Genomic DNA, 115,044 nt, shown 5'->3' with positions numbered 1-115,044 from the left:
TATCAGTCGTCAATGAAAGGCAGCACTGCATAAGCCAGAACCAATCCCATTTCCTTATAAAAGATAAAATGCAACCTAGAATCTAAGTAATTTGCATCGATAGTTACGTTATTGTTGGAATCTTTAAAGGAGAAATTATTTGAATTAATTTAATTTGACTTAACGAACATACTTATGTGGAACTCGTTAAGAAAAAAATGGAATTTCAATTGATTTAGAAATCATATTCAATGTTTCGAGCTCATTAAATACTCGATAATAATAAATAAGAAATAGCTCATTAAATATAGAATTAATTTGAGTTCATCTTGTTAGATGATCTATTTAGTAACCCAATAATGATTTGTTACAGTAAAAGTGAACCATAACTCCAAATGAAAACATACAATATTAAGAGATTCAAATTCTGGATTTACCGCTCTGAAAGAAGACATTCATTTAACCACTACCCCGAATTGTATCTGTGAAGAAGCCCGGTTAAAGGAAAAAAAAACGTCTATTTAAAATGCATTTGAAAAAACCTATTAACAATTTTATTTAACTTATTTTATATCACACATACTTGTATAAATGTTTATAACCTTTTTTTTTTAACTCATTTCAATAAGTTTTTCAAAATAACTGATGAAAGCAACTTATAATTTATGAAAATAATTCAATCTTATTTCCTATTCTATTATATAAATAACTTACACATGAGTGTTTACATGATAAGCACATTCAACAGATGCTTGATTAAGTTGTTTATTCAAGCACACTCTTAATAGGATAAAATAATCGATCCATATACTTCAATTTAATCAAATAAATTCCTACCAAATTTAGTAAGATTTGAAAAACAAACAATAAAATTCATATCAATTTTACAAAATTATGATCATCCAAAATCAAGTTTACAAATGCTCACCCAAACAGATTATATAACGGAGATGACCAACGAAATCTTCATGCAATTGTGTTGAGTTTTGCTCGGCGTTCTTCATATGATGCTAGATTTAATTCAACAACAAAAAGAAAGCAGTCAGAATGGAGGAACCAAGAAGTATATTTCGTTCTGTCAAAAAAAATGACGCCTAATTGAACCAGATAAACTGAAAGTTCCGGATGACTCATTATTTGTAGTCAGAGTCAGCATAACTGTACTGGTTAAACGATAATTGGTGTTTTCTTCTTCCTCTGGTCCCACCTAAATTAACAAAAAAATGGGAGGACTATGAATTAATGAAATAAACTTGCAAGAATCAGAAAAAATAGAACTAAATAGAGATGTTTAAGTTTCCCAATGTATTAAAAGTTACTATTATACATCTGCATTTATCATGTTTAGTCTTAAATGGAATGATACTTTACCTCTATAACATGTATAGCATCCCATGCACCTTCCTCTAAATATCCCCGTCGGCCCTGCCCTGTCTTTGAGCCATCTTTAATCATGGTATTGCAAAAAATATCTCATCAGAAAATAGGTCAAAAGGATGAGTAGTGTCTTCCATTAGAGTTTACTCAAATAACAGGCCCACCTTTCTTTATTAAAAAGCAGGCTACGAAACCTTCATTATCATCTTCCCACATGTAAACTGATGAAATGCCACCTTCATAATACCTATGACATTATCCATTAATGGTGCATATTGTTTTAAAACAAAATAGCTAAATAATTGAATTTATATAGACAGCAAGACGAACACACAAAATAGTTAAATAAACTGATGAAATGCCGCCTTCATAATACCTATTACATTATCCATCAATGGTGCAAATTGTTTTAAAACAAATAGCTAAATAATTCAATTCATTCTTTGAAACAAAACAGAAATTAGTTAATAAGTTAATAGGGAGAAAGGTTTCTTAATAAGACATCTAAAAACAGCACAAAAGCTCTAAAGATGAGGTAAATAAAGGACCTCACTGGTCACGATATATTGCAAATATGTCATTTGCTTCAATTTCAAGCTTCCGCAACTCTGAAGAAGGGAGGGACCCATCTTCTAATGGTGGATGGTATTTATTGGACCAAGGTGATCTGCAGAGACATACAAACAACAATAAGTTTAAACCGTCCTTGAATAGTAAACACATTAAAAAGGGAAATTGTGTGTGTGCGGGGGGGTGGGGGGGGGGGGGGGGGGGGGTGGGGGAGGGACACTCATGAGAAATAAATTACAGATCTGTCTATAGGAAGTAGGAACTGAATTGAACTACTTAGCAACAAACAATTAAATATCTGTACCGTTCTCCATTTCAAGATGAGTTTTCCATAACAGCCATATTCATCAAAAGGACAGTAAACACATTAAATTCCAATTAGATTAAAAACATAGAATTAACCAAATATTAATCATCGTGGAAAATCATTTCTTCCATTTTCCCTCTCTCTCTCTCTGATTTTTCTCCCAGACACAACCAACTTGCTGTATCTTTACCTCTACATAAATCCCCTTTAAAAGAAAACGCCAATGTTTTAGATTTAAATGTTATACCAAACACGGTTTGAGGCTTTATTAGATGTTACATTCCTTCTGTACATGCTACTCAAAGATGATTCCAATTGAAAAAAAAAAACCAAATATACTTCATAAAAGTGAAACACGCTTGACAACAAAGAGTTCTTAAAAACGCTAAGCATATTGAATCCAACAAAACCAGATACAGGAGGGATGATTATGAAAAATGAAATGAACCTGTAAGAGTCGGCATCTCTATTGTATTCGCACAAAATGAACTCCTTGCCGCATTCCACATCGCACAGAACCTGAAAGTTCGAAAAGCAAATCGTGAGACAACAAACATTCATTCCTCTTGTACCCAAAATTGAGGGAAATGGAAGAAAGATTTAGGGCAAAAGAAAAAGCGAGACCTGGAGGGGCTGATCGACTTGAGAGAGGAGATCGGAGGAGTTGTCAGGCATAAGGCTCAGAAGCGCTGACAGAGCTGTTTCTGTGTGTTTCGGAGGAATCCTCCGCATCAGTCCCATCGCAGCTTCCATTTTCTCACAAACACATTCATACACAGACGCCCACGCCAGTCAGGGACAACAATTTCTGTCTACACATTTTAAGTTTGTTTTGCTTTCTTCTTCTTTTTTTATCCCAATTTCCCTCCACCCCCTCTCTCTTCCTTATTGTCAAAACAATATAATATTTATGGGTTTTTTTTTTCTGTCTAAGTATTATGATAATATTTATTTTCTTTTAACTTTTTTATTTTTAATAATACTAGTATTTTAATTTATGTATTATAAAAGATAATTTTTTATTTATTTAAAATAAATAAATATATTGTAGATATATAAGTTTAATTTATAATAAATAAATAACTTTGAACATATAAATTATATTTTAAATTTAATATGAATAATTTAAATTGTGATATAATATTATTTTAATTATTGATATTTTTTTTTTGAAAAACCTATTGAGATTAAATTTTAAGATAGAAATAAAAGAAAATACAATAGTTGAAAATAGAAGTTAGATAATTTAAAAAAAGAAAAAATAGAATGAAAATATAATAAATGGTTAGATTGTTTGATTTAAGAGAAATATAATGAAAGTAATCTTATAAAGTTGTCTGATAGAATGAAATGATAAAAATGTCCTATAAGTTTTAATTTGTAGTATACAATATTTTATTATATAAAAAAATAATGTTAGTCTAATCCGGAATTTGAAACTTTTGGGGTGGACATGGGTTCCACTCACCAATCATTCTTGATACTAATGGATTTTCACTTTGAAATTGAATGAATAGCAGGCGACTGCGACCATGCCTACCCATACATATGATAACAAGCACAAGGCCATGATTAACCCACCATCACCGAGAAAGAGGAACGAAAAGGCTTTAGTTGTGGTTTGGGTGGTTTAACTTTTTGCCACATGATTGGTCATTGCCAGATTAGGAGTTAGCTTGAAGGCACCTGAGATTGGAGACAGAGACAAGCAAAGTGTTGGGAACTAGCTTTTGTCTGTTTTACCAAAGTCATCCCACCAAGTCTGAATTCCAGATAGATTGAAATGATTTATGTGAATTTGTCTATCATATAATATTTGGTTATTATGAACAGTAAAATGACTTTTTTTTTTTTTATAAAAAACTCTTGATATATAAAATTTGATCTAGAATACACTGGTAAATTGTATGTGTCCCAATCATTCAGCTCTCATGTTCATCCTCATTCGGCTGGCTTTAGGTTGCACATCTCAATGTATCAGTCGTCAATGAAAGGCAGCACTGCATAAGCCAGAACCAATCCCATTTCCTTATAAAAGATAAAATGCAACCTAGAATCTAAGTAATTTGCATCGATAGTTACGTTATTGTTGGAATCTTTAAAGGAGAAATTATTTGAATTAATTTAATTTGACTTAACGAACATACTTATGTGGAACTCGTTAAGAAAAAAATGGAATTTCAATTGATTTAGAAATCATATTCAATGTTTCGAGCTCATTAAATACTCGATAATAATAAATAAGAAATAGCTCATTAAATATAGAATTAATTTGAGTTCATCTTGTTAGATGATCTATTTAGTAACCCAATAATGATTTGTTACAGTAAAAGTGAACCATAACTCCAAATGAAAACATACAATATTAAGAGATTCAAATTCTGGATTTACCGCTCTGAAAGAAGACATTCATTTAACCACTACCCCGAATTGTATCTGTGAAGAAGCCCGGTTAAAGGAAAAAAAAACGTCTATTTAAAATGCATTTGAAAAAACCTATTAACAATTTTATTTAACTTATTTTATATCACACATACTTGTATAAATGTTTATAACCTTTTTTTTTTAACTCATTTCAATAAGTTTTTCAAAATAACTGATGAAAGCAACTTATAATTTATGAAAATAATTCAATCTTATTTCCTATTCTATTATATAAATAACTTACACATGAGTGTTTACATGATAAGCACATTCAACAGATGCTTGATTAAGTTGTTTATTCAAGCACACTCTTAATAGGATAAAATAATCGATCCATATACTTCAATTTAATCAAATAAATTCCTACCAAATTTAGTAAGATTTGAAAAACAAACAATAAAATTCATATCAATTTTACAAAATTATGATCATCCAAAATCAAGTTTACAAATGCTCACCCAAACAGATTATATAACGGAGATGACCAACGAAATCTTCATGCAATTGTGTTGAGTTTGGCTCGGCGTTCTTCATATGATGCTAGATTTAATTCAACAACAAAAAGAAAGCAGTCAGAATGGAGGAACCAAGAAGTATATTTCGTTCTGTCAAAAAAAAGTATATTTCGTGAATATAATTTGGTGTGGAGCTTGGAAGAAAACAATGCATTCACATTCCATTTTATACCATGCATTTAAGTAATTTTCAGACAAATTTCAAAATATAGCAGGAGACAGAACTCACGCTCAGTTGGTCGTGACATAAGAGGGACATGGGAAACTTTCTTCTTGGATCCTTGAAAAGGCAGCAAGCTTTGATCTGGAAAAGGAAGGGCTATCAGCATAATAGATCACTATAAATAAAAGCAAAGTAATTGGGAAGTAATTTGCAAACGCATTTGCAGGACCATTTGATAGAGGCACGCAATTTAGAAGAGCTTCATGAAAGATTGCAGCTTGAAGCTGGTAAATTTGGCATTCATTCACCAAGTGTACACGCAGCGCTTCTCCCGCATCTAGATATGCAATTAATTAAATAAATTCAAATTGTCAAACTTTTCTAAGTAAAAAGACCCAATAGGTAAGCAAAGAAGATATTGGAATTTGGATGCAACCAAAGTTTATGGCATCAATATGCTAATTAACAAGCACAAGATCCGTGGAAAGGAATCAAATATTCAGTCAGACACCATACTTAAAAAGTCTTACAAATCAGAAATACCTGATGAACACATAAACTTAATGTTGTCAAATTCACAGGACTGAAGAACCAATGGAACCTCTGAAGCCATAGTGTATTGGGGTTTCCTTAGGATTCTAGAAGTGTCCAGTAGCATATCAATCACCTTCAAATTTAAGCATGACATTGACAACTTATGATCTCAAACTACAAAATAAGAAATCCATATGTCGAGATGAACTGTACTAAGATTTAATATTACAATGCAATGCTAATATAAACTATAAAGAAAATAAATAAATAAAAGACAAGGTGACAATAGGGAAAATAATGAGTAGGTACTGCAATGTCTATCTCCATATTTCACAACAACAACAACAACGACGCCTTATCCCACTAGGTGGGGTCGGCTACATGGATCAACTTCCGCCATAATGTTCTATCAAGTACCATACTTCTATCCAAACATTAATTTCGAGATCCTTTTTTATAACCTCTCTTATAGTCTTTTTGGGTCTTCCTCTGCCTCGAATTGTTTGTCTTCTCTCCATCTGGTCTACTCTCCTCACTACAGAGTCTACCGATCTTCTCTCTACATGCCCAAACCACCTAAGTCTATTTTCCACCATCTTCTCTACAATAGGCGCTACTCCAACCCTCTCTCTAATAGCTTCGTTTCTAATTTTATCCTGTCGAGTCTTACCACACATCCACCGCAACATCCTCATCTCCGCTACACCGACTTTATTCTCATGTTGACTCTTGACCGCCCAACATTCTGTTCCGTATAAAATCGCTGGTCTTACCGCAGTCCGATAAAACTTTCCCTTTAGCTTGATCGGTACCTTTGCATCACATAACACCCCCGATGCTTTTCTCCATTTCATCCATCCTGCTTGAATGCGATGATTCACATCCCCTTCAATTTCCCCATCATCCTGTATTACAGACCCAAGATATTTAAACCGTGTGACTTGAGGGATAATATGGTCTCCTATTTTCACCTCTGAGTTAGAAACCCTCCTTCTTTTGTTGAACTTACATTCCATATACTCCGATTTGCTTCTGCTTAGGCGAAAGCCATGTGTTTCTAGAGCTCGTCTCCAAGTTTCCAACCTCTCATTCAACTTCTCCCTCGACTCTCCAAGGAGGACTATGTCATCTGCAAAAAACATGCATCTCGGCGCTATCTCTTGGATTTGTTCCGTGAGGACATCTAGAATTAAGGTAAAAAGGTAGGGGCTAAGGGTTGACCCTTGATGTAAACCAATTGTGATGGGATTAAGAAAAAATGGAATTTCAATTGATTTAGAAATCATATTCAATGTTTCGAGCTCATTAAATACTCGATAATAATAAATAAGAAATAGCTCATTAAATATAGAATTAATTTGAGTTCATCTTGTTAGATGATCTATTTAGTAACCCAATAATGATTTGTTACAGTAAAAGTGAACCATAACTCCAAATGAAAACATACAATATTAAGAGATTCAAATTCTGGATTTACCGCTCTGAAAGAAGACATTCATTTAACCACTACCCCGAATTGTATCTGTGAAGAAGCCCGGTTAAAGGAAAAAAAAACGTCTATTTAAAATGCATTTGAAAAAACCTATTAACAATTTTATTTAACTTATTTTATATCACACATACTTGTATAAATGTTTATAACCTTTTTTTTTTAACTCATTTCAATAAGTTTTTCAAAATAACTGATGAAAGCAACTTATAATTTATGAAAATAATTCAATCTTATTTCCTATTCTATTATATAAATAACTTACACATGAGTGTTTACATGATAAGCACATTCAACAGATGCTTGATTAAGTTGTTTATTCAAGCACACTCTTAATAGGATAAAATAATCGATCCATATACTTCAATTTAATCAAATAAATTCCTACCAAATTTAGTAAGATTTGAAAAACAAACAATAAAATTCATATCAATTTTACAAAATTATGATCATCCAAAATCAAGTTTACAAATGCTCACCCAAACAGATTATATAACGGAGATGACCAACGAAATCTTCATGCAATTGTGTTGAGTTTGGCTCGGCGTTCTTCATATGATGCTAGATTTAATTCAACAACAAAAAGAAAGCAGTCAGAATGGAGGAACCAAGAAGTATATTTCGTTCTGTCAAAAAAAAGTATATTTCGTGAATATAATTTGGTGTGGAGCTTGGAAGAAAACAATGCATTCACATTCCATTTTATACCATGCATTTAAGTAATTTTCAGACAAATTTCAAAATATAGCAGGAGACAGAACTCACGCTCAGTTGGTCGTGACATAAGAGGGACATGGGAAACTTTCTTCTTGGATCCTTGAAAAGGCAGCAAGCTTTGATCTGGAAAAGGAAGGGCTATCAGCATAATAGATCACTATAAATAAAAGCAAAGTAATTGGGAAGTAATTTGCAAACGCATTTGCAGGACCATTTGATAGAGGCACGCAATTTAGAAGAGCTTCATGAAAGATTGCAGCTTGAAGCTGGTAAATTTGGCATTCATTCACCAAGTGTACACGCAGCGCTTCTCCCGCATCTAGATATGCAATTAATTAAATAAATTCAAATTGTCAAACTTTTCTAAGTAAAAAGACCCAATAGGTAAGCAAAGAAGATATTGGAATTTGGATGCAACCAAAGTTTATGGCATCAATATGCTAATTAACAAGCACAAGATCCGTGGAAAGGAATCAAATATTCAGTCAGACACCATACTTAAAAAGTCTTACAAATCAGAAATACCTGATGAACACATAAACTTAATGTTGTCAAATTCACAGGACTGAAGAACCAATGGAACCTCTGAAGCCATAGTGTATTGGGGTTTCCTTAGGATTCTAGAAGTGTCCAGTAGCATATCAATCACCTTCAAATTTAAGCATGACATTGACAACTTATGATCTCAAACTACAAAATAAGAAATCCATATGTCGAGATGAACTGTACTAAGATTTAATATTACAATGCAATGCTAATATAAACTATAAAGAAAATAAATAAATAAAAGACAAGGTGACAATAGGGAAAATAATGAGTAGGTACTGCAATGTCTATCTCCATATTTCACAACAACAACAACAACGACGCCTTATCCCACTAGGTGGGGTCGGCTACATGGATCAACTTCCGCCATAATGTTCTATCAAGTACCATACTTCTATCCAAACCATTAATTTCGAGATCCTTTTTATAACCTCTCTTATAGTCTTTTTGGGTCTTCCTCTGCCTCGAATTGTTTGTCTTCTCTCCATCTGGTCTACTCTCCTCACTACAGAGTCTACCGATCTTCTCTCTACATGCCCAAACCACCTAAGTCTATTTTCCACCATCTTCTCTACAATAGGCGCTACTCCAACCCTCTCTCTAATAGCTTCGTTTCTAATTTTATCCTGTCGAGTCTTACCACACATCCACCGCAACATCCTCATCTCCGCTACACCGACTTTATTCTCATGTTGACTCTTGACCGCCCAACATTCTGTTCCGTATAAAATCGCTGGTCTTACCGCAGTCCGATAAAACTTTCCCTTTAGCTTGATCGGTACCTTTGCATCACATAACACCCCCGATGCTTTTCTCCATTTCATCCATCCTGCTTGAATGCGATGATTCACATCCCCTTCAATTTCCCCATCATCCTGTATTACAGACCCAAGATATTTAAACCGTGTGACTTGAGGGATAATATGGTCTCCTATTTTCACCTCTGAGTTAGAAACCCTCCTTCTTTTGTTGAACTTACATTCCATATACTCCGATTTGCTTCTGCTTAGGCGAAAGCCATGTGTTTCTAGAGCTCGTCTCCAAGTTTCCAACCTCTCATTCAACTTCTCCCTCGACTCTCCAAGGAGGACTATGTCATCTGCAAAAAACATGCATCTCGGCGCTATCTCTTGGATTTGTTCCGTGAGGACATCTAGAATTAAGGTAAAAAGGTAGGGGCTAAGGGTTGACCCTTGATGTAAACCAATTGTGATGGGAAAATCGTCTGACTCTCCACCCTGTGTCCTAACACTAGTCGATACCCTATCATACATATCTTGGATAGCTCGAATATATGCAACCCTAACCCCTTTCTTCTCTAGAGCTTTCCACAAAATCTCTCTAGGCACTCTATCATACGCTTTCTCCAAGTCAATAAAAATCAAGTGCAAGTCTTGTTGGGCCATGCGATATTGCTCCATCACCCGCCGTAATAAATAAATCGCTTCCATGGTCGACCTTCCCGGCATGAAACCAAATTGATTCTCAGTAACTTGAGTCTCCTTTCTTAATCTCCGTTCGATCACTCTTTCCCATAATTTCATGGTATGACTCATGAGCTTGATTCCCCTATAATTTGCACAATTTTGTATATCCCCCTTGTTCTTATAGATTGGCACTAACGTGCTTCTCCTCCATTCCTCCGGCATGCGTTTTGACCTCATAATTTCGTTAAAGAGTTCGGTGAGCCACTCAAGACCTCTATCTCCAAGAGTTTTCCACACTTCAATAGGTATGTTGTCTGGCCCCACCGCCTTACCATTACTCATTCTTTTCAACGCTTCCTTTACTTCCTGTTTCTGAATCCGACGATAGTACTTATAGTTCCGGTCCTCTTCTCTTGTGTCTAGACTGCTAGAGTCATATCCATATCCATCATTAAATAAGTTGTGGAAATACGCCTTCCACCTTTCCTTGATATCTTTTTCATGCACTAAGACTTTGCCTTCTTCATCCTTAACACACTTTACTTGATCCAAATCTCTAGTCTTCCTCTCTCTACCCTTAGCAAGCCTATATATAGATCTTTCTCCGTCCCTGGTTCCTAGAGCTTGGTATAGTCCGTCAAAAGCTTGGGCTCTTGCCTCACTCACCGCCTTCTTGGTTTCATTTCTAGCTATCTTATACTTATCCCAAGTTTCAGAATTTCTACACCTAGACCACTCCTTGAAACACTCCTTTTTTACTCTAACTTTGCTCTGAACATTTTCATTCCACCACCACGATTCTTTACCCCTAGGTCCAAAACCTCTAGATTCACCCAACGTCTCTTTAGCCACTTTAATAATCTCTTGGGACATCTTGTTCCACATATCATTTGCACTTCCTTGTGATTGTCCACACCAACCCTCCCATATCTTTTGTTGGAAGATTCCTTGTTTCTCACCCTTCAAGTGCCACCATTTGATCCTTGGTGCTACCAGAGGACTTCTTCTCTTTGCCCTATCTCTAATTCTTACATCCATAACCAAAACTCTATGTTGGGTAGTCAAGCTCTCTCCCGGGATAACTTTACAGTTCAAGCAATACTTCCTATCAGACTTCCTGATAAGGAAGAAATCTATCTGAGAACATGTCCCTCCACTTTTGTAAGTGATAAGATGTTCCTCTCTTTTCTTAAACCATGTATTGGCTATAGAAAGATCCAAAGCCTCCGAAAACTCCAAGATGGATTTACCCTCCCCATTCATCTCCCTAGGCCAAAACCCCCATGCACCCCCTCAAAACCTCTAGCCACCTACATGTCCATTGAGATCCCCTCCTAGGAAAACTTTCTCTCCTTGGGGTATATCCTGAAGTACCCCTTCTAGATCCTCCCAAAATTTTACCTTAAAGTGTTCTGCTAACCCAACCTGAGGTGCGTACCCACTAATAACATTAAAGGTGTCCTGTCCCACTACCAATTTTAAGACTATGATACGATCTCCTACTCTTCTTACATCCACGACATCCTTCTTCCACTCCTTGTCCACAATAATCCCTACCCCATTTCTTGATCTGATTTTTCCCGTATACCACAGCTTAAATCCCGAGTTGTCTAATTCTTTCGCTTTTTCACCTGTCCACTTAGTTTCTTGTAGGCACATAAATGGATAACAACTTCAATACCCATAGTCCCATTATGAAAATAATACTCTCAGACTCATACCCATATGGATAACAACTTCAATACCCATAGTCCCATTATCCCATACCTTGCTACCTATAAACCCGTATTTGGATCCATTACCCACATTTTAGTTCTAACTTGAATGTGGTCTCCCATTATGTGTTTATTTGACAAACTAATAAACATTACTGTTAATATACTAATATTAATTATGAAAAACTAACAAAAAAGAGCATTGATTAAGGTAAAATATGTAACTCAGTTGAAGAAAATATTCAAAGATAAGCAATGCCTAATTATAAATAGAATTCTTCAACTTAAAAAATTATTTAAAACTTTCAAAATCTAGTTATTAAGTATAATAAATATATTATGCAGGTATAGGTAGGGTTGGTAGTATAGTACTCATACTCTCACATCACCTATACACGTAAAGTCTTGTGGATAAATTACCCATATCCAAGCCCAGACCCAATTTGTTTTTTTGATCCGCAAAAATAATATTATATATTAGATAAGTTTCAGTACAAGTCGTACTGTGATTTTTACAATCACCAATGAAGTGTCCCATGTGGAGGTTTGGTTCCCTAATACAAAACTAATCATGATGGATTAAAGAACCAAAACTCTAAGTATATATTGGTGATCCCTATCTGTGGAGCTATTTTCCACTAATTACAAAACCCTTCTCTGATATGACTTGACCATTGATGGAAAGGATTGTCGAATCCTTTTTCTAGGTTCCTTAACCAGCTCCAGCAAAAGAAAATGGCATCATCCAGTATCTTACTGGTGTTGGGGCTATCATTTGAAAATACGATTCTGTTTCTATGGTTCTATATACTCCAAGTTAGTGCCACCCACCAAATTAACCATCTATGTGACTTGATACCAAGATGTGTATTGCAGAACGAGTGCTGCATGAAATTCTGCCTTGGCTGTTGCGAAAAAGGTCCCACCATGTTGATCCAAGACAAGGATTCCCACCATATCTGCCTAATTCTGTGACAGCTGAAAAAAAAATGCCCTGCATCCTCTTCCTTTTCTGTAAAGAATGGGCAGTGTATCATTGATGTCGATATTTCTTCGAGTCAAGTTCAATTTAGTGGGCAGTCTGTCTCTCATTAATCTCCAAACAAAAAATGCTACCTTGTTTGGTATTTTTAGCTTCCATATGGCATGAAAAATCATCTTTTGAGTTCTTGTCCAGTAATTGGTAAATAGCCCAGACCCAATTATTAGGTAAATACCCTACCATCATAAGCAAGTAGGCAATACAATTTCCTAACATAGATTTAAATAGGTCCATCTCCCATGTGAATGAGTTGTACCATATGATAATGTAGGATATACTTAACAGCTAAAGCATAGAATCCCAGAGAGAGAAACACTCTCAATAGAAAAGGTCTCTCTCCACGGTTGATTGTGCAAGTATTAAAAGTGTTTGATGTATGATTGCAGCTGTTTGAGAAGTCTATCAAAACCTCAATTCAGACAACAAGATGATAAAAACAATTGTGCTGTACAACAGTAACAGAAGTTTTATTATAACAATGACATTTTGTATATGGCAGCAAAGAGAGAACACTGCCATTTGGTGAGCATTGTCCCCAATTTGGCTCACAAAACTCCAATTATTCAAAACAGATAATATTAACACCAGATCCTTAATGATTGCATATACGCATACAATCTTCACATATCACATCACCAATCCTGTTGTATACTTTCTGCAGATTTGGACCCAAGAATCAGGAGAAGATATTCTGTACTGATTTGGACCCAAGAATCAGGAGAAGATATTCAGTACTGATTTGGACCCAAGAATTAGGAGAAGATATTCTATATTGATTTGGACCTAAGAATCAGGAGAAAATAATTCTTCCTATAAATGTTGTACCCAAAAATGGAAAGAAATCATAACTGAAATAATTCATTATTGTGGCAATCAAACAAAATTATCTACAGTTTTAAAGCCTATAGGACCAAAATGAAGTAAAAATTATAAATAAATTATGATAAAAATCAAATTTTATCGAAATGATTCATATAAGAGGGTGTCAGGTACCCACATTTGGAGATTCAAGACCTTTGCCAACCATGAATAGGACAGCAACCATGCAGCGAACCTGATGCCATAGAAAAGCACTACCTCTTATTTTAATCACCCAAAGTTGATTATCATTGTACCTGCAGGTAAATGGGAAAAAGTGTTGACTTCAAGCCCCAAAAACTTGCAACTTTTCCACCAATCTTAGTTTCACATAAGTTCGGGATATATTGAATATTAAGATAAGCTACAACACTCTGATAGTGGTTCACATTTAAGTTCCAATTTACATAATTTTTCAAGGGTTGGTTTCCTACATATTTCTCACCAGCAAAAATGCACATACAGAAACACAAGGATGAGGGTAAGAAAAATGTCTACCAATCTTAACCTCACATCTGTAGAAGAAATCTCAAACAATGTGATGCACCGCCTATAGTTGTGCACATTTGCTGCATCCATTTTACAGAAGTTTCTAAAGTCATGTTCTCCTACAAGTTTGTTTCCAGCAACTTCTATGGCCTAATGGGATAAGAATCAATGACAAGTGTTTACAGATCGCATGCTTCAAAAATCTTTAAAATGATTGGAAACAGAAAAGAGAAAAAGAAAGACAAAAAAAAGGTACAAGAAATTATAGAAACTGCATAGCAAAATTGATCTCCTACCGGGATGTTCAAGTTTTCTTTCCAAAAGAAATATTTATACTCCCTGCTTAAACAGCTGAACCTGTATTGACAAAGCAAACATGGAACATGATAAGAAAATAGAATAATTTAAGATATCAAGCTTCATTAAGTAAAGAGTTAAATTAAATTTATTGCAAAAGATCTTCACAATATGAAGGTTAGTGTCAGTAAATACAGACAATTCAGCTTGCATCACAATCCTACCCCAAAATCCAACTAACCTTTTAGTTGTACTTAGTACCCTTCAACTAGAATAGCGGTTTAGCATACCATATCAAATCCCATTCTTATCAACTTATGCTGTTGAGTGAAATATCTGGAATTGTTATTCAGTAGAAGTACCGATTTCAGTCTATAATATCCTTCTCTATTTCTGATATAACTCATAATCCACTTGCCCATGAAAGGAAAAACTAGAATGAGCTGAGTTTCTTATACATTTGTCTGATTGCCCCCTTCAAGATCTTAAGCTATCAAAAATAATTGCTTATCAAAACAACTATCTTATCCACAAGCTCAAAAGTTCAACCCTCCACCCTCAAAAAAGTAAACTCTAACTCTCTTAATATTATAGTTAGAAATCACAAAAAGGATCTTCAGTTGTCACTAGTCACTAGGATGGTTTATAACATCAATTGGAACAACACAAGTAAAATTGCCCATGTCTGGTTAACCACTTCAACCTATCTCAATATCTCAATACATAAATGAAGCTATCTGCTATCCAACAATTATAGGACAAGTGTCAATCTCTGCTTTAATTTTTTCCCACCCTACTCCTATTTTTTTATGTTTATTATTATTTTTCAATTGAAATTGTTTTATTTTATCTTGGCCCACTATGCTTTTGCACGGGACCAGTAATCTAGTTTTGGGAAAACCTTTTCTTTTCCAGCATACACGTGTGTGTATTAACTTTAGCATACATTCCCATACCTTATGGGCTACTTAGATAACCATACTCAAACACATTACATTCATTCTAGTTAAATAAATTTATTAGGTTGAATTTAAATTTAGATAAATATTTTCTTTGTTATATTTTATAATTAAGTTATGAAATAAATAAAGTGTTATTTCATAACTTAATTCTAAAACATAACAAACAAAATATTTATCTAAATTTAAATTCAAAATAATAAATTAATTACAAAACATATCATACATCCATTGTTTTTAACAAACAAAATAATTTAAATAAATTCAAAACCAAAAAAAGAAACTTATATAATAAATAATAGTAATAACTAATTTATAAATTTGTAAGTTCAGCACTTGTACTCTTCAATATATGTTAAAAAATCATGTATTAACACTAATTAGGTATATGCAGTGATCTCTGAAGTCAATAACACAAAATAGGTTTTTATTATATAGATTCGGGTAATATTTGTTATATATATTATATAGTGATTAGTATAATAGTTTTCAAAATAACATAATTATTTACATATAGTGATTTTTGTTATATTATATTTTATTTTAAATATAATATGTTGAATAACATGTGGGTATGGGGTGGATTCAGTATTAAGGTACCCATATCTGCATCCATTCGCATAAATTTTGTGGATAAATATCCATACTCAAATCCAGACCCACCTAGTGGGTAATTCCCCTCTAAATTTTTGCAGGTACACCTATGTCCAGTGTTGCCACAATTGCTTCCATCCCATTATGCAGGATACTGGAAAGTAGTTCCCTTGTCTAGCATTGCTTATTGCAATCATTATTCTCTGTATAATTCAATCATCATATAAGAAGGCAAAGTTTTAAAGAATGCATACAAACCTTGCATGGAAATCAACAGGAGCAGGACACCAGCCCATAATCCTAATGTCATTTGGAAGGACTCGATTTAGCACCCCAACATAATCTATTTCCCCTTCTACAAAAAAAAAGGTTGGTTTTTATGAAAGGGGAAAATAAAGATGTATAATTTTCCACACATTTTTGTATCAGCAATATACAACTCAATGGCATGAACTGAACAATAAATACTGTATAACCAGCATAGGCCCCAAACCTTTAGCAACAATCTGCCACTTAAGTTATCCTCTTGATATCTGCGTGACGCACAAAAATATCTTATTGCTAGTTACAATTATTATACAATTGAATATCTCCACTTACCTTAGGAATGAAAGGAGGAAAATTAGCTAACCCAGAAAGATTAAATATTTATCACGATTCAACCATTTTTATCGCCTCTGAGCATGAAGTTTAAACTTTTAACTACACTTCAAGCCTTGATGGCTTTAGATTAATACAAATATGGTATGGATTTCATGCTAAGAATGTTTGGGCCTAACAAGATTAAGTCCTTAAAAAAAATGATGAAAATCAGAAGCAACAGAAAAAGTTTTATTTTAAAAATATTGTTCTGCTAACCATGTTGCTCATCCAAAACAACTCCAGAATTTCCATTATTTGTTGCAGATATCTTGAGGTTTGATCTTAGGAAAAGAGCTATCACCTGCTTCAAAACGTTGCCATCACCAGAACCAATTAAATAATGAATTAACAGATTATATGAAGCTCCACTAATCAATAGTACAATAGTGGAATACAACAATCAGAAATTTGGCACTGACATTTAACCTACCCACTTCAATGACCTCATACAATGAAATGCAACAACAACAACAAAAGCCTTATTGCACTAGGTGAGGTCGTCTACATAGATCACACAAAACCATTAAGCTCAATAAAGGCCAAATCTTCAGAGATATTATTTACCATGAGATCCCTCTAAACCTACAATAACGCATCACACGCCTACTTGCAGATAAAGTAATATTTGGTCAATGAACTGCAACTTATTAGTGATATAATATTACTATTGATCTTACTGAGCAATTCTGTCCAGACTCAAGACTTAAAACCTTATAAGGAAGTGTATTCCAAAGGGGCTATTTTAAGGATAATTTCTCATGGTTTCGGGACTCAGTGAGAAATTGGAAAAATAATCTACATGTACACACCGCAGAAGAATCAAGGATCCAAATTCGTTTGACCATTTAAAGAATACAAGTGCACTAAGTTTAGCAACAATATCAGAGGCTCCAATCATGTTAATTGTCTTCATTCAGGTTTCAAGAAAAATGAAGGTCCCAAGAAATGATGGAACCTTGCATGTGATAGAGTGGAAGGGAATAAAGTCAATTGAGATGAAGAAATCCTCAGCAAAGCATAAATCCCCCATACAAAGGTCTTCCCCCAAAGATAAAGAGCCCCAATGTTAATTATAATGCAGTAACTTGTTTACAAATTTCCTCTCTAGTTCTCTCTGTCTCTATTGAGGCGCTCAGCAAAAGTACCTCATCTTTTCTTCCATAGCATTTGCCATATAGGTCTTTACTCTTTAGAAGCACAATGATTGTTATTGGGGGTATCTTAATACAAAAATGGAAAAGATCAACTTGTCATATTAGCTTTTTTTAATAATGTTATGTATCGGTCATTGCTAATAGAAAGCACTTTCTTTCTATTCTTTTACTCCTTTGTGCATCAACTTACTTGTCCAACAGAGGAAACCCCTTTGTCTGTTCTACCACATCTTGAATACTGTGACTCCTTCTTATCACCAACCAATAGCCTTGTTTTCTCAAAAGCTTTAAAAAGTTCAGACTGCAAGAAAAATGATAAATGATAAATAAAACAGAGCCATTCACACACAATCCTATGCAATGGTTTTAAAAAACTATCCTCACAGTTGAGAACAATAATACTTCATCCAGAACAAATAATAATCTGTGATAATATTGAAAATTCTGCTTCGTGGTACTCATGATCAATTCATGCAGATTGAGAATTATTGGCTAGTGTTTTGGAAAAACAAACCTCAACAGTTGGTTCCATTTGTGCCTCTGAAGCAAAACCATAAAACCTGTATTTAACAGGTAGTCAGAAAACCTTAATATTAATTATCATATGGAATTTAATTCGATAAGCACCTAAGTGTAAAGAACCAAACCAGCAAAATGATAGCGGATAAAAAAATGAAAAAAAACTTTAAGGATCTATCATATGGAATTAAATGATCATGGGAATTTCACATAATTATGGATCTATTATGTCACCTATAAAGCAAGCTCTGAAGATATATAAAAAAAATACTTACTAAAATAGAAATCTATAATTGAGAGATTGTAGCATGATCGTGATAAATCAAAATTCTATAATCGTTTGTGTGTGTGTGTGTGCGCGCGCATTAAAGAAATATTTTATATTAAATATGCAAATCAGTCTTTTCAGTATAGATCAGCACCTCAGCAGAAATTGATAAGACGGAAAACAGCAACAAAATCATCCTTTTCCCAGATCCCACTGGGTGAGAAAATACATAGGCTGAGGTAAAAGGCTTGACTCTCAACCTCAGGATAACTCAGACAGAAAACTAAGCCAGGTATTCCAGTGATAGTATATACCTTTTTCCAAAGTACGTGACTTTTAAAGCTACATATCTCTTGCTATGATGACTCATAAACCTTGTGTTATAGCCTGTATCATGATGTAAAAGCTAATTTAAATTTGTTGATCTGCTTTACTAAACTGATAGAAGCTACAACAAGTGATAGCAGGGAAACCCATATATACATAGGCCAAAAATAATTTTTTAAGAAAAAACTGCTGGAGCTGAAAAACAGAAACAAAGCATATGCAAAAAAAAAAAAAAAAACTGAAATCAAATAAGTTAAGAAGTTCATCAGACACAGTACCAAGTTTCTACTGAAGAACAGAAAGTGCAGCTAGGGAAAGAGAGAGAGAGAGAGAGAGAGAGAGAGAATTATCACGTCATCATTTATTTAAAAATATTACTTTCTCTTAGCACCCATGTCACAGGTGCCACAACTAGTCCCCTAAAGAGAAAATCGAGAAAAAGGAACCTGGCATTTTCTCTATCTTCTCTTCAGATTTCCTGTTGCCTTTTTTTGATTCCCTGCCTTTCTCATCAGGGATATGCAATTTTTTCTCCATCTGCATCACAGATTCAAACAAATTTCATTGAAGAATGCAGTTTCCTCCCCTTCCTCTTTCTTTTTCATTGGTTAATTTTTCCAGGCTGAAAACGATCACTGTACTCCAATGGCTAAAAAGATAAAATCACAGCAAAAAAAATGCTAAGATAGCTATGAAACAGTTTACTAGCTAACCTCATGACAGCGGCAATCAGCAAGTTGGGATAATAGCTTTGCATTCTCAGCTTCTAATTCCTGATAGTATGAATCACAAATCAATAGGAAAAACCACGTGAAAGATGCAAGCCAAAGCAATGTAACTGGTTTTTCTATTCAAGGTGATCCCAGTTTCCAGTAACAACCAAACAGCAACAAAAGCAAAGGATATATAGTTGCAGAAACGCTGACCGAATAGCAGAAACCAGAAAATATGCTGAAATTGAATGAAAAAACCTTGGCCCTGGCTTGCAAGGTGGCTATGAGTTCCGTATCGCTAAGTTGCGTCGTCATGCTCAAGACACCAACAAACACTACACCGCAGTTCGGTACAGTTTTCGAACCTCAAATTGAAATGGAATGGAAACCAAGCTCTAATTGGTGTTACTGTTAGTTAGGTTTTGTTTTCAGATTTCACAAGTCCGAACACAAACAAAACAAGCGTAGGATCTTCCCCCACCTTCGAGAACTTGTTTATTATTACTGTGTTTCTTGCTGATTGGATTAATTGAATTCTTTGCCAGAAGAATAACCTACCAATTGATTCACATTTCCCCCCTCATGTTTTCTTTAGCTAATTCCCAAATTTTGCTATTCAATTTTTAAAAACTAATGTAATGTTTAAAAATATATATATGAAATTGCAATAAGGTATTTTTAAGAAAAATATTAAAAGTTTTGATAACAATAAAAGTGTAAAGATTGTAATAAAGAAAAAGGTGCTGATCTCTAGAAAAAATAAAATAAAGTTAAGAATATATAAAAAAGGAACAAATATAATATGATTTTAAAAAAATATAAAATATTTTTTAATGTTAACATACTTTTTGAAAATAAGAAAATACTTTCAATATATTTTGTAAAAATTAGAAGAACTGTAGAGATAGAAATTGTAAAAAAAAAATTGTGATGTTTAAAAAATAGAAGTTAAAAATATATATATAATTAATTAATGATGTTTAAAGAAAGCAAATCTAACATTGAAAAGTGCAAAAGAGGTTTTTTGAATAAGTGTGCAAAATTAAAAAAAAAGTAATATCAAGTGTAATTCATGTATTTTTAAGGTAAATGGATATTATTAATGAGAATCAATATAAGATACATCATATGAAAGGATTTGGTCCAACTGGCAAAAAGACTCCTCAATCTAACAATTATCTAGATAAGTAAAAGACAAAAACAACTAAATAATGAGGAATTTTATTGCCCCTTCTCTTAGGGAATAGAAACAAGGTATCAACCTGCAACAATCCTCCACCAGACCATGATAGAAAGATCTTCCCAGCGCGTCTTTCTTTTCCCACTATTGAACTAATTAGAGGTAATCAGTCTCAGACAATGCATTTAAGAACAACAACGCTCCTGCATATGCTTATTATGCTTCTCTTGGTGCCAACATAACATCAACATATTTCGTAGCTGAAGCTAGGACATTTCCTTGAGCACCATGGGCAATTAAATCCAATCCAGTATCCTTTCTAATTGCAGCATCAAATTTGACTATTTGCACCAGGTGATAATATTATGAGTATCATCCAACTATTTCAAATAATAATTTTCTCTTGCAAATTTGATTAAAGAGAAATGATAATGACACTTTTTTTAACATTTTCTTTGTTGTAGACTAAAATTTGTTAAAAAAATATTATTTTTTTGATCTCATGTCTCATTTAATGATTTTCTATTCTGGTTTAGAAGTATGATTTATCAAAGTTAATAATTTATAATAAATTTTAATCAATTTATGAATAAAGTGTTAAAAAGAGAGTGATAGAAAGAATATAGTTGATATCTTTTTAACAAAGAAAATTACGTAATATTTAAGGAATGTATCATTTGTAAGATAATGAAAATTGTTGCCTAATATTAACAAGTTTATATTTAAATAAAAAAAATGACAAATTCTTTAAGTTGAAGATTGTTTTTGAGAAGAAAAAAAAATTAAAATATCGTCCTATTATACATTTTGATTGTAATTTTTGTACCAATTTTCTAATGTTTAAGCTGATTTTTCTCAAAGCTAATATAATTTATTTGAACCAACCATTTGATGAACCAATTTTCCCATTTGATTTGCTCCGATTTTGGTAAATAACATAACACATGATAAGCTAACAAATGCTATACAAAAGTTGTAAATAATTACGGTGGAATCATGCACCAAAAAAGTTCAACATGTACCAAAAAATAATTACGGTGGAATCTTCGAGATGTATTTTTATACTTTGTTTTCTCCAAAACAACTCAGCCTGAAATTATTAGATATGATAGATCAGCCACAATGTAGTTATCAATTATATCATTGTTATACGATTTGTAACTTCACCTTGCAACACCTTTCCTATAATTGAAGTTGTAACTAACTTACTTTTATTCTATTTAATTTAATTAAAGACACAGAATCTATTAACCGTGCATAAAAAAACTCCAATATTATTAGCTTCTCATAATAATTCACAATAATTAAAATTTAAACATCCATCCACGTAGCGAGAAATAGTAAGAAATTTTAGTTCCTTTTTTTGGTCCATAAAACTGATTTATTATAAAGAAAAATTGTTTTCCCTTTTTAACTCTTTTTTTTTCTTAGGCGAAATCTGTCGAGTACAAGAAGGAACAGTGCAGAAAGCGATAGAAAATGGCTTCCCTTTTCCCCTTTTGTGCTCGCAATTGACCGTCGAATCCAATCCTGAAATCCCCCAATAAATAGAGAAGCGAAGAAACCAAACCAAACCATCGAGTGCGTTGCGCCCCCACCGTAAGTAGAGCTATGTCGTTGCGCAGGCGAACCTTGCTCAAGGTCATTGTTCTCGGCGACAGCGGGTACGTACGTTCTTTCTAGTTTCCCTGCAATACCGTTTTTCGAAACTCGAAATCTGATTCATTCATTCCCATTGCCATTGCCATTGCCATTGCCAGGGTTGGGAAGACCTCGTTGATGAATCAGTATCCTCACGCGCCGCGCGTCGCTTTTTCTCACCGCTTTTCGGATTCGCTTTGATTTATAATAATGATTTATTATAATTAGTGCATCTGTAAAGTTGATTGGATTTGTGTTTGTGGTTAATTTGATGATTTTTTAAATAATTTTTTATGTCCTTTTTTTTTAATTTGGAATTTAGTTCTGTGTGGACCTTAGCTAACTGTGTAGATACGTGCACAAGAAGTTTAGTCAGCAATATAAGGCTACCATTGGAGCTGATTTTGTCACCAAAGAGCTTCAGATTGACGACAGACTTGTCACTCTACAAGTGGGTTTCGTTTCCTGTTTCAACGGTATTTCAGTATTCTTTTTATTTTTCTGCTCTAGGATTGTTGTGAAATTTTTTTGTTGTGTTTCAATTTGTGGTGTTGTGTTGTCTGGTTGATAGATATGGGACACTGCTGGGCAAGAGCGATTCCAGAGTCTCGGGGTTGCATTTTATAGAGGCGCGGATTGCTGTGTTCTTGTGTATGATGTGAATGTGATGAAGTCGTTCGATACCCTTGAGAACTGGCATGAGGAGTTTCTCAAACAGGTTGCTCTTGTTCTTTTCTAAATGCTCTATATCTCTTACTGGTTTGACTACTAGCTAGTGTGTGCTCATGATATCCAAGAATTGTCTCACTCTTATGTATGATCTACCAATGTTGGAGTTTCTGTATCGATTTATGTTCTCATTGTATTTGCGATCCAGGCAAACCCTCCTGATCCCAGGGCATTTCCATTTATTTTACTTGGAAACAAGATCGATATTGATGGTGGGAATAGTCGAGTGGTAGGCACTAGACAAATATTATTACTCCTCAAAGTTTCCTTATTTTATCTGTGTAAATGTGAAACGTCTACTTATCTTAAATGCAGGTTTCTGAGAAGAAAGCAAAGGACTGGTGTGCCGCAAAAGGGAATATTCCCTACTTTGAAACATCCGCAAAAGAGGATTACAATGTTGATGCTGCATTCCTGTGTATTGCCAAAGCTGCTTTAGCCAATGAGCATGAACAAGACATGTAAGTTTCACTTTGGACTGGTATGAAGATGTACATGAATATAAGTTGTAGTACTACATAATTGAACAAGACATGTACCATCTATTGTCTATGATGCTAGTACTACTTGTGCTTTAAGATTAATATAACTAGTATGCAATAAGGCACTCACTGTTGGAATGTCAATGAAGTGCTAGAAATAGAAGATGGTTCACTGATATGCATTGCATGGCACATACTTATGTATTTTGCCAAAGCTTTTGTGTCTGAATTTTATGTAAAACAATAATTACTTTGTAGCATAATCTTTTGCCAAAAGTTATCTAAGATAAAGCTTAATTAGCTGCTATGCATATGAAAGGTGTCAAGGTAATTTTCCAAACCATCTTCAACAGCACTGAGGATTGCTAGTGCCACTAAGGTCTTTGGAAAGGCTTTAATTTGAAAATTTTGATCTCTTTTTGAGCTCCATCTTATGGAAGCACTGTCTGTATCTTAATGGTTTGTACAAGTCAATTCTAATTACTCAACCAATCACAGGACATCTTAGATGTGTTTTTGGCCTTGATACAAGCAATATCCAAACTCATCCATTTTCTTCTAAAGATGGTATTCATTAAAGGCAATACATTATCTCACAAGAACTTGATTAGCCACTTGAAAACCTACAGCATCACAAAGAATATCTCCATCCATTTTTCAGTTTTTCACAACAACTTCTATGTTGATAACTTGTTTTGAGTTACTACTATTGTGCATGGCTTCTGCAATGTCCAAACTCCTTTGGTAACAGTGTATGCAATAGAAGCTTTTCTCTTGATAATCTTTTTCTTTTTTTATTAATTCTCTTGGTAATTTTTTCTAGTTGCAGATTGCTTTGGAAGAGAATTTGCTAAAGATGATGACATTTCTTGTTGTGTGTATCATAGTAATTGAAAATAGATTAATTCTATTATTTTTCTTTATTTTTGATTGAAAATTTATATTGAAGTAATAGTATTGAAACTAATATAAATAAAGAATAGAAATATTCAATGGTTTTGACCTTTCCCCTTTTTCTTTTGCACTCTGAATTTTCGAACCACTAGCTCCATCTTATTCATGGAACTACTTTATAATTGCATCTTAAGCTATCAGATCAACTTGTATTGCCTTTGTATTGTCTTTCCATGAGAATATCTCCAAATCTTTTGAAACTAATTGGATTCTTATAGAATGACATTACAAAGACAATACAAGCTGGGTCTGCAATTCAGGGTGGAATTTTGCAGGTGAAACATATGAAACTTGCTTTAACTTTTGCTTGGCCAAAAAGAACAGTGGAAGTTAGTTTGTGAGAAGCAGCTTCTCCATTTATATATGATTTCTAGATGGAAAAACAGGTCAACCTATCCCAATGGTGGGATGGTGGGTCAACTGTCTTTTTTTTTTTTTTTAACTTATGCAAAGGTCAACCCATCAATTTTTAAATAGTGGGTTAAGCTGTGTAGCATGGCTACAATTTGGGGAAAAAAAAAGCGGTTAGGTGGGTTGACCACCTGTGGCCAAGTTACTGCATTTAAGACATTGATTTCATTGATACTGCCGATTTCAAGGCATTAAACTCATTTATAGGAATGGGGATCTATTGTGAGAAAATCCAATTGTCTTTGGCAAATTCTCCTTGAAATCAATGTGTCTACTGTCTTGAAACTAGAAAGAAAGTAATTGTGATTTGTGAGGAATTCTCTTATTGCAAAAATTGATAGTGAAGGAGTTTAAGATATTAAAACAACAACCAAGGAAATTGCTGAAGTCATCTAAAGTAGTAGCAATCTAAAACCAATTGTCAAATGTCAACATTGTAAAACAAGTTGTGCAGATTCTAAAATCAATAAAGGAAATGTTCTGTTCAGTTGATATTTAGGAAAGTTCAATGTTCCCCTTTCTAGATGCTATATTTGGTTTGATGTTCAGTTATTGGAGCAAAATGTTCTTTATGACACTTTTTTTTTTCATGCAGCTGATTAAGTAATCTTTTATTACCCTCAATGGTCATCTTTGCCTAAATTGGTTTTTTAGGGAAAGAGAACAGAGCATGTATGGTTAAAGATCAGAAGTTAAAGTCATGGGACCTTTTCAAGTGATCATTTGACCTTTAAGTTCTAATTTTAACCATTCACATAATCTCCAAGGGTCAATATTTGATCCTTTCACTTCTCATGGAAACACATTGCTATCACTTGATATGTTTCCCACATATGTTTGTGTATGTTATGCTACTATTATGATTGTTTCATTTCAAACATGCTAACAATGCTAGTATCAATGCCAAAAGTACAACTGAGATTATGTTGTTGTTAAGGAACTGATACTGTTCTATTAAGCTTCTTTTGTCTTTAAACTTCCAATGGCAATAAATGTTCAGTTCAGTTGATATTTAAGAAAGTTTGATGTTCTGTTTTCTAGATGCAATATTTGTTGTTCAGTTATTGAAGCAAAAAACTTGACTAATGCTGTGAAAATAGATGGCTTCATCTGGTCTTTTATGGAGTCATAATGTCTAATAAAGTCTTCAAATGTCTTCCTGCTCGAGGATTTCTCTGTCTGGTTAAAAAATATGAATTGTATACCTGGAACTCAATTATTTCTTTAGGCAGCCGATAGTTTAAGGATCCAAAACTGTATTCTTATGACTTATGAGAGGATATTTATATTTTGGTATTACATTCTGCTTTTCACTTGATTTTTATGGTAATCTTTTCTCCAATGTAGATTGTGAATTCTTGCCACTGCTCTATTTTTTTTTCATGTTTGAGATGAAAATCTTATAGAACAAATGGAGAGGAGCTGGTTGGAGTTTGATCCTCAATATTACATATCCCATTTGTGTATTTAGCCTTCTTGTCTTGAAAATGAAAAGAACTGCCTTTTGTTTAGCGTGATATTCATAATTTTGAGCCGTGAGGAAAAAGAATGTATGTATATACATTGGTGTTATTGATGGCTGAAATTCTGCCATATAAACACGCCATTGTGCCTTATGGCGCTGCCATGGCGGGCTTCCCTTCAGAAATTGCCTATGGTGGTTGGCAAAAAATCTGCAACGCCATTCCACCTTGGCACTTCCATGGTCACTATTTAACAACACTGTTAGCAAAGGAGATAGAGTACCTACATAACACAAGTGGATGAATCTCTTACTGTATTATTGAAGAGAGGGGGGTGGAGATAGATTTTTCAATTATTCAGAGTGAGAGAGACTGTATTATAAGGGTGAAACTGAAAATATAACATGATATTAAATATTCATTTTTTACTAAGTTCCAAACATAAGAATTTGATTTCCAATTTAATTCTTGCAGATAGCCGCTTAGCTGACTTCATAACTCTTTGTTTCAATTTCAATTGCAGATATTTTCAAGGGATTCCTGAGGCGGCAGTTCCAGAGAATGAGCAGAGGAGTGGATGTGCATGCTGATCTGGAGATGCTGAATAATTTTTATGCACTCCCCTTAATGCTGTTGTTGAAACTCTTCAAATTCTTTTTGGTCATTTAGTGTATACTGTATGCCTTGATTGTGCGTGTAAATTGTTATTATGTACCTTGAGGTTTCCATTTTGATAAATTGTATCATTTATTTATTGTAGTCCTGTTTTAGGAAGGACGAAGCTTGAGAATGTTGCACACGCAGTAAAAGCATGCTCTATTGATAAACCATGACCTACGAGATGAGGCATGGACCATGGAATGTTTAAATAATTTTTGAACTTTTTTTCCGTTGATTGTCAAATTGAGATGCGGCCTGGACCATAGAATGTTTATATTTTGTTTGAATACTACTTACCAGAATTAATCTTTGTGGTGCGTCACATACACGGACTTTGGGGGTTCTAATAAACTATTAATCGAAATGATTTATTTAATGAAATGTTAAGCGTTGAATTAGAATTATTTCCGTTGACAAACAGACCGTTATTACTGCACATACAATAATAAACAAACTTAATTTGTTTTAAATTGGCCAATCTAATTGGACTAAAGTGGCCAATCCTGTGGTAACAGTGTTGCAACTGGTTAGATTTTTGGTATAGAATTTGAAATGAACAAAATAAATCAGCAATAGATTTTTGTTAACACGATGAATAGAAGTGGCAAACACTCCTTAAAAAATATTTTTTTACAAAATTGAAGAACATTTAAAAGGTCATGGATTGGAGAATAAGAAACACAACAAACTATCAATTATAATTGTAAGAGAAATGTTATTTACAAGGTAATGAAAAATAAGCATCAGAAATGATATTTTAACATGGTGGTGTTTATCATCATTTGAGTTATACACAACTATCCTATTCAGACTATTCGAAACTAAAGAACTTGATAGATTTAATTAAGGTAAACGGAAAATTCTATTTTCTACGTGAAAAATAAAAATATTTTATAAAATTGGATATTAACTATTATTAGAAGAAAGATAATATAAAATCATATATTTTCTTATTTATGTGATCTTAAAATAAAAATTGAGATCTTATCATTCAATTTTACTTCTATAAAAGAAGATTATTAAGATTCAAGTAAAACAATTCTTAATCCAACTTATACATTCATACTTGTTTTTCTCCATAATTCTAACTTGCATAAGAGTGTCTTTATATACATCTCTTAGTCTCATGGAAGAGCTCAGAAATGTTACCGTGAGAAGATTCTCTCAAATTCAATAATAACAACAAGTAATTCGAAAATTATACTAAGTAAACAAGAGATTTTAGTTATGAATGGAACACCATTTTTTTATTTACAGAAGGGGTCAAGTGCAAAGTAAATCGTTTGCTAATGCATCACTTATCGTGAGGGATCTTTAATTTTATGCAAGAGTGATCAACTTTAATAAAGTGAGGAATGATCACCAATTTAGTCCATGAATGTTGAAACCCATAATCCTTCGTTAGCGAGTCAAAGAAAAAACAGACAATTTCGCATGACATTTGGCTGCGGATTGCAAATACTATCAATGTCTTCATCATGCATCAACAATTCACCAAATGTATTATTCTACACACTAGGCTCCAACAGTCAATCTAAGTAAAAGATAATTTTTTTTAAAAAACTACTTTTCAAATTTGGAGATTATTTATTTATTGTCAAGGAATGTTATTAGGATGCTAAAACTACAACTAGTCTAAAACTAACAAACTACCATTAACAAGCTAACAAGAAGACAAAAAAAAAGACTGATATTTTCCATTCATATAAAAAAGATAGAGATAATACAATGAGTTGAATGCTTATACACAAAATCAAAATCATATCCCATGATTAATATGAAATTTAAAACCCACATTTCCTCCTCCGAACAAATAAAGTTTTCATCCTGTCTACTCTCTCAACACCGGAACTGTAGATGTACCAGTTGTGCCATTGCCGTATCAAAACAAGGTGGTAGAACAATTAAATTAGGAAATTGCTGGATAGTACGAAAATCAATTTGCACGAAAGTACATGAAAACTTCAATCAACGGTTATCCCATGATTTCTACCAAATGTATTTTTATTTTTTATTTTTTAATTAATTGTTAACCAATCAAAAACACTGGTTTACAATCCAGAAACCCCGATGATGAGATATCCTGAATTTCGTCCTTTATATGATGATCCTGGTTCATTTCAAGTAGATAAGCATTAGGTGTATATTGCGGGTGTGTTTTCTAGCATAACTACCTTTGTTGTGCGAAATTTAACGAGCTTTGTGCCATTTTGTACAATCGCATCTAGGACCAGAAAGCTTCACCCTTCTCATGTGTGTTGACAAAAAAGTAGAAAAATATGAAAAAAGATAGTAATTGGTAAAAGATTGAGATTGTAAAAGAGTTTAGGATACACGTATATAACTTACCAGTGTCAAGAAGCATTTTTTTTTTCTTTCTAATTTGGAATTTAATCTAAAAAGAATCACTATATCTAATCTAAACTCTTAAAGTGGTCAGAATTTGGACTAGAGATATGAATAAAAGATAGTAATTAATAAAACATTAATTGTAAGAAAGTTTATAATATGGAGTATGGGTGTCCAAAATCAACCGTATCTAATTTGTTCAATAAATAAAACAAATCTTATCTAATTTGGATTTTGATCTAAAAAGAATCAATCGTATCTAAATTTTTACAACTGCTAGAATTTAAACATTTTAATAAATTTATGAAAATCAAATTATTTAAAATATATAATTAAAGTAATTACTATATATTATTATTGTATTTATAAAATAAAATTTTATATGTAGGCAAATATCACTTGACAGTTATTTTTTCCTCTAAAATGTGATCAAATTTTTTTATTGTATTTTTTAATTAACAAATCCTAAAATATATAATTATTGTAGTTATAGACTTATATGAATTATGGAAATTATACTATGTATAATTTTTTGGTTTGAAGATTCAAACTAATAATACAAGTATATATTCTTATTCAAATCAATTAATAGTACTAATATATATCTAATACAATAAATTTGTGAATCTTGTTTAGACTATATATGGCGTTTCAAGATAAACTTTCAAGCTATGAAATACACGTGTTAACTATACAAATGTTTTGATGACATCTATTGTAATTTACATAACTTAACGACAGTTGTTTATTTTGATGATGTAACGGGAGAAATATATTTACTAATTTATTTATTAATTAATATCTATTTTGTTTCTCTCCCTTTATATTTAAAATAAAGTCTAAAGCTTTGTTATTAATTATGTTTATACTAAATTTATCCATTTTGTAGTTTGTTTGATTCTCCATAGGTATTACGAATGTCTCTTAATTAAAGTTAGAAATGTGGGTTAGTCCATCTATTTAAGCTTGCACTAGCATAATTTGTCATGCAAAGCCCGCAATTTAAACGAGCTTTGTTTTAACGAGTCCACAACCACATCGTTAAGCCAACCTACTAAATGGGCTGGTCCACATTAAAAAATCAAAAAATAAAAATATATAATTAACCTATTTTTTTAAACCTTTTTAAAAATCATTTCATAAAAAATTATTCTTTACGAGTTTTACTCTGCCTTAGTTTGATTTTCGATATTAATATTGATAAAATATGGATGGCAAAGGAATATTAAACTTTCAATAAATCTGAATGTCATTAAAAAAACTGCCTAACCCACGGCAGCAACTTCAAAATGTGGGAATTTTTTTAAAAAAAATTGCCTTACACCAATGACCAATACAAAAAATAAGTCTAGCATAAATCAAACTAGTCCTTTTTTTAATTTATTTTTACAAAATTAAACCAATTTTTTTTTTTATAATTAAGATATACTCATACTACCCACAATTAAGAATTTAACCTCGTGGGTCAAACGGATCAAGCTTAAAAGTCCATAATTTATATGGGCTGAAGAAACTTATGTTCATATAATATGTGGGCGACCCACGGACCCAAGTCCAAATATTCATTTACCCCAATCTATTAAATTATAAATTGATATGCTTGTGGTATATAAGAAAATTTTACGATGAGTATCGAATAAGACTTTTCTGTTGTTAGTCTAAATTTTTTTTTTGATGAGAATCGAATAAGACTTTTCTATTTGTTATCCATCTATGAACGTAACACATCTTTATATCATTGTGTCAACTTATGAGTTATCCATTTTGTAGTTTATTATCTATTTGATGTTTAAAGTTTCCTTCAAATCCAGCCAAAATTGACGTCCCTATCTAATTGTGATTTTTGACCCATCCATAAGTCTATTTAAATGGTGTGAAATTTTCTTTGCTTTTGTATGGAGGAACACACTTGATCTTTGTACATTTGTAGTTCGGTCTCAACCCTGTTCTTCACAACCTCAACATCAATTGCGCTGGAATGTAACTTCCTTTTAGATGTGAATACTTCCAAAGAGACATGGAGCCTCATTCTAAGGGTTGTCAAACTTTGTCATTGAAGTGCTAGAAATAGAAGATGATCCACTTATATGCATTGCATGGCACATACTTCTGCTTTTTGCCAAAGCTTTGACTTACTGTAAATTTTTTTACTGTGTCTAAATTTTATGTAAAACAATACTTACTTTGTAGCATAATCTTTCACCAAAAGTTATATAAAATAAAACTTAATTAGCTGCTATGCATATGAAAGGTGTCAAGGTAATTTTCCAAACCATCTTCAACAGCACTGAGGATTGCTGGTGCCGCTAAGATCTTTGGAAAGGCTTTAGTTAATTTGAAAATTTTGAGCTCAATCTTATGGAGTCACTGCCTTTATCTTAGTGGTTTGTACAAGTCAATACTAATTACTCAACCAATCACAGGACTACATCTTAGATGTGTTTTTGGCCTTGATACAAGCAATTTCCAAACTCATCCATATTTTCTTGAAAACCTACAGTATCACAGAATATCTCCATCTAAACCCTTCACACTCAGTTTTTCACAACAACTTCTACGTTGATAATTCTATTACTTTTCTTTATTTTTAATTGTAAATTTATATTGAAGTAATAGTATTAAAACTAATTGAAATAGGTTTTGACCTTTCCCCATTTTCTTTTGCACTCTCAATTTTTGAACCCGTAGCTCCATCTTATTCATGGAACTACTTTTTAGTTGCATCTTGAGCTATCAGATCAACTTACATTACCTTTGTATTGTCTTTCCATGAAAATCTCTATCTCCAAAAACCTTTTGAAACTAAGTGGATTCTTATAGAATGACATTACAAAGACAATAATAGATGGATGGGTCTGGAAGTCATGGTGGAACTTTGCAGGTAAAACATATGAAACTAACTTTAACTTTTGCTTTTTTGTCTTTGCTTGGCCAAAAAGAACAATGGAAGTTAGTTTGTGGAAAACAGCTTTTCCATTTATATGATGCATGCTTTCTATATGGAAAAGCAGCTGTGAATTACTAATTATTTCTGTTGACAAACAGACAGTTACCGCACATACAATATGAAACCAACTTAATATGTTTTATACAAAATGTGATCATTAGGCCAATTTAACTGGATTCTAAAAGTGACAATCCTGCGGTAGCAGTGCTGCAACTGGTTACTTTTTTTTGTATAGATTTAGTGCTGAATAAAATAAATGAATTTAGCTATTGATTTTTGTCATGTCTACTATCCTGCAAGTAAATGTAACTGATAAGAGGAAGATGAAGAATAAACGTGACAGATACTCCTCTAAAAATAATTTTCTTACTAAATTGAAGAACATTTCCAATGTCATGAAGGAGTAAGAAACACAACAAACTGTCAATAGTTGTAAGAGAAAAGTTATTTACAAAGTCATGAAAAATAAGTGACAGAAATGAGATTTTAGCAAAACCAAACTTTCATGGTAAGTTTGCAAATAGGACCCCTCAATCCCAAGATAATCCAACCTACCATCATTTTAGTTATACACAACAACTAATTCCCAAAATGGAGTTCTTGTAGCTTTGAACAGAGCACCATTGTCTAAAATGCAAAAGGGGTCAAGTGCAATGCTGCAAGACCATCATCCACTACGAGTGGAGAGCAAATTGTGACGGATCATCAATTTTATCCAAGGCTAATCATCTTCAGCAAAGGGAATGATCATCAATTCTTGAACCCCATACTCTTTCATCAGCCAAACAACACAATGAGCTTTCTTAATGTCAAAGATAAGAACATGCACAAAGACACACGACATCCATCGCAGGCCTGCGAATATTGTCAATGTTTCCATCAGACAGCAACATTTCAGAACATGTCTCCGTCCCAAAATCAAAAGAAAGAATCACCCGTTGATTCTATCCTCTTGTACTTTTCTCAGCTTTCAGGAACTATAGAATCTTATCCCAAAATTTATTATTCCTTTCAATATTACAAATCAAATAAGTTGTATTTTACTCGTACCAATAAATAGAGATGACATTATAATTAAAATCACTAGTAAAAGATCGAAATAACTAGTTATAGTGTGAACATATAGAAGCTAAATGAAATATGTTATTTTTCTATACATGTTTCCCTAAATTTTCATTTTTGAGAGAAAAAGAAGATAAAAAAAGTACTACTTAAAAAGATTCAATTGAAAATTGAAAATTCATCAACAAATTATTACCGACAAATAAAAAGAAAAATATAATGACATAATTTAGAAATAAATTCATTATCTTTGACATCTACCCAATTAAGAGTGCCACTCACAAATTTTCCTAACCACTTAGTGGGTGGACACTGGAAATTCTGAATCAGCTTCCAAGGATTTGCACCAAAGGTATGTATTTTGGTCACAGTTTCAGGGGAACTGGCACAGCTATCAGCAACTTGTACTTGTCATTAACGTGGTCATGTACCTGATTTCAGTTGATTTTGGAAATGCTACTTTATTTTTTATTTCATCCGTTGTGTTTTATTTTTAATATTTCTTGTATTTCGAATTAATTTATTTTTTATAACTTTTTTTTTCAAATTTATTTTAATATTAACAATAAAGACATTTTTCATTACATTTTTTTAACTTAAAAATATTCATGTCATAAACTCATAATGAAGTGACAACAGGGTACCTTATCCACAGCCAAGTTCAACTTATCCACAAAGAAACATCGTGGTTCCCTCGCATCAGCATCTTTCGTAATTTTCTTCACTGCTATTTACCATTGCCACACTCTCATTCTCGATGGCGGCGAAGATTTCATTGGCAATTGGTTTGAGAACTCTCTTCACTGTTTTGGGACTTCTCATGCTTGCTGTCTTTCTTTACACTGCCTTCACCGATGGTCTAGGTGTTCGCTTTCTCAAAGAACTTGTCAGACCGTAAGCAACACCTCTCGATCACTTACTACACGAAATATCAATTATTTATCTACACATTTTTGCATGGAATTTCAATTTTAATCTGTTTTCTTTGTTGAATTATCTGTTTTCTTTTTTAATAACAATGTAGTAGAGCGATTGGATGATTATTCTGTTTTCTATATTATAGTTTATCGCTTTCTCTCTGTATGGAATAAAACAAGGTTTTTTCCACAATTTTATTTAATTCAGGTGGATGGTAGCAACTTTGGTTTGTTTCTATATCAACATTGTAGCTTTTGCTGTAAGTCAACCACTACTTGGCTTCGTTATTTTTTTAAATATTTTAGATAGACTTATAGTTATAGTGTGTTTGGATAATACACAAGAATCAATTCTACCTCACAAAATCATGGTGATACCATGAGAAAAGTAATAACGACTATTTGTTGCTTTAGCTCTATTATGAAAAATTTATTGATTATTTCTCACCATGAAACGAATCTAAATACTAATGACAGCACATATCACATTTTTAATTTTAGTTGAAATTATTCATTCTTATTGTGATTACTGCATTGGCAGAATAAACAAAGATATTTAGTGATGCTAATATGCCAAAATAAGCTTAAGGAACCGAAGGGGCATGATTAGTGATGAACTTTAGCAAACAAAAGTTATTATATTCTAATTTAAAAAATATGTGCTGTGCAGGATTGAGTCAATAGACTAACTTTGTGCGGTCTCTTGGATTGAGAAATAAAGTTGGCATTTTATTTCTTGTTTTAATTGTAAAACATGTACTGATGCAAAATTTCAAGTTCTACAACTTCCTCTGAAAGTTTGGTGCAGTTTTCTATCGGAAACTCATCTCTTGTGCTATGTGCCCTTATAATTTTCATCGGAATATAAGTCAAGTTGAAGAGACCTGTATTTCCTACTTGTTTTTGTGATATACTCTGTCACTTATCTTCTAAACAACTCACTCATAATTTTCAAATTTAGTGTATGTTTGGTTGGGATTGATTTGGAGAAATAATCAGTTATTTTCAAAATGTCTCATAATGCTGGCAAAAATCTGTGATTGTTTCTCCAAAATAAGCTGAGCCAAATATGTACTCTATCATATTTCATTTAATACATGAGTAATGCTTAATGGAACATTGCCTAATTGATAATATGTCAAAATCACTTCTCAATCGAAGTTTCATAAGCTCTAAAAACATACATTGTTTATCATATCAGGTCTGGATTGCTTACAAGGAATCAAACTTGATCAGCTCAATTCTGTGGATTGTTTTGATTGCCTTGTTAGGGAGGTATCATTTTCTGTGATGATTTGATGTTATTTTGATTCAGTAACTAATATTGCTTAACTGAGGCTAGCATTAATGTGAAGACTATATTATCTGAGCTATGTGCAGAAACTTTTTGACAAGATGATCTCTACTTTTTCTATGACACTTTCCAAATAATATTAACTTTTTCTGCTATATTTGTCACATAAAATGAAAATCCAACCAGACATCATGGTTTCTTATTTTTTATTTATATATAGCTCTCAATGCTATTCAAATGTGCTTGGCACAGTACAAGTGGATATCACAGGTTATGGTTTCTTGTGTTAAAATATACTTGCTCTCAGTGCTGTATAATTGTGGATGGAACAGTCAAGTGGTTCAAGGATCTGACTAGGCTATATGCCTCACCTTTGAAATTCATTTATGGGATGCATCATAACTTTTTCTCATGATTCATGTAAACATAGTTAATGTGAATGGACTACTGTTACGACCAGAGGGAGAGGTAGACATAGAGAAGAGGTGAGAAAGAGAGTGGATCCCAGACAGAGCTACGTTGAAACTAGGCTTGGACAACATCACCGGTACCACCATGCAAACTGGAGGGAGAGAGATGATATCACAACTTTCTATTTGACGAGGTTCCCCGAAGATACAACGGAGAAGGATCCTTGGGCCTAGTTCAAAAAATGGGGGGATGTGAGGGAGATCTTCATCTCCAAACATAGGAACAAAGGTGGCAGGAGGTACGTCTTCGTGAAGTTCAAAGGGGTGTCCAACGAGCGCAGATTAGAAAGACAGCTAGACAACATCATTGTTGGAGGACTCAAGTTGTACGTGAATGTTCTAAAATATGGGAGAGGAAAGGCGAGGTATGAAGAGCCCAGAGTCAAACCCAGGACACAGGTGGATGACGACAACAAAGAAGTGGCAGCAGCTCGACAAATGGCACCACATTGCAGGGCATCTTCAATGTCATACGCAAAGGTGGTGGCCACTAGCACAATGAACGTAGGACAATGGAGGCACCCACATACTAGAACTTTCAGACCTGATGGATCATACTCATCGGTCCAGCTTGAGATCCAGGTGGGGGAGAAGAAATGGTACACTGATGTATGGGTGAGTCGCCTGAAGAAATCGGGTATATTCGAAAGAGTCGAGGACGAACTCCTCTGGGAGGTGGGGACAAACGTGGTGCCGAAATACCTAGGGCATGATATGATACTCCTCCTAGGTCTCTCGGATACCAAAGTGGAAGAGCTCATCATCGAAGAAACCAGACATGGCTCATCCCCGTTTTATTCGTTGGAGAAATGGAATCCGACGATGAGACTGAGACACAGACTGGTCTGGGCTCAGTGTTGGGGCATCCCATTAGAAGCGTGGGATATTGGACAAATTCGAAAAATCGTGGCAACAATAGGGGACTTGGTAGAGGTGGATGACGATGTTGAAGAGTTGCGAAGGCTAGATAAGGCCAGGGTTCTTATCAGAACCCCATGGAGACTTATATTCCAACATACGGTTGAAGTTCACATCAGCGGGGAGGTCCACAAAGTGCACATCATTGAAAAAAATTGGAGTGAAGCCGGAAAGCGCATTCACCATTGTCGGAGCGCCATCAGGTCGTCGAAAGAGATCGATTCTGACGACAGCGATAACGGCACCCCGAAGTTGAAGATGAGCGGAGAACCTGGATTCCATTACTCGCCCAGAAGCTTCACCGACGAACGCATTGGTGAGATCGAGTCCCAACAGCGCGCGACATTGTCCAGCGGTCCTTGAGACACTGAGGACCCAACGGGTAACGACCGCGTTAGTTGGACACACTGCCCCAAATACGAAACACGCGCGCCAGATATGGAAACTGGAAAAGTAACAGACCCTGTATCGCGGCCCGTGCTAGACCCAGAGGCACTTTCGGGTGAAGACGAAATCCGTAAAGCACAAAAACAGAAAAAACAGGGGAGCAGAGGCATGACTCCCATGGTACGTGGGTGCTCTGAAAGGGAAGGTGCTGACCCTGCCCATGGTCAAAATGGAGTTGACCACGAGTGCCTCAACGGGTCACAAATGCCAATTAATAAAGAGGCACGTGATATGGCAGTGGTTGTTAATGGGCCCACAATTAATTTAGGCCTTACTAACCACACCACCGCTATTTTGTCACAAAATAACTACAACAGCCCACAATATCACAAATTGGATCATGGAAGCGCGTGGAAGGTGTATTCAAGGAGCAGGGGTGCAGAAAGTAGGAGACCCATATAAGTGGAAATGAAAAATTAATAGAAGCAGTTAAAACTTTAAATAATCAGCAACAGGCCTTCGTGGACATGGATACAACAATTACAGGCTTCGAAGTACGCAATACTCCCATGGACACATCACCCTTGCAACATGGAGTACAAAATAAAAATGTGGAAACATCACCAAACACTGATGGAGTCAGCATAGACCAGCTAAAGGAGACAACATCTAAATAGGAGTTGGCAAAAGAAATGGGGGTGACATGTGACACAGATCAAGCTATAATCATTGATAGAATCAGAGCAATGGAGAACAGAGATAGGAAGGAGGCAGAGACACTGGGAAATAGGAATATTCTCTCATGAATATCGTATCCTACAATGTAAGAGGGCTAGGGAGGGGGGTGAAATAGGTAGCAATCAGGAGGTTGGTCAAGAAACACCAAGTAGATATGCTATGCATTCAGGAGACTAAGAAGGAGCAAATAGACAATACCATGTGTCAGGCTCTGTGGGGAGATCCGGAAGTTAGTTGGGAACTATAGCCTGGAACAAATACAGTTGAAGGATTACTGTGCCTATGGAATGAACAGGCTTTCAAAGTGGAACGGAGGGTAAATGGAAGGGGTTTCATTCTATTGGAATGAATGTGGAGTCATGAGACTCAAAAAGTTTTTATAGTTAATATATATGCTCCATGTGATGTCCAGAGTAAGCATGCTCTATGGGACTCTGTCAGGCAGCTAAAAAATCTAAGTCCCGATGGCCTTTGGTGTTTACTAGGAGATTTCAACAGCATCAGACATCCATCTAAAAGAGTGGGTGTGTCTCAGAGGGGGGAGGATGTCAACACTATCAGTGAGTTCAACGACTGGATAGCCGACATAAAAGTAGAAGAGATACCAAGTGTGGGGAGAAAATTTACATGGTTCATACCAAATGGGGCTGCTAAGAGCAAATTAGACAATTTTTTTGTTTCTCACGAGTGGCTCACTAAATGGCCCGGATGCACCCAACTCATCTTGGATAGAAATTTTTCAGATCATTGTCCCATCCTGCTCAGATCCAAAAATATTGATTGGGGGTCAAAACCTTTCGGGGTTCTTGACTGCTGGTTGAAGGACAAGTCATTTGAGAGTATAGTTAAGGAGTGCTGAACAAACACACAACCAAGGGGCTGGGGGGCTTTACACTCAAAGAAAAAATAAAAAAACTTAAGGAGAGAATGAAGTTATGGAACAGGGAGCAGTTTGGTGATACACTCAAGAAGGTACAAGGGATTGAGGCCTATCTAAACAAGTTGGAAGACGCAAGCACTAATAGACAGTTGTCCTCCCAAGAATTGGTGATCTACAAAAAGCTACTGGAAGAGTTGTGGTCAGCTGCCCAAGCCCATGAGTCCTTATTGAGACAGAAGACGAGAGCAAGATGGATTAGAGAAGGGGATTGCAATTCGCGCTATTTCCACTTGTTGATGAACTCTAACTACAAAAATAATGCAGTCAAAGGAGTATTTATTGAGGATTCATGGGTAGAAGAACCGATAAGAGTGAAAGAGGAAGTCCGTAGGTTCTTCCTGAATAGATTCAGTGAACCTGAGCAGGGCAGACCAGATCTTAATGGAATCAAATTTCATGGCATTGGATAGCAGCAAAACAATATGTTGGTGGGGAGTTTTCATGAGGATGAAATAAGGACGGTTGTATGGGATTGTGGAAGTGAGAAAAGCTCAGGACCGGATGGATTAAATTTCAAGTTCATTAAACAATTTTGGAAGTTACTCAAACCAGATATCATCTGGTTCCTTGATGAATTTCATGCTAACGGGATTTTCCCAAAGGGTTGCAATGCATCCTTTATCGCCCTAATCCCCAAGGTGAAAGATCCACAAAACCTTAATGAATACAAATTTATTTCACTAATATGCTATGTGTATAAGATTGTAGCCAAGCTTCTAGCAAGTAGATTGAAAAAGCCAGACATAATAGATGAAAGACAGTTTGTATTCATAGGTGGAAGACACTTGCTGCATAGTGTATTGATAGCCAATGAAGTGGTGGAGGAAGCAAAGAGGTGCCAAAAGCCATGTTTGGTGTTTAAAGTAGATTATGAAAGAACATACGACTCCGTCTTGTGGGATTTCCTATCATACATGATGCGGAGATTGGGCTTCTGCCCCAAGTGGATTCATTGGATCGAGGGTTGCCTTAGCTCAGCCTCGGTTTCTATATTGGTAAATGGTAGCCCCACAAACGAATTCATTCCACAAAGAAGCCTTAGACAACCCTTAGCGCCTCTACTGTTCAATATTGTTGCGGAAGGCCTAACCGGTTTGATGAGAGAAACATTGGATAAGAAGTTGTTTAGCAGTTTCCTAGTGGGGAAAAACAATGAGGCAGTCAACATCTTACAATACGCTGATGACACCATATTTTTTGGTGAAGCTACAATGCAGAATGTTAAGACAATCAAAACCATTTTGAGGAGTTTTGAACTTGCATCAGGCTTAAAGATCAATTTCGCAAAAAGTTGTTTTGGGGCAATTGGAAAATCGGATCAATGGAGGCAGGAGGTTGTTGAATATCTCAATTGTAGCATGTTGTCCATGCCATTCATGTATCTGGGCATCCCCATTGGGGCAAACCCAAGACGTAGCCAGTTATGGGATCCTATAATTAGAAAATGCGATAGAAAATTAGCCAGATGGAAACAAAGACACATATCCTTTGGGGGGAGAGTGACACTTATTCATGCAGTCCTAACATTAATTCCCATTTACTTTTTCTCATTTTTCAGGTTACCCACCAAAATAGTTGATAAGCTGGTCAGCATCCAACGTAGATTTCTATGGGGCGGTGCATCGGAGCAAAGGAAGATCGCATGGGTCAAATGGAAAACAATGTGTCTACCAAAAGACAAAGGGGGCCTAGGTATAAAAGACATCAAGACCTTCAACACAGCATTGCTAGGGAAATGGCGATGAGACCTTTTTCAACAGCAAGGAGAACCGTGGGCCAGGATACTAGACTCTAAATATGGTGGATGGAGGACTCTAGATGAAGGTAGAAGAGGCAGCAACGAATCCTCATGGTGGAAGGACCTGGTGATAATTCACCAACAGCAGTCGAACAGTGTACTTAAAAAGGAAACAACATGGAGGGTGGGACGTGGTGATAAAATTAGGTTCTGGGAGGATTGCTGGATAGGCACTGATATACCATTAATGACAAAATATCCTAGATTGTATCAAATTTCATGCCAAAAATAGCAACTCATTGAGCACATGGGGAGTAACACATGCGCCGGCTGGGAATGGAACTATAATTGGAGGAGACCTTTATTCGATAATGAAGTTGCGATGGCTGATGGCTTTTTAGGGGAGATAGCACAGACAACAATCCACCCTCATAGAGCAGATACTTTGGTTTGGAAACCTGACCCAAGTGGACACTACTCAACAAAAAGCGCGTATGATCTACTATGGGGAGAATCAATGAGGGAAACCAGGATGGTGTTTTTGAGGAGCTATGGAAACTTAGGATCCCACCAAAATCATCAGTGTTGCATGGAGGCTAATCAGAGATAGATTACCAACAAAGTTAAGCTTGAGAAGGAGACAAGTGGAGGTAAATGACATGTTGTGCCCATTCTGTAGCAATAATGAAGAGGATGCAGCCCACTTATTCTTCAATTGCAGCAAAATCCTACCTTTATGGTGAGAGTCATTGTCTTGGATTAACTTAGTGGGCGCATTCCCGCAAAATCCTAGGGATCATTTTCTGTAGCATGGAAATGGGAATGTTGGTGGAATAAAATGCACAAGATGGAAGTGTTGGTGGGTTGCTTTAACATGGACCATTTGGCAGCAAAGAAATAAGATAGTTTTTCAAAATGAAACCTTCAATTGAAGCAAAGTGTTGGATGATGCAGTACTCCTAATTTGGACATGGCTCAAATCTATGGAGAAAGATTTTGCACTACACTGTAACCAATGGTCCACTAATCTAAGAGAAGGTTTTTGTATTTATGAAGGGATTGTAGGTGCTGGACATTTGTAATATTTTATAGTGGACTAGCTCGGTTCCTTGTAACAACCAAAGGAACCAGCTGTCTACCTAATCCTCATCATGTACTTTTAGTACCACTGATACTCCTCATATATATAAATATATCTATTTTTGCTGAGCAAAAAAAAAAATGTAAACATAGTTAATATTGGTTATTTGTATGTGTTAGATAATGATGAGAGAAGAATTATGTAATTTCATCTCTATGTTAATAACACGTCTACTAGATTCAATGTTTCTTTTCTGTTTTTAGTCAATTGTTGCACCTATGGAGAAAGCTGGCAGCAATACTCTGATTTCATATTACTTTCAAAATGTAAAATGTTCCTATGTATAAAAGCTCAGATTCATCATGAGTTTCTGAGTTGTTTCTTATCCTGTTTACGATTATTTAAAGGACTATTGGAAGTGCTAATTTATTTTCACCATTTTTTTTTGTATGTTTTTTAATTGTTTCAGTATCTTTACATCTGCCTATATTGTTGTGCAATTTCTGAAGTTGTCATCTCAAGAATCTTCACAGGATCCTATGTATTATGTTCTGTTGCGGCATCCAAACAAGTATGTCTACAGAAGCACTACTATATAGTAAAGTTTTCTCAACATTTTCCATTCTTTTAAAATGGATAATGTGTCATTCTGGGCTCTAGTTGCCCTCCTGCTGATGCTTCTACATAAATCTTGTCTTTCATTAGTTATGGTGGAGATTGACAATTTTTCTTAGATTCTGAAGTGAATATATTGTTTTTCTTTCTTTATTCAGTTTGAGGATAGTTAGATTTCTTAAGTTTGGTTGTTAGTTTGAGAAGTCAAAAAAATGATACTGGTTTTTTTTTTTTCTTCCTGTTGCTAAATTTTGTGTATAAATTATTGTTTATCCATGCTGTACACTAGTCGTGTTGTGTTGAATACTTCAATACATATATTCGTGCTGTGTGATTTTATATATTATCTTTAGACTTTCATTTGACTCTGAGAGGCCATTTTACATAGGAATGGCACAGCACCACAAAGACAGCGTTCATCTGTTGTGACTCTAAGAATAATTTTCAGCATTTTGGGTGTTGTCATGCTTGGAACTTTGGTGTACACTCTTGTCACCAATGGTTCTCCTTTCCGTAAAGGGGTTCTAACTCCGTAAGTTCTTCATACTTGTTATTTTAGCATTATTTGATGCTATTATCCTTGTTGTCAACATAGGAATGCTTGGGCCTTCCTATATAAGCTCAATGTGAGATGAAGCATTCCTTTCCCATTTGTTTTTCTACTTTAATTAGGAAAAGTTATATAACTTTGTTATCACTTTCTTTCTGCTCTCTTCTATATACTTGACTGAATTATTCTATTTTCAAAATGTTGTCTATGCCTTAATTCTTTTTTTGGTAAATTTTTTCATTCATTGTGATGTAATGGCTTCAATTTTAGTGAAAATTCATCATCATGCAACTTGAACCTTCTCAGGCATTAGAAAAACCAGTTGTTGAAGAGGCTGAGATAAATTTGCATGATGTGTGGATAAATGGTGGCAATCTTCATTGTTTGACTTTGGTGCCCGATAGAATCAACATCAGTGCCAAAGGCACAGCCATCAATATTAACTTGATCTCAGCAAAATCCAAATACAGATAATAAAGCCCCAATAAATTACTTGCTCATGTTATAGCAATGTGCCTGTTGGTAAACACTTGAACTCTTATGCAAAGAATGTAGTCCGGACCACATTAATTTTGAAAGTTTCAATCTACAAGGTGTTTTATAGTCTCCATTTTCCTATTTAAATATTCACTAAAACCAAAGCATGTACTTTCTGTCTTATATTCAAGTATGTATTTACAACTTTGCATTTGCATGCTCATTCTCATTTGAGAAAATTTTCTCCAATGTTTCAGCTTGTACCAGTTATTTTTCTTTGGAAATTGGTAAATAGTATGAAAACTATTGAGTATGAAAGTTACAAAGGCCGTGTATTACTATTTAATTGGAGAATAATTTTTTATCTTCTGTCTCCTTTGAATAGTCATCCTTTCTGATAGGTTGATTTCAAATTCTTGTGATTTCGTGCAATATAGCATTGTTCTTTTTCTTTTAAGTGAATGCCATAAGCTCTAAAATGTTTGCAGGTGGTTGGCAACAACACTAGTTGACATCTATTTCCACATTGTGATTTATGCAGTATGTCTACTATTTTTTCATCTTATCAGCTCTAAATCATATCAAATATAAATTTATTTGTTCTCTAAAACATGTTTTCTACCAAAGAGATGAACTGCCTATGTTAGACCTCTGTTTCATTGCTATCTCAACTTCTAAGAAAAATGTGTTTCCTCCTCCTTTTTATCTTAAACAATGTTTGAATGAGGGCCACCTTCCTGCTTTTGGTCACCATTCTGAATTGGATGTGATTGTATGAGTTTTAACAAAGTATAACAAGGATTGAATCCTAAATTAGATGTTTCAGTAAAGGAACCAATGATTCTGCCTAGCTAGGGATGCCATCAGGAGCCTCTCGAAAATCTTCATACCTGAACTAAAGCTTAATTGTATAAAATATATCAACACATTTACCTCTTTCAACATGTTAAAGAATTCGTTTCATTGTTCTCATCTGATCCTAGCTCACAACAAGATATGTAAAAAAAAAAATAGAAAAAGAAAATAAATAATTTTCATTGACAAAGTAAAATCCAGCTGTTTAAAATATTAGGGTTAAGGGTTTAGGGTTTAGGGAAGACAGTGACAGTGGAGTATGACGATGCTGTGTAAACCTAGTAAAGGAACTCGTTAATCAAGCAGAATGGAATCCTGGTATATCCATACAAGAATTTATAAATCATCTAATGTCTTTAGTATACCTAGAGAAACCAACAATCTATATCCTATAACAGTATTTGTGAAATATGCACTACCAAGTGCATTCAGGAGCTATAGCAATTTTTTTAATAATTTAAGGAATAGTAGTTTTTCGTTGTCATTTGTCAATAGTTGTGAAAATGACCTATTTGATTACTGACCACTAAACAATGTTGAGATAATCAAAGTCAAAATATTTCTGCATGCAAGGTTTATGTTCAATTCTGTAATGCTGAAGTTTAATTTCAGTACACTTGTTTTGTCTCAATTGAAGTATCCTATTCCTAACTATTCATATAATATATCAGGTCTGGGTTGCCTACAAAGAATCTAGTTGGATTTCTGCAGTCTTTTGGATAATTCTATTGATATGTTTTAGCAGGTTTGTTCTCTCAATTTTAATTTTGCTTATTGGTTGGTGATTTAAACTTTTTATCATTAGAAAACACGTTTATCAAATTTTTTAACTAATTTTAGTTATATGACACATTCAAATCTCCAATGAACAACTGTATAATTTCAACTATACATTGATCTGGATATCAAATTTTATTCTAAGAGAAAATGATGTATAATTAATTTATGTATTATAATCAATATGTGATCATACCCTGTATTAGTGCCTATTATTGGTATATTCCCGAAAAATACATAAAAGAAGAAAAGGCTGATTTATATTTTTCTTGCTGAGATTAAGTTAGAACTGATTACTTCTTTGCTTGCTTGAGTAGAGCAATGGTTTATGCCAGTAAACACATACATATAGTCTTGCTCTCAAATAAAATTTGAATCTAAAGATTTCACTTTTGAGGATTTTCCTAGACCCTAAATCAACAAATACCAATAAAAATACAGGAGCAAAAGGAAAGTTAGTCTCTTCAAGGATGTGGTAACATGAGCTCCAGAGTATATTAATCTGACCAATCACCACCCAAATAGTAATGGGTCGAATCTTTGTACATATTAATTTGTATTGCTGAGCCTCTTGTCTTGACTTGTTCGTTGAGTTATAATTTCTAATTGTTGTCTCAATAAGTAACTTTTCATTGCGTAAGATTTTTTTTTTCAATTTGGCAATTATTGAATGTGGTAACATGAGCTCCAGAGTATATTAATCTGACCAATCACCACCCAAATAGTAATGGGTCGAATCTTTGTACATATTAATTTGTATTGCTGAGCCTCTTGTCTTGACTTGTTCGTTGAGTTATAATTTCTAATAGTTGTCTCAATAAGTAACTTTTCATTGCGTAAGATTTTATTTTTTTTCAATTTGGCAATTATTGAATAAGACTATTATACGATGGTAAGTGAGACTAAATAAAGAATTTTTTAAAGGCTTAATTGACTTTTTAGTCCCAATAATACACACCTCTCTTGATTTCAATTCCCTAGAGAAAACTAATCGGTTTTGATCCCTATTAATTTTTCTTTCAGTTTTGCCCCCTATCCTTAGTCAATGATGATGTGGCTAACAAATACAAATATTACCTATGTTCCTATTTATAAGAAACAAATTGTAGTGTAAAATATATAACAAATTTTTTCTTATAAATAGGACCAGAGGTAGTATTAGAAAACAAGTTTGATGTTTCCTAAATAAGAGTGTGAAATAAAAATCTTCCAATATAAAGAGGACCTATATCAAAACTTTACAATTTTATAGACTAAAACAGTCACATCAAAGACTAAAATTGAAAAATAATAATAATAGGGAGCAAAGTTGACATTTTTTTCTTTTTTCTTTTTTGGTAAAGGACGAAGATAACTAAAACTTAAAAAAGAATGATATTATGGAGACTAAATGGTTATTTAAGCTTTTTTTACAAGAATATTTTCTTCATGTTACTTATGAGCTTACCCCAATAATCATTTACCGTATGGTGCATACTTCACTACTTTCTAACAGTTCTAACTTCTCATTTTTTTTGTGGTTTTTCACTTTCCAAAATTTTCAGCATGGCTACTTGCCTCTACATTACATGGCAGCTGTTCCAGATATCTTGTCAAGATCCTGCTTACCTTGTTTTAGTGCATCATGGAGACAGGCAAGCAAGCATATAACACATAAACACACTTTTTTGTCCTAGGTCAGAGACAATGGGTATCCCCCAACCCACTGCGTCAAAGACTAATCCCGCTTGCGGTGCATGGTTACCGCTTGTCTAAGGGAATTTTGCATATGGTGGGAATGGAACATGGGTTCTCCCTTAACACTCTTTTGTTTTGTTTTTTATTTTTATTGGGACTGGAACAGACATGAAGTAACATATTTTTGGGGTGGCAGAGTCCTGTAACTGTTAAGAAGTTAGTGTTCTGTATTTCTGATACTGTTATCACTTCTCACTGGTTACCACACCATTATAAGGTTTAGCTGATAACAGAAGAATTGGTCATCCAACCTTTAGTTGCATAACCTCTATCTTTCTCTCACTTTTTGTAGTTTACTTAGAAACATTAATATTTTTTTATAATAGGGCGGAAAACGAATATACGGGGATTTCTGGTGAGGCAACATAACAATGGTGTTCATGAACCAAAGGCAAGTAAGAAGCTCATGTGGCATGTTCTTGCAAATCTGTCTGTGGATTGCTTATAAGGCTTATGATCTGGCATTTACTTTGTTCGATAGTTGCAGGAAATAAAAAGAAAGGGGATCAGATCATCCCTGAGCAGATATTGTAACACCAGAAGACAAAATTAACATACTGGTGTAATAGATGTAGTTTGGAGATCATTATCTCTGCAAATACTACTGCAGAAGAATGATGTCATTCCCCAAGCAGTAATTGTTCTACTTTCTTGTGTTATGAATGCTCAATTTTTTCCTCTGTATAACACCACTGTAATTGATTATAAAGTTCAAACGTTAGAATCAGAGAAAATGTTCAGATCATAAGTATCTATTCATTTGTTACTTGCATGAATAACCGTATCTTTAACTTTATCATTTTATGGTGCTTTCTCTTCCACTGGAAAATTCCAGTAACTGGAGAGGAAAATTTTAAAAAGTATATTTATAGATTTGGCATCTAATTGAATTATAGAAATCTAAAATCTCCTTTATGAATTCTAAGAAACCAATTTACCGCATTCCGATTTTAATTGATCCTTAGTTTTATCTGGATTTAACCGTAAAGTGATTCAGGTTGTAATTGTACCAACTTATGTATGCAGTATCAAAATGAAATAATCTTTATTCAGATGTCTATATAGGTTTCTTAATAGTTGCTTTTTTGTCCCGACAAATCCTTTAATATATATTTCTGCTGTGAGATTAATCCTAGTACCGAAATGATAGCCACCTCACCTTAACAAGATATGCAACTCACAGCTAAACCTTAATGAGAAACTTGGGTGGTTTATCTGTGGGTTTTTTTCAGCATTGTTGGCTTCTTGAAAATGAGACCCACACAAATTTGATACTGGCATTCCTCTTTTCAAAATAGGTCCTCTATACATGTTACAGAATTCGTGGGACTTTATCCCTAATATGGGATGAGCACCTCCTTCACCTGAATAGACTAAGCAATGTGGGACATACACTAAGGCAAGGCACGTTAAGGATATTCCTTCTTCATCTGTGGAGCTTTTACCATTTGGAACTTTCGATGAGAAACCTGTATTTGTATTTTGATTTCTTTGACTTTCTGAGGTGATTTGAAGTTCCATTGAGACTGCAACTACAACTTCAACTGTTGTTTCTGTTACCACAAACAGAATGTACAATTGAAGGTAGAACTTCGACAATTGAATGAGTAAGACTGTAACCTCAACTTTCGTTGTTTCTGTGACCATAAACAGAATGTACAATTGAAGGTAGAACTTTGACAATTGGATGAGTAAGACTGTAACTGCAATAGATTTTTATTATTTGATAGTTGGTTGTGACTTGTGTTGGTCCATTTTTAAGAATATGTCGCTCACAGAATCGTTTTAGGGTGTTTTATTGGCTCTAGTTCATGACTTATTTGTGATGACTTACTACTATGGTTCTTTTTCATTTAAAGGGATGTTGATGTTATTTTTCGTTTGGCATTCTCATTTTAGGGTTTTGCACTTGTTGTATTGGTTGCGTGGCCTTCATTTAAAGGGATTTTGTTATACCAACTCTTGGATTTGCTCATAGTGTGAGGGAAATAAATTAATTGATTGGGGGTACTTAAATGAAGAATTGTTATACCAACTCTTGGATTACCCAATTTTGTTATACAATAGGAAACTCAGAGTAACAATCAATATACTTATTTTAGTAATGATACTCATTGTTCTACTTGTCTTAGCTGTGGGATCAAAATTTCGGTAATCCGCAGTTATAACATACCAAATTACCAACTTTTGATATTGTGTCCTATCTATATGCAGATTTCTGAACATTTATAGAAAGCAGCACATCTTTACTCACCTTAGTACTAGTAAATAGCCAAATATTTTCCGACCCTCAAGTCTTCGGTCTTCACACGTGCCACTTGTAAGGTGTTTAGTATGTTGCTACTTGACTGATGTTATATGCACTAGTTGTGTGGTCTGGTGCTTTCCTTATTTCATAGCTTAACTCATAAACATTTCTCTAGTACCTTAGTAAGGTTTACTCTCATAAAGAAAGAAAAGTGTGACTAACATGAAATCTTAATCTCGCTTGAGTTGACATTCCCTAAAGCAATAAAGTGAATATACTACTACTGACGACAGAGAAGCTTCATGACCAAAGGAATTCCTGCATCTATCTGATTTCAGTTGATTTTGGCAATGCTACTTTATTTTTTATTTCATCATTTGTATTTTATTTTTTATATTACATATTTGAAATTAATTTAGTTTATTTTTTTAAAACTTTTTTTAAAAAAATTATTTTAATATTAACAATAAAGACATTTTTCATTACATTTTTTTAACTTAAAAATTATTCATGTCATAATGAAGTGACAACAGCGTACCTTATCCACAGCCAAGTTCAACTTATACACGCAGGTCACATATAAACCACAAAGAAACATCGTAGTTCCCTCGCATCAGCATCTTTCGTAATTTTCTTCACTGCTATTTGCCATTGTCACTCTCATTCTCGATGGCGGCGAAGATTTCATTGGCAATTGGTTTGAGAACTCTCTTCACTGTTTTGGGACTTCTTATGCTTGCTATCGTTCTTTACACTGTCTTCACCGATGGTCTTCCGTTTCGCAAAGAACTTCTCACACCGTAAGTAACATCTCTCTATCTCTTACTACATGGAATCTCAATGCATGATTGCGTGGGATTTTTATTTTTTTTTACTCTGTTTTCTTTGCTGAATTAACAGTTTTTTTTTTTATTAAAAAAATAATAGAATAGAGCGATCGTAGAATTAGTCGATTTCCTATTTTTTGGTTTACCACTTCCTCTCTCTATGGAATAAATTTTGTCCCTCAATTTTGTTTGATTCAGGTGGATGGCAGCAACTTTGATTGATTTTTATATCAACGTTGTAGCTTTGGCGGTAAGTCAACGACTTCTTGACTTCGTTATTTTCTTCAGTATTTTAGATAGACACAGCACATACCACTTTTTTAATTTTAATTGAAACTCAGTGTTTCTTTTTATGAGGAATCTATCCATTGCTAAAGTGAGTACTGTGTTGACAGAATAAACAAAGATATTTAGTGATGCTAATGTGCCAAAATCAGCTTAAAGTACAGAAAGGGGCATGATTAGTGATGAACTTTTGGAAACAAAAGTTAAATTCTGATTTAAAATATATGTGCTTTGCAGGATTGAGTCAGCAGGCTGATTTTGTGCTGTGTCTTGGATTGAGAAATAAACTTGTCATTTCATTTTTGGTTTTAATTGTAAAATTTGTACTGATGCGAAATTTCAATTTGTACAACTTCCTCTGAAAGTTTGGTGCAGCTTTCTACTACAAACTCATCACTTATGCTATGTGTCCTTATAATTTTTCATTGGAATATAAGTCAAGTTGAATAGACCTGTATTTCCTACTTATTTTTGCGATATGCTATGTCACTTATCTTTCAAACAACTCACTCACAATTTTCAAATTTAGTGCATGCTTGGTTGGGGTTGTTTTTGGAGAAATAATCAGTTATTTTTCAAAGTGTCTAATCGAGCTGACAAAAATCTGTAATTGTTTCTCCAAAATAAGGTGAACCAAATATGGACTCAAAATCATATATCATTTAATACATGAGTAAATCTTATTGGAACGTTGCATAATTGATAATATGTCAAAATCACTTGACAAGCAAAGTTTCATAAGCTCTAACATACATTGTCTATCATCAGGTCTGGATTGCTTACAAGGAATCAAACTTAATCAGCTCAATTCTGTGGATTGTTTTGCTTGTCTGCCTTGGAAGGTATCATTTTCTGTGATGTTATTTTAATTGAAGAATAATGTGTAATATTGCTTAACTAAGGCTAGTTTTAGCATGAAGACTATATTATCTGAGCTACGAACAGAAACTTTTTGACAAGATGTCTCTACTTTTTCTATGACACTTCCCAAATAATATTACCATTTTCTGCTACAATTGTCACATAAAATGAAAATCCAACCAGGTGTCATGGTTTCTTATTTTTGATTTAAATATAGCTCTCAATGTTATACAAATGTGCTTAGCACAGTACAAGTGGATATCAAAGGTTATGGTTTCTTATGTTTAATTTAAAATATAGTTGCTCTCAGTGCTATATGCTTGTACATGGAACAGTCAAGTGGTTCATGGATCTGATAATGCTATATGCTTCATCTTTGAAATGAATTTATGTAATGCATCATAACTTTTTCTCAGGATTCATGTAAACATTAGTTATTTGTATGTGATATACTGATAGAAAGTCACATTGTAGTTATCTTTTCATATTTCTTACTTAAATTAGTTATTGATGAGAGAAGAATTATGTACTTTTGTCTCTCTGTTAATAACATGTCTACCAGATTCAATGTTTCTTTTCTGTTTTCCTGTCAATTGTTGCACCTATGGAGAAAGCTGGCAGCAATACTCTGATTTCATATTTCTTTCAAAATGTAAAATGTTCCTATGTATAAAAGCTCAGATTGATCATGAGTTTCTGAGTTGTTTCTTTTACGATGATTTAAAGGAATCTCGGAAGTGCTAATTTATTTTCACCATTTTTTTGGTATGTTTTTTAATTGTTTCAGCATCACTACATCTGCCTATATTGTTGTGCAATTTCTGAAGCTGTCATCTCAAGAATCTTCACAGGATCCTATGTATTATGTTCTATTGCGGAATCCAAATAAGTATGTCTACAGAAGCACTACTATATAGTAAAGTTTTCTCAACATTTTCCATTCCTTTTAAAATTTAATATGTTTTCTTGATCCATGGATAATGGTGTCAGTCTAGACTCTAGTTGCCATCCAGCTTATGCTTCTAAATAAATATTCTATTTCATTAGATATTATTGAGATTGACCATTTTTCTTGATGTTGATTCTGAAGTAAATATATTGATTTTCTTCCTTTACTCAGTATAAGAATAGTTAGAGATGCACTTGGTTTGAGTGTTCATTTTCTGTTTTCATTTTCTGAAAATAATTTTCATTTTCAAATTTTCAAGATTTAGAAAACATGTACAGAGAAGACAGCACTCTAAGGTGTCACCGCATTTTAACTTCTTCAAAAAAGGCTGAAAATGTTGATTTGTTGTTTTCAGTTTTAGGCATGTTTTTGAAAATATTTTCAGAGAAAATGTTTTCTAAATTTTAAGCAAACGTATTTTCACTCTTATTTTCTGTTTTCTTTGAAAATGAAAACAGAAAACACTCAAACCAAGTGCCACCTAGATTTCTTGAGTTTGATTGACAGTTTGAGAAGTCAAAAAATGTTACAGGTTTTCTTCTTCTTGTTGCTAAATTTTGTGTTATAAATTACTGCATATACATGCCATGTAAAGTGTAATTCCTGCTGTGTTGAATACTTCAATATATATATGTGAATAAAAGAAGCTGGATGATATGTATAGAATCCTATTTCACGGTCTACTTTGCTGTGTGATTTTATATATAATCTTTAGACTTTCATTATCAGTTCTGATTTTACATAGGAACGGCACAGCACCTCAAAGAAAGCATTCATCTATCGTGACTCTAAGAATAATTTTCAGCATTTTGGGTGTTGTCATGCTTGGAACTTTGGTGTACACTCTTATCACCGATGGTTCTCCTTTCCGTATAGAGCTTATAACTCCGTAAGTGCTTCATACTTTTTTATTTTTAGCATTATTTGACGTTATTATCCTTGTTGTCAACATAAGAATGATTGAACCTTCCTGTATAAGCTCAATGTGAGATGGAACATTCCTTTCCCTTTTGTTTTTCTTGTTTAATTAGGAAAAGTTATATAACGTCATTACCACTTTCTTTGTGCTACTTCTGTATACTTGACTGAATTATTCTATTTTCAACATGTTGTCTATGCCTTAATTCTTGTTTTGGTAAATTTTTTCATTCATTGTGATGTAATTTCTTCAATTTTAGTGAAAGTTCATCATCATGCAACATGAACCTTCTTGGGCATTAGAAAACCAGTTTTTGAAGAGGCTGAGGATAAATTTTCCTGATGTGTGGATAAATGGTGGCAATCTTCATTGTTTGACTTTGGTGCCAAAGGCACAGCCGTCAATATTAACTTGATCTCAGCAAAATCCAAATACAGATAATAAAGCACCAATAAATTACTTGATCATGTTATAGGCATTCTACCTGTTGGTAAACATTTGAACGCTTATGCAAAGAATGCAGTATGGACCTCATCAATTTTGAAAGTTTCAATCTTTCCTAATTAAATATTCACCAAGACCAAACCATGTACTTTCTGTCATGATATGTATTTACAACTTGGCATTTGCATGCTCATCCTCATGTGAGAAAATTTTCTCCAAAGTTTCAGCTTGTCCCAGTTATTTTTCTTTTAAGTGAATGTCATAAGCTCCAAAATGTTTGCAGGTGGTTGGCAGCAACATTAGTTGACTTCTACTTCAACGTTGTGGCTCTAGCAGTATGTTACATTTTTTCATCTTATCAGCTCTAAATCATACAAAATATAAGTTTGTTTCAGCTCTAAAACATGTTTTCTATCAAAGAGATGAACTGCCTATGTTAGACCTCTGTCTCAGCTTCTAAGAAAAATGTGTTTCCTCCTCCTTTTTATCTTAAACAATGTTTGAATGAGGGCCACCTTCCTGCTTTTGGTCACCATTGTGAATTGGGTGTGATTGTATGAGTTTTAGTAGAGTATAACAAGTATTGAAATCCTAAATTAGATGTTTCAGTAAAGGAACCAATGATTCTGCCTAGCTAGGGATGCCATCAGGAGACTCTCAAGAAACTTCCTACCTGAGTTAAAACTTAATTTTGAACTTAATTGTGATTAAAATATATCAGCACATTTACCTCTTTAAACATGTTAAAGAAGTCATTTCAATGTTCTCATCTGGTCCTAGCTCATAACAAGATATGTAAAAAAAAATAGAAAAAGAAAATAAATAATTTTCATGGACATAGTAAAATCAAGTGGTTAAAAAGATTAAGGTTGAGTAATGTAAGGGTTTAGGGGAGATAGTGACGGTGGATTATGAGATTGTCTAGTCTGTGACTTTTGTCACTGACTGACGATGCTGTGTAAACCTGGAAAAGGAACTCTTTAATCAAGCAAAATGGAAACCTGGTAAATTCATACAAGAATTTATAGATCATGTAATGACTTTAGTTTGCTCAGAGAAGCCAACCATCTATAACAGTATTTGTGTAATATGCACTACCAAGTGCATTCAGGAGTTATAGCAAAAATAAAATTAATAATTTAAGGAATAGTAGTTTTTCATTGTCATTTGTCAATAGTTGTGACAATGACCTATTTGATTACTGACCACTAGACAATGTTGAAATAATCAAAGTCTAAATATAAGTGTATGTAAGGTTTATGTTCAATTCTGTAATGCTGAAGTTTAATTTCAGTACACTTGTTTTGTCTCAATTTAAATATCCTATTCCTAACTATTCATACAATATCAGGTCTGGGTTGCCTACAAAGAATCTAGTTGGATTTCTGCAATCTTTTGGATAATTCTCTTGATATGTTTTGGCAGGTTTGTTGCCACAATTTTTATTTTGCTTATTTGTTGGTGATTAAAACTAGTTATCATTAGAAAACACCTTTATCAAGCATTTTAACTAATTTTAGTTTTATGACATTCCAATTTCCAATGAGCAACTGTTTAATTTTCAACTATTCATTGATCTGGATATCAAATTTTTTTCAATTTGGCAAGTATTGAATAAGACAATTATATGATGGTAAGCGAGACTAAATAAACAATTTTTTAAAGGCTTCATTGACTTTTTAGTCCCCATAATATATACCTCTTTTGGTTTTAATCCCTAGAAAAGATTATTGTCGGTATTGATCCCTATTAATTTTTTTTTTATTTAGTTTTGGTCCCTATCCTTATTCAATGCTGGCGTGGCTAACAATATTACACTTTTTTCAGTTTTAATCACTAGAAAAAATATTGTCAGCTTTGCTCCCTATTTTTTTTATTTAGTTTTGGTCCCTATCCTTATTCAATGCAAAGCTGACAATATTGTTTCTAGTGACTAAAACTGAAAAAAGTGTAATATTATGGAGACTAAAAGGTTGTTTAAGCCTTTTTTAAAAGAATATTTTCTTGATGTTACTTATGGGCTTATCCCTTTAACCATTTACCATATGGTGCATGCTTCACTAGGTTCTAACAATTCTAACTTCTCATTTTTTTGTGGTTATTTACTTTTCAAAATTTTCAGCATTACTACTTGCTTCTACATTACATGGCAGCTGTTCCAGATATCTCGTGAAGATCCTGCTTACCTTGTTTTAGTGCATCATGGAGACAGGCAAGCAAGCATATAGCACTCTTTTCTTTTTATTTTTGAACATTTGTATTGGGACTGGAACAGACATGAAGTAACATATTTTTGGGGTGGCAGAGTCATTTAACTGTTAAGAAGTTAGTATTCTGTCTTACTGAGACTCTTATCACTTATCACTGGTTACTTAACCATTATAAGGTTTAGCAGATAACAGAGGAATGAAGGTCATCCAACCTTTCGCTGCATAATCTCTATCTTTCTCTACTTTTTATAGTTTACTTAGAAACCTTAATACATTTTTTTATAATAGGGCAGAAAACAGATATAAGGGGATATCTGGTGAGGCAACATAGCAATGGTGTTCATGAATCAAAGGCATGTAAAACAGTAAAAGGATCAAGTGGTATGTTCTTGAAAATGTGTGAGTGGATTGCCTATAAGGCTTACGATCTGGCATTTACTTTGTTTGATAGTTGCAGGAAATAAAAAAGGGGATCAGATAATCCCTGAGCAGATATTGTAACACCAGAAGACAAAATTAACATACTAGCGCAATAGATGTAGTTTGGAGATCGTTATCTCTGCAAACACTGCTAGTGGATGGACGATGTCGTTCCCCAAGCAGTAATTCTTCTACTTTCTTGTGTTATAAATGCTCAATTTTTTCCTCTGTATAGCACTACCACTGTAATTGATTATGAAGTTTAAACTTCCGAATCAGAGAAAATGTTCAGATCATAAGTATCTATTCATTTGTTACTTGCATGAATAACCGTTTCTTTAATTTTATCATTTCATGGTGCTTTCTCTTCTACTGGAAAATTCCAGTAACTGGAGAGGAAATTTTTCCATCTGGATTGACCGTAAAGTGATTCAGGTTGTAATTGTGCTAACTTATGCATGCCGTATGAAATAATCTTTATTGAGATGTCTGTATAGGTTTCTTAGTAGTAGTTTTTTGTCCCGACAAATCCTTTAAAGTTCTAAAATTGCGGATACCACGTTTCTAAAATTGCCTCTACTCTCAATCGTGTTTCTTTCTCGGGGAAGGTATCAGGTAGCATTTGACACGGTTGAGCTATAATGATCTACGTTTTTTATTACTGCACAAGATAGAGTTGTTAAAAGTTTTCGTTCATCACTTTTTTTTTTTTTTGCAAGTTTCTTTTAGATAAAATCACCAAACTCTGTCCTTGATACTATCACTATGTACCATGTTATGGAGCTATAAATATTGTTCCCTAAAATTTTTCAATTCCCTAATTTCCTCCATTTCACGTGGTCTTCCTCATTCTCATTTTTTTCTGCCAGTTCAATCTTCCTCCCACCATCAATTTAATGATAAAGGTTTGCAATGACCCACTATACTGCTGAATATGAACAACGTGATGGTAATGGAGCATATCCCTACTTTGGATTGTTTATGTTTGATTTTGATTTCATTCAGGCAAAGAACAATATCTATTGTAAGGTATCTATTCTTGAATGTGGATGATCCTGTGCGAAAACTTTAATTTTGTTAGAGTTGCATTAAAGAGTTATTCATCTCCATACCAATACTTCAAGGAAAAAAGGTGACTTGAAGGTAAGGCCCAAGGGTCGTTTTCTGTTATGTATGTAAAATCCTGATTCCTGATCTTTTACAGCTTTCAGTCTTTCACGAGGTAATTGTTTTTGTTATTAGACGGCAAGACCATTTTTGCTTAGTTGTGTTCTTTATTAAACATATGCTATCTAATTTCAATTACCTTGTAATTAAATATTTTTTATGATACATTTCATTTATATGGGTGTATTTGGAAATGAGAATTATTTGTTTTCTTGAGAATTGCTTATTAATTACTTATGTGTTTGGTAACACATTTCAGCTTGTTTTTAAATTTTTTTATTAACTAAAAAATTTGTTTAACTATTTAATAAATAAGTTTTTTTTAATAATTTCTGACATTTTTTAATATGATACTTAAAGTAGTATTTTTAAAAAATACTAACATCTAGCTTCTAAATTTTATATATCTATTTTATTTTTGTCCGTGAATATTTATTAGATTTTTTAAATCTTTTTTACTTAAGGTAGCATTTTATTATTTTTACCTTTTTTTTACATATGATACAGTTTTATCATATTTATATTTTTATTATATGATATTGACAATGATATATAATAAGTTTATGTATTTTTTATTTTTTTTATATTTTATAAATAAAAAGATACATGTGTTTAAAATTAATTTAATACTAAAATTATAAATATTACAAGTATATTTTTATCAAGAAAATCAAATTAAAAAAATGTATAAAAACATTACATAAATATGTATATTTATGTAATTTTATATTTTTTAGTTATTTTAATAAATAATTTTATTTTAATATTTATGATTTAATAAGATAATTTTTTAATTTTCATTGTCAAATATAATTTTTGTCTTGTTAATTGGTTGACCAGATGTGCATGAATTATTGAAAAACTCCTTAAGTTCTTCTTATTTGAGTGTAATTTCTACAAATAAAAAATTATTTTGTCTTATTAATTGATTTTCTAAATTATTAATTGAATTGCCAGTATTTTATAAATACTGATTTTTATCTTAATATTTTTTTAATGAATTGTCTTAGTATTCTTAAACTGCAATTAGTAATTAATACTTAGGACAATTTAATAGTTTTTTGTTGAAAAAAAAAAGCGGTAGGGCGAAGAAACACATCTAAATTCTAATACAATAGGACAGATTATTAGTATGCTAATTGTATTTACTAATATGATAAAATTATTGGTTTTTTTTCGTAAATATATCTTCTCCCTCCTATTTTTTCTTAACCTACACTACTTTACAATTTAATTTTTAATATACACTACTTGAAACTTTCTCTCTCCTTTTTCTTTTTTTTTTAATTTAAAATATTATATTATATAATTTTTTTAATTGTTTTTAAAATTACTTATTTAATAAAATAAATTTTATAATTTTTTTTATTTTTTAAATAAAAATATACAGATAAAGAAAAATAAAAAAATTGGATAAAATTATAATACAATTTTTTAGTTACTTTGTATGTATTTTTGTAGTTAAATTTATGTGTTGTTAATATATTTTTATTATGATAGTTAATTTAAAAAATAATAAAATTGGTTAGTAATATTAAAATAAACAAAAAACACAGTAAAAAAATAATTGATACATCTATCTTATATAATAGACATAAAATTTGAAAGAGTAGTAAGTGCTATATTAAAAATATCTTTTAAAATATTTATTGAAAATTTCTTTAAATAAAAATATATTGAAAATATCTTTTAGAATATTTATTAAAAATATCTTTAAAAATATTTATTTAACAGTTATTTATTGCTTAAGTGATAAAAATTAATATTTTTATTATTTATTACCTGCAGATATGAAAAAGAAAAAAAATTAAAATACCCAAAAAACACCGAGAACGACTAAATATGAGTTAGTTTTGATAATAAAAATATATTGAAAATATCTTTAAAAATATTTTATTAACAATTATTTTTTGTTGCCATGGAACCAATGTGGGAAGAATATAAATGAGATCAATAGATCCTGATCCAAGAAGAAAAAGGACGCCAAAGTAGTAGTGGAAAAACATGTGAAATTTATCGACAATTCAACATAAACAATTGTCCTACCATATTTGCATCTTAAGTTTTTTCATTAGTCAAGTGTAATTCTTTAAGTATTTTATTGATAATGCAATATAATTTTTTTTTATAAATAAGTTGTTAAACAAATTTTTTTCTCATTTTTAATTAAATCTAATGACATAAACAAACTAATTATATTTATTAATATAATTATATAAGAAAATTCGGATTTTAAATAAAAATATTCACCTAAAAAATATGTTAAGTAAATTAAATAATAAAACAAAAATAATTATATTTAATAATATCATTTTCTTTAAAAAAATTAAAAACAAAATTATAAAATTTAATTCAATAAATAAGTAATTTTAAAACCAATTAAAAAAAAATTATATAATATAATATTTATATTTTATAATATTTTAAATTTAAAAAAAAACAAAAAAAGAGAGAGAAAGTCCCAAGTAATATATATTATGAATTAAATTACAGATTGAAAAAAAACGAAAAGGTGTATTTATGGAAAAAAAAACCAATTATTGACTTTGTATTAATTGATTGTTGACTAATTATTTCTATTTTATAAACTATAATAATTCATTTTTTTATTCATTATACTAATTGATTTATTTCAATATTCTTAAACTACGATCTTGATTGATGAAAAAAATCCTCATACAATTGATAATAGATATAATAAATATTTTCAAAACAATAAAATAAAATAAAAAGATTATAAGACATATAATGATGATTGGAAATTAAATAAAAACAATAAGGAACTATTTATTATGAATTAAATATATAATTAAAAATACCTAGATATGTTAGTAGTACAGTGGAGACTAACACCAACAAACTCTTCTAACGAGTCTCGTATAAAATATTTTGTTATCAAATACTCATAAATCATAATATTACTTAAGGTTTTTTATTTTTGTGGTCAGAATATATGATATAATAAAAATATAAGATAATAATATGATAGGATAAAAGTGAGATAAATTTTAATTTTATTCAATATTTGATATTCATCGGATTACAAATTAGATAATGATGATATAATCTTATTTTTTTTGGTAACGAGATAATGATGATATAATATAAGTTAGGTTTAAATGACAAAACTATTGTTTCGCGTTAATATGGTATTAATTTTTTAACAATTAAAATTTAATTTATTTTTACAAACTATAAAATTATATTTATATAATTTTAACTATAAAAATAGATAAGCACACGAGTTTTATAAAAGTTTCAGCTTATCTGTTTGTTAACCCAACTAAGGCTAATTGTCCTTTGCAAAATAAATTTGTGAAATTTCTTTAAATACAATTCAAGCCTTTCTTACATTTTTTTTTTTTGTGTTTGACATTTGATTTTAAAACAAATAATCCAAAAATAAATAATATCACATTAAAATTAATTTTAATCAAAATTAACTTTATAAAATTAATTTAAGTTTGCAAATTTAACGTGATAGTAATCTTTTCTCCTAAAAAAAAAAAAAAAAAAGAAACGCAAAAGGTGCCATGTCATCATTCCGAAACGCCACGATTCCAATGCAAAACGAAGCGAGAGCCGAGATGTGACGTTGCACGCACGTATAAAAGCCAACTCTTCGTCCCTAACGATGTTGTTCTCTCCCTCACTTCTCTATTTTCAGAGGCGAAAAAAGGGAAGAAAACAAATCCCCCAAAAGAAGAATGATATGCCCAAATTATAAAAACTAGGTTTTGATTATATTTTCCCCTCGATTTTCATTTACTGAGAAAATCACTGCTGCTGCTGCTACTCCCTTTTCTCGTCCTCAGTGTCGAGTTATTTCCCCCCCTCAAATTTTCGTTTTTTTTCCTAAAAAAAAGGAAAAGTAAATGGCGGCGGCGATTTCTTCACCGATGGCTCAGTCTGTGGCGGCGGCGGCGACTCCAGTAATAGCTCCGGGAGTCGCATTGGGCGGAGGTCCCTTTGCGAATGCGTCTCTGTACGTGGGCGATCTCGAGGGGAATGTAAATGAGGAGCAACTTTATGATCTGTTCAGCCAGGTGGCTCAGATTGCTTCAATTAGGGTTTGCAGGGATCAGACCAAGCGATCCTCTCTTGGTTATGCCTATGTCAACTTTGCCAACGCTCAGGACGGTTGGTTTTGTTCTCAATTTGCTTTTGGTTTTTATGTAATTTGCAGATTGATGTGAATTCTTTTGACCTTCATTTTACTCGTTAATTCGGTGTTTTGTGTGTAGAGTGAATCATCTTTATCATCATTGTCATTATTATTGTAAAAGAGAGAAGAATCATTTAAAAAAGAAATAACAAAATAGGGATAGTATGGATTTACTGTACTGATACTACTTGAATCAACAATATTCCAGTGAATTTTGTTTTAATGTTTGGGTTTGAGTGGTAGAAAGGCAAGTATTGGGCGGAGGATGATGTTTTGAACCTTATTTATGATATTTTGTTACTTAGATATGTTCCAATATATGAAGCAGGACACTTTTCATTAAGTGTCCACTTAACAAAAAAAATTCATTGGCCTGAACTGACTTTTTTTATATGATTCGGACATTTTGTGAATAATTTGCTCCTTGTTTATAGTTATATTGATGTGAGTTGGCTGTTTGGGTAGTTTGCAGGTTTTGACCTCCCTGAACTGAAATCTCTATGCTGTCATTGCGCAGAAAAAAGTTATATGTTTATTATTTTATTGTTAATTTGCATTTTTGATCCTGTTGTTGTATGACTGCTTTTGGTAATTTTATTACAGCATCCAATGCCATGGAACTTCTGAACTTCACTCCTCTGAATGGAAAACCGATTCGAATTATGTTTTCCCAACGTGATCCAAGCATTCGGAAAAGCGGACATGGCAATGTGTTCATTAAGAACCTGGATACATCAATTGATAACAAGGCATTGCATGACACTTTTGCTGCCTTTGGCACTGTACTTTCTTGTAAGGTGGCTCTTGACAGCAGTGGCCAGTCAAAAGGGTATGGTTTTGTTCAGTTTGACAATGAAGAGGCTGCCCAGAATGCAATCAAACGATTGAACGGCATGTTGATAAATGATAAACAAGTCTACGTTGGACTCTTTATTCGGCGCCAGGAAAGGGAGCAGACAAATGGATCACCCAAGTTCACTAATGTATATGTGAAAAATTTGTCTGAAACATATACTGATGAGGACCTGAAGAAGCTATTTGGCCCCTATGGTACAATAACCAGTGCAACAGTTATGAAAGATGTGAATGGGAAGTCTAGATGTTTTGGTTTTGTGAATTTCCAGAATCCGGATTCAGCAGCTGCTGCAGTTGAGAGGTTAAATGGAACTACTATTAACAATGACAGGGTTTTATATGTGGGGAGAGCTCAGAGGAAAGCAGAAAGAGAGGCCGAGTTGAAAGCAAAAATTGAGCAGGAAAGAATCAGTAGATATGAAAAATTACAAGGTGCTAATTTGTACCTGAAAAATCTTGATGACAGTTTCAGTGATGAGAAGTTGAAGGATCTATTTTCTGAGTTTGGAACTATAACATCTTGCAAGGTATGTGGAAAGTATTCACACTGTATGTCTCTATCTATTGTGCACAGGCAAGTGCAACTACATCTTTGGTTGAGTGGTACCTCATGCATCTAATTAGCCTTTTTTACTTGTTGATTTTATTATTATTATTTGAGTGAATGGTTATATATTGAATATTTTAGGTGATGATTGATTCAAATGGACGGAGTAAGGGGTCTGGTTTTGTTTCCTTTTCTACTCCTGAGGAAGCAAGTAAAGCTGTAAGTTATAATTTATTTTGGTTTAAAAAGGTATAACTGACTACCTGTTTCCTTTTCTTATTGAATGTCTGAGCTTTTTTTATCATCTTTTGTCCAGTTGAATGAAATGAATGGCAAGTTGATTGGACGAAAGCCTCTATATGTTGCTGTGGCCCAGCGCAAAGAAGAGAGGAAGGCTCATCTACAGGTGATGCTTTTCTTTAAAATCTCATTGTTATTTGTTCCAACATGGTTTAAAATCCGGAATACTTCCTTGTTAAGTAAATGTCACTTGTAGTTAAGTGGATTTTCTTCACTTGCATTTGTTGAAATATTCATATGTTCTTTATGATGTATATATGTGCTATATTTGTAGTATTAAATATTAATAATGTTTCATTATATGTATTTTTTTTGGTGATTTTCTTGGTTATTTGAGTTTTGCTGCTTTGCCATACCTATTGTGGATAAAATTTTGGCATATTATATCTCCCGCCCCCCCAAAAAAAATATTTTTAAAATTTTCAAGCATAGAAATATGGTTGTTTAATTGTGTTGAGGAGTTTTTCCTTAAACTTGATTGGTGGTGTAACAAATTGACTTTTTTGCAGGCTCAATTTGCTCAAATTCGAGCACCTGGTGGAATGGCACCTCTGCCTGCTGGTATTCCTTTATATCATCCAGGGGCACCGAGACTTGCCCCCCAACAGTTGTATTATGGTCAAGGCACACCTGGCTTTATGCCACCACAGCCTGCTGGATTTTCTTTCCAGCAGCAAATCTTGCCTGGAATGCGGCCTGGTGTCGCCCCCAATTTCATTATGCCTTACCACCTTCAGAGACAGGGTCAGCTTGGGCAGAGGACGGGTGTTCGTAGAAATGGAAACTTCCAACAGGTGCAACAGAACCAGGTAGTTATTCCATAAGTCTAAGGTTTGAAATACTTGCTCTTAATTATTTTGTCATGATTGAAAACAATTTAATCTTTTTAAGCAGATGCTACATCGTAACTCCAACCAAGGATTTAGATACATGCCCAATGGTCGAAATGGCATGGATCCATCTTTAGTTCCTCACGGTCTTATGGGTCCCATGATGCCTATGCCCTTTGATGGTTCTGGAGTCACTGCAGCCCCTAATGATAATCAGCGTCCTGGAGCATTGTCTACCACACTTGCCTCAGCTCTTGCCTCTGCTACCCCAGAAAATCAGCGCATGGTGGGTATAAATTGATACTTTTTATGCATATGCATACTGCTTATGTTTCACTTTGATCTTGAGAGTTTTCCTCTCTCACAATTCACTCCTTATTTTAAATTATATTGCAATGTACTCAAATTATACAAAGTCTTTCCCTGTTACTCTTTTTGCTATCTTTGGTAGGGACAGATATAAAATGAGTTTGAAGGTTTAATGGACAAATCACACCATGATTTAAATCTGGGACTAAATTGAGAGGGTTGAACATTTTTTAGGATTAAATTGTATTTTACTAATTTTATGTTTGCCTTGGAAGGGATAATGGTATAATAATGTATCCACATTTTTTAATTTATAGTTATTATCGTGACATTTTACTATATAATGATCATTGTGTGAGAAGTAATCTTTGGTTTACATTGTTCAAATTAACAGATGTTGGGTGAACATCTATATCCCCTTGTGGAACGACTCGCACCAAACCAATATACAGCAAAGGTGACAGGGATGTTGCTGGAAATGGACCAGTCAGAAGTAATCAATCTCATTGAATCTCCTGAGGACCTGAAGACAAAGGTGTCGGAGGCAATGCAGGTCCTGCATGAGGTTGCATCTGGTTCTGAAGTTGATCAGCTTGGCTCGATGTCGTTGAATGAATGAAACAGTCTCTGGTAGAGGAAGAGATATGCTCCATCGTGTCATGTGTGAGCTGCTTTTTTGGGGCTTAACGAGCTAGTATTTTCTGGGGTCTTCTGAATTTTGATTTTCAAGATCACATTTTCTCTTTTTTGCGGGATTGTTGATTTGAGATGATATGGAGGGATTCAAGGATTTGTTTTGGTAGACTTTTTAGTAGTTTCATTTAGTATTTTCAGACTTATGATTATATTTTGTTTAAGACTGAGTTTGTGGTAGAACATTTGGTTTATTAGCCTTGGAAACAATTTTATTTTATTAGACATTTGAAATGGGTTTTCTCTCTTTTAATTTCTTAATTTATTTTCTGTGTGCACTAATTTTTGGTTGGAAAATTCCAACTAAAGGTGGATGAGCTCTCGACGCCTGTGGTAATGAACTGCATATGCAATTCAGGTTCATTATATTAGCAATAGTTTATTTGGACTTGACATTACTATTTGTCCATGTTCTGTGCCATTAGCTTTTCTGCATTGGTAATGCAGACTGTTAGTCTCAATCTTCCTAATTGCAAAACCAAATTCTAGTTAAAGGTACGTGGTAAATCTCTACAAAATTTTGTCCACTTTAAAAGAGCTTGAATGCTTGATGCTATGTGTGGTCTTTTAAAGAATAAAATTATTTAGAAACTGGCAATTTAGTAAATGTAAATGTTCTCACATAAAAATATATTAGTAAGTTGACATTGGTCCGAATTGAATTATATAAACGTGTATTTTTAAATGCCAAAACAATATAAATTGCTATTTTATGGATTAAATTGCATATTTGCAAGGGCTTTACCTAACTCAACGTTTGCACTTTTATATTTACCTTTTTCTCAAAAAATATTTATATTCTAGGCAAAGTTATGACATCCGGCCTGGTCTTTAATTCGATTGAGACAGTAAATCAGTCATCTAATCAATAGGTCAGTAATTGGTTCAGTTTGGTCCAGTATATATTAAAAAAGTTAAAATTATATATGTATCCATTATACATAAGTATATAACTAACATTATTTGATTAAGAAAAATTCATTTATATTTCAAAATCCAAAATAACAATTGAAGTATTAAAGTTAATAACACAGGTCCACAAATAATAATTCAATAACACAATTACACAAATTTCATGTTTTTTTGGAGCATTTCTTTTTTGTTTTTTTTACTCGAAACATATCTTAAAAATAGGTTCAAATCGTTGGTTTATTCTTTTATACAATTTACCTTTTTCTCAAAAAATATTTATATTCTAGGCAAAGTTATGACATCCGGCCTGGTCATTAATTCGATTGAGACAGTAGGTCAATCATTTAATCGATAGGTCAGTAATTTGTTCAGTTTGGTCCGGTATATATTAAAAAAATTAAAATTATATATGTATCCATTATACATAAGTATATAACTAACATTATTTGATTAAGAAAAATTCATTTATATTTTAAAATCCAAAATAACAATTGAAATATTAAAGTTAATAACACAAGTCCACAAATAAAAATTAAATAACACAATTACACAAATTTCAAGTTTTTTTGGAGCATTTCTTTTTTGTTTTTTTTTTTTACTCGAAACATATCTTAAAAATAAGTTCAAATCGTTGGTTTATTTCAAATAGGTTGGATTTGATCGGATTATCCCAGATCAAATGCATGATCGATAATCAAATTGACCCGATTATTTCTTCAGGTTTCGGTTGGACCGATCCAACGAGTTGGATCGGGTTTTTAAACTAAGATTCTAGGTTTACAATTAATAAAGTAATAAATCGAATGAAAACAAGCTATAAAAAAAATTTGATAAACCCTAGTGCAATAGGTAGCTGCAACGCAGCGCATCCCATAAAACCTGTTTCTATTGACCATGCATTCCCATATTGAGAGAATTCTATGGAGCGAGGACCAAATTTCTCGCCGTGTTTTCGAGCTCGCCGCCGAAATCTCTGACGACTTCGGCGGCCATTCTCCGGCGCCCGTGGTCGTCGGCGTGGCCACTGGCGCGTTCCTCTTCTTGGCTGACCTTGTTCGCAAAATAGATCTCTCCATCGCCGTTGATTTCGTCCGAGTCGAATCCTACGGTTCCGGAACCGTGTCCAATGGCGCACCCACCATTTCCTTCGATTTGAAGGTCGACGTCAACTCCCGCCATGTCATCGTGGTATTCCCCCGTTTCCTCCTCCACTCAACACAACAATTGCAACACTGTGTTTCAAATACATTTTTATTTTTATTTTCGAATCTTTTCAATTTCATATGTACTATTAATAATTTCTGATTTACATATTTTTCCCCTCCCCTCTTTGCTAGCCCTATATATTTTATTTGTATAGTTATCTACACTTTTTTTTTGAATCATTGAGATTGGATTGATAATTAGGTCGAAGACATTGTAGATACTGGACATACCTTATCAAAAGTCATTGAGCACTTGAAATCAAAAGGAGCGTCCTCTGTTTCTGTTTGCACTTTCCTTGATAAACCTGCAAGGAGAAAAGTTCATTTTCAGCTGGTGGGTGAAGGGAAATACTACCGGGGATTCGAGGTATGATACTCCCAATTCCTATTCTTCCCTTTCATATCTTTTGGGGTTGTTGTATTTTTTATGCATACCAATACATGCCACATGACATTAGCTAATTACATATCTCATAGGTGTTGTCCTCGAACACAATGTCAACTTATAGCAGAAGAAAATATAGAGGTAAAATGAATCAACCTTCTCTCATAAGTTAAAATTAACTTATGCACCTCAACTTCTTTAGAAGTTCTCTCATTAACTTCTCTAAATATTGAGGTGAATAACTTAGTTTTAACCTGTAAAAGAAGTTTGATTTATTTTACCTCCTTATTTTAAGTGTTTCTCAAGTTAATCCAAGAGCTCCCTCTTTTTTCGTGCTTATTTACTTGAATGGAAATATGAAAGAAAAGTACTCTTATCGGTCTCGTATCAATGTCCAACTCCAATTAACTTTTAGGGTGGAAGTGTATTATAGATATGTTGCAGTTATGATAATTTTAGTTTTCAAATTTTCTGCTTTAGCTGATTCTTTATTCCCTGGATAGTTTCTAGCATGGATCTGAATAGTTTCCAATGCAGCAACGATGTCTATATTATGATACTGACATACTCATGAAGTGCTATGGTCTAAGTACTAAGCAGTATGAGATAGGAGTGATATCTATTGATTCTGTTTGCATATGTTTTTGGTATGCAGTGTCCCAACTATTTCGTTGTAGGTTATGGACTGGATTTCGCCGAACTGTATAGAAATTTACCTTACATTGGTGTCTTGAAGCCTGAACTTTACAAGTGATCTTATATTTCTTAGTGAAACCTGTCACACGTGGTTCTAGAAGTTTTTCTGCCTCACATTCTTCCAAGAGTAGCAGATAGAAACTAGAAGAAAACTAATAACATGGACTTGCTATGCGCTTCCTTGGCTACCATGAAATAAATTGTTTCAGAGCTTCTATATTTTCATTTTAATATTATCTTATTAAAGTAACGTGACAGTGTGTTACTTGGACCAAGTATCAGACAAGGAAAATGTTTGTCAATACAAGATCAAATCAACAACTTATTAGAGGGGCTATTGTTTGCAACTGTTTTGAAAACCTTAATTAATTTTGCGGTTATGTATGTTTCACCTTTTAATTCTTTTTTCAGTTTTTCCGCAATCTTTGACTGTATTCTGTATTGGGAGGAATGTATTTTAGTCGAAATATCTGAGGGAAACTAGGTTGTGTTGTGTATTTGGTCTTCATACAAAACAGAAATTAGTTTTTGTTTAGTCAAGGATATTTTTCAAAAAAAAAAAAAAACTAATAAAATAATCAGGTGTGAAGATTAAAGTGGGAGTGAGGGGGTTGTCAATATCATGTGCCCTGCCCTATTTTCAGATTCATACTAGACATGGTATTTGGGCTAGTTTGTTGTGGTTGGGCATAGAGCTTTTTTTGTGAATTTCTTCCTGCACCAACATAACTTCTTCTACACCTAGCAAGTGTAGTAAAAAGACCAAAATATCCTTCAGTTAAGAATCAAATACACCATTCCTCCCCACATTATCACCCATGTCATTGACGCCTCCTTTCCCTCCCTGTTATGCCATGATGCTAGACACCATTGACACCTCCTTCCCCTCCCTGATGTGTCATGAGTCTGTTCCTCCCTTCCGTCTAATCAACTTGCATTCTTCCATTTTGTCGTGCGTCCCCGCCGTGAATATCCCCTTCCATACATCTTTGTTTCTAACTGTATTAAACCATAGGCTATAGGAAAGAAAAGAGAGAAGAAAGGAACAAAGAAGAAGTAAAAAGAGTAAATTTGGAATTTTTTAAAATATGTTGGGTGTAGAAAAAATAACCCTTTTTTTTTTCTCTTAAGACTTGGGCTTAAAAAGTTAAAATATTTAGATCATATGGTCTAATTTTGGATAATAAAACTAATAATAAAAAATAGTTTAATTTTTATACACAATCAATGGGAAGATCTTTACACTTTCAATTTAATTAAAAAGCATCTTATATATCCTATTTAACTAGGAACTTTATTTTGCCATCAAGACTAAGTTAGATTGTCCCAATAAGATTAATAGAAAGTTCAGTCTTAATCTGTTTGTTTTTCAGTTTGTCATTAATTATCTTCCAATTTAGTAGGTAGTAGAACCCTATTGTTTAGATATGATCAATTTAGACTAATAAAAGTTTAATTGTCTGATGAATTCTGCTACAGCTAATAGCCCTTAAGTTTGATTATGCACATGCTTATACAACCCATATAATAATTGAAAGAACAAACAAAATCAATCATGTTTCTACTGTTTCTAAAGTCTTTATATATGTGGTTTTGATATTCTATTGCTCTTTTTTAGCATTAAGTCAGGCCTCTTTTGAAAAACAGAGATATTTCATTTCACTACCCCGTTTTACCTCTAATTAGAATCACAATAAAAAAATGTACAAGATTTTACCAAATAGGTAAATGCTACGAAGATCATTCTTTATAAAACTAACTAAAGAAAGTTAGTTAATGATATTTAATTGTATTAACTTTAATTAAAAAATATATTTTTTTTTAATTTATTTTTCATTGAAACTTAGTATTAAAAACAAAAAAGAATCGTTAAAATTAGTATGTTAATTGAATGAAGAGTATTTTAAAGAATATTAAATAAGATAAATTTAATTGAAATTTTCTTATATCATATTTGACTTTGAGATTAAAAAAAATGTGTTTTTCTTTATATGTATCTGAGACGAGAGAGTATTTCATAAATCATTTTGTTCTGATCAAAAGCATAAAAGCCAATTCCGAATATAACTAGAGAAATCCATTTCTAGTATAAGAACAAAATAAAAGGGAAAAAGTTGTAATCTCGGTGGGATGAGGTCCCGAGATTAATGGTTGGATGAAGATAACTTCATTCTGAAGAATTGTAACAACCTGCACCATACCTAAACGTGAGAATTTTAGGACCAAAAGTGGTTGGTGGAGTGGCCCTCTAAACAACTTTAATATAATTAGCTGCTCTTTAACGAAAAATATTTCTCTGATTTATAGTTTTTCTGTGATTTACTCCTATCATTCCTATATTATAAGCATCGAAAGACGAAAGGGACTCACGTACTCACGTTTTCTCTATTATTATTCGTTCCCTTCCAAACTGTCTGCCACTATCCAATCCTTCTCTTTACTTTAAAAAAATTCTAATCAAGTCAAAGTGTTTTATATTCCCTTAATTCAGCAACACCATCACGTGAGTCAAACTCAAAATTTGAAACTTCGACATTAAGGACTCGTGAATATATATATATATATATATATATATATATATATATATATATATATATATATATATAATTTTATGTAAATAATTATCTCTTAAAAACATTAAATTAATTATCTAGTATACTTTTTATTAATTTTCAAAAAAATTTACCTATCACATGTTAAGCTCATTTTGCAATCTTTAGATAATTATCTAGTATTAAAATAATTATTAAATATTATATTGATAAAGTTAAAAAGTTATTTATGACAAAATTCATAAAGAAAAATAATTATGTTTTAAAAGAGATAAACAAGTCAAGCCAACCTTAATATTTCATCATAAGTCAAATCCAAGCTTAGGCTATCCATTTTTTTCACAAGTTAAATCAAGTTTCAATATTTCGACTTAACTCATTTACACCCTTAATAGTAGTCTTTCATATGTAAATTATGATGTGATTCTTGCTGTATAGTTCATCCCCTTTAGCCAGCAGGTATTTCACCATTGATGTCTTGTGCTTTACAAATTGAATCTCTAGTTATGTATTTAGACACAATTAGGAGGTTCAATAAGCTTTTTGTCAGTATGAGTTATTCAATAACATTAGGTATGAATTATGAACTATTATTGTTGCTAAACAGACAGAATGTTAGAGCTGCACATACAATATGAAACCAAAGCAAATTTCTTCATAATAAGTAGTCATTTTGCCAATCCAATTAGATTTTTGGTATAGATTTTGAGATGAATTAACTAATCAATTTAGTAATTGATTTTTGTCAAGGCTACTGATAAATCATAAACTGATAAGAGGAAGATGATAAAATAGATGAGACAATCATTACTGATAAACCTGCGAGTAAATAAAACTGACAAGAGGAAGATGAAAGTTGGACGTGACAGCACTTCTTCAAAGTCATTTTCTTACTAAATTGAAAAACATTTTCAGGGTCATGAAGAATAAGCAACACAACAAGCTGTCAATAATATTTATATAAAAAAAATACTCCCAAACCTCAACTACTTAAAACGTATGATCAAAACTTAAGAAAAATATGGGATGGACACACCAATTGTCACTGCGTCCTGCAATAGAGATAAACCAACCGGTAAAATTCACATACACAAAAATTCTGGGAAAAATAAGCAAGACATTGATAACAGATCAACCAGTAAAAGAAAGAAATAAAAAGCAAAACACTGAAAGAATAGAAAAGGAATAACATATCACATGAATTCTTTATGAAGTAGAGACTTCCAATGTATCCATCACTGATATATAATTATCAACCTATTTCTCTATAATAATATTATGAAATATGGTAGGATGACTGGATGAGGCTTCACCGAAGGAACTCACATCAGGGACAACCTACAAATTAAACACAAAATTTCTGAAGCAAAAGGTAGACTTGTTTGAATCAGATCTCCTACAAGCACAACAGAAAAGAGTCTACAAATGTGATTTTAACATCTTGGTGAAACCAAACTTTCATGATAAAGATGCAGATAATTGAACCCAAATTCTTCCCCGATCCTAGGAAAATCAAACCCTTCATCGTTCGAGTTATACAGAAATAATTTGGAAACCATAGTTTTGACCAAAACGACACCATCTTCTGAAAGGTACAAGAGGACAAGTGAGAAGTGCCATCTACAAATCTCCTGTTGATCACGAGCGGGCGTGATCGGGTTCGAAGTGGGCATAACAATGTTAGGGGTCGCCATCAATTTAGTCCAAGAATCTTGAACACATACTCCTTCATCATCCACACAGCCCAAATACCTTGCTTAAGCTCATAGAAACAAACACAAAGACAGTCACGCAAGACATCTATCACATGATTGTCACCGTCCCAATTAGACAGCGAGAATTGGCCATATGTTCCGTCCCAACATCAGGGGAAAGAATCACGCATCGATCATCACTTACAGCCCCCTCAGCTATCCAATTAAGTGTGCCACTAACAAATTTCCCCAGTCTCACAGTGGGTCGACATGGGAAATTCTGAAGCCTTTTCCCTGAATATTCTTCTTCACCAAAGGTATATACTTTGGCCACAGTTTCAAACAAATCTGTCACAACTAATAGCAACTTAGTACTTGTCATGCACGTGATCGTAGCAAAAACCATGGTAAGTAAAATACGCATCACGAGTATAACCAGATTGACAATCTTTGGAATGACGTCAATCTGGTGAAAGGGTTCCACAATTTGACATAACGTGTATGAACATTAAACAAACACAGTAAGCCATTGCAAGAACCTAGAATTTGGCAACTGCGTCTCAACCTGAAGCAACGGCCTTCAGCAGGGGTTGACGGGTTTTGGAACAGCGATTGCACCGAGAAAGATAAGATTTTGGAGGGGTCACTATATTTGGGAGAGACCAATAGTAGGTGGGTCATGTTTGGATCGGCGATTGAGGCACGTAGGTGTAGGTGGTCCTTGGCGAATTGGGGATCGGAAATTAGGGTTTTCCGTGATTTGCAGCAGGGATCTCACCAGAACCCTAAGAAAGATCTCCAAGATCAGTTCATTCGGTAAGAAGGACTCATCGTCGGTGGAAGACAGAGGTTTGGGGCTCTTGACGGTAGTTTCCAGCATTGGTTGAGAAGTAACGCTGCCTTTGTTCTTGAAATTTTATCAATTTTTTTTATTTTGACCGGATCCCCAAACTTGTGACCTAATTAAAAAGAAAATGCAATTTTTAGGACTCAATTTAAAAAACTAGTTTGAAATAACATATAATTCAAAAACTTAATTAAAAGATTATCAGTATCTACATATAAATATTCTTACATCTGCATGTCAGCATTCTCACTTGTGAAGGCTATAAACTCAATATAATTTAACTCTTCAATCAGTTTAGAACCTGCAAGGGTAAGAGTATTGGTCTACAAAGATTCGCAGTTTTCGAATTAAGAGTATCTTTACTGTTGTTGCTTAATTCCTAAGAATTTCTTATACATTAAACTGGAACTCATATCAGCATGTTTAGAAAATTTAATTATCTATAAACTATCTCAAATCTTGTTAGTAAATTAATATTATGTTTTAGTTTTTATTTAATATCAACATCTACCGTGTTTAGAGTTGGTTATATATTTTCTTATTTGTAAGTATAAGACTCTTTCAATTAAGTTATATTTTTAAGAAAAATAATTAATCTAATTAATCTTATTAAATTTATTAATTATTTTTATCATTATTTCAAATTATTTTTTTATTTTATGCTCACTTAAATGTTTTTCATTAATATTTTTAAAAAATTAAGAATATATTAAAAAATAATTAATATATCTAAAAATTAAAAAAATCTTATAAAAAACAAATTTCTGTAAAAGAATTTTGTAATTAGTTACGAATAGAACAAGTTATTGTAGTCCACAGTCAGACCTAGTTTACTTATAAATTACTCCAAAAAAAGAGTAAATTGCATTTCTAAGTGGACACTTGCAAAAGAATTTCAACAAAAAATTATTCATACTAAGGTGGTGTCTTGGAACACCTGTGAAAGAATTGAAATGAAAAAGTTTTTAATGTGAAAATTATTGGAGAATTAAAAACTTATAAATAACATAATTCTAGGCATTTCAACTTTTTTCGCTTTTAATCCCATAATCACTTGTTATAATTTGCAAAAAAATGACTTGAAAGATCTCTAATTAATGTTTAACTTACCAGAAAGGTAAACATAAACCCGATTATTACGAGAATCTAAATTAACCTTCCAAAAAATCAAGGGATCCTTAATCTAATCGAATTATGAAGTTGCTACGTATGTGACTTGAAGTTCTGTTGAGAGTCTTGTCTTGAGACCATGAGGTTTAAGAGCCACTCTGTCGCCGCCGCTGCTGCAACTTTCAACTCTCGTTGTTTCCGTGACCACAACACAAACAGAATGAATCGTCGCGCAAAGCTTTCCCTCTTGAACGCGTTCTTCAGAACCCGACGCCCTTTTCACCAATCCCCAATTGCTGCTCCATTCACTCCACCGACCCACGTCGCGTCCACCTCAAAGTTCCACTCTTTTTCCAATACCCCTCACACCCACTTCGCGATTCGGCATAATCCGAGAAGTTTCAGTGGTGGGTCCGGTGTGTTGGACCACACCAAGGAGGTGGACACCATCAACCTCAAGTTTGCAGAGGCGAGGGAAGAGATAGAGATGGCGTTGGAGTCCAAAGACACCGTTTATTTCGACGAGGAAGCCGAGTGTGCACGGGCCGCTGTCAACGAGGTTTTGAGCATGTTCGAGGGGCTGTTGGCTAAGTTGCCAGAGAGGGAAAGAGGGGTTTTGCAGAGGTCTATGGGTCTCAAAATTGAACAATTGAAGGCTGAACTTGCACAATTGAATGAGTAAGAGGTTGATTGTGTGGCTAGAATTGTTTTAGGGTGTTTTATTGGCTGTAGTTTTGAATAAATGCACTAGAAGCCTAGCCAAGCCAACTCTTCATGACCTATATGTGAGGACTGACTAGTGAGTTGTGACTACTATGGTTCTTTTCATTTAAAGGGTTATTCTTTTGGCATTCTTGTTATAGGGTTTGCACTTGTTGTATTGGTTTAATAATAAGACCTTCATTTAAAGGGATGATGTTGTTATACCAACTCTTAGATTTGCTGTTAGTGTGAGGAAACTAGTTGATTGAGGTGCTTATTAGATAGTATTAGGAAACTGAAAGTAACAATCAATAAACTTATTTTTAGTTATGATAACTCAAATTGTTGTTCACATTTCTCTCACCCACTGCGAGATACTCATTATTCTACTTATTTAGCTGTGGGATGAAAAATTGAATAATCTGGCTTGTAAGTTATAACATGTCAACATTTGATATTTTGTCCTATCTAATATCTAAATGTAGATTTCTGAACATTTTTAGAAAGCAGCACATCTTTACTAGCCTATGGCCATAGTACTAGTAAATAGCCAAACATTTTTTGAGCTGCCTGTGGCTGTTTAGTTTGTTTCAACTTAACTGATGTATTGTGATGATTACCATATTGAGCAAGTTTGTTTAAACTTAAAATAAGCAACTTTAAAATAAGTGTTTTTTATATAAGTGATTTTTAAGAAGTAGATAGGATTTGCTTCTTAAAATAAGCTGAAAATTGTTTTTTTTTAAACTAATAAGCGGTTTAGACAAACACATTAAAAAAAACTGCTTGTTTTATTAAAATAAACGCTTATTTCATTAAAATAAGTGTTTATTTCAACAAATAAGTTCAAATAAACTGGTTCATTAAGTTATCCAGGCAGTGGGAGTGAACAAATTGTGTTATATGCAGAAATTGTTAGTCTGGTGCTATCCTTATAGGCATATATAGCTTAACTCGTAAACCTGTCTCTAGAACTTTATTAAGGTTTAATCTCACTTGAGTGGGCATTCCCTAAAGTAATAAAGTGAATAAACTACAGCTGCTGACTACAGATAGGCTTCATGACTATAGGAATTCCTGTATCTGACTCAAATTATGGATTATTGGTAGTTGCTAACTTTTTTCTAGGGTGTAATTGTATGTGTTTCACGGTTAATAATATGAAGAAAGCAAAATGTTCTGAAAGTCATTATTGTTAGCAGTAAGCGATATTGCTCTTGACAAGACTTTGCACCACATTACTGGCATTGCCAAACTTTATTTAGTGCTGATATGCGTTATTGGAATTCAAAAGCAAGCCCTTGAATCCAGGATGTTGTATATGCCATCGTTGATAGTGAGCAATAGTGCTCACACCAGACATCAACGTTGAAGGGATCTGAAGCTGATCAACACTTAAGAGCCCCATCGATACCAAAATCAAATGGGGAGGAAGAATCTTTCACTGGAAAGTAAGATAAGTAGGATTTACATATTTTTGAATGTCAGGAGGATCCAAAAACCCCATGTGAGGTCTAATGATTCGGTGAGTTATTCGCCAAACTTCTTAGGCTAGGCAAAACTAGCTTAGTCTCACTAATTAAAATTTTACCCTCTTATGATGCTATTCAATTGATTGTGCACTTGTTTTTATTATGAATTGGCACTATAAAACATGAATGATTGATTGATGGAATGATTTATTGAATGAGGTTCATTGAGTCGGTCACATGTATAGTAGTTGGTCCTTTTGATTAAAGTTGGGATTGTTTAAGGATGTAGAATTATTGAGTTTTGTCAAGTGAAATAGTAGTAATGCCTAGCTAATGACGAATCATGAAACTAGTATTGAAAATTTGATGTTCCCAGTAAAATCCTTGAATGATATCAATTGTAATTAGATCCGATTATGATCTTATAATATAATCATTGTCTATTGAACTTGGGGACCTAAAGTTGCTATCTCAAGTGATAGGGTGCAAATCTTTTAAAGGAGGCCAAGGAGACTTTAAGAACATTTGGTGCACGGCATCCCACAAGGGGTCAAAGGGTCACGACTTTTAGTCATGGTTAAGGCGGTTTATGCACTAGCACTCCTAACAAATTACTGTAATTTATTCATGATCAATGTAATGTACTGTCATGTAGCTGCCCATTACCACTAAAGTAAAAGGTTTTCATATCTTACAATATGAAGGAAGGTGATATATATCATAATGTGCTATCAAATTATTCTTTTGAATGAGTTAGTTCTAATTTAATGTTATTTTTTTGTATTATTTAAGTTATTTTTTTCTCTATAATGTTCTTTTTAGTCTTCTGCTTCATCTTAATAATTGAAAATGTAAACGTTGATGAACAGATAATAATTAGCATATGACAAGAATACTCTTTCTGAGGTTGTTTCTAAGGTTAGTATATTAGCGGAATGCTCGTAGCAGAAAATGTAACATATAAGAACGAATATACTTGTCATTCAAATGATTATGCATTTGGTAATGACCACATGATGCTTGTTTTATGGAAAAATGTTAGTTTTGTTATTTAGTGGGATTAGAACGCATGATTTCTTTCCTCTTCTTTCTTCCTTCTTCTTTTATTCTTTTTTCAACCATTGGATCAACCTTATATATTCATATCATACTAATCTGAGATGAATCAGTTAAAATATTGGTCTACTAGAAAAAATCATAAACTTTTTGTATTTTTCCAGTTCCATTGATAGAGAATAATGGTGAAAAAACATGAAATGTAATCCCTTGTGAAACGTTCAGGTAAAATCCATTTTCTTTAAACATGAAGGAACAAATGTTAAGACTTGAGACGTGGTATTCTGCATAATTAGGAGATGCCAACTCGATGATAAATTTATCATATGCAGATAAAAAAGTCACCTTTACAAGAAAATTGACAGATAGTCCCATGCACATGAACGGAAGCTTTTCAGAAGGAAGCTGATTAATTTTCAATAATCACGGACCAAATTCACAACCATATCATTGATAAAAAAAAATAAAAGTAAGGTCTTCAAATTTTGAAGTTGTAAATTGTTTCCTAAGGATAATGTAAGAAACACAAATATAATGTAAAGTAGTAGTTTTATATAAATAAATAAAAAAAAAGGTTATACTATTGATAATGAGTACAAGGGATGAAGGGATACTCAACCCAAAAATAGCCTTATAGAAAAATCCAAAGAAACCAGCAGACACACCATTTGAAATAACAGTGTTGTAGTATAACAAAACAGAGAGAGAAAAAGACCATCTCAAATAACACCTCTTTTAATGTTGACAAAAATTGCTATTCTACAAACTGTTGGAGGTCCTTGGAGGGGATGAATGCAATAAAAGAAGGGAGATTCAAAGAGCAAACTGATGAACATGACGATTCTGCCTTTTGATGAACATTGCCAGACAAATCAAAAGCACCGTATAGAAGGAAAGGTAGTGTCTGCTAAAAGATGGAAGGAGGAGAGGGAAGCATGACTTTGTTTCCTTTTGTCTCCCAACACACTGCTATGTTGGCCCCCACTCCTATAAACCTCTCCATAAGGCTCATGCATCTGTAAGCCTCAGTGTCCACTTTATGTATTTTAGTCACACCATCATTCTTTATATTTAATGGTGCTTGTTCCAGGAATTAATATTAATTGAAAAATTAATACTAGTAAACAAGATTTTATTAGAATTTATGAAAAGAAAATATGTTAGTGTTCCAGAGTGAGGCATGATCCTAAAAGTTTGACTCTCCAAATACAACGGTTGATTCACTTGATTGGCCACTGTCCATGCGGGTTGATAATTGACTTCAACCTATTATTGTCAACGACCCTCACCTATAAATATCAAGACTTCTCTCACAATGATTTATCTTCTTATTCCATATAATGTTACTAAAACCACTTCTAATTTGAGCATTGAAATCTTTATAGGTATCATTTGCTCATCCACGTTCAGCCACCACGGTTCATTAAAGGAACTACTGTAAACTTGTCATTTAGATTTAGGTCATCTCATATCAGTTTGTAACATTAAATCTTACAATTTTTTAATAGAAATTTTCTGATCTTAGTATTCTTTAAATTTAATTTAAATAAAAATAGTTATCTTTTTAAATTGAGTAATAATTGAATGAAATTCAACTAATGTGATTGGATAATGTAAACTTAAAAAAAAATAATTTAACTATTTTGCATTATGAAAACATTAATTTACTTTGCAGAAAAGCATGCGTTTTGTCTGCAGCCACTATTGTTGTTGAATATAACTTCCAGGCCAGTGGACCATAGAGGTTCAGTATTTTTCCTGTCACGTCAGCCTCGCACACCTTTCGGCTATCTCTAGTCTCTTGTACCCTTTTGTTGACGTGAGACCTAATGTGGCCAAAGAAATTATTTTCGTAGAATCAGAATGAGATCTAAAATATTTTTGTTAAATAAAACAAATATGTGTATTTGTTTCTTTGGCGTGGGAGTCTTGGAACTTGAAGTCGTATGGAATCGAATCCTAATCAGAATGGAGTTAGAGGAATTTTTTTTGTATGGAGAAATCAAACACAATATAAAAACGTATCTTTATGATGCTTTCAACCAATTGAACTGGATTCTGTTAGATGAATTCAATTAAAAAAACAAGATTCTCCAGTTTTTTTTTTCTTACGAGAACATAAACCGGTAGTGAATGGAAACTAAGCTACGCACCTCTTAAATCAATAGGAAGTTTTTCTGAGTAAAACCTTCTCATAGTTTTTAAGATTGTAAGCGTTAACTTTATAAATTTTTCTACTTTAATTCTTAACTTTTGTAAAAAATAATTCATTTTAGTTATTCTTTACTTAATTTTACTGATGTTTTGCACCGAAAAAGATTAAAGTGAATATTACGAAATAAAAGGTTAACGTGGTGATTTTATAAAGTCAGCAACAAGAATAAGGGTGCTTACTCATTTTTATTTTTTACTTAAAATATATCTCATAGTTTATTATAAATACTACTTTAAATTTCCACCATAAAATCAATTTATTCTAAAGGTCCTTTCTCAGTTTCTCCTAATCATTTTCAGCAGAATTTCAGGCAGAAAGACTGGTACGGTGCAACTAGAATAAATGAGAAATTTTCGGTACCATGTGAAGTCCACTAAGCCAACTATTTAGGATTGGAGCAAATCTTATAATAACTTGGATTAGCAACTTGAAAAGATGGCATGATAAAGCATAGTTATTATTCAGTAGTAAATGGTGGCGAAACACAAATATTACTACCTCACAATCACATAATGCAGATACCTGACATCTGTATTTCTAAAACTGTACAACAATAGCCGTTTGAATGAAAGATCAGTTCATCTCTAATTCTCAATTTTCCACAGTAGCAGCATCCTTGTTTTCATCGTGGAAGAGATGATAACCAATCACTAGCCATTGGAATTTGGAAGTAAAAGAAATAAAGAAAAAAGAAGAAGGGTTGGTGGAATCAGCTTTGATTTGAGGACTGTTTTATTAGAGGTTGAGAGGTCTTGCCCATCTCCTCAGGCTGGCTCTTCACCTCCATAAGTAGTGCAACCACTTCCTTCATCGTGGGGCGCTCCGTTGGGGAAGAGTTCACGCAAAACATAGCAATGCCAAGTGTTTGAAGCATCTCTTGCACCATTTGATCTGGCAGACCTTGGAGCTTTGTGTCTAGTATTGATACAGCTGGTTCAAAGCTTCCCATCTTCCTCTTCACCCACTCCACTATGTGTTGGCCATCTCCAACATGAGATTCAACAGCACTGCGCCCGCTTAGTATCTCTAGCAAAACCACCCCATAACTATAGACATCACTCTTCTCTGTTATGTTCATGGAGTAGCCATATTCTGCATTGGTGATAAAACATGGTTAGAATTTTAACCAATAGCAATAAATAACAAAATATGGATTTGTGCACATTCTTCCTAATTTGGATGTCATGTGACTATTCAAGTCTGTTCTTCCTGGAGCAAATCTAAGAGCATTGATTTTGTAAATTATGTAAAGGATGTAAGAATTTAAATAAGGTTAAGAAAAAGGTAATGAAAGCCAAGTGGACTTGCCTGGGGCAATATAACCATAGGAACCAGCAACTCTGGACATTGCATGATGATAAGTTGGTGAATGCATTAGCTTTGCAAGACCAAAATCTGCCAGATATGCCTCAAATTTGGAGTCTAGAAGTATGTTATTGCATTTCACATCTCTATGGAGAATTGCAGGGACACAATCATGGTGAAGGTAAGCTAGACCTTGAGCTGATCCAACTGCAATCTTGTATCTTGTTTCCCAGTCTAGGCTCCTGTTCCCTTGTAAAAGCTGTCGCAGATTACCATTTGGGATGTAGTTATAGAGAAGAAGATTAACACTCCCGTTAGAACAATAACCTATGAGCCTCACAATGTTCCTATGCCGAATGTATCCAAGAATCTGAATCTCTGCAGCAAAAGAATCCACGGCTTCGTCTGCTTTGCTTGCTTTCCACAGCTTCTTCACTGCTATCAACTCCCCATTCGGCATCTCAGCCTTGTACACAACACCTGAGCAACCCTTTCCAATCACATTTTCATCCTTCAAGCAATCCAAGATATCGTCAATGCTGAAGTTTACTTTCTGAAATGGGATGAAAGTCCAAGGATAAGAGAAATCCTCAGCTCCTGATGTGGAAGTTGATGCTCCCAGTGTTTTTTCAACCTTGTATCCGTGATTGCGAGTTACTAGAATCCAGGATGAAATGAGAATTATAGTAACTGAGGCTAGAATGACTGTGACCCAAGCTATCGTTTTTGCGGATTTCAAACCATTTTTTTGAATCAGGCTTGAAGAACATGATGTCCCATCCATTGACTGACAAAGCTGGGGGTTCTGAAGATATGAAATACAAGATAGAGTTCTGAAGAATGGAGTTACTGGGATAGGACCTGAGAAGTTGTTGTAGGAGATATTGAGAGAAGTGAGGCTAGTTAGAGACCCCAGAACCTTGATTCCTCCATAAAGCATATTATGAGAAAGATCAAGTGATTGTAACTGTGTCAAAGCAGACACTGAATCTGGGATTTCTCCGGTAAATTCGTTTGAGCTCAAGTCCAAACTGATGGTTAAGCTTGTAACATGACCAATCTCAGGGGGTATGCCACCAGAGAGGCTGTTGTAACTCAAATCCAGAAGAGTTAACTTCTGCAAATTTCTAATGGATTTTGGGATTGACCCTGTCAGCAAGTTGTTATTGAGGATGAGCTTGTTCAAATAGCTGAAGTTTCCAAAGCTCCAAGGAATTTCACCTATCAAACTGTTTCTACTGAGATCAAGCTGCTCCAAATTTTCAAGCTCCCCAATCACAGATGAAATTTCCCCAGTGAGGTAGTTGTTGTGAATATCTAACAGCTCAAGAACTGTGATGTTGGCAATCTCCACTGGTATGCTTCCAGAGAAATGATTCATGTACAAGTCAAGGAACACCAGATTCTGCAATTGGCCTATCTCTTTCGGAATCTGTCCCGAAAGTTGGTTTTCTCCAACCCTCAGCCTCACTAAAGACTGGCAATTTGAAACACTTGATGGCAACCTTCCTGTTAATGAATTTCCCAGAAGCAGAAGCTTACTCAGCTTCTTCAAGCTGAAAATCTGTTCTGGTATAGAACCTGTCAGCTTGTTCCTTGAAAGGTCAAGTGCATATAGTTCTGTGCAGTTTCCAAAAGAGGATGGTATGGTTCCAGACACTAAATTACCCCACAAGAAAAAACTCTGCAGAACCTTCAATTTGCCTAACTCCCATGGAATAGTACCTGATAACTGATTCTTGTCAAGCTGAACAGTGGAAAGGCTGGTGCAGTTGCCCAACTGCCATGGTATTTTACCTGTGAGTGAATTGTCTGATAGATGAAGCTGTTCCAGAACCACCAGCTTCCCAAAGTCCCCAGGTATTTCACCAGAGAGATCATTAGAAGAGACATCAAATATAACAAGCGATGAACAGTTGGAAAGCTCTGCTGGGATTGGACCAGTTAAGGAATTTCCCCAAAGTAGCAAGCTAGTAAGCTTTTGCAACTTGCTCAATTGAGGAGGGATAGAGCCAGTGAGCTTGTTCATGTGTAGGTACAGATTTCTCAGCTCCGAACACGACCCAAGTTCTGGTGGTATTGAACCAGAAATTTCAGTATCATAAAGTGCTAGAGTTTGTAGATTGATCAAGTTACCAAATGTAGAGGGAATGACACCAGAAAGTCCAGTGGCAGCTGCACCAAAAGTGGTGAGGTTGGTGAGTAGGCCTAACTGTGAGGGGATTTGTCCGGTGAGATATGGATTGCCCCCGATCCGTAACTGCTGCAGAGATGTCAAAGAGCCTAACTGTGATGGGATTGAACCGTTAAGAAGATTGTCTTGGAGGCAAAAAACTTCAAGGGAAGTGAGATTGGAAAGATGTTGAGGAATGCTTCCTGTCAATCTGTTGGAGTTCAAGTAAAGGAATTGAAGAGAAGAGAGCCTTCCAAGTTCAGCAGGTATGGAACCAGTGAGAGAGTTTGAGGAGAGGTCAAGCAGCTGAAGATGAGGAAGTTGACCAAAAGAGGGTGGAATGGAGCCAGAGACATTGGTTGAAGAAAGATTAAGAAGTTGAAGCATTGATAAAGAGGAGAGCTGAGGAGGTAAAGAGGAGAGGTTGAGAAAAGTATCTGGAATAGAGAGGGAGATGACTCTACCTTGTGGGGAGCAAGTGATGCCTTTCCATGAACAAGGTGTTGAGCTTGAAGGGTTCCATGAGGAGAGAACAGAAGGTGATGATCTTGCAGCAGGTAGAAGAGAAAGAAGGGCTTGTCCATCAGGGGAGAGACAAGTGACTCCTATCTTTGTTGTCAGGGTGAGGCAGAAGAATAACAAGGAAAATAACAAAGTGGTAACACTATGGGGAACAATGTTTTCCATTTGGACTGTGAAAATGGCTTGGTTTTGGAGATTAAGAACTTGGTCTAACGGTGTGTTGGTTGGTTATAGGGTCACTATATCAGTCTTTCAGCTATTGAAGATGGTGGTGATTGGTGAAGAAAGTCCACTCTAGGAGACCAAGTGCATGTGAAAGAGGGGTCTCTATTGCTTAAGTTTCACTCTAACGTTTTCAATACTAGCATAGCATGTGAAACAAAAGAGACTGCATCATGTATCTTTAAGAAGGAAGATTACACAGCTGATGAGATGGAGAATGAAGAGTGCAACCTATTTCTCTCTTACCAAAAAGTAGCTCTACTCTCTCTGCCACCAAATGGTAGAAAACCAAAGCCAGGCTTCTGATGATGCTTACTTTGCTGCTGTTGTTCCAGTACTTTTGGTGCTATGCTAATGGTGGCATAGCAATCTCTAAGTTCTGGCACTTGTTGTGGTGCATGCACCATTGTTGGTTTCCATGATTCGCGTGAATGCTTACAGGTAATAATAGCAGAGTTTAGCTCAAAGGTGGTAGTAGTAGTGCGGTGGCTGAGCTTTTCTGAGTTCAATGCACTTTGAAAACCTCCCCTCCCAGTATCTCTTTTTTACATTTAAATAGTTAGTCTAGTTTTTATTTCGTTGTTTTGGCTGTATTCGTTGTTGTGTACATGTACCAAATTGACCTCCATTATTCGGTTAGTAAGTAGTATAGAATTGGGACAGTGTTGACAGTTTACAAAAATCAAATTATTCTCCTATCACTCACTGACACTCTCCCTTACCCTTTCAGTATCTTACTATTTAGGGAGGAGTGGTGCTTTCATGTTTGTTCTTGTACCTGCTGTAGTGACTGACTTATCAAACAGACCAAAATTCTCACGCCACTGATGAATTCTGTAAGCCATATAACCTGTAAATGATAATACTGATTTAATTTATTTGATAAAACTGCATGCAAATATCTATTAAGTTTAATTTTGATATACCATCAAATTGTCAATAAGTTACAAATCAATAACTTTAATTTTTTTGTAAAAAAAATAATTTTTAATTACATAATAATCTATGATTGAATGGAAATTTTAATTATGTGACAATCCATTAAATTATCGGTATCTATATTCACATGACTTAAAATTGAACCTATCTTAATCAATGATAATGAGAGTTTAAGCAGAGAAGGGAGATAATTATCTTTCTCATGTACAATGCATGTATTATTAATTTTAAAATAAATAAGTTAAACTAAATTTTTAATACAAAACATCTTTTCAGTGCTCACGGGAGGGCCATTAAAATATTTATGGAGTGAGAATATAAAGAGATGTATATTGATGAGGGAAAATTTGTGAGGCTTTTGACTATGTGAGAGCAACTTTGGTGTAAATATCAGTCCTCACAAATGATAGGCCTAAAAAGACAAAGTTCCCTTCGTAGACCTGCATGAATTTGTCAATGTCCTATATGAAATGCAAAACAGTACTTGCATCAATGTGACAAAATTAGGCATTGTGGATAAGTTCCCTCTATCTCAATCCTGGTGGTAAGGGCTCCAATTGGGACAGTGCAAGAGATTCAGAGCTGTGTGTTTATGTGCAAATGTGTCCATGGAGTTGCATGGCACACACAGTAAGATTGCCTTCTTGGGAACAGAAAGAGCACTTTGATGTTTAAAAGGGTAGAGTAAGCAAAACAATTTCAATGTCTTTTTCTTTGCATAAACTAAGCATCATTAAACGTGGCCTTGGTTTTAAGCAAGTAGTACTTGTTATTTTAAAAGGACATTGAGTGTGTAAGGTAGCGTAGTAATAGAGGAATATATTCCTATGTGGGAGGGGCTAAATTGGTAGTGTAAATTTTGTAAGATTTACTTTGTTTGTTTATCTACTTTTTAACTGTGTGAGTGATTACTGTTTTGAAGATTGAATTAAGGTTAGAGTGATTTGGTTACCGAGGAGGAGGAGGTGGGTTTGTTTTGGGAGTGGAGCAAAAGAAAATTGTGTGTCACATGACTGAGAAGGTTGTGGAATAAATTAGTGCACAGGTAACGATTAGGGTTTTTATTAAGCTTTAGGTTTTGACTGTTTTCTTACATTTCAGCTGCACGAGGCTTATCCATCATAAATGTCCCAAAATTTTAGAATTGGGAACCTTTTGGAATGGTAACTGTGATATTCTTAGACAACCTGACGTGGTTGAGTACAGTGGAAGTGCTAATTTTGGACAATGTTGAATTCTTATTGGAAAAATGTTCTGATAAACTGTATGTACAAAATGAATGGCCAGTTGATAAATTAGTTGAAGAGTTCGAAGTTGTTAAATTTATTTTAGGAGTGTAAGTGGGTAGTAATGACCCACGAATTTGATCAATTTAATTTAACTACATTTTAGTAGTTATGGTTAAGTCATTGTTAAGTTGGTTTGGGTTCGTTTTGCTTGAACCAAATATAATTAAAAAAAATTTATAGTTCAAAATAAAATTAGTAAATTATTATTTTTTATTTTTTATTAAATGTTATTTTTAAACATAAGTCAAATTAATTTAGTTTTAATTTTAATTAAATTGATCATTTAATTTTAATTAAGAATTTAATTGTGTCATAGTAGAAAATAAATATAAAATAACAAAAAAATGGACATGTTTATATAATATTTTTATATGAAACTTAATCTTATTTTGTGGGTAAAAAGTTATATTTTGGGTCATTATAAATTTTAGATACTTTAATTAATTTTGAAATTTTGTGTTTGCTTTTATTTAAAGATTAATTATTTAGTTATATTTTTAAATTTTTTTATATTAATTCTGCTATTGATTTTATATTGTATATTAAAATATTCATAATCAAGTTTAAAATAGAATAAAAAATAAACATTTAAGTAGATTCCATACTTTCATAAGAATAAAAAAAGATTTCATATTTTCATGCAATATGCTAATTAGTATGATAATACTATCGTATACTTTTAAATACTATTGTGTATTAGTATTGTCATACTAATACATTATCAATGTCATGCTATAATAATATATTATTTAAATTATATAATAATGTAACGGTTAAAACATTGTAACATAAAAAGTATAAAAAAATGAAAAAAAAAAAGTATAAGGAAATTTCGTCTTGCATAAAAAGGGGGAAAAGTAAATTTAATAAATATTTAATGGATTAAAAAAGAATAAAATGCTTGTTATCAAACTACTTTAAGTAGAATATCACAAAATATAATAAGATATTAGTTAAAATGAAAAAAAAAATTGTGATTAAAATATCTATCAAGTTATGTTGATGATTAATTTTCGTAAAAAAATTAATTAATCATTTTTAATGAAATATTTTCTTTTAATTACTTTTATTTATTTATTGAACTATCAAGATATTACTTAAGATCAATTTCATTTAAACCAATGATATATTAATGAAAAAATATTACTAATATGATCAAATAAGTTTTGTTCACAAAATATTACTAATAGATAAGATGAACAATGAATCAAATCAATACAAATATGATTTAAAACTTGATTCGACAACTAATTCATTGTATTTATTTATAAACCAAAATAATCTAAATATAAATTAAAAATTAAACTCATTAAATAAATTAATTAAACTTTATATATATATATATATATAAACTCGATTGATAAATCAACTTGATATATATACATATTGGTACATAATAGTTGTCTAGCATGAAACATGAAATTATCATTAGCTAGATGTAATTTCGAAACTATCCGTACATTCATTAGACTGATGTATTTTTTGGACTTAAGTACACCTTGTGCTGATACATAAGTTTCAGTAATGAGATTTTTAACCTTTCGCCTTTTCAAAAACTCAAAAAAAAAAAATATATATATATATATATATTATTAAATTGATATAATTAATTTCATATTAATTTTATTGTATAAAATAAATGAATAAAAAAATAAAATATGTAAAATAATTATAATTTAAAATTAAGTCAAAGTAACAAGTTAAACCGAGTTAATTGTGAGTTTAAATTAAGTCAAATTTAAATTAAAAATAAAAATTCATATTAAATTTAGATGTAACGAGTTAAATGATTTTTTATTAAGTTAAAATTGAACTAGTTCAACTAGACTCAACTCATTTCCAATCCTATCACAAATTTAACTATTCTTCCTCTACAAATTTTACTACCATATTTTACTGCTCAAATTTTACTAATTTGACTAATAGTAATTTAGACTTTAGTAATTTGTAATTATAATATGATTGTACATTAATTTTTATATTTATATTTTCTATTTTTTTCTCTTATATTCGTCGAATCACCTAAAATGGAGTATATATATATATATATTATGGAACGTTAACATTTTTCTTTGGTAATTATACATGCCAAAAATTAAATCTAAGTGTATGTTCGAAAATAGTTGGAAAATGTTCCAAAAAATTTACAACAATTAAACGTAAGATGAGACGACCATATTCTCCACTAGTAAGACATTACATGTAAAGGCAATTGAAGCGGCCTTTTGCATTTCTTAAGGTAAAAGTTTATCATTGACTTAATGGTGTGTGGATTGGTCTTAATTAGCTAGCTAGCAAAATGGTATAGTTATTCGTGAAAATTTGTTTTGATAATGCGCGTGTCCCTCCTGTAACGTATGGTGTAAACCAAGATCTTCACATTTTTTTACGTATATCTATCATAATTACATCTCATATATAATTAAACGGATTTGATTTATTTGTTGTACTTTCTATGCTGTTCATGTGTTATTTCTTTAAAATTATACAGTTTTTATTATTTTTAAAATTAAATATCACCATTAAATATTAACACTGTTGTTATATATTATTATTTTGATGGAGCAACACATGAACAAACTGATAAGGGACGGCAGAGAAGCCAAATTCATGATAAACTAAATAATATACATATCACCTTCTTTTCCCCTTTTTTGGGGCTACGCCAATTTAAATAACGATGATCAAAGACAATAAATAATTTAGGGGAAAAAATAATTTGACCCTGCAACTAGGCAGTCCGAGTAGCAAAGAATCACTTGAAAAAAGATTCGAAGTTTACTTTTATGCGCCGCTACATGTACAACACGGTAGTATTGATTAACAATTATGTATAAAAAAATTGTTTACAAAATAATTTTTTTAAATTGAATTCCATTATGATTATATAGTGGCTCTTGTCTATTAAAAAAATTGTTGAATTATGTGGCATATCCTGATAGGACACGAATCCATTAAGATAAGAAGCTGAACTCAAAAGCAATCAAAGACAAACCTAGGCCTCTGCACTCTGCAGTGAACTACACAGGGAACATGTATCTATTATTTTATTAGCTTTGTATTTAAAAATCGGTGCTTTGTTTTAGCGTACAAGTTCAAATTTTTATCCATTTAAGTATATAATAAGCATCTTTATACTAAGCAGTGCACATAAATGTAATATACTAACAAATACATAAAAACCCTAAAGAATGGAGCAGTGGGGTATTCAGAGTGTATTGGGTTCCCTTGTTTTCCGGGGTCGTAGCTACTTCATAGTTCATATATTAAGGGTCAAAAAGTTCATGCCCACGTTATGTTAATATGTAATGGCTGATTAGTCTTCTTTTCACCAAAAATAAAAATAAGAAATTAAGGATCAAAAGAAAACAAAGGAAATTGGCATATATGTGCTGTGTAGCACCTCCTGCGAGTATGGTGTATGTTACCAGAAATCCTACGGTGAGGTTAAAAAAATGATTTCGAATGCTCATAAGCTTGTATTCTAATCATAGTTAAGTTCTAGAGCCCCAAACCCTACAATGGTAAGATATAGGGGTGCCAATATGATTACTCTAACGGGATGTATTGGTTTAAAATTTTAAAGTATTTTAAAAGATTTTTCTTTTATAAAAAAAGTTTTCTAATATTCAATTAGGATTTTTAAATAATATAAATAAGTTCTGTGATATTCAATTAATTTTTTTAATTTTTTTTAAGGAAGATGACAAAATCGGGTGGTATTAATTAGGATTTTTTATAACTTATAAAAAGTTTTTTATATTAAAAATATATAAATTTCGATAAATTATTTCTTTAAGAATGATTTTAATGAATTTTATCATATTTTTTAGTATAAAACACTTATCAAACAATCTCATCTAAACTCTTGAAATTTTGTTAGATTTTCTTTTTCTTCTTTTTTCTATTGATTATTAGACTTTCTTTTCTCTCATCATATATGTCATCTTCTCTCTTTAATGTTTTTCAAGATGTATGTACCATATGTATTTTTCCTATTTTTTAGAGTAAAAAATGTCAAATATACTTCTCCCATTTACACTTTTTCATTTGTTTTCAAAATTAAATTAATGTTTGTCTTATGCGCTAAAACTAATCATGTTTTTCTTATACTAACTATACTCATCTGGATGTAATGTTTTCGTGACGGTCATTCTTAATTTCATTATCCACATAACTTATTATTACTTCTACCAAATTTTCATTCTCACTACTCTCTTCTAATACATGTTTATTATTGCACCTCATTTAAATATGTCACTAAATTTATCATGAAATAATTATAATAATAAAAAAAATTAGAAATCAATGTATAATTTTAAATATATTGTTCAAATCCAAAAGTGAAAATAAGAGTATATTATTGCAAGAAAAATTAATATGAGAGTACATACAACTATAATCAATATAGTCCCTGGCTTATCCATAATTTTTTCTTGATGGGGTCAAAAAATAATTTCTAATATTTTCACAAAAGTAAAATATCGTAAGGCACTACAAAATATATAATATCATGATAAAAGAAATCTAAAATACTTGAACTTCTACAAATTACAATTATTTTCTATGCATTTTCATACTTTGAAAATCTTTTATGATTTTTTTATTGTCAATACTATCAAATAATTTGAGTTTTTCATTATATTTGTTTTAATAGAATTTTTTCATTTTTTTCCTTCTTCTCAATCTTTGAACAACCACAGAATGAATGAATGAATGAAATAATGAACAAGGCGAAAGAAAAAGTTAAAAGGAAGAAGAAGAACACAGTATTTTCAAAATATCGAAATATTGTTGGATGCACAAACAAATACCTCCTACACAGAGCAACAACCATGATGCTTTAGGGAAAGAAGAAAATACTCCAACACATTAGTAATTCTATGGGCCCAACGACCAACATTAAGTTATTTTCAAAACTTACCACTAAAATTCTATGCCCGTGATGCAGCTGATTCATAGTGATATCATGCCTCATCACAGCCTCACTGGTATAGTAATGAAGTGAAGAAGATCAAGGATATGTTAGATAGAGACTGGACCTGTTCGGTGCACCATTTGTTGCACGAAGGAAATAAACGTGCTGATGTTTTGGCAAAAATGGGAGCAAACTCTGGGATTAAGTGGCTTTTGCTTCAAAACCCGCCAGAAGATTTTAAGCCTCATTTACATGCTGATGCAATTGGGATGTCGTTTGTGAAAATTTATGTTTTTTTTATCATGATATTGATATGAACTATTCATTAGTTTTGTTGATGACTAATCTCAATGAACTTAACTGATCACTTTTAATGAATTTTGTTTTTTCTTTTAATTATTTTTTGTCATTTAAGACTTAAACCTCAAATTTTAGTTAATTAAGAAGATTGAGCTCAACTCAAACCAATAACTTATTAATCTCAAAGTCTAGTTTTGTTTTTAGTTTGTCTCTTTTCTCTTAAAAAAAAAACATATCCAAACGCTTACCAGAATGTTATATAAAAGATTTATAACACAAATAACATCCAAACAACTATAAATAATAGTGATAATAAAAGTGCGAACAAGTAAATAATTTAAATCCTATCATAATAGTTAATGTTTAAACCAAAATAATTTGAATTTACTCACATAAAAACTATAAAACTTAATTAATATTTGAATAAAAAAATAATTGTAAACATGATAAAAATGATGTAAAAAGTAAGTATCAATAAGAAATATTGAATTAAAAAATTTAATATCAAAGCAAATTTAATATCACTGGAAATAATCACTATTTAAAAAAGACGAAGTTAGCTCAAACTTTAAAGTTAAGGAACCAAAGCAAATTTTTACAACAAATTAAAGCATCAAAATATATTTTCCCATTTCTTCATCGTGGCATGCATGGTTTTCTTTACCATAGTTGTGTGACTCGTCGTGTGCAGTTCATGAGTGAAAAAGCTACTGCTTTCGATTGTGGCAACCATCCAGGTCGAGATTTTTTGTGTGCGTGACTTATGAGGCAACCTGGTCGAGTACTATTCGGGGTTTTGCCTCATTTTTATTTTGGGTCAAAGCTTCATTAGCAATACTAATGGACCCAAAGGATACAGAGACACAATTTTTCTGTACTTGCTATTTACACATCCAAGTTTTGCTAAGTAAACCCCATGCCCCCTAATATTTTTTCACCCATCTTTATCCTTTTAAACCCTTATCTTACACCCCATGTTTCATAGTCTTTAAAAAATAATTTCGTCCCATCTTTATTGTTTTTAAATCTTAATTTTGAACTCATCTAAAATCTTGTATTTATCTTATCTTTATTGTTCTTTAAACCTTACTTTTAAACCTCATCTTCAACCCATATTCATTGCATAATACTACATTTTCCATTAATATTATATGTAGTATTGTATATTTTCCTTCATGTGACACTGTATTTGTCATCACCAACTTCATCTATTGTACACTTTAATAGCAAAACAAAGATTTTAACAATGGTTTCTCACATTGTTTTGTGCAATTGTGCATTGCCAGTTTGTAATATACATTTTCAGTCTCTTTACTCTAAGTCTCTAGCGTGTCTCTCAACTCCATATCTACAACATTCAAATAAGTGTATGCACATCAATGGTTACAACGACTCGTTAAGTGTGTTCATTGAGATATGTTTTATTACTATCAAAAATGTTTTTTCGAAATAGCATATGTCAATTATGGAATTTTATTTTAGAACTATGTGTCATAGTTTTAGAAATATAATTTTGGAATTGGTTTACATTATTATAGAAAGACATTTCCTTATTATTTCATTTTGTTTTATATCATCACAGCTGCATGTGAGTGAAGAAAATTGGGGTTTATGAAAGAGAATAACAGGGGTCGAAGGGGTGTACTAGTTTAATTCAAGGAAAAAATGGGTAACTGAAAACTAAAGAAAATGAATGAGGGTGTGCTTAGAAAAATGTAATTGTAAATAGCAAGTGTTATTTTTTATAAATAAATATATACTTTTTTTCAAATATTAAATATGTATAAAAATAAATTTTTTTTTAAAAAAATTTAATCATTGAGGAAACGTTTAATAAGATGCACACCAATAATGTGTTTTTCAATCTTATTTGTCTACTTCGAACTTCAATATCCACCATAATATTTATGATCTTGGATGAATGTTATAGTAATATTTTTTATTAAAATGAGTTAAAATTATTATTTATTATTAATTTGACAAATGAATTTGATTATTTTGAGACATATGTTTTATTTCTCTACTACCATTTTGTTAAGTGTTGATTGTATATTCCCTCTAGAGTACAGGAGCACACAACCTTTCCTTCAATATTTTATTTATCCACAGCATGGAGTTCTTGTTTTAAATCTTCTTTCTTCCTCTACTTTGCAAAGCATGGTGTTGCTCTAATTTTCATTGAAAATCAAAGAAAATACAAACACAATATACTATAATTTCTATCATATACTTAGATCAACCAATAAGATCCAATATAGTTAATATATAAATAAATTTTTTAAGTATATTATTAAGGTTTAATTCTTAATCATATATGATGTGTGTGGAGAAGACTTTATTATAAAAGATAAAATTTACTTTAATAATTTATATATTTTAAAAAAAGTAATCCTAAACGATCGATTGAAAAATATCTTTAATGAAAATCAAATATTTATTTGATTGAATAATAAAAACATATTTTAATATAAAAAATAGAGGTTATGTTTATTTCTAAAACAAGAGATCAAATCCATAATTTTGTTTAATATTGAATTTTGGACATGTTTATTTCTTTATTTGTTATATTTTGATTATTTATCACATTTTAAATGAATATGTTAGATTTAAAATTCAATTGATGCATGAGAATAAAAAAATATATATAAAATTAAGAATTTGATTAAAATTTAAAATTAAGAAGATCAAAATCCCATAAAAAAACAAAAGAACTAAAATCATATATCAAGAATTAAAAGGGAGCAAAAGTATAATTTAATTTTTTTTCCATAAATAATATAACGTGATTAAAAAAATAAATAGAAATAGATTTTAGTTGTAAATAATCAGAAACAACCCTAAAATAATATCAAAAATATTTTTAAAAAGCAACAATGATCATCAATTATGACAAATAAAATCATTTTTTATAACCATATAAAATAATTTATAATAAAGTAAAATGAAAATACCAATATATTAATCTTAGTATAAGAAATAACGGTAGATAAGATAAGATGTATCCGCAGTCAAAAAGAAAAATGGATAAGATGTATCCAAACAAATATAGTTATAGTTAATAAATAACAAATTCTTGTATATCCCTGGTTATTATATCTAAACAAAAAATAATATTTTTTTTTCTTTACCGCAAAAATATAATCTCAAAATTACCTAAATTACCTTTTCGAAAAAGTTTAAAATAACCCTCGCACTCACACTCTCTATTCTACATTCTCTAGAGCACACACAAACCCTCCCCTCACACTCTCCAAACCCTAGCGGCACTACACACGTTATCTCTCTCTCTCTCTCTCTCTCTCCCTCTCTCCTTCCCCAAGATGTCGAGCGCCGATCCCGAGCACCGAGAAGAGGAGGAGGCACCCGCCGTCGGCGACGACGAGGACACCGGAGCACACGTCGCTCCCATCGTCAAGCTCGAGGAGGTTGCTGTCACCACCGGCGAGGAGGACGAAGATGCAATCCTAGATCTGTAACTCTCTTTCCTTCTCTCTATTTTCTCCTTTTTTGCTTCTCGATTTTACTGTTTTGCCACTGATCGGTGCGGTTGATGCTTGTTCCTCGCGGATCGCAGCAAATCGAAGCTTTACCGGTTCGACAAGGATGGGAACCAGTGGAAGGAGCGAGGCGCGGGCACCGTGAAGTTCCTGAAGCATAAGGCTACGGGCAAGGTTAGGCTTCTCATGAGGCAATCCAAGACGCTCAAGATCTGCGCCAATCATCTCAGTATGTGCTTTCTTTTCTTCTTCGGTTTTGCGTCTGTTTTTGTCTTAGAATTTTGATTTTGAGATTTTTGTTTTTTTGTTCTCGATTGTTGCAGTTTTGCCTACTATGAGTGTGCAAGAGCACGCTGGGAACGAGAAATCTTGCGTTTGGCACGCTAGGGATTTTGCTGATGGTGAACTCAAGGACGAGCTTTTCTGCATCCGTTTTCCTTCTATTGAAAGTGAGTTGTGCCTTTTTTTGGAGCTAATAATATTTTATTGAAGATATTTTTCGTTTAGTTCTGTTGCTAATGTGTTTGGTGTTTTTGTGGTTCTCTTTATTTAGATGAATTTGTGATTAGATGTTTTGCAACTTCACATCTAGATGGCCTTGAAGTTATCGGTTTTATGTTTCCATTTATTAGTTGATGATATTCATTGATCAGCCATGTCTGTTTCATGATAGATGTGGTGGTGGCAATAGAAATCTGTGAAGTGTGAAGTTCCTCTTCTGCGTTTGCTAATTTGATTTTGAACCAACTAAGCAGAGTGTTTTGTAATTGTGCAGTTTTAATCTCTCTGTTTAATAGACCAACTAAGCACAGTTTTGTTTTGCACCCACTGGCTCTTTCAAACATCAATAAATTTGCATTTGATGCATCTCTACTAACACACTTGCATTGTAAAGTTTGTATTTAGTCTTCTGTTGAGTTCAGGGTTTGAAGTATGCATTCACAGTTTTGGGAGCTGGGAAATTTTAGCTAGGGGACCTTGTCTATCCAACTGTATTGTAAACTTGTCTTTGCTTGCAAGATTTCATAGAAAAAGGATCACAGATATTGAAGTTGATTTTGAGGAAGGTGAAGTGACTTGACTAGCTTTGTCATGTGCCACTAAGAATCCCATCCTCTGTTCAATTTGATATCTGTTCTCCTGCATAGTTTGGCTGTAGGTTTTTTGATAGAGTGTACATGTTGTGAATTGTCTTGAACTCTTAATTTAGTGAAATTATCTGCACATATTCCCAGTTTCAAATAAAATCTCAGTGAAGTGGTTAAGTGAGCAAAAATGACTTGGTATAGTTTCTGGCCTTGACAGTTACATGTTTACAATGCTTTTGAAAGGCTTCAATTATTAAAAAAAATTATATGATGTGGTTCCTTCCTAGTAGAATCACTTCCTCACGACATTTACTCGTGATATCCTTTAGATTTTTAAGTGGATAATGAATATCTGACCTGAGTCAACCATATGAGTTGTAGGAAACTGTTTTACTGTCAATTTAGTAAATCATTAGGCAATGGGGTTTGTGTGTATCATGGTTCAGATAAAGAAAAATAGATTTCAACTTGCCCTTGTTTCATTGATTTTTAAACTTCGAATTAATGATTGATATCTCTTAAGATTTTGAGTTTTCTTAAATTTTGGAAGCTCTTTTAATCCGTGATATGACATGATTATCTGCATATGGTAACTCACTTGTAAGAATTTCCTTTCAATCTTTTGATGTACTGTTACTTGTGTGATGTGTTACATGATCTTTGGTTCTGAAAAAAGACTTCAACATCACAATGACATGTGTAATAAAATAATAAAAAGACTTTGGATCATTTTATATTCCAGTTACTAGTAATTTGGCTGGATGCATATTGCTTTAGTTGATCTTATGCATTCACCCTCTCTGCAATTTCAAGGACTAAGAGTGTACTTGTTATCATTATCAATTTCAAGTTCTTTTCCAAAGTCTGGATGAGCTAGACAATGATGTGCCTGTGAACATCTCTTTTTTTCCTGATGTTCTTTCCTATTCTCCATTTGGCTGAGGGATTGTTTTATAATGGAACATATTTTTCTCCCTGGACAAATAAAATTGTTGTGCTTGCCATAATTTTAGCTATCTATATTTAATCATTTTCTGTTGCCTTGTCTTTGTTAGATTGCAAAAGCTTCATGGAAACATTCCAAGAAGTTGCTGAATCCCAGAAGGCAGAGGATGAGAAGGAATCAGCTGATGCAGCTGGTCTTATTGAGAAATTAAGTGTTGAAGAAAAGGCTGATGCAGAGAAGAAGGATGAAGAGAAGTCTGAGGACAAAACTGTGGAGAAAGAATCTGCATCAGGGAAGGAAAGCAAGGCGGTTGAAGATAAGAAAGCCGAAGAGCCTGCATCCTCAGCTTGAGTGTTTCTTATTCATATTCTATACTTGGCAATCTGACAAGGTTAGGTGGTTGATGTTTTTGCCGCCCATATCTTGGGATATTCTCATACTTAATAGTTGCCGGATTGTGTCACTGAATTGAGCTGTTTGTGTCCTCTTGAGTTTATTTCAGCTGGCAAAGTTAGGGTTGGGTTTGAATTTTGAGGCATGACTGGTTGAGCTTTCGGGGTCTGGGAGTTTGTTATTATTGTTATTTTTCATTCTACATATGTATTTGTTGCGAGTAATGGGTCATGTTGGTTGGAGGGTGCAGTCCAGAAAGTCAAAAATTATAAACGAAGGTTTTGGTACCGACTTGTTTGAGTTTCACGATTATTTTTTCCACCTGTTCCTGCTGCTATAGTTTTCTTCATAGACTTCACGATTATGTTTATCATGGTGCTTTTGAGAGGGAGTGGAATACGGTGAAACATATCAGGATTTCCTCTTTTCTAACATGTTGCCAACAAAGAAAAAAAGGAATGGGCAAACATTACAAACTATTTTCTAGAAAGCACATGAATGCCATGCGACAATAATACTGACTCTATAAAATTAAACTGTTAAGCTTTAAATTATATTTCCGCCTCAAACAATTTGTTTTTCTTCAAATTTTTCTCTTTCTCAAGATTACGAAGAGAAAATGAAGTTGCTTACAAAGATAGGAAAGAGAAACATGTTTTGCAAATTTTCATTAACGAAGAAAATTACTTAACTTAATAATTCGAAAACAGTTCATTGTATTGTGTTTAAAAGATTACTGATCTTATGTAAGAGCTAAGTCCCACATCTATTAATAGGTTCTGTAGCAGAAGATATACATCTTAAAGAAGAACCGCTTTTGCACGTGAGTTACTTTCGTTCATTTAATCTTAATAATTTTTTGATGAGGATTTGATTGTTAATTAGTATATAATCCCTTAAAAAAAAAGAAGTGACAATGAAATTAAGCATGTCCATTTTTTTAAAAGCTTTTATCGTTTCCTTTTACGTGTTTTTTTTTTTTTTAATTCTTTTAAGATTTTCAATGAGTTAAAACTTTCAATTAATTTCGTTCCTAATTTTTCTCTTTTCACGTGAGCTCATTGTATCTATCTAGTTTTTAGCAAATTTTCTGCAATCATGTTGTCTCTTCTGATTTGTCAGTTTTCTCAGTTTGGAAACGTACTGTTCATACGATTTACTTCTGACAACCTTCGAATGAGCTGAAAATTAAGTGTTAGAAGAGCAGAAGGATCTTTAAGCCTTCAATTTGTATTTGTTTATTGCGACTAAAATTAGTAATCCATGCTGTCCAATTGTCCAAATCATTAAAATAAACAGAAAACATAAGGCAAAATTCAAGATGAGGTAAAGAAAGGAAAAAAAAAACAAAAACACTTGAGGAAGTGAATGTTATGCAAATCAGACTTAATTTTGATCTCATGTAAACCTTCTACACTATCATTTGATATTGTTAGAACATTAAACCTACTAACTTGAAAGCTAAAAAATGAAGAGTTAACACAATATGATGATAGTGCAAAAGCTTTACTCTGAGCGTTAATCAAAATTAAGCTCGAAATTTATCCCAGAATTTACATGAATCTATCTATAAAATGACGCCCGGCACCTGAAAAATTAAGATATAAAGAAAGGAAAAAGAACCTTTCTTCGTGACAAAAAAAACACCGAATTATGCTTTGACCCTTTTGACCACATAATAGCCAGTGATCTTCATGGAACTCATCAGGAGAACAATGACTGCATCAAAACCAAAACTACTGAGGCTCTTGATGTTTTCTTCCACACAGGTAATTGCCCCCACGCAATGTCAAGTTCTCTCACTTGAGCTTCTGTCAGTGAAAAATATCATGATTTTTGTGTCAACTTGTTTCATCATTATTTTTCAAACTTAAACCACTTCCAGTTTGCATAAAGTGCTTCATTTTCAAAAGGCAAGCAACTGGTTGGTAGGGGTTCTAATCTTTGAGTGGTGACAGAAGGTGGTAGCTTTTGCTTATATTTCTTTGCCATCATATCAGCCTCCATATATAGTCTCTTTTCATGACAAAAAAAATTAATTAAAACATCTATCAATATCAGTAAGTAAAATCCACATAGATCATTAATAGGAAAATAATAATATATATACCTCTTTATTTGATAGAAAAAGGCCAGGTTCACTCTCAAGGTCAGCAATGCTGCATGGAAAGAAAAGTAAATTACTATCATCTTTTTCATTGTCAGTAATTAAGGAAACAGGAATAAACTGAAATGTATCCAACAATTACAGAAGGAAGTTAAAGCCAGCAATCCATTACCTAAGAGATATTTTATCAGGAAACATTGACTTCACCACAAGAACTTTGACATTCTCATCAACAGAAAGTATGTTACTGACAGAAGTAACTTCAGCTCGAGAGATATTAGAAACATGCAGCAATCCACTGAAAGGCATACAATAGGTTCATTTAAAATGTCAGGTAGTTGTAAAGCAGGCTTAATCTAAATTTAAAAATAAAACCCCTGAAGTTGATATATAAATCTTCAAGATGTAAAAATGCCTATGAAGCCTTTTAACAACAAAGCAGACAAACCAGAATGTCAAATGATAGAACAGTGATAAGGATATATATGAGCATGGGAATAGTTTAAAACTATGATAGGTAGGCAAATATCAAAGAGAATTATACAGGAATAAGGATTGATGCATGTTATATTTTTTAACTTTATTTAGTTAGAATATTAATGAGTTAGTTAGTTAATTAGATATAAAAAGAGGAAAAAGGGTAGAAGATTTCATTCAGATGTATTGTCATTTGTAAATTGAGCATAGACTCATTGTGAAGGGGAAACCCTTGGAAGTTTTCTCTCCTATTGGACTGTTCTTTTCATCCCATTCAATAAAATCTCTGTTCTTTCTTATTTCTATTCTTGGTTCCTAATAGACACTTTGAGGAAAATATGATAGAAACTTGATTAAGGTGGTTTTAACACATACAAAGAAGGCTATTGGAGGCACAAGTGAGAAGAGTAAATTGCATGGTTTTTAGCCTTGTGAAAGGGGTGGAGGAGACCAAGAAGGACATTAGAGAAAATTATTAAAAAGCATTTCCTGATGAATAATATCCAAGATAATTTTGTTTTTAACTGATCCCAATGACATCTTATGATCCATGTAGCCGACCTCACCTAGTGAGATAAGGTTATGGTTATTATTGTTCTTACAAGAGTGATATGAGTTTAGAGTCAAGGAGGATTTTTATTCAACGTTGACAGATGATTCAAAATTCAGAAGTGGAGCAAAAATTACAATAACTGATCATGGAGAAATTTTTTAAGCTCGAGATATTTTTAAGCCTCCGTATGGGGTAAATAACAAGGAATATATCACTCAAACACAAGTGACTTAATTTTGAAACTTGGCAAAGATGTACTCATGCGGAGGAACCCTTGGGTATTCGAGGCATTGGATTCTCACAGACGTTTGCGTTACTAAAGCCAACATTCTCGCTTCCGCTTTGTCCAACACTGCTTGCGCGAGTTCTTCCCTTTAAGGCAGAACACTCCCCTACCGATTCATTTTTACATCCCACAGCTTCGGCAGATTGACCCACAATAGAGAGGAGAATTTTTTCAATCACATCGTTTGGGCTAGGGATATAAAACCATTCATGTAACTATACCTGGTATCTTAAGTTTTAGATAGAAATTGTCATTAACACGTTATTGGAGCCTTTGACTGGGTATCAAAGCCTAGCATGAGCAGGGGGTGTATAAATATAGAACTTTCATGTGTGCCAGGACCTAGAAACTTAAGCATTTGGGTGGAGTAGATATTTAAAAAGATGAATACTCAAATTAATAGTTGTAAAACACAACTCGAATCCGTTCAACAGTTTTAGTGCATGTTTTGTTGAGATTAGTTTGAATAAATAATCACTTGTTTTTAAAAATCTTTTTCAAGGAATTGAGAAAAATAAGTGATTATTTCTTCAAAATAAAAAGAATCAGAAATAAGCAGAAAGGCAACATAGTGGCAATCCACTAAAAAGTCTAATAGCAATGATTGGCCAATTTGTTTCATTAGTGTTAATGCAGCTCAAAACAATTCTACCCATTTCTGAGGCAAATCATAGGTTCGGTTTAGTAAACACTTGTATGCCAATGAGTTGTTCTCTATCTTTTCCATCAGCCATATGTAGGAATCCAACTTGAAAACATCCAATGGTTCTCTAAGATGGAATTATTCCTTGAAAGAAAGAATAATACCTAGCAGAATCTCAGTTGCGATTTATCAAACAAGAAAAAATATGCACAAAGCCATCCAAATCCAAGTAGTCACTGACCTTCTATTAGTTTTTCCTAGCTTAATTTGAGCTCCATACGGTAAGATCTTTTTCACAGTTCCATCAAGAAGTGTTCCCTCACGAAGATACAATTTTTGCTGCAGTATCATATTGCACAGCAGAAATTTCAAAAGACAAAAGAGAGAAAGAAAAGCCTAAAAACTCCAACTTTGGAAACAATGAAGCTAAGAAATAAGAAAGAATAGAAAATAGGCAGATTTGAATACTAACCCAAGCTTCCTTTTCGCTAAGTATCAAATTGTTTTTAGTTTCATCTATCTGAGTAATTTGTACATACATACAGCGCCCCACCTACATCATTATAATCAAGTGGTGGTTAGAAGCAAAGAAGACAAAATAATGATTGATGATAGCAAAAACAAATGTATTTTGTCACACTAATGAGTCATTTTTTTTTGGTACAGATAATATATATGAATTTAAATCAAAGAGTGGTGTATGTTAAAAAATACAGAACAACATAAAACATCATTTTGACTACTAGGTCAGAACTTCCTTTGATGCTTAATCACTATTCAGCATTCACTATGCAGTAATCTTTGGCTACTCACTTGACGAACAAACTTGCTTAAAACTTAAAAAAGGAAACTAGTGTCACTAATAGAATAACTGAAATTGACTGGATCAATCATATAGCTTAAATTTACACTCAGACAGCAACCACATAGGAATTAAACTAAGCGTAATGGCACCATCCACACCTGTGAAGCTATACATATTGTTATAAGCAGATCTACTAGAAAACAGATAATAAAATCAGAGTATCAGCAGAAGCTGTGCCAATAAGAAAAATGATTTTTTTCCATAGCTCGGAGGAAAGTTCCAAGGCTGCAACTTACATTTTCTTTCAATTCAGTAAAGCTATTTGCTCTTTTTACAAGCTCAGCTTTGGGTAGGAAAGCTCGCAAACCCTGCCCATCCAAATTCAAGAAGAGATAAGCATCAACTCAAATGCCACATGAACATAAATTTCAGATCAATGGCACAGACCTCAATCCTTGTTAGCAGGCCCCCAGTATTCCACTCAGTAATTCTAACCTCTATAGGTTCATTGAGCTGTTTTATCTGCCAAAAACATTAAAAAATTGAAAATTTAAATCTCATCAGCATTAGAAAGCCGTTGTTTGACTTTAAATGAGTTAAGATTGCAAAAAAGGAGTAGCATTCATGAGATCCTGGGAATCAATTTTGTTATTGGATCACAATATATTTTCTTTTGGATAATGATTTCAGGATAAATATGATGTAACATTTGCTTAACATGTTGATACAAAATAATAAAGAGGAATAAACTGTTTGTTTCCTATTATTTTCAGTTTTTAAAAACAAAATTTGATAAATAGTTTTTTTAAACTGTTTTAAAAAACAATATCTCCTTTTCAGTTTTAAAATAAAAAATTAGAACATCTCTAAGTTGTTTTGGTTTTCTACTTTTCAATTTTCTATTATTCATGGTCTTTCTTCCATTGTCTCATCTTTTCACTCCTACTCCTGCTCTATAAAAATTCATTTTAGAAAATTGTTTTATAAAATAGTTTTTAAAAACTAAAAATCAAAAACACAACCAAGCACACCCTAAATGTCTATTTTGGCCCTCCAAAAACATGCACAACATCTTACTAGTCCTTAATTTATGATATTAAAATTCGTAATGCTAGTACACAATGCCAAATTGATCCTTCAATTTCACACTTTTCCATCAAACTGGTAATTAAAATGACAAAATTGAACCTTGAAAGACAAAGTTGAAGGCCTTAAATATCATAGAAGGACCAATTTGATGTCTAATAAATGAAGGGTAAATGTGTTTGCTCAATATTTTTTTTTTTCAATTAAGTAGGCATAAGAAGTGCCAAATCCAAAATAATGCACAGATATTACGTATATCAAATATGATATGTATCTTATTTTTAAGATATAAAGAATAAGATATATGCACCACACTATGATACTTATTCGAATTAAATACCAATTCTTATATGCATAAAAAAATCACAAAACATAATAAGTATATAATTGCAGTTCCACAACTCCAAATTAACCATGCTTCGTGGACATTACTAAAAATAGAATAGAAATTATAAATGATGTTGTCAAACTTCCATATTTTGCTTGTCGTGTGCCTGCAACTTGTGCTCTGTCTGGTGACCAAAAAAGAATAGTTGTGTTGATATATGCAGCATCTCATGCCATATAGTTAGAGGACAATGAAAATTCAGAAAATTGAAGAATCCATATTGAACCTCCCTCTCACTAGCCATATTGAGGAGTATCCAGCCATCTCAGATTTTCATAATAAAAGAAAATAAAAGGTTTGCACACTTCATAAATATGTGCAGGTAAAGTATCCAAATGTATCAGTGTCCATATGCATTCAACAGATACATAGATACATAAAGCAAATGCAAGTATGTATTGATGCCTCATATCACAAATTCAAAATGGAAGTTGAAACATCTACTAAACTAAACATACTGGTGTGGAAAAGAGGAACAAAAGAAAGAGAAAAACCTGCCTCACTCGATGCCAGGCAATCCGGCGAAAGAGCCTTCTTGTGGAAAGCAATGGCCGGCCACTAAGAGTCCTACCTAAAACCTCAGCAAACAAAATGGTTCCAATCTCCACGACAGGCCTTCCAGGCACTGGCACTCCACTTATTGCTTCCTCATTCTTCACAATTCCCATCTTCCCCCGAACCATAAAATCCTCAGCATCCTTTTCCACATCACACAACAAGTTCTCCATTTCCTTACCATACAAGGGAAGCACTTCCTTGGTCAACATTGTACCTAGCAAGTCTGCCCCTACATTGACATCAAGCTTGTTTTCATTACCTGAAACAACAACACCCACCACAAAATCCCCAGGTTTGGACTCATAGTACTCAACACTAACCTTCTTATCTCCCTCTTCATTCTCACCCCCCACATCACTTTTTTCTTCAGCAACTTCCAACCCCTCACCATCTTCCTCAACATCCTCCCCAGAATCTTTGCCTTTGAAAAACTTCAAGAAAGGTGCCAAAGCCTCCTCCTGGGAGGGTTTCTCTTCCTCCACTTCAACTTCAGAAGAAGACCCTTCTGTAACAAGCACAGGTGAAGGCTTGTTCAGCAACTCAAGCTGTTCAAGTTCTTGGCTTGTTCCATCATCTTGAGATACATCAGTGGAGAAGCCATCACCATCACTCCTGGAGCGAAGTGTGAAGTGGGTATAGCCCAAGATTGAATCTTTCTTAGAAACTATGGAAGCACGGGGAGTGGAAAGAACAACCTTGGCAAAAGAACGAAACTTTGTGGGATTTTTGTGTGGTTTGTTGATGGTGTTGGTGAAAAGAGTGGTGTCCTTAACTGGTATTATTGTGCAGTTGGGAGAGCAAAGAAATTTAGAGGGGTGAAGAGTAAATGGCATCTTGGAATGGTGGTGCACACAGCATCACCTTTGGTTTTTTTCAGACAGACGAGAATTTTTATTTTTTGTTTTATCCTTTTCAGGTTTCAGTTCATGTGTCTCGCTCTCTGCCTTTCTTCTCCTTGATATCTTTTTACCCTTTTACTTCAATTTCTTTGTCGCAAAGGGGGAAAATTTTCAAGCTATTCAATTATCAAGTTTAACTAATAGTTAAGTATCACAAAATAAATATTATTTATGTATAATTATAATATATAAATATTTTTTTCAATTTAAATTATATTATTATAGTTATAATGCATAATAGATATATAACATGTTGAAGTAATAAAAAAATCTAAATAAAAATTAGATAACATTATAAATAAATACATAAACATATATAAATATAAAAATAAAATCAATAATTAAAGTGATGATCATTAAAAATACTCATATTTCAAAATATTTTAAATCTTCAGAGATTTTTTAATGTTTTTTTACAGAATATTTTTTAATGTTGATATTTCGTTTATTTATTTAGAATAACTATTCCTAAAGTCAAGAACTTATCCTAAAAAAAGTTTCTTCCTGAGGGAATTTACTTGATCTTTGGGCCTGTGGGTTCTCCTGCCCAGTTCTATTCAACAAAATAAAAACTTATCCTGAAATAAATTTGGAATTGCTATTTCCACTTCTCTGGTTACTGATACATCTCTCTTTATAATTATTTTTCCTAAAATAACCTGGATTTTTCACTCCCCTTTTTGAAATTCTTATTGCATTGTCAACAAATGTTTCTTAGTAAACTTTCTCCGTCAAGTCTGACACCCCCCTCCTTCGACCTGTTGCATGGACACTTAATAAAAATAATTATTCAACTTTGGGTTGGTAATGCAAGCGGGACTGGTGTTGTGGCATCTAGAAAAGGTGAGATGGGAGGTGATAGTGAGAGTAACTCCAACCAGGTCAAAGAAATACTGAAGAAGTTCAGAAAATGGATTTGGTAAATTAAGGGAACTGTTCATACAAATGACAGGAATATTGGAATTTGGAAATTGAATGTATGGAATTATGCACACCTTCCATAATCATCATTTCTTTTTTGTTTGCTATTTAGTGTCTTTCGTAGGTGATCTGGTGACCTAGTTTCAAGTCTTTCTCTCAACATTAATTAATGTATTTGCTTGGTGCGTGACATTTAGCTGCCATCCATCTTGGCTTTATGAAAAAATTTGAATCCAAGTTAGTGGTGTAGGTGTCAATGGGGTCAATGAAGCTTAGGGTTTGTAAGGAAGAGGGGGCATGGGACTTGGCACGTTGGGGTGGTAGCAGAGGAGTGCAAATTAAGGGTATTTTGGAAAGAAAATCATAAAAGGGGGTGGATTAATAATGAAGGGAGTGTAAATAGGAGTTACCAATAAATTTGAAAGAAAAGCAAAACAAAAGTAGTCCCCTAGATGTAAACTACACTAAACACAAAATTGTTTTTGGGCTTCAGACCTGTTGTGAAACAAAACAATAAACGCAGAAAAAGAAAGTCTCATATTCAATTGTTTGGCCATTGAAGCCGTTTGAGAGGGATATGCGAACTTTTTTTGTTTTTGTTTTATCAATATATGAGAATGGCTTTTGCGACAGCGTAGTTTTTTCAATTGTTTGGTGGCTTCTGGGATCGTGGAGGACGACGTTTATCATTGAATGGAGTAAATCACTATTTTGGTTATTGAAACTATAATTCGTTCTAGTGTTTTTTTAAGTCGTTATACTAGTCTCTAAAAATATTTCAAATAAATTTTTAAAATTTTAATTGTTTCATCTAAGTTTTGAAATTTAATTACTTAATGTTATTTTAGTTTTTAAACATATGTTAATATTATTATTTAAGTCACACATTTTTTTTTATAATTTTAGACCAATATAATCGACGAATTGCATTGAAAGCGTGCCTGATTTTTTTGTCTTGTTGATTACGTCCAAGAGAGCAAAATCCATTTCGAATGCCCCTCAACAAGTCGATTTATAGGACGGGGCAATGACTTGGTGCCTTCTGAATCTTTATATCCCAATAATGAGTCCCTTTTGATTTTGAATCTTTTCATGGCAATAATATTTGCATCTTTAATTCTTTCCATGCCATTGTGTCTTGTGGTTCTTGATTCCCTTCCACTTTCTTCGCTTGATGGTCCCCTTGTGGAAACTTGGGCTTTTTTCTTTCTTACAAATTGCAATGTCTTTTGTATTGACACTTCATTTTTGTTTTATTTTTATTTACTTTTTTTTAGAATGCATGCTGATATTTCTACTTCTGATGTCTTTTTTTTTAAAACAATTTAAATAGAATTGGATTTTTTTTTACAGATTATGGATTTATCTATTATGTTTGTTTACAAAATTATAGTTTTTATTATTTCATATTTATTACTTGCATAACTTCAATCTTAAGAAATTTATTTTAAATAACACTAGTGACACAAGGAGAATGAGAGAAGAAGAGAAAGAAGAAGCAAGAAAGGGAAGGAAGGAAGCCAATAAAAAAGAGGAAGTGAGGTGGAGGCTGAAAATTGTTTTGGCAATGACCAACGACATTTTCTTATTTTAGGTTATATAATCGTATATTAAGGTCGACTTAAGCAACGATCAAACTATTGCTATTATTGATCATAAAAAAAACTCACTATTATATAAGACCTCTTTCGATCAACACAAATAAATTAGTGACGACAATTTTATTGATGGCCATGAAACTGCCACTTAATTGACCATAAAATTAACAAAAAAAACTAGTGGCTAAGAAGCAAATTTCTTTTAATAGATTGAAATACATATTTAAAATATCAATTTCAATATTATTAAATTTTCTAGTTTTGTGGGAAACGTTTATTTGAAATGACTATTCATTGAATCCAACTAGTGTTAAGTCAAATGCTCTCATTATTTATAAGAAGCAATGTCAGCTAAGCTTGCTCTTAATTAAAAATTTAAAACACTTCCATTTCTGTCGACAGTCGTCACAAGAACAAACAAACCTTGATTGGAAAAAAAAAATCAAATATTTGACTTTGTCACATGTTATGTCTAAGAAAGCCATGATTAAAAGAAATAATCAGTACGATTCTTTGTGGCACTTGGCATGAGTTTACATATACACTGGATTAATAAATGGAATTAAGCAAAAAAAAAATATAATAAATTCACCATGTTAAAAACCTATGTCAATGTGGAATCATATCCAAAGTAATAAACAAAACTTTTCCTTAGTTTTCCTGATCAAACAAATTGTTGATTACATTTATAAAATGGGATAAAGCTTTGGACAATGAGGAAAGCTGCGGGCTTTGTGACACTTGTTATCGAGGAAACTTATTTTTTTCTTCCCCTTGGTGGAAATTAATAAAATAAACAAACTTTTGCTGTTATGTCCGGATATAATAATAATAATAACAATAATAATAATTGTTTAATATCAATTCGTTGAAATATAATATTGGAACTACGGAATCTTCATAGCTTCTCACAAGCTAAAATCTAATGGTATACAAGGATTTGGACATTTAAGTTGATTTTTTTAAAATATACAAATAAAAGACATAAGTTAGAAAGGAAATAAAATACCTCATTACAATACCACATACCCTGTATATAGGGTCTATTTATATTATTCCTGAATTAGTTATCTTAACATTTCTTATGCGATTCCTTAAAAAAAAACATTAATTAGTTTCTTATAAGATGTGAGGTAGAAAATGTCTATTTAATCCTTGATTGATGGGATCTGAATTTTGATAATTGGCTTATCACTTTGACTTAATTTACAATAATATTTAAAAAAAAAGGTGGATGGATACGTTATATGCCTTTTGTTTTTGGCATCTTGGTTAATTTAAATGCCAGCAAAAAAAAAACCTGGTTAATTATATTTATTATATGTGATAAATATAGAGTAACCAGGGAGGGACTTACACTTGTATTCTTTCTTTGTATATCTATGCTACCTTGCTTAATATATCTTTGATTTTGCTGACAGCACAAAAACTACACTATTAAAAAAAGGGGGTCAAAACAATAATAACAGTTATAGCTAGTTTAATTGATAAAACTTTTCTAAAGTTAATTATAGAAATAGAGAATAGATATTGCCTTCATTTACTATTTTGTTTGGTATTATGAGTGGAAATCATTTACTTCTGAATTTTAAAATATTTCATGAATCAACCATTTATTTTTTTTAAAAAAAAAACAAATGAATTCTTTGTAAAATTATGTAAGGATCTCTTTAGATAAGTTTCTTTAAAAGTATTTGTAGAATGGCAAAAAAAAATAAAATAAGTTTCTCTATAAATTAATATGATCTCTCCACTAACTAACATTTAGTTAATTTGTAAATATATTTTCATGTTTTAGAAAAATTATATGAAAAAAATTTATAAATTAATTAATAAATAACTCGTTTTAACTTATATAGAAACTCATATCATTTTTTTTCTTTTAAAATTATTTCTAGATAATATTATCTAAACAAATTTTAAATAATTATATATTGACCAATATCTTAATAACGTGTCAAGTCATCCTTCTGGCAACTAACGTTTAATTAATTTCCTTGCCTGTTGCTGATCTGTGAGATATAGTTGTAATTGAGTAAATAATGGTCAAAGTCAAACATAAGGTGATAAGACTAAACGTCATAAATCGAATGCCATGCGCGGTAAAAGTTGTTTATAATAGGTTATTATCTCGGACAGTCAGAGAGAGGAAAAAATATTTATAATTATTATCTCAGAAATAAAAATGTCACTCGTTGACTGTGTGCGAAAAATAAGAAAAAAAGAGAACAATAATTTTATGGAATATTTATAAATATTAATCAAAATAATATTTTATTAATTTATTTAATTTTTTCAAATTAAAATATTTTAACATCTGTACTTTTATATTTATATTTTAATAATTAAATTAATAGCAGTAAAAAATAATTAAATTAATATTTTTAGATTTTTTTGCATTTATCTGTATTTAAATATAAGATATATGAGATATTAATTAATGTCCCAAGCTTTTAATTACTTTTAAAATCAAATTATTGTGATTTGTTGTATAATATTATAACAGTGTTAAATTAAAAGTATGGTTAGATTTGATGTATTTTAAAGATGAGTCTGATTATATTTTAGATTATATCAGCTCAATTAGTGTTGTATATATTTTTAGAAAGTCTATTTTTTTATTAACATCTTGTTATCACGAAAAATAAATTTCAGAATTTAGTCAAAACATAAATAAAACAAAGTAAAAAATTATTTTATCAATGATTAAACTTGGATATTACTTAAAAAATTTATATTTTTTAACCAAACGTATAATGATAAGAAATAAATATATGAATGGAATATATAATATTTTATAAAGAGAAAAGACTACGTGTTGATATCCCTTAATTATAAATAATTATATATAATAAGTTTGCTAACTTTTAAAATGATTATTTTAAAAAATTATATCAACATTTTTTTTATATTTATAATGTTACTTTTATTTCAAAATATATCTTATAAAATATATTTTAATTTAAGTTTTATATTTTTTATTTTTCTATTTAGTTATACCCAATGTTAAGATTGATATTGTTATCCATGCGTTTGATTCCTTGTTACAAGACACAAATCTTGAAGCATAAAATACTTCTTCTGCATCGTTTCATTTTGATGTGAGTTTTCTTACATGGTAGATCTTAGATTTTAAAATAAACACACACTATGATAATGAGTTGTATCAAACTAACTAATCTTGTTCTTAATTTACCATTTTTTTTTATCAAATCGGATTCCGGTTCAAGCAAATAACTGCAACAAATTTTTCAAGCAAGCAGAAATAAATAAATAAACAAATGTTAAAAACCCGTCTCAATCCATTTCACACAAGGTAGGTGCATGAATGCTGGTCTTTTTATTCAGGGTACATAGTATCCAAAATTATGAGACTTTAACAAATTTGTCTTTAAAAAATGAAAAATTAAATATTTAATTTCTAAAAATAAAAAGCATCACAAATTAAATTTATCGTTCATTTTTTTCCGTTAACGTTATGCGAAACATCTACATGACATCTTTAATGATGATTTGAGGATTATTACGTGATTATCATGTGTCTAAAAGTTAATTTTTCAATTCAATATTTAAACTGAGCTTAATCATTTTTAAACTTAATCACTTGTTGCCATTTTAGTTCTAAAAACATTTTCAAATTTTCAAATTAAGTCTCATATTACATATAAATTATTAACATATACATTATTATATTTCCTCCGTCCTACTCTTTATCCTTCAGATTTTTCACCTTTGTATACAAGCATAAGAAATGTATATTTCATAAGAAAAATAGACATAGTTTCATTAAAAATAATATATTTTATTGCTTACAAAATATTTTCTCTACTCATAAATACATATAAATATAAATATTTCATGTGAATGAACATTTTTTTAGAAATTGAAATTTTGTTAACTTTAATGGTTAAAAAAGTTAAAATTTAGGAATTAAAGGAGTTTTAGAAAAGCCTACAAGATGAAGTTTTCATTAAAAGGTATTGAAATTATTTTTTTCCTCCTCATACTATAGCTATCTAGATTTTTTTGCCCCCTTAAGTCCTGGGTCCTCGGCGGTTGCATTGGAAAACAATCCCCAACGTCGATCCTGGACAAGTTAATGTTTTTTTTTTTCTGTTAAAAAATTGATGTTTCAATTGAATAAACAACAAACTTTACACACAAATGGTAAATATGAAAAATCAATATATGAATTACAATGTATGAAAGATAAAGGTGAAAAATGTTATGAAATAAAAGTAAGAAAATATGATGATGATTATGCTAATAATTTATGTAAAACATGAAACTTAATTAAAATTTAAAAGTCCAGAAACCAAAATAATAATATTTTTTAAATTTAGAGATAAAAATGTCAGTAAATAATTAAATTTAATAATTAAAATAATAGGTTATTAGGTTGAGAGATAAGTTAAAAAGTTAATTTTTAAACATATGGTGGATCACACTTGACAACATTACAGCTGACATGCCATTACTAGAGTATTGTATAGGCGCACCCCTTAATGTTAATAGAAGAAAATTAATGGTGTAATTGATTTTGTCACACTTTTTTTTCGGTTTTAGAGAATAATCTTTTTTTAACGAATTATTCTGTGAGTGTTTTACAGAAATTAAAATGATTATTTACTCCTTTATTTATCATCACCCGTTGGCCAATTGTGATGTTACAATAGGGTAGGGTGAGCCGACAAGTATCCGAAAGGAGCGATTATGATGATACATCAAACTATCATTTGTGGATCCAACAATAGTAACAGCAAAAAAAAAATATTTTTGACGCAAAAAGCTTGGTTAACTTAACAACCTGCTGCATGTTGAAATTTTCTGTCTCTCTTGAAACTTCTACCTTCACCTATATGTAGAGTGGAAGAACCACATGCAACACCTAGTCACCACATATAATGTTTTTTACATACATAGATATGGAGGGTATGAGTATGACACTTAGCAAGCTAGGCCACGTGTACCATCAGCGTTGGGTCAGACTCTAAGATGTAGAAAGAAAGAGATGCTCCACCATCCCCATTTCCATATATACATTAGTCAATAATTAAGACAAACATTTTCTTCAAACATAAGCAAGAGATCCAGAAAAAGCAGTGTACCGATTGAGAGTGTCTATTTTCTTCATACCTGGTACATAGGTAGCTAGCAATGCAATTTTCTTCAATTAAGCTTAAGCAAAGCATAAACACCATAAGAAGAAGTCAGAAGAAGAAGCATTAAGTACACTGCATGCCCTGGTTTCCACCACAAAACCAAAGTACACACCCTGCCGTTCTGCTAATTAATCTTAGATTCAGAGGTAAGATATTAATTTTCTCCGTTTTCTTCTAGATCAATAATATTCTTCTCCTTTTTCTCTATTAATTATTTTACATCTCTGTAAGTGCTTTATATCCGAGTTAATTGTCGGTAAAGCAATTAATGAACAATATATACAAACACGATTGAACACGGAGAATATGACGACTTTGGTTCTTTGAACATGATTCATCATGAAAAATACCAGGATATATATAGTTCGATCCCCACGTATATGTACACTAAATTAAGATGATTTTTGGTTTAGAATTACGGCAGTGTGATTTGAATTTAAGATTTTATACAAACTATCTTAATCCCGTTATTAAGTTGGTCCTAGTGTAAATTAGATAATTTATGATTTTTGGTTTAGCAAACAATGATTGTGAAAGTTTTCGTTAAAACCATGGTTGTGGGGTTTACAGTGCCAGTCCTGACAGGTTTGAGGAGCAATCGTCTAGTATACCTATGGTTATATAAGGACTAAACAAAATACTTAATTTTAATGTGAAAAAAATATAATATTTTGTATTTGTATATATTTATGATTAAACTCACACTAAGGGTTGGCTTATTCATCGTACCAATATAATTTTTTTAAAATAAATTATTGTGTTGTATCCGTGTAATTTTTTTAAAAAATTATCAACATAAAATAAGTCATTTTATAAGTAAGATTTTTTATATTTTATAACTATAAAATTACTGTTATAAATTATAAAAAGTACTATTTTATAATATTCAATTCCCAAAGTATAATTTATAATATTAATATTTTTTTCAGAGTATAAGTTAATATGATAACTTTAAACGCAATCTATAAGTATAACAAAGGCAAAAAAGTTATATCTTTATCAATTTCTTGCGTGGACACAATTCAGTCGTTATATACTTTGTATCTTTATTAATATCATGGCAGAACAAATCAGTGATGTTACTTCATCTTGACAATGCCCACACGCACATCCCACTTGTTCAGTTGTTTGTAATCACCCGTAATTATGGATACATTACATTAGTTTTATTATATTTTTAAATAATAATAAAATATACAGTCTATAATTCTTTTTACCATGAAAAAAGCAAAACAATTTTTTATATATAAATAAACACTACCCCCACAATCATATACGTTTTTATGCTCATTTTTCTTTCTTTTTACTTGCAGGGTTGTGTAAAATCGAAAAAAAAGAAAAAAATATTTATGTAAAATGACATACATATCTGAAATACAAAATATGATACAGATAAGAGTATTTTATGCCTTTTAAGTATAAAAAAAAAAAACTCTTTTTTTTGCTTTCATTTTTGGAAGGAACGACAAATTGCTGTGAGACCCGGTTAATATTCGTCTTCTCCCGAGTCTCCACTTACCAAACTAAGAAAAAGGAAGCATTAAATATTTTAGCCTTTTATTACTATGGAACTTAATTGCATATGCATTTGTAAAATTTTGCAAGTAATATGTCTATACTTAGATTTAAGACATCAAAATGAGTTCAACTCCACAGTACAACCCATTTAACTCACGTGATTACAATCTACCTCATACGTGATTACATGCATTCGTATTTTTTTTTTGGTGCAATATATAAATTTCATATTTGATTTATTACACAATCACCAACCTCAACTTTTATGCATACATCATCAGCTATTATTATTATATAAAAACGAAATATATATGTGAGGAATAACATTTGTCTTTCACGATCAAAAAGGCACGATCATTATTTTAAAAAAAAAGTCACGACAAACAGTCGCTTTTGCCTCAAACCAGATTTGCTCAGTTTTGTTGTATAAAAATGGAGACTTTTGCCCAAATTTTTTTTGGGAATCAATGGGTTCGTGGCTATATGAAGATATGATTATGTGTTTAGGACATGTCTAAGTCAATGTCACCTGCATGTGCGTGCATGTTTTCATGTCTGGAACTCGCTTGCGTATGGGAG

General features: G+C 32.6%; 13 protein-coding genes and 1 long non-coding RNA gene across 27 annotated transcripts in view; 8 read left to right on the top strand and 6 right to left on the bottom strand.

Annotated features, from left to right (window-relative positions):
- Positions 1-1,057: 1,057 nt before the first annotated feature.
- LOC121174364 (probable F-actin-capping protein subunit beta) lies at positions 1,058-3,126 on the bottom strand. The gene is made up of 6 exons (XM_041013569.1): positions 2,858-3,126; positions 2,682-2,752; positions 1,910-2,023; positions 1,521-1,603; positions 1,351-1,424; positions 1,058-1,186 (listed from the first exon to the last, which is right to left on the bottom strand). Exons 1-6 carry the CDS (start codon positions 2,984-2,986, stop codon positions 1,058-1,060), a joined length of 600 nt encoding a protein of 199 aa, XP_040869503.1. The 5' UTR covers positions 2,987-3,126.
- Positions 3,127-5,038: 1,912 nt separating this feature from the next.
- Positions 5,039-6,297, bottom strand: LOC121174306 (tRNA pseudouridine(38/39) synthase). Its single transcript, XM_041013361.1, has 4 exons — positions 5,879-6,297; positions 5,565-5,672; positions 5,402-5,476; positions 5,039-5,197 (listed from the first exon to the last, which is right to left on the bottom strand). Exons 1-4 carry the CDS (start codon positions 6,021-6,023, stop codon positions 5,154-5,156), a joined length of 372 nt encoding a protein of 123 aa, XP_040869295.1. The 5' UTR covers positions 6,024-6,297; the 3' UTR covers positions 5,039-5,153.
- Positions 6,298-7,760: 1,463 nt separating this feature from the next.
- On the bottom strand, positions 7,761-20,228 carry LOC100805965 (tRNA pseudouridine(38/39) synthase). Of its 4 annotated transcripts, none has more exons than XM_041013360.1 (15): positions 19,884-20,223; positions 19,626-19,685; positions 19,359-19,449; positions 18,900-18,972; positions 18,313-18,358; positions 17,989-18,099; positions 16,861-16,945; positions 16,261-16,354; positions 14,449-14,509; positions 14,172-14,302; positions 13,803-13,920; positions 8,601-8,724; positions 8,287-8,394; positions 8,124-8,198; positions 7,761-7,919 (listed from the first exon to the last, which is right to left on the bottom strand). In XM_041013360.1, exons 1-15 carry the CDS (start codon positions 19,938-19,940, stop codon positions 7,876-7,878), a joined length of 1,278 nt encoding a protein of 425 aa, XP_040869294.1. In that variant the 5' UTR covers positions 19,941-20,223; the 3' UTR covers positions 7,761-7,875. The 4 variants fall into 4 exon arrangements, 2 of the variants coding, with proteins under 2 accessions (XP_040869294.1, XP_025983263.1); XM_026127478.2 differs by having other exon boundaries at positions 16,261-16,357; positions 19,884-20,222; XR_005890306.1 differs by lacking the exons at positions 7,761-7,919; positions 8,601-8,724 and having other exon boundaries at positions 16,261-16,357; positions 19,884-20,227.
- A 1,981-nt stretch (positions 20,229-22,209) lies between these two features.
- On the top strand, positions 22,210-27,344 carry LOC100785104 (ras-related protein Rab7). Of its 2 annotated transcripts, NM_001254453.2 has the most exons (7): positions 22,249-22,469; positions 22,566-22,592; positions 22,798-22,897; positions 23,018-23,164; positions 23,324-23,404; positions 23,491-23,636; positions 27,009-27,344. In NM_001254453.2, exons 1-7 carry the CDS (start codon positions 22,417-22,419, stop codon positions 27,073-27,075), a joined length of 621 nt encoding a protein of 206 aa, NP_001241382.1. In that variant the 5' UTR covers positions 22,249-22,416; the 3' UTR covers positions 27,076-27,344. The 2 variants fall into 2 exon arrangements, with proteins under 2 accessions (XP_014628466.1, NP_001241382.1); XM_014772980.3 differs by lacking the exon at positions 23,324-23,404 and having other exon boundaries at positions 22,210-22,469; positions 27,009-27,199.
- Positions 27,345-34,142: 6,798 nt separating this feature from the next.
- LOC100784580 (uncharacterized) lies at positions 34,143-47,745 on the top strand. Of its 3 annotated transcripts, none has more exons than XM_006606125.4 (10): positions 34,143-34,397; positions 34,629-34,680; positions 35,622-35,695; positions 42,456-42,557; positions 42,990-43,133; positions 44,117-44,168; positions 45,155-45,228; positions 46,805-46,894; positions 47,324-47,388; positions 47,485-47,745. In XM_006606125.4, the coding sequence occupies exons 1-9, from the start codon at positions 34,261-34,263 to the stop codon at positions 47,364-47,366; spliced, it is 768 nt and encodes a 255-aa protein (XP_006606188.1). In that variant the 5' UTR covers positions 34,143-34,260; the 3' UTR covers positions 47,367-47,388; positions 47,485-47,745. The 3 variants fall into 3 exon arrangements, with proteins under 3 accessions (XP_006606188.1, XP_003556175.1, XP_014628151.1); XM_003556127.5 differs by having other exon boundaries at positions 47,479-47,745; XM_014772665.3 differs by having other exon boundaries at positions 47,324-47,745.
- A 2,050-nt stretch (positions 47,746-49,795) lies between these two features.
- On the top strand, positions 49,796-56,456 carry LOC100784044 (uncharacterized). 6 transcript variants are annotated; one of them, XR_420379.4, is made up of 10 exons: positions 49,796-50,045; positions 50,271-50,322; positions 51,126-51,199; positions 52,006-52,107; positions 52,913-53,056; positions 53,814-53,865; positions 54,882-54,955; positions 55,653-55,742; positions 56,034-56,121; positions 56,192-56,456. XR_420379.4 is itself a non-coding variant. In XM_006606127.3 (9 exons), exons 1-9 carry the CDS (start codon positions 49,915-49,917, stop codon positions 56,044-56,046), a joined length of 732 nt encoding a protein of 243 aa, XP_006606190.1. In that variant the 5' UTR covers positions 49,796-49,914; the 3' UTR covers positions 56,047-56,122. The 6 variants fall into 6 exon arrangements, 2 of the variants coding, with proteins under 2 accessions (XP_006606190.1, XP_003556174.1); XR_001386945.3 differs by having other exon boundaries at positions 49,797-50,045; positions 56,198-56,456; XR_420376.4 differs by having other exon boundaries at positions 49,797-50,045; positions 56,029-56,121; positions 56,198-56,456.
- Positions 56,457-60,959: 4,503 nt separating this feature from the next.
- On the top strand, positions 60,960-65,260 carry LOC100783163 (polyadenylate-binding protein 3). The gene is made up of 7 exons (XM_003556124.5): positions 60,960-61,467; positions 62,096-62,874; positions 63,036-63,113; positions 63,211-63,300; positions 63,704-64,003; positions 64,089-64,310; positions 64,728-65,260. Exons 1-7 carry the CDS (start codon positions 61,203-61,205, stop codon positions 64,950-64,952), a joined length of 1,959 nt encoding a protein of 652 aa, XP_003556172.1. The 5' UTR covers positions 60,960-61,202; the 3' UTR covers positions 64,953-65,260.
- Positions 65,261-66,832: 1,572 nt separating this feature from the next.
- On the top strand, positions 66,833-68,282 carry LOC100037484 (hypoxanthine-guanine phosphoribosyltransferase-like). Its single transcript, NM_001249538.1, has 3 exons — positions 66,833-67,126; positions 67,346-67,510; positions 68,184-68,282. Exons 1-3 carry the CDS (start codon positions 66,833-66,835, stop codon positions 68,280-68,282), a joined length of 558 nt encoding a protein of 185 aa, NP_001236467.1.
- Positions 68,283-71,969: 3,687 nt separating this feature from the next.
- On the bottom strand, positions 71,970-73,849 carry LOC102664234 (uncharacterized). Its single transcript, XR_005890305.1, has 3 exons — positions 73,546-73,849; positions 73,010-73,429; positions 71,970-72,818 (listed from the first exon to the last, which is right to left on the bottom strand). It is a non-coding gene; the product is annotated as an uncharacterized lncRNA (long non-coding RNA).
- A 121-nt stretch (positions 73,850-73,970) lies between these two features.
- Positions 73,971-77,295, top strand: LOC100782622 (uncharacterized). 3 transcript variants are annotated; one of them, XM_026127324.2, is made up of 2 exons: positions 74,378-75,105; positions 77,078-77,295. In XM_026127324.2, the coding sequence occupies exons 1-2, from the start codon at positions 74,567-74,569 to the stop codon at positions 77,097-77,099; spliced, it is 561 nt and encodes a 186-aa protein (XP_025983109.1). In that variant the 5' UTR covers positions 74,378-74,566; the 3' UTR covers positions 77,100-77,295. The 3 variants fall into 3 exon arrangements, with proteins under 3 accessions (XP_003556171.1, XP_025983109.1, XP_025983110.1); XM_026127325.2 differs by having other exon boundaries at positions 74,379-75,105; positions 77,084-77,295; XM_003556123.5 differs by lacking the exon at positions 77,078-77,295 and having other exon boundaries at positions 73,971-75,465.
- Positions 77,296-80,308: 3,013 nt separating this feature from the next.
- LOC100804889 (LRR receptor-like serine/threonine-protein kinase RGI5) lies at positions 80,309-84,620 on the bottom strand. The gene is made up of 2 exons (XM_003555366.4): positions 81,181-84,620; positions 80,309-80,964 (listed from the first exon to the last, which is right to left on the bottom strand). The coding sequence occupies exons 1-2, from the start codon at positions 84,035-84,037 to the stop codon at positions 80,582-80,584; spliced, it is 3,240 nt and encodes a 1,079-aa protein (XP_003555414.1). The 5' UTR covers positions 84,038-84,620; the 3' UTR covers positions 80,309-80,581.
- Positions 84,621-94,708: 10,088 nt separating this feature from the next.
- LOC100781537 (ran-binding protein 1 homolog b) lies at positions 94,709-97,755 on the top strand. The gene is made up of 4 exons (XM_003556121.5): positions 94,709-95,012; positions 95,115-95,266; positions 95,361-95,486; positions 97,181-97,755. The coding sequence occupies exons 1-4, from the start codon at positions 94,861-94,863 to the stop codon at positions 97,420-97,422; spliced, it is 672 nt and encodes a 223-aa protein (XP_003556169.1). The 5' UTR covers positions 94,709-94,860; the 3' UTR covers positions 97,423-97,755.
- A 1,080-nt stretch (positions 97,756-98,835) lies between these two features.
- Positions 98,836-105,310, bottom strand: LOC100780996 (protein PIGMENT DEFECTIVE 338, chloroplastic). The gene is made up of 8 exons (XM_006606120.3): positions 104,304-105,310; positions 102,783-102,857; positions 102,632-102,703; positions 102,003-102,083; positions 101,772-101,869; positions 99,744-99,869; positions 99,575-99,623; positions 98,836-99,480 (listed from the first exon to the last, which is right to left on the bottom strand). Exons 1-8 carry the CDS (start codon positions 105,198-105,200, stop codon positions 99,322-99,324), a joined length of 1,557 nt encoding a protein of 518 aa, XP_006606183.1. The 5' UTR covers positions 105,201-105,310; the 3' UTR covers positions 98,836-99,321.
- A 7,544-nt stretch (positions 105,311-112,854) lies between these two features.
- The window catches only part of LOC100780455 (type IV inositol polyphosphate 5-phosphatase 3), an 11,858-nt gene continuing 9,668 nt past the window's right edge, over positions 112,855-115,044 (top strand). The window contains exon 1 of the mRNA XM_006606118.4: positions 112,855-113,093. The gene's annotated coding sequence lies outside the window, so the exon portion shown is untranslated. The remainder of the gene's footprint in view (positions 113,094-115,044) is intronic.

This window comes from Glycine max, chromosome 20, assembly GCF_000004515.6.
Source record: "Glycine max cultivar Williams 82 chromosome 20, Glycine_max_v4.0, whole genome shotgun sequence".
NCBI lineage: Eukaryota > Viridiplantae > Streptophyta > Magnoliopsida > Fabales > Fabaceae > Glycine > Glycine max.
The sequence above is the reverse complement of the archived record's forward strand: the minus strand, read 5'-3'. Positions and strand labels throughout refer to the sequence as shown.

What these genes read in the sequence shown, in the direction of transcription:
- LOC100037484 (NM_001249538.1), top strand. Translation starts at nt 66,833, where the DNA reads ATGCATTCCCATATTGAGAGAATTCTATGGAGCGAGGACCAAATTTCT. An exon ending in ACTCCCGCCATGTCATCGTG is followed by an intron (nt 67,127 to 67,345) that starts GTATTCCCCCGT and finishes ATTGATAATTAG; the next exon opens with GTCGAAGACATTGTAGATAC. An exon ending in AATACTACCGGGGATTCGAG is followed by an intron (nt 67,511 to 68,183) that starts GTATGATACTCC and finishes TTTGGTATGCAG; the next exon opens with TGTCCCAACTATTTCGTTGT.
- LOC121174364 (XM_041013569.1), bottom strand. Translation starts at nt 2,986, where the DNA reads ATGGAAGCTGCGATGGGACTGATGCGGAGGATTCCTCCGAAACACACA. An exon ending in AAGTCGATCAGCCCCTCCAG is followed by an intron (nt 2,753 to 2,857) that starts GTCTCGCTTTTT and finishes TCGAACTTTCAG; the next exon opens with GTTCTGTGCGATGTGGAATG. An exon ending in CTGCTTTTTAATAAAGAAAG is followed by an intron (nt 1,425 to 1,520) that starts GTGGGCCTGTTA and finishes CCATGATTAAAG; the next exon opens with ATGGCTCAAAGACAGGGCAG.
- LOC100785104 (NM_001254453.2), top strand. Translation starts at nt 22,417, where the DNA reads ATGTCGTTGCGCAGGCGAACCTTGCTCAAGGTCATTGTTCTCGGCGAC. An exon ending in ATTGTTCTCGGCGACAGCGG is followed by an intron (nt 22,470 to 22,565) that starts GTACGTACGTTC and finishes TGCCATTGCCAG; the next exon opens with GGTTGGGAAGACCTCGTTGA. An exon ending in AAGACCTCGTTGATGAATCA is followed by an intron (nt 22,593 to 22,797) that starts GTATCCTCACGC and finishes CTAACTGTGTAG; the next exon opens with ATACGTGCACAAGAAGTTTA.
- LOC100805965 (XM_026127478.2), bottom strand. Translation starts at nt 19,940, where the DNA reads ATGACGACGCAACTTAGCGATACGGAACTCATAGCCACCTTGCAAGCC. An exon ending in CCTTGCAAGCCAGGGCCAAG is followed by an intron (nt 19,686 to 19,883) that starts GTTTTTTCATTC and finishes TCATACTATCAG; the next exon opens with GAATTAGAAGCTGAGAATGC. An exon ending in AAGAAAACTTGAACATCCCG is followed by an intron (nt 14,303 to 14,448) that starts GTAGGAGATCAA and finishes TTATCCCATTAG; the next exon opens with GCCATAGAAGTTGCTGGAAA.
- LOC100781537 (XM_003556121.5), top strand. Translation starts at nt 94,861, where the DNA reads ATGTCGAGCGCCGATCCCGAGCACCGAGAAGAGGAGGAGGCACCCGCC. An exon ending in GATCTGCGCCAATCATCTCA is followed by an intron (nt 95,267 to 95,360) that starts GTATGTGCTTTC and finishes CGATTGTTGCAG; the next exon opens with TTTTGCCTACTATGAGTGTG. An exon ending in CCGTTTTCCTTCTATTGAAA is followed by an intron (nt 95,487 to 97,180) that starts GTGAGTTGTGCC and finishes TGTCTTTGTTAG; the next exon opens with ATTGCAAAAGCTTCATGGAA.
- LOC100780996 (XM_006606120.3), bottom strand. Translation starts at nt 105,200, where the DNA reads ATGCCATTTACTCTTCACCCCTCTAAATTTCTTTGCTCTCCCAACTGC. An exon ending in CCTGGCATCGAGTGAGGCAG is followed by an intron (nt 102,858 to 104,303) that starts GTTTTTCTCTTT and finishes TGTTTTTGGCAG; the next exon opens with ATAAAACAGCTCAATGAACC. An exon ending in TTAGCGAAAAGGAAGCTTGG is followed by an intron (nt 101,870 to 102,002) that starts GTTAGTATTCAA and finishes ATGATACTGCAG; the next exon opens with CAAAAATTGTATCTTCGTGA.
- LOC100784044 (XM_003556126.5), top strand. Translation starts at nt 49,915, where the DNA reads ATGGCGGCGAAGATTTCATTGGCAATTGGTTTGAGAACTCTCTTCACT. An exon ending in TTGCTTGTCTGCCTTGGAAG is followed by an intron (nt 51,200 to 52,005) that starts GTATCATTTTCT and finishes TAATTGTTTCAG; the next exon opens with CATCACTACATCTGCCTATA. An exon ending in CTATTGCGGAATCCAAATAA is followed by an intron (nt 52,108 to 52,912) that starts GTATGTCTACAG and finishes GATTTTACATAG; the next exon opens with GAACGGCACAGCACCTCAAA.
- LOC100804889 (XM_003555366.4), bottom strand. Translation starts at nt 84,037, where the DNA reads ATGGAAAACATTGTTCCCCATAGTGTTACCACTTTGTTATTTTCCTTG. An exon ending in CTATGGTTATATTGCCCCAG is followed by an intron (nt 80,965 to 81,180) that starts GCAAGTCCACTT and finishes TCACCAATGCAG; the next exon opens with AATATGGCTACTCCATGAAC.
- LOC100783163 (XM_003556124.5), top strand. Translation starts at nt 61,203, where the DNA reads ATGGCGGCGGCGATTTCTTCACCGATGGCTCAGTCTGTGGCGGCGGCG. An exon ending in GAACTATAACATCTTGCAAG is followed by an intron (nt 62,875 to 63,035) that starts GTATGTGGAAAG and finishes TGAATATTTTAG; the next exon opens with GTGATGATTGATTCAAATGG. An exon ending in AACAGGTGCAACAGAACCAG is followed by an intron (nt 64,004 to 64,088) that starts GTAGTTATTCCA and finishes CTTTTTAAGCAG; the next exon opens with ATGCTACATCGTAACTCCAA.
- LOC100782622 (XM_026127324.2), top strand. Translation starts at nt 74,567, where the DNA reads ATGAGGTTTAAGAGCCACTCTGTCGCCGCCGCTGCTGCAACTTTCAAC. An exon ending in GAACTTGCACAATTGAATGA is followed by an intron (nt 75,106 to 77,077) that starts GTAAGAGGTTGA and finishes TGCTATCTCAAG; the next exon opens with TGATAGGGTGCAAATCTTTT.
- LOC100784580 (XM_006606125.4), top strand. Translation starts at nt 34,261, where the DNA reads ATGGCGGCGAAGATTTCATTGGCAATTGGTTTGAGAACTCTCTTCACT. An exon ending in TCAACATTGTAGCTTTTGCT is followed by an intron (nt 34,681 to 35,621) that starts GTAAGTCAACCA and finishes TTATCATATCAG; the next exon opens with GTCTGGATTGCTTACAAGGA. An exon ending in CTGTTGCGGCATCCAAACAA is followed by an intron (nt 42,558 to 42,989) that starts GTATGTCTACAG and finishes CATTTTACATAG; the next exon opens with GAATGGCACAGCACCACAAA.
- LOC121174306 (XM_041013361.1), bottom strand. Translation starts at nt 6,023, where the DNA reads ATGTCATGCTTAAATTTGAAGGTGATTGATATGCTACTGGACACTTCT. An exon ending in TAAGTTTATGTGTTCATCAG is followed by an intron (nt 5,673 to 5,878) that starts GTATTTCTGATT and finishes TTGCATATCTAG; the next exon opens with ATGCGGGAGAAGCGCTGCGT. An exon ending in TTGCGTGCCTCTATCAAATG is followed by an intron (nt 5,477 to 5,564) that starts GTCCTGCAAATG and finishes TTCCTTTTCCAG; the next exon opens with ATCAAAGCTTGCTGCCTTTT.